At 42.2% G+C, this 131,373-nt stretch overlaps 2 protein-coding genes across 18 annotated transcripts in view; one reads left to right on the forward strand and one right to left on the reverse strand.

Moving 5' to 3' along the window:
- The first annotated feature begins 41,703 nt into the window (after window positions 1-41,703).
- Window positions 41,704-121,531, forward strand: KIF2A (kinesin family member 2A). Of its 13 annotated transcripts, none has more exons than XM_070056742.2 (22): window positions 42,003-42,090; window positions 42,682-42,770; window positions 88,856-88,950; window positions 89,413-89,532; window positions 90,549-90,603; window positions 91,861-91,983; window positions 92,560-92,660; window positions 95,118-95,213; window positions 96,396-96,450; window positions 96,844-97,006; window positions 100,194-100,284; window positions 100,419-100,482; window positions 101,492-101,583; window positions 102,254-102,396; window positions 103,100-103,304; window positions 103,848-103,958; window positions 104,429-104,496; window positions 109,788-109,901; window positions 110,757-110,907; window positions 115,790-115,891; window positions 118,587-118,722; window positions 120,632-121,531. In XM_070056742.2, exons 3-22 carry the CDS (start codon window positions 88,873-88,875, stop codon window positions 120,715-120,717), a joined length of 2,154 nt encoding a protein of 717 aa, XP_069912843.1. In that variant the 5' UTR covers window positions 42,003-42,090; window positions 42,682-42,770; window positions 88,856-88,872; the 3' UTR covers window positions 120,718-121,531. The 13 variants fall into 13 exon arrangements, with proteins under 13 accessions (XP_051709686.1, XP_051709689.1, XP_051709691.1 ...); XM_089313223.1 differs by having other exon boundaries at window positions 91,861-91,926; XM_051853726.3 differs by lacking the exon at window positions 42,682-42,770 and having other exon boundaries at window positions 41,704-42,090.
- Window positions 121,532-123,740: 2,209 nt separating this feature from the next.
- DIMT1 (DIM1 rRNA methyltransferase and ribosome maturation factor) overlaps window positions 123,741-131,373 on the reverse strand; it is a 12,753-nt gene continuing 5,120 nt past the window's right edge. For all 5 annotated transcript variants that reach the window (XM_070056752.1, XM_002714057.6, XM_070056749.1 and 2 more), the window contains 7 exons: window positions 131,337-131,373; window positions 129,361-129,484; window positions 129,133-129,225; window positions 127,955-128,019; window positions 127,015-127,078; window positions 125,542-125,648; window positions 123,741-124,194 (listed from right to left, as the gene is read on the reverse strand). The exon at window positions 131,337-131,373 is cut by the window's right edge and continues 13 nt beyond it. In XM_070056752.1, the coding sequence (XP_069912853.1) occupies window positions 124,152-124,194; window positions 125,542-125,648; window positions 127,015-127,078; window positions 127,955-128,019; window positions 129,133-129,225; window positions 129,361-129,484; window positions 131,337-131,373 (533 nt within the window). In that variant the 3' untranslated portion in view covers window positions 123,741-124,151. The remainder of the gene's footprint in view (window positions 124,195-125,541; window positions 125,649-127,014; window positions 127,079-127,954; window positions 128,020-129,132; window positions 129,226-129,360; window positions 129,485-131,336) is intronic.

Genomic DNA, 131,373 nt, shown 5'->3' on the forward strand with positions numbered 1-131,373 from the left:
ACAGCACTGGCCCCAGTGACCCAGTTTTTGAAAGAGAGCATTGTTCATACGCCCTGGCCTCCAGAAGACGTCAGAGCCACCGCTGTACACCATCAGGGCATTTCCCAAGATTCGCATACTCCAGGCTCAATCCCACAACAGCAAGGCTACCCACACCAAGGCTGCCCCAGGGGTCTCCACCAACGAAAACTTAACATGTCAGCTCTCCTCCCTGCGGTTTGGGAGGACTCCATTGCTGATACCCTGAGGGAAAAGGCAACAAGGGCCTGCGTTGTGATGCAGCGAGTTAAGCTGCCATGCGTGATGCTGGCATCTCGTGTCAGAGTGCTGGTTCGAGTTCCAGTTGCTCTGCTTCTGATCTAGCTCCCTGCTAATGCACCTAGGGAAGTGTGGAAGATGGCTCAAGTTCTTAAGTCCCTGCTATCCCCCTGGGAGACCAGGATGGAGTTCCTGGCTCCTAGCTCCTGACTTCAGCCTAGTCCAGACCTGACTGTTGAGTGGATGAAAGATCTTTCTCTCTCCCTCTCCCCCCCCACCACGCCCACTCCACTCTGCTTTCAAAAAATAAGTACTATTTTTTTTAAAAGAAAGAACACACATATATAGTATCTCCAAAAGAACAAGAAAAAAAAATAAACTCCTGGCTTCTAAATTGCAATGAAAGAAAATAAAAATTTCAAAAGAAAATTTTTAAACATGAACTACCTGGAGGACTTATTAAAACACTGATTTTTGGACACTATGCCATACTCAATTGTATGAGACTCTGAGGTAGCAGAACCCAGTCAATCATGTTAGAAATAAGCCCTTCCATTAATTCATCTACACACCAAGGTCTTAAATTACTACTCTGAGGGCAGCCCCACCCATAACATTTGTGGTACCCAGGGCAGCAGGGCCCTGGCCCACACATCTTCTTCAATCCAGCTCCATCTCAGACCTCAAGCTCACCTGTGGTGGCTCATATTGTTCATTAAAGCTCCGTGCCTAGGGAAGCTCTCAGCAAAGCAGATACAATTAAGAGGCCCTGTAGCAGGCTCAGGGACTTGGAGGTAGGAAACAAAAGGGTCCGTGACACCCAGAAAGTGCTATTGCTTAAAATATGAGAAAATAGCTCCACATGGGAATGCCCGTGGCCTTGTATCTCCTCTTGTTGTGGAGAGTGACAGACTGGAAGAAGGCTAACCTGCAGGCCTTAGTCCCATTTCTAAGGGAAATTCCGGTGGGAGAGCCCTCGCTTTCCTACAAGATCCCCACCCAGTTCATTTTACTAAACAGAGTTGCTCTGTCGGATACATCTGTTCCTCTGCATGGAAAGTGTTTTTCTCAAAAACAATGAGAAAGAATTTGATTGCTTTGTAGTGGGGCTTTTTTCCAAAATAAAGGAACTATCTGTCCCAGAGGAAAGTTTAAGTCTCAACCGTTAGAAAGTTTAAAAAAAAAAAGTTTATGATTCTAACATGGCAAGTTTTCACAGCTGCCATGCTGATCCAGTTTTCCCAAACAAACGGAGATTTTGGCAACAGAACCTCATTACCTAAAGGTAAAATCTACAGTTAAGGGAGATTTGACAATGAAATGCATGATGGGTAGTATCTATCTTTGATGACAGGAAGAGTTGACAGTGTTGACATCTGGAACAGACATTGGGCTCTACACTGAAGGATGATAAAATATGAAACTATTTCCAACACTCCATTGGGACCCCCAAATTATCTGCATTATTAGAATAAACATTTCCAGCGTGAAGGCTCCGGTTCAGTGCCCCCTTGGTACCACCACCGCTTGGAACTCTGGGCACTCCTTGTCAGTGAATGGCTGCGGTGGTGGCCACACGTAGGGTTGCCGGGCCTAAACAGTCTCTGGGATCGCTCCCTCACCTTGGAGAGATTCCCAGAAGCCACGTCTGAGTTATATAATCCTGCAGCCCTGGCAACAGTTGCCTGCGCTGGGGGCACCTGATTCCAACTGGGTCAACTCGATTCTCTGCTCTGGGAATTTAGAATTGAGAAAGAAAGAGAGATTGTCTCCCTATGCAATCGACTTAAAATATGCAAATCTGGGAGCTGCGGGCCAGCCACAAATTCCGTGTGGGTTGGGAGCCAAGGAAGACTTCCTTCACTGAGATAAGTGGAACAGATGTTCAGAGACGAAAGGGAAATACTTCCAGTGTTCCTACAGCAGCTGCATTCCTGGCTCTGGGGTGTGTGTGTCATCCTTGGAACCTTACAATAAATTCTTTTGGGGGGCTTAAGTTAACTCATAAGGGCTCTTGTTACTTGCAATTGAACTGTTCTATCTAGAAGGGCATGCTTTGTTGTCTTAACTCCACTCTCTCCTTTAGGCCTTCATCCAAACAGCCAGGAAGTCTAATTCGTGTTAATTCTTAATGTCTCTCTCTTCATTCATTCTCTCCTGTCTATTTCCACTGCCACATCGTGGCTCACTTATTTAGGTGCACAGTTTGAAGTCATATAGATATGAGTTCAAGCCCCAGCTTTGCCCTTTACTAATTGTGTGACCTGGATAAATTACTGAACCTTGCTGACATGAGAATAATGGTACTAAGTCCTTACGGGATTGTTGTAAGGATTAAACCAGACGGTGTGTATAACCAAATATATAGCCTATAGTACTCAATAAATGTTTATTATCATCAATATCGGATGATATTATGCCATTATTGCTTTTATTTATATTACTTTATTATTAAAAGAGAAAGTTCCCTAGGGACCCCCAACTTAATTGCTAACACATCCAACCTTATTTCTTTTAGGAATCTATGCTAATTTTATCAACTGTGATAATGTCTTTTTGCTTTATTATAAAATACTTAAAGTTACCTTATTTTATAACTTTTAAAGATTTATTTAGTTATTTGAAAGGCAGAATTACGAAGAGAGAGAGAGCTCTTCCATCTGCTGGTTCACACCCTAAATGGCTACAATGACCAAGGCTGGAGCAGGACAAGCCAGGAGCCAGGAGCCAGGAGCTTCATCTGGGTCTCCCCTATGGGTAGCAGGGCCCAAGTACTTGGGCCGTCTTCTGCTGCTTTTCCAGGTGCATTAGCATGGAGCTGGATGGGAAGCAGAGCAGCCAGAACTTGAACTAGAACTTAATATAGGATGATAGCATTACAAATGGTGGCTTAATCCACTCTGCCACACACTAGCCCCCTAAAATTGCTTCATTGCAGATTTACAAAAGGTGAGAAAAGGGGACAACACTGTGACACAGTGGGTTAACGCCCTGGCCTGAAGTGCCAGCATCCCATATGGGCGCCGGTTTGAGACCCGGCTGCTCCACTTCCAATCCAGCTCTCTGCTATGGCCTGGGGTAGCAGTAGAAGATGGCCCAAGTCCTTGGGTCCCTGCACTCACGTGGGAGACCAAGAAGCTCCTTGCTCCTGGCTCTGGATTGGTGCAGCTCTGGACAATTGGGGAGTGAACCATAGGATGGAGGACCTCTCTCTCTCTCTCACTCTGCCTCTCCTCTAACTCTGACTTTCAAGTAAAATAAATAAATCTTTATAAATAAATAAATAAATAAAAGGTGAGAAAATTTCAGATTTGTAGTGTACCTGATATACCAGGTACTAAAATTAAGCATTTAATATATGTTTTTCTTTTTTTTTTAATTTAGTTTTTACTTGAGAGTCAGAGTTACACAGAGAGAAGACAGGCCAGAGCTGCGCCAATCTGAAGCCAGGAGCCAGGAGCTTCTTCCAGGTCTCCAACGCGGGTGCAGGGGCCCAAGGACTTGAGCCATCTTCCACTGCTATCCCAGGGCATAGCAGAGAACTTGATTGGAAGTGGAGCAGCCAGGACTCGAACCAGCACCCATATGGGATGCCGGCGCTTCAGGCCGGAGCGTTAACCAGCTGCACCACAGCACCAGCCCCTAACATATGTTTTTCTTATTTAATTTATAAAAGGTGAGTATATCTCTATTTTTAAAAAGAAAAAAGCAGAGGCTCACATTAACTTATCAAGAGATAGAGATAAAGGCAGAGTTGGGGTTCAAATCCAAGACTATCTGACTCCAAAGTTCGTACCCTTTCTACTCTATTCATTGGTCTCCTGATGCCTGGGTATATTTTTATATCAGAGAGAGACAGCATTGGGAAGGGAATGATCTGTCATACAATCTTATAAACACCCAGTTTTAACACAGGATGATATCTGTGCAGGACCTTCTGTTGTGGCGTTCATCACCGAGCAGGTTGATCCCCTAAAACTATTATCCCCAAGCCAAAACCCTGAACTCCTGCTTGTATGTTAACCTTAAATCTCAATGTTGATGCTTTAGTTGCCACTCTAGGGAGTTTAAAAACAAACACAAATTTGAATTGCTGATGTAACAGACAAGAAAAGAGAGTGTTATTATAGCAAATGTTGGATATATAGATGCTATATTGATAGACAAGACAAGAGCTTTGTAATGGCTAGTTAACATGAAGTTGGAATATACAAAATTTTTCTTCCTAGAAAGAAAATCTAGAATACTGCAAACTTTTTCAGAGGTTTCTTTATTTTGAGTGAAACTATCCATGTGGACATATCTTCAGCAACTCTCTCTAGTGCTTGAGTGTTCCTGTTATCTTCAAATAAATTCACAAAAATGAAAGCAAAAACAAAGGAATGTGAAGCATGAAATTTTTTAAAGTAAAAAAAAGTATTTCTTTACTTTTATCACTTCAAAGATCTTTGATGCTGTGAGATTATAAAAATGTTACACTATAAGAAAGTATTCTGATCTTAAATAGAAGTTTAGCACAAAAATAAAATATTGAAAAACATGTGCTAGATGTTTAAAGACAATCATGTTTAACAGCAAAGGTTTTTTTTTTAAGATTTTATTTATTTGAAAGGTATTGTTACAGAAGGTGAGAGAGACAGGCAGAGAGACAGGTCTTCCATCCGCTGGTTCACTCCTCAAATGGCCACAATGGCCGGAACTGAACCGATCCGAAGCCAGGAGCTAGAAGCCTCTTCTGTGTCTCCCACAGGGGTGCAGGGCACCAAGCACTTGGGCCATCTTCTACTCCTTCCCAGGCCATAGCAGAGAGCTGGATGGGAAGAGGAGCAGCCAGGACTAGAACCAGCGCCCATATGGGATGCCAGCGCCACAGGTAGAGGATTAACCTACTGTGCCACAGCACCAGCCTCTAATAGCAAAGTTTAACTTGCTTCCATCTAAAAGGGAAAAACACAGTTCACAGTTCATAGTCTAAGAACTTGAGGCACAGGCATTTGATGTAATGAGTAAGTCACTGCTTTGGATATTTACATCCCACGTTGGAGTGCCTGGTTCAAGTTCCAGCTCCTCCACTTCGGGTCCAGCTTCTGCTAATGTGCACTCTGGAAGGCAGCAGATGATGGGTCAGGTACTTGGATCTTTGCCGCCTTGTGGGATCTTGGTCTCCATGTGGGAGTCCCCAGTTGAGTTCCAGGCTCCTAGACTCACTCAGGCCCAGCCCTGGCTGTTGCGAGCATTTGGAGAATGAACCAACAGATGTAAGATCTCTAATAAATGAATAAAGTTTCAAAGAAAATTAACTAAGCTATTAAAATTTTTGCAAAAATAAAAACTGGACTAGGAGGCAAGTTACTTAGCTTAATGTAAAGGGAACGGAATTTCTGCCACAATGTTTCATGTTGAGCCCTGGGGGATGCTTGTGTAACGGCTTGTGTCTTCTCCAAACCAAAAAATGTTTGTGAGTGCAAGTTCCTTGAAATACCAAAATAAATACTCGGATATTTTAAAAATTAGAAAACATCTTTAGGTGAGCATATTGATTACATTTGCTACTTCTGACATTTTCTAATCCTACTTCCCCCATCCATATGCTTATGCTTTTTCAGAGTACAATTTCTTCTAAAATTGACAATCGAGAAAGAATCACACTTCTGGTTCCTGCTGATAGTGTGAACCCAAAATAGCAGCCAATGAAGGCAAACATCTGTGAAGGCTTAGTCAGGGAAGTTACTCATGAGTACTACTTTCCAAAGTGCCACTGCTTTTACTCCCAGAAAGAATTTTACCTGCTTCTTCAGGGTCCTGCTGAACACCCTCTAAGAAGCAAAGCCATCCTCTAGGAAACCACAGAGACGGAACAACACGTTCCCTCTGCCACTGTCAGGTGGGAGACAAGGCACACGGGCAAAGGGCATGAGGACTCACCGGGGCAGGCACCAATCAGTAAAACTGGGCTACAGAAACCAGATTTTCCAATTCGAAACATTTTAAAGTAGTATTTTTAAGCAAAGCTGTAATTCTCATTGACTATTATTATAGGTACTGGTGGTATTTTTCAGTAAATAAATGTGACCTATGGGTATGAATGTTAATATTCAAATTCATCAATGATCCCATTAACCAAAATGTTTATTTGTCAATTTTAAGAATATTGATGTAGGGCCGGCACCGTGGCTCACTAGGCTAATCCTCCGCCTTGCAGCGCCGGCACACCGGGTTCGAGTCCCGGTCGGGGCGCTGGATTCTGTCCCGGTTGCCCCTCTTCCAGGCCAGCTCTCTGCTGTGGCCCAGGAAGGCAGTGGAGGATGGCCCAAGTGCTTGGGCCCTGCACCCCATGGGAGACCAGGATAAGTACCTGGCTCCTGCCATCAGATCAGCGCGGTGTGCCGGCTGCGGCGGCCATTGGAGGGAGAACCAACGGCAAAGGAAGACCTTTCTCTCTGTCTCTCTCTCTCACTGTCCACTCTGCCTGTCAAAAAAAAAAAGAAAGAAAAAAAAGAATATTGATGTAAGGATTAAATCCAAAAACAATGACAATGATTCTTCCTTTTAAATTACTCTTTCAGGACAAAGTCTAGCCTAGGAAAGATGTTGGGTTTCCTAACCTAGATTTCTAGGGAAGTGAAAATGTTCCTTCTGAAAACACTTTTACCCTATCACCCTGCAGTGTCAAGGGGAAGTAGACTGTGCTCTTTACAGCTTCTGGCAGCAGCGTGATGCCCATGAAATCCATTCATTCACTCAGTAAATATTTATTAAACAAACGCTGTATTATGAAAATATTATTAAGATAAAGTGTTGTACAAAGCGTCTTTGTCCATTATCGATAAGTCCACACGGAAGCAGACTTCTTTCTTGAACTCCTAGCTAACCATCTATTGTACTAGAACATCTATCTTATCTTGAACCTGTTATTATACTTTGGATTTCATTATCTTATGAGTAATTGAAATCCCTGGAAGTCAAATGATGGACACTGTTTGCACCTGGGCATTTTTATTTTATGCATTTTACACAGTAAACCCTACCAAAGTCAATTTCATACAGAATCTCTGCCTCATATCACTGAATCTGCAGACTCCTGTTAAGGATGTGGATATAACAATTTTGGCTTGATACAATATCTTCCAATCCCCAGGTTGTGGAATGTGCATTTTCTGTGCTATATTGACCCATTTTTAAGAACTCCATTTTTCAGATGGAATTTTAATTAGAAACTGTTACTGGTATTAAGAGAAGTCAAAGAGAGAGAGAGAGAAAGAGAGTTGACTATCCCAAGACTGTACTGTAGTAGATTTTTAAATGCCCCCCTCCAAATACGTCCATGTCCTCATCTCCAGAACCAGTGAATTTTACCTCAAGATGAGATTTATTCTGACTTAAGTTATTCCTAAATGCCATCGCACATGTCTTTTTTTTTTAAATATTTGTTTATTTATTTGAAAGGCAGAGTTACAGAGAGGCAGAGGCAGACAGAGAGAGAGAGAGAGAGAGAGAGGTCTTCCATCCGCTGTTTCACTCCCTCACATGGCAGCGACAGCTGGAGCTGGGCCGATCTGAAGCCAGGAGCCAGGACCTTCTTCCCGGTCTCCAATGTAGGTGCAGAGGCCCAAGCACTTCTGCCATCCTCTGCTGCTTTCCTGGGCCATAGAAGAGAGCTGGATAAGAAATGGAGCAACTGGGACTTGAACCGGTGCCCATATGGGATGCCAGCCCTGCAGGTGGTGGTTTTACTTGCTATACCACAACACCAGCCCCCACATGTGTCTTTTTTCTTATTTTAAGATTTTTATTTATTTATTTAACAGGTAGAGTTATAGCCAGTGAGAGGGAGAGATAGAGAAAGGTCTTTCATCCGCTGATTCACTCCACAAATGGCTGCAACAGCCAGAGCTCTGCTGATCCAAAGCCAGGAGCCAGCAGCTTCTTCCTGGTTCCCCACGTGGGTACAGGGGCCTAAGCACTTGGGCCATCTTCCACTACTTTCCCAAGCCATAGTAGAGAGCTGGATTGGAAGAGGAGCAGCTGGGACTAGAACCAGCATCACAGGTGGAGGATTAACCTGCTGAGCCACAGAGCCAGACCCCACACGTGGGGTCCAACATGGAAGTTGGCAAGTCTAAATCTGTAGGATAGGCCAGCAGCAGGTTAGAGACCCAAGGAAGAACCAGTGTTGCAACGTTGAGTCCAAAGAATTCTGGAGGCAGAATTCCTTCTTCTTTGAAAGATCTTAGTCTTTCCTTTCAAAACCTTCAACTGACTGGATAAGGTTTACTCACACTAGAGAGGGAATGTGCTGTACTCAGTGTGCTGACTTAACTGTTAATCACATCTCCAAAGGAACCTCGCAGTAATGTCTAGACAGATGTTGACCAAGCAACTGCCTAGCACCAGGTTGACACATGAAGTTAGCCACCACACTGTCAGTTCATGACAGGACTCCAACCAACAGAGGGCAAGAATGAAGAGTACAGTCCCGGGGCAGGTGTATGGCTCAGTAGTTAGGCCACTCCTTGGAATGCCTTCAGCCCTTATAAGAGTGCCTAGATTGGAGTCCGGCTCTGCTCCCTCTTCCAGCTTCCTGTGAATGTGCGGCCTGGGAGACAGCAGGTGGCGTCTCATGTCCTTGCGCCCTGCCCGCTACATGGGAGATCTGGATTGAGTTCCAGGCCCTTGGCTTCAGCCTGCCCAACTCCTAGCTGTTGCAGGCCCATGGGGCATGAGTCAGCATGATGAGAGCATTTTGTCTCTCTTCCTCTCTCTCTTTCTATCTCTCTAACTCTCAAACAGCTAAAAATTTTTTCAAAAGATTGTATTGATTTGGGAATGGGGTAGGAGTGAATAAACATTCCTTGACTTGTCTAAAGTACCACTTGTTCCTTGGCAGAGGGCAGGAATAGGGGAATTTTTTTGAGAATTGTTTGCAGAAAACGAAAAGCAAAGAAGAAAGTCTGAAGAGTCAGTTTTCTTGAGAATTTTAGCACCTCTGGGCATGAGTAGGGTCGTTTTAGGACCCAGATAAAACAGGATATAGGTCCAGGTCATGATGCTGGCAACATCAAGAGACGGCAACCTTACTGCAGGTATTGTCACCAACGGACATTTCAGATATTCTCTTTTTACATTGTAGTTGTTGCACATATTTCAGAATATCATTACATTCATCACTATTTCAACGCACTGGTAGTTTTTGGACATGATGTTGGGTAATTTTATTTTATAGGTTGATAAAAAGTCCATGTATTATCATATCTTCATTTAAAAACTATTTTGATAACTATTTCTATTTCGTTTCCTTTGTAATCTCACATATTTTATTTTATGCATTAAAAACATTATTCTGAGAAGAGCACATCAGCTTTGTTAGACTGCCAGAGAGGTCTAGATATAAATAAGTTAAGAACTCTTCAATAAAAGAATCTATTATTCTGTCTTCATTCATTTAACAAATGTTTATTAGAATTTAGTTTGTCCTACACAAATCCTGACTCAAAAAATGTTCTGGAGGAATCAGGAGAAGAGGTTGAAAAAGGAAACATACAATATGGTAAAGTACTAATTTAAACCACAACAGAATGCTAGAAAAATAATGACACAACGAAAACTACAAATTTAGGGACAAATCCATTTGAAAGATTTTTTAGCACTATGTAATTTCTTATTGCTGAGCTTCTGATTACTGTGTAATCAGGCTGACACATGACTAATACTGGGCAGGTCCAAACAAGTGAATTCTAATTTTGTTTGGGACTGTGTCTCCCACTCTTTGTGCAGAGTCTGATGGAATTTAAATGGCCTTCCTCCCTTGGGGCCGTCTACCCTTCTGTATGAGTGACAAAAGCTTTATAATTTTTCTCATCTAGACTACAGACACTGGATGGAGTAATTACCTAGAAGTTTATAGCACATTTACTTTGCCTGTCAGTTAAAAATTTATATGCACAACTAGAGAGAACATAGAGATTTTACAATTGTGTGACATTTTGATGATACAATACCTGAAAGGAAAAAGAAAAAAAAAACCTGCCAGCATTCATAGAAATCACTTTTATGAGCTGACCATTGGTTATTTAAAGGAAATAGGATCATTATTAAACTGTGCAGTAATGATGAGGTTGGTTGAAGAGATCATTATGTAAAAATTTGAACCTCAAGGTAGAAACTAAGTGAATGAGTGATAAGACTATAAATGAAGGCTAAACCTTAATGGAAAGAGCTAATGGCATAAATCATAGTTCCAGAAATTTGGAAAGATCTGGAGCTAAAAAACATAAAAAGAAAAAAAGAAGAGAAAAAAATTAAGCAAGCCAGTGCAACAGGCAGTGGAGGGGTTTGGGTTGTTTCTTCCTTTTCTCCACAAAGACCAAATGGGCAGAAAACACTGGTGTTGGAGAAAGCACAGTTCCCTAGCTCTAAGCTAGTCTTCAGTGATCCTGTCTATAAAGTCGTGTAGTGTACTAGGGAACCACAAAGTACAACGTTTGGATTTGGGAGCATCAAACTGGGCGTCTGTGGGGAGCAACTCAGACTAGACTAAGTTACTGGAATTAAGACTTATTCTATGCATCTGCTCTCCCACAATATGGCGCTGGGAGAGGAGGAAACAGCTTCTACACAGCTGCCTTTCACCAACTTGACAAGCTGCAGGAGCTGCTCCTGATTGGAGGAGAGCAGCGTACTCGGCGTGTGGGTAGCAGAGTTGGGACTGGTGGAAGAGGACTATAAAGGAGGAGAGAGACAACATGCACGAGGAACATCTAGAAGGAACACCTGTGCAGCCCCCGAGAGAGCCGGCCGGCGGTGTGCTGCTCTCCCGCGGAAGTGGGGAAAGTGACAGGGGGAACCGCCCTTCCACGGAGGTGGAAGGGTCGGCAGCCAGCCCGGGAAGAACCAGCAGCAAACCCGGGAAGGGCCGAGCAGACAAAAGAACAGCTCAGGGTCCTGTGTCGTTCCTCCACGAAGAGGGGGAGCAACATAATGGTGCCGTGACTCGGATAGGAAACCTAGGAGGGAAGAAACGGGAAGAAGTGGGAAAATACCGGAGAGAGAGACTAGCAAAGAGCCTAGGGAAAAGTCGGACGGAAAAAGTGCCGGAAGAAGTTAGATTTAAAGTGAAAGTGAAAGCAAGAAGAAACTTAGACTCAGATGCGGACTATGGTGGGGAAGCTAGGAGATTAAAAGCAAAAGTGAAACCTAGAAGAAACTTGGACTTGGATACGGACTGTGGGGAGAAGCCAGGAGAAATGAGAGGGGAATATTGTTGGAAGAAAAGTTAGGAAACATACCGGGTAGAGAAAAATGTTAGGGAAAATGAAGCCGCGGGGGCAGGCTGAGGCGGAGATGTAAACTATGTTGGGATTCGTCAAGTCAGCTGGGGGAGCAAAAGGCGAAAAGCTAAAACCAGAGGCGGAGACGCGTAAGCTAGGTTGGAATCCGTCAGAGTAGCCCGGGGAGCAAAAGACGGGAAGCTAAACCGAAGCGGAGACGTGAGCTAGGTTGCATTTCGTCAGGTTAGCCCGGGGAACTTAGACTAAAAACCAAGAAGCAGAAACGTGAGCTAGGCTGTGTGATTCGTGGAAGCCGCCGCGCGCAGAGAGAGCGCGCGGGGCACAAGTGGGGAGAGCGCACGGGGCGCGAATAGTTAGGGAACGTGGGGCTAGCGCAGAGGCCATGGTGCGGGCGAGAAGGGCGCAGAGACCGCGGAGCGCGCATGAAGCCGGGAAGCCGTGCAGAGCCGGGAAGCCGCCGCGGGGCAAGGTGCCGAGAAGCAGCCTCGGGGCGGGCGCCGGGAAGCCGCGGGGATAAGAGAAACAGAAGTTTAGAAGTAAAATGAGAGAAATAGGAATGCTCGGAGATAGAGAAATAGAGAAAAATAAGGCCTCCCCACAACATGGCAATGAGAGAGCTTGGATTCGGTCTGCCTGATTAGTAAGACAATAAGCACCTGTGGGCAGCTGCAGGTCACCGAAGACAGGCACGTTATCAACATCAATAAGTCTCCCCACAATACGGCAATGAGAAGGCTCGGATTTGGTTTGCCTGATTGGTAGGGCTTGTAAGCACCTGCAGGCAGTTCTAGCAGAGCAGAGCATGCGCTGCAGGGCACCGAACACAGGCACGCATCAGCGCCTAAAAACCTCCTCACAACATGGCGAAGAGAGGACCTGGATTCGGTTTGCCTGATTGGTAGGGCTTGTAAGCACCTGTGGGCAACTCTAGTAAGCAGAGCAGAGTGTGTGCCGCGGGGCACCGAAGACAGGCGCGTATCAATGCCAAAAATAAAAAGAAAGGGGGACCTGTGGGGAGCAACTCAGACTAGACTAAGTTACTGGAATTAAGACTTATTCTATGCATCTGCTCTCCCACAATATGGCGCTGGGAGAGGAGGAAACAGCTTCTACACAGCTGCCTTTCACCAACTTGACAAGCTGCAGGAGCTGCTCCTGATTGGAGGAGAGCAGTGTACTCGGTGTGTGGGTAGCAGAGTTGGGACTGGTGGAAGAGGACTATAAAGGAGGAGAGAGACAACATGCACGAGGAACATCTAGAAGGAACACCTGTGCAGCCCCCGAGAGAGCTGGCCGGCGGTGTGCCGCTCCCCCGCGGAAGTGGGGAAAGTGACAGGGGAACCGCCCTTCCACGGAGGTGGAAGGGTCGGCAGCCAACCCGGGAAGAACCAGCAGCAAACCCGGGGAGGGCCGAGCAGACAAAAGAACAGCTCAGGGTCCTGTGTCGTTCCTCCATGAAGAGGGGGAGCGACAGGCGTCTAAGAATAACCATTTTTCTTCCCAATCCCCTACCCCCAGCACACAATATCACTGCTGGTTAGAAGCCATTCACTGAATAGTAACATTTACAGGCATAATTGCCCTCTGGTCATAATTCCCCTTCCTTTGAAAAACTAGGTTAGGAATATGAGCATGTTTGATACCCAAGAGGTTTGGTTTGATTTGGTTTGGTTTTCTATTTACCCAGAAACAACATTTGTAATGGCTAGCCTTTAATTTTTTAGAGAGGATTTTCCCTTTCCACCAAAGTATATGAAACAAAAAAAGAGGTAGCACCAAAAAACATTTGACTTTAAACACAGGCATTAATCTCCTAGAGGCTGAAGTCAGTTGTTAGCAAGTCTGACGCTATTGTCACCAAGATTGCAGAAGGAGGTGGGTGTTATAAAGCCATCTAAATCTTTCTGTATAGGCAAATAACATGGTTGAAACTGTAAGCCCTACTCTACTAAAATCTTCCCAACTCATCAGCAAAGGAAATTAAAATCTTAATTAACTCTTTATGAGATGTAGCAATGAAGAGAGTGCTTTCACCACAGTCAGGACGATGTTGTCACAAAATGACCAGAGCACAAGAAATGCAACCCTACTCAAAGATTCTAACCAATCATTACTTCCAGTGATGCCCAAAACACCTTTTAATTTCTTGTGTCAAACCCAAGAGCTCGTTAGACCTTAAACAACCTTCATGTCTTACTATGAATGTGTCATACCTTCACTTATTTAAATCCCCATCGAACATAGATCCATTGTTTCATCTACACAGAAACTGTGTTCCAGGAATTGCCTCACCCATTGCCCAATCAATAGGCTCTCAGCAGGATTTGCAGTGTTCCTATAAGGTGACACCCTAGTCAAGGTCTGGCGGTGGGCACTTGACTTTAATTGAGTCTATTCATCCTCGGGAATTTTAAAACTGGAACCAAAAAAAAAAAAAAAACCAAACGAAAAAAAACAAGGTGGCATGGCTAGACTCTAAATACTAATTTAGGAACTGTCCCTTTTGAAATGTGTACTGCAAACAGGAAAGTCAGTCTTCACTGAGAAAGTGAAGCAGAGGCGACAGAGGTAAGAAAAGAGGGGAAATTTTGGGATTTACTCTTGTGCTCCATTTGGTAGTTCTGTTCATGAGAATTTTGTGCCTCTCAGATTCCAGCAATTTCAAAAAATTCATCTTTTTTATTTTTAGACTAGTCTGAGTAGGTTTCTGTTCCTCAAAGTGAAATAAGTCCCAACTGATTCAATAGTTTTTATTTAATACTTAGGACACAAATTATTTATATTTTAACCTTTTTACCTCTTAATGATACAGATGTCATAAACTTTTAACTGATTTCATCTAAAAGACACACCTTTTTTTTTTTTTAAGATGTATTTGTTTGTTTGAAAGGCAGAGTTACAGAGAGGCAGAAGAAGAGAAAGGGAAGGAGAGAGAGAGAGAGAGAGAGGTCTTCCATCTGCTTATTCATTCACCAGATGGGCACAACAGCCAGAGCTGCTTTGATCCAAAGCCAGGAGCCGGGAGATTCTTCCGAGTCTCCCACACAGGTGCAGGGGCCCAAGGACTTGGAGCCATCTTCTACTGCTCTCCCAGGCCATTGCAGAGAACTGGATCAGAAATGGAGCAGCTGAGATTTGAACCAGCACCCATATGGGATGCCAGCACTGTAGACAGCGGCTTTACCCACTACAGCACAGCACTGGCCCCATATGAGGCACATCTTTAAAATTTCAAAAATGTCTTCTGACTCTTGACATTAATTTTGCATTCAACCTAACCGTATATTTACATATCCAAGAACTCTGTTCATATCCTCCAAGGCCTTAATTTAACTTGGTTCTGTTAATGCATTTTTTATTTTCTGATTTGTATCAGATAATGTACTTGATGATACAGACCCAAAAATAAAGTAAGAGATCTCAAAATCTATGGGATTAAAAAATGTATAAACAAATAATTAAGATATAGTGTCCCAGAAAGTATCACTGTCAGGCATGAATAAGGGACTTGTTAACACTCTAGCTACTAACAGACACCTATCTTCTCTGCACACTTCCCAGCTTTTCCCTTCACTTTCTCCATCACAAAGTGGTGCCTCTTTTATCCACTCTAGGGAGCTGAATGTTCTCATGTGATTTTCTTTTTTAATTTTTTTTTTGACAGGCAGAGTGGACAGTGAGAGAGAGAGAGACAGAGAGAAAGGTCTTCCTTTGCCATTGGTTCACCCTCCAATGGCCACCGCGGCAGTTACGCTGCGGCCGGCGCACTGCACTGATCCGAAGGCAGGAGCCAGGTGTTTATCCCGGTCTCCCATGGGTGCAGGGCCCAAGCACTTGGGCCATCCTCCACTGCACTCCCTGGCCACGGCAGAGAGCTGGCCTGGAAGAGGGGCAACCGCAACAGAATCCAGCGCCCCGACCGGGACTAGAACCCAGTGTGCCGGCGCCGCTAGGCAGAAGATTAGCCTAGTGAGCCGCAGCGCCGGCCATCATGTGATTTTCTGTTCTGCCTCCACTCTGCCCACAAGAGCAAGCAAACTAATGCAAGATGTGCAAATGGCGGTGCCTTGGTATTCATCCCCCAAAATGACTCTCAATGATTCTCACCTGCTGTTATTTACACAAGTAGGTAGCCCCCTCTCACACTGAATGAGGCTTCCCTGTGTAACTTTTGGGCTACTAAGGAAAAACAGAGCATGGCTTCCATTATCTATTACAGCATCCACCTTGCTCCTTTGGGTGACCCCCTCTGGAAGAAGGCTGATGTCGCCTCATGAGAACACTCAAGGAGCCTTATGAATATGTCCATGTGGAATAGAACTGAGGCCTCCCACCAACAGCCCTCATTGTCTCACCAGGACTGTGAGTGATGCCTGTGGAAATAGATCCTCCAGTCTAGTTAGGACTTGTGCTCCAGCTGACACCCCAACTGTGGCTTCACCTGAGATCCTTCCATACGCAAGACAGAACCACACCACCCAGCTGTGCTGTTTCCAAATTCATTTTGCACAGAAACTGTGGGAGATAATAAACGTTTATCATTGTTAAAGCTGTTAACTTGGAGGGTAATTTGTTCTGTAGGAACAGATTATTGTTTCTACCGTAATCCTACCAGTACATGATGGGTTCAAGGATAGACAATTAACTCAAGTTAGGGCAATGGATAATTTTCTCCAAATTTTTGATGAACTATCACAGAGAACATCAAGATAGTCTTGCTTTGATTGCCAAAAGTATAGGATGTAAAACTCATGTACTGCCATGACCATGCTAACACCAGATGGAGAAAGCCAGTCAGAAGTGGAAAAGGCAACACAGCATGATGGAAAGAAAGCCATAATGGTGTCAGGGTCCTTAGTTTTGGATATTTCTGAGACTCAATTGGATCTTTGGATTAGATATATGACCCATTTCCAGAACCCCCTATCTTGATATTATTTTACACCCCAGTCATCTCTTGGCCCAACCTCTCACTTTAGTTGCTAGGCAAATCTCACCTCACTCTGACCACTCTGCTTAAAATAGATAATCCAGCAGTGTGATAACTTTGTAATGTGTCATGTTGGTGGATAGAAACACATTTTCCTGTGTGTTCGCAGTTACATGGGGCCGCGAGGATTCTTGAGATGTGGAGCAGCCTTTCTGTGTTGAACACATACATTGTTGCTGATCTGCTGACTCACCTCTTTCCTGAGAAGCAGCAGCTGGACCTGAAACTTCTCTGTCTCCCCCTGGATCCTCCCTCTGTGCCTCCAAGTCTCAGACCACATGTGCATGTTTATCTCTGTGCTGAAGAGTGCCTGCTTCTACAGGATATTGTTATCCCCAAGATCACAAGCTAAAGAGTGAACATAGGTTTCCATCCATCCTTGTCCATCTGTCCCTTCATATATACAAGAAATTCTAATAAGGTTTTGAAGGATAAATAGATTTTCAACAGAGCTGGGGGGAGGAAAATGCTCCAAGTTAAGAAAGCAGTGTAGTCATAGTCAACACAGCATGAAATAGTTCATTAGGAAAAGTGTTCTTCCCAGCACACAAATTGAAGAGGTGGTTTTAGGATTAAAAAATTGGAATGATGGGGCCAGTACTGTGGTGCAGTGGGTTAAGTCAGTGCTGGCTATGCTGGCATGCCATATCATTGTCAGTTCAAGGCCTGGATACTCCACTTTCAGTCCAGTTTCCTGCTAATGCACCTAGGAAGGTGTGGAAGATGACCCAAATTGGGCCCCTTCCACCCATATGGGGGATCAAGATGGAGTTCCTAGTTCCTGACTTCAGCTTGGTCCACATCTGGCTGTTGTGGTTATCTGTGGAGTGAATCAGTGGATATTCTCTTCTCTTCTCTTCTCCTCTCTTCTCCTCTCTTCTCCTCTCTTCTCCTCTCTTCTCTCTTCTCCTCTCTTCTTTTCTCATCAATCTACATGTATCTCTATCTCTCTTGCTCTACTTTTCAAATAAATCTTTTTTAAAAAGTGGAGCTATGATTGAGGCCAAATACTGAAGAGCTTTGTATATCCCAAAAAAGAATTGACTTCTTCTAACAAGGAAGCTTTCCCCAGAGAAATCACCCAATAGGTGAACTTGGAGGTGTGTGTAGCTTCACTCATTCTTTCTCCCTCCTTTGTGATCTGTCTGTAGAATGCAAGTGTTGTGGGTTTGTGCAACTATATGCAGAAAGCAGACTATTGAAGGAGCTGGGGTGAAGAACCTTAAAAATCAAACCAAGATGGAGTGACCTAAGCCAATACCATTAAAAACAAGAAGTCACCTTTGCCCCAAATAAAAATTAAAGTTTAAAATTACAGCCCTAAACTTTTTCCCCCAAAGCTAAAATTAGGTGCAGCTATAAAATAAGGGACCCTATGCTTAGCTAGCTGCAACACTTGTGCCTGGCTGTGCTAAGACCTAACCCAGTTTGTATGCCTCCTAATACTCAAATAACAGTGTGGGAAGCGGGACGCTGCTCTCCCTCCTGGGGAACGAAGGGAGTGAGACGTCGTCCCCCCTCAGGGTGAACAAGATGACGCTGAGAGGGAAAGGAACTGCTAAAGAAGTAAACAACAAAATGGCGACGAGGTGCATGCCTCCCATGTGATCCCGTAGCTGATTGGATAGAAGACGCATGCCTTTCACATGATCAGCTCACGGATTGGACTGCTGTGTGCGTGGACACTATAGTGCTTTTGATTGGTCGTTGCGGGTATATAAACCATGTGGCTTTGTGCTGGGGGCGCTCTCTGGACTCCCGAGTTCAGGAGGCCCGTCTGCGCAGACGCCGAATAAATCCTCTTGCTTTTGCATCAGCTGGTCTGGACTCTGAGTCTTTGGGGTGTGCCTCTCGACGTGTTAGCATCCTCACTCAGAGGGTCTAACAGGGGGAGAGCAGAGGACAAGGCCAAAGCTGTAAGGCTGTCCAGGAAGCCACCATCTGAGAGAGATTGTGTCCTTGCAGAGAAGGTGCTGGGAGAAGAGGCTGCAGGGGGTCGTCAGCACCAGAGGGGCCACGGTGACTCAGAATTACCCAGAGAAAACCTCACTCGTCATCTGTCAAGCAGGGACCAGCCCCTTGGCACAGCCCAGCCACAGGGCAGCAGGGCCAGAAACAGCCAAAGGGAGATCAGATGCAAAAGGCAACCCTTGCCTTCCATAAGTGACCTTCAGCCTCGTAGAGAAGAGAGATGCAAAGAGCGAAAGCTGACTTTGAAGGTGCTTGAACCACGAGTCAACCCTCAGATGGTGGAAGAGTGGAGATGTGGTAAGAGTCTTAATCGAAGTCTACTGACTTTGGGGTTTACTTGACACATCGTGAAGGACCTATCTAGTACAGGAGAACTGCTACAGCACAGCTGGAGACAGATAAGTGGAACAAACCAAAACGTTTCCTGTGTACACCCTATCAGGTTCGTTCTGTTCAGGAACCTGGTGATGCTCCAGATAGGCTTTTTTTTTTCTTATCTTTCCCATTGAAGGTCCTCATGTTTTCAGAGCTGTATCACACTCATCAAAGGTAAGGAGTGTGCACTGTGAGAAGAGAAAATGACTAAGGACAGAAGCCAGGAGCACATCAACTTCAAAGGGTCAAGAATGGGAAAGAAGAGCCGGCGCCGCGGCTCACTAGGCTAATCCTCCGCCTGCAGTGCCGGCACACCGGGTTCTAGTCCCGGTCAGGGCGCCAGATTCTGTCCCGGTTGCCCCTCTTCCAGGCCAGCTCTCTGCTGTGGCCAGGGAGTGCAGTGGAGGATGGCCCAAGTGCTTGGGCCCTGCACCCCATGGGAGACCAGGAGAAGCACCTGGCTCCTGCCAGAGCGCGCTGGCCACGGCGGCCATTGGAGGGTGAACCAACGGCAAAGGAAGACCTTTCTCTCTGTCTCTCTCTCTCACTGTCCACTCTGCCTGTCCAAAAAAAAAAAAAAAATATGGGAAAGAAGAGCCAGTAGAGAACATGGCAGACTCGAGGAGGGAGGGGTTCAAGAAAGAAGCAGTTTTACAATGATATTTGCTACATAAAGGCCACCTGATGGACCTGAAGCCCCCACCAGCCTACGGATCCAAATATCATCACATTAATCCCCAACTTCACAGGCTCAGCTCCCCGTCTGTGTAATTACTGTCACCCTTCTCCCCCAAAGTCTCTTTTTATATGAGTCCTTCCAGACAACATTGTTTCTTGGCTGCATTGTGATGTCTCATTGCCCTCCAAAGCAAAATCCTGATGAGCTAAAAGGACTGCATTTCATTTATTCTTCCATGTGGGTGAACCCAAGCCCTCTTTTCCCACACAGTTAGGGAGTAGAATAGAGGCAGAGACTGCTCCTGGAAACTTCAGTATCTTTTTCATTTATTTGCTGGTCTCAAGCCACCAAGATGAAGACTGCATTGCCTGGCTTTCCTTGTAGACAGGCGTGGTTCACTTAGCAATGTGATCAGATTCTAGCCGCAGACTGTGAGCTGAAGTAGTACATGGGACTATCAGAATGGTTCCTTTTCTGTCTTTGCCTTCTTCCAGGTGGACGGGATGTGGCTGCTGAAGTTGGAGTAGCTATCTTAGAGCACAGGTGAACTTGGAAATAAGCAAGCCGCAGGGATTGATACTGAGATGTGCCTCCCAGCTCTCCCTTCAGTGAAGGCTGCCAGGAGTGAGGTCGGGGGACGCTCCGCAGCTCCTGTCCCCTGTGGCTGCAGGGAGCCACCTTGCTCAAGGCCACACCCGTGTCAGAGGGGCCCATATCTAATGACAGAAAGGCTTGGCCATTTCAGCCCAACTCAGACACTTTTAAGGGGCTGTTTTAGCTCTAATGCCCCGTAGGGTTGGCCAAGGCTGTTATTATGTCTGTATCACAGCCTGACTCTTCCCTCTGCCTGCTCCTGCTGGTCCTCAGACCAGACAGACAGGCCTTTGTGTGGCTGTTCCCTCCGCTGCAGTGTTCTTTGCCCAGTGGTCTGAGAGCTGATCTCCTTCATGTCCTTCTGGGCTTTGTGCCAAACTCTCTTTCTCCGTGAGCCTGCCCATTCCACCTATTTGAAAACCATAGACAATTTGCCCCAACAACACTCTGGATCTTCTTCATCTGTTCTGCCTTTTCTGTTTTCATTTTCCAGGAACTCAACCAGTGTCTGATATGCTTTATGCTGTAGTCATTTATTATGTTTTTATTGACTCTCCTTTTCCCCCAGTGGGATATAAGGCCCATGAGGACAGAGACCATTGCTCCGTGTACTGACGCATCCCATGCTCCTATGGTGATAGCTTCCTGGCACATGGCAGGCATTCATTAAGTGTTGAATGAATGAATGAACAACTCTCTAAGGATAATTTTATAGATATTTACTCATCAGGACCCTCAACCCCAAAAGTGGTTGGGAAAGAATTCTTTGGCAGCAGATTCACTGTATAGTTTATAAACTATAATATCCAGTAAAAGAGAGTGATAATTTTTATGGCATGCTCTGTATTATTTCTGTTATTATCTATATTCATACACACCCATAATTATGAAGATGCCTTATTCCACAGGTAAGGCCTATTACTTCTGCTTCAATGAAGTATCCATTGGAAAGAGTGATTTTACCTAAAATAGGAAATTTAGAAAAAGCAAACCTGAAATTCTCAAATGTGGTGATCCAGGACAGCTTGCTAGCTTACATTATAGGGTACGGTTACTTCTAACAGGAACCGTCTGTTCTCAAGCACAATTCATTGCAACGGGAGTTGTTGGAAACTTTGTTTTGCTTCATATTACCAGCTTCTGAAAGAGGTCAGTATTTGGGAGGTTCAAGAAGTTTCCTTTGAAGTCAGCGCTCCAGTGAAAACATGAACTAGATCAACCAAGCACCCACGGAGTTACCCGAAGGATTTATTTATGTAGCTCTACATTCTCAAGGGGCTTTCCTCTCTTGGGCAAGTTTCTTTTTTCATCATTTGAAGAATTAGCAAAGGTTATGTAAATGTCACTATGTGAATTAGAAAGGGAATCATGGTTGAGTATAATTCAAGGCAATTTTTTTATTAAAAAAAGAAAAATTAATTTTAAAAGATTTGTAAGTAAAAAAGATCATTGGTCTATGAAGAAAATATTTATAATTATTTGTTAACTAATGATTATTTCTGAATAAGTGGTGATGGGACTACAGATATTAATTGTACTGTTCTTTTACTTTTTGGATATGTTAATAACTTCAAGGAAAAAATATTGATAATCCATCACTGAAGTTCTTTTGTTACTCTTGGATCAATGTTACCTCAATTAATTTATCAACACTCATTTAGTCTCAGTGAAGCAAGTAGAGCTTAAAAACATTAGACTTAGGGGCCGGCTCCGTGGCTCACTTGGTTAACCCTCTGCCTGCGGCGCTGGCATCCCCTATGGGCACCGGGTTCTAGTCCTGGTTGCTCCTTTTCCAGTCCAACTCTCTGCTGTGGCCCGGGAGGGCAGTGGAGGATGGCCCAAGTGCTTGGGATTCTGCACCCACATGGAAGACCAGGAGAAAGCACTTGGCTCCTCCTGGCTTCGGATCAGCGCAGTGCCAGCCGTAGTGGCCATTTGGGGGCTGAACCAATAGAAGGAAGACCTTTCTCTCTGTCTCTCTCTCTCACTGTCTATAACTCTACCTGTCAAATAAAAAAAAATTAGACTTAAACTCTAAATGGGGTTTATCTTTGGGCAACTTTCTATGCTTTCAAGATTTTTTTCCTAACATATAATAAAGATTCATTAAGAGAAAGATTAGCTTCTTTAAAAAGGTATTGATAAAAATTAGGTTTTAAAAACCTCAGTGAGCTCATTTTGATCATGTGCCCTTCATTGGCCTCCAACTAGTTTTCCATGAAACTTGAATAGTATCATCAAATGGCTAATCAAGGTGTCATTGGAGGCTAACACTCAGTTCTATGCCATGCAGTTATCTTTGGCCAGATCTATCCCTCAGTTGGGACCTCAGGGAAGAGTCTCTTGCTTCTTCCATCTACCAGCCTCTAGTGTCTTCATATTAATTATCTCCCCCAAATCCCTTGGCAAGGAATACAGACATCACTTACTCCTTGGCTTCCATAGACGGTCTTCTTTCATGAAAAATAAATAGCTCTATGGTCTGCTCAACAGAAGTGTATCACCACTCAGGAGCCAACTTCTGAAATATTCCTGAAGTGGATTGCAATTCAGTGCCCAGATCCACCTTTGAGACCAAGGCACTGTTTTGTCCAGTTGTAGGACGGGTTGGCTACTGAGGGCCCACAGCTCAGTTCCTCCTTAGGAATTGTCCACTTCCCCCAAGATCCACTCCTCTCTCCCACGTGTACTCCTATCCAAAAACTGACCCATGTGTACCTGTAGAATTTTCCTTTATCTCAACAGGAGACAGCTTTGAAAGAACATCTTAACATAGGCTTCTTATCACAGTTTAACTCCTTTTGCCCACTCCTACTGTTTTTATTCTTCCACAAATGTTGATCCAAGGCCATTTCCTGCTAAATTCCCTATGTGCTAACCTCCATTTCAGAGTCTGTTTCTGGGGAACTTGACCTGGGAGAATTATTTCAGTCTCAATCACACGATCACTTTCAGTTATCGTTTAATAACCTAAAACTTTGATGGCGACTGTGTATTAGGCATAGTGGATTAGCTTTGCAGTAAGACGTTAGTGGCATAATCCAACACAATTCGCTTCTTACTTATCCCAGAGTGCATTGCAGTTCAGTGGGGAGGGGAGTGTGGCAGACGTGGCTCCAGACATTCAGGAATCCAGACTCTCCGATGTTTGGCTCCACCTTTTCCTAGGAGTCCTGTCCCTCAACTGACTGATGAAGAAAGGAAATGAGAAAACTGCCTGAAAGGCACCCATCAGTTCCGCTAAATTTTCATTAGCCAGTACTCAGTCCTAGGGCCACCTAGCGAGGCTGATGAGCAGGACAGGTCTCCACTGCACATTCGTGAAATACTTTTGATTTTCAAATCTCCCGTGTCCGTGACCTGTGACATTTGTCCACCATCCTTCAACTTAGAAGGATTAAGAAATCCATCTTTATTAAAGATTCAAAAAGAATTACATTCTCTTCACATCAATAAAAGTCTGTAGGATTTGAGGGTTTTTTGGTTTTTGTTATTCTTTTTATCATGTACAAATAAGGGCTTTAAAAAGACAGAAAGACAACATCATTATCATACCTAATTTAACTAATGATGATATGTTAACATGTTAATATTCAGAATGTGTACCGATTTCTCCAATTGTTCCTCAAAAACATTTTTTGTAGTCCTTTTTTTTTTTTTTTAAAGATTTTTCTATTCATTTGAAAGGCAGAGTTATAGAGAGGCAGAGAGATAGAGGTCTTCCATCTGCTGGTTCACTCCCCAAATCGGCCAGAGCTGGGCCAATCCGAAGCCAGGAGCCTTCTCTGGGTCTCCCACGTGGTGTAGGAGGCCAAGCACTTGGGCTACCCTCCACTGTTTTCCCAGGCCACAGCAGAGAGCTGGATTGGAAATGGAGCAACCAGGACTCAAACCGGCCCCCTTATGGGATGCTGGCACTGCAGGTGGCGGCTCTACCCACCACACCACAGCACCAGCCCCTTATAGTTCTTTTAATTCCACAGTTCCTGAAGACTTTTCCTACAGTCCCAGTCATTGACCATGCCAATGCTCCGTCTTCCCAGAACTTGCAGATTGCCTTAGTCAGATTTCTGCAGCTATAATATCTAAATTATATAAACAACAGAGACTTCGTTCTTATAATTCTGGAGTCTGGGTGCTGGCAACTGGTAAGGACATCCTGGCTGTGTCATAACAGGGCGGAGGACATCACATGGCAAGGAAGCAGGTAAAAAGATGCAAGCTCAGGTCACTGTTATAAAACCACTGATCTTGCCGCAGGCTGGGGGCACCTTCATGACCTAATAACCTTCTTTAAGGCCCCACCTTCAAATATCATCAACATATGAAATTGGAGATTAAGTTTCCAACATATGAACTTTGGGAGACACAGTAGAGCATAGTACACAAGACTCATTGACTTTTTCTTTCTGAATGGGTGTGATGGACTTTGTCAGTTACAGTCATGTAACTTCCACACCAGGAGCTCAGCCTTCATGGTTCTCTGACAACTGCTGCTGGTTTTCTTGAGCTTTCTTTTCTTTTCTGCAGATGGTCTTCAGCCTTTTTCTTAGTTATGCCCTTTTTAACCGTTGCACAGGCTGGCCCTTCACAGCACACAGTTCCTATAAATGTCCCAAGGCTAGAGGCTACTCCTACATTCCCTTCAGAACTAATATGAGTCACAGGTAAATGCATTTACACCCTTAGAAAAATCACTTCTATGAAAAATTTTCCCAAATCCTCAAATTCAAAATAGGGACATATATTTACTCAACAGCTTGCTTCAAATAGCATCTTATATCTTTGGATTGTAGCTGGGATATTACAGAAAACTGAGGGAGTTGATTTCAAAATGAAAACTAAAATCGTACATTTTTTACGCACTTAACTGTAGCATGAATACTTCTCATGAAGAGGTTAGAAAATAAACTGAAGTTCACTCCAGTTGCTTCGCAGTTTTAGCATCTTCTCTCCTAGTATTCACTTAAATAGTAAAACAACACTTGATAAGCAATTTCAGAAAATATTCCTAGAAGTTGGCTTGCAATGTATCTACTAACAAGATGACTTAAAATTCTGTTAAAGTTTCCACATCTCACGGAAAGCTGCACCTCAGTGATTCCAGCTTTTACCATAAATCCTGACAAAGCACAGACAAATCCTTTTACTGTGCATGATGTATGATATTGACAATACTGGCATCTAGAAATCTCTCAGCACTGATTTTAGTGGAGATATTTTGATTATGGGGTTAGGCAGGAAATCCAGTTTAAACCAGATAAAACATTGAAGTAAATTTGTAGATTGTGCTGCAGAAAAATTTAAAGATAGATTTAACTTCAAATGAGTTTTCATTTCCCCAAGGAGCTCCAGAATGAAGACGAGTACCCACCCAATTTTTGGATAAGACAAGTATTTACCCAAATTTTTGGCTCTGCTTCTTCAAAGCTGACTCCATTTTCTGTTTCTTTTCTTTTTTTTTTTTTTTAAGATTTAATTATTTATTTGAAAGGCAGAGTCACAGAGAGAGAAAGAAACTGAGAAAGAGAAAGAGAGAGGGAGGGAGAGATAACTTCTCTCTGCTGGTTTACTCCCCCAGTGGCTGAAAATGGCTGGGGCTGAGCCAGACTGAAGCCAGGAGCCTGGAATCCATCCGGGACTCCCACGTGGGTGCTGACTCCATTTTCACCACACAGGCCCTGTCCTTGTGGTCATAAGATGGTTACCAGCAACTTGGAGCTACTTTCTTCCAGGTCCAACTTTTAGTATAAAAGAGGGAATTTGCATCCTCTGTAACTCAAGAATAACTCTGAGGATTGAGACTCTTGGCACCTTATTGGCCTGGAGTGGGTCATGATTCCACCTGTGAACCAATCATTGGGATAGGAGGACAAATGAAATACACTCATTGGCTAATCAGGACCCATTCTTGGAGGAAAGGCCAATCCTACTCAGATCCCATGATTGAGAAATTCAAAGTACGGCCAGCAAGAGAGAGGAATTGTGGAAAACACAATAACAAATGTTTATTATACTACTAAATTCAAATTGGCTGACTTAGGGCTTTCTTTTTCTTTCTTCTTCTTTTTTTTTTTTTTAATTATCATTGTATAGGTAAAGATAAAGAAAGAGAGAGAGAAAGGGAGAAACAGACAGTGAACTGTTGTCTGCTGGTTCACTTCGGATCAGGTCTCCCATGTAGGTATCAGGGATCCGACTACTTGAAGCATCACCGGCTGCCTCCTAGGGTCTGCATTAGCAGAAGCTGGAATCGCGAGCTGAACTACAACAGGAACTCTCACATTCCAAGATAGCATGCAAGAATCTCAACTGATGTCTTAACCACAAGGCCAAACATCCACTCCTAAGTGGGACTTATCTTTCCCTAGGAATCACTTAATTATTTGAAAGGCAGAGTTACAGGGAGAGAGTGAGAGACAGAAAGAGAGATCGTCCATCTGCTGGTCCACTCCCCAAATGGCTGCAATGGCCAGGTCAAAGCTAGGCACCTGGAACTCATCCGGGTCTTCCACGTGGGTGGCAGGTGTCCAAGTACTAAGGCCATCTTCTGTTGCCTTCCCAGGCACATTAGCAGAGAGCTAAATCAGAATCAGTGATTATACGATATGCTGGCATCACAGGTGGCATCTTTTTTTATTTTATTTTTTTATTTTATTTATTATTTTTTTTGACAGGCAGAGTGGACAGTGAGAGAGAGAGAGAGAGGAAGGTCTTCCCTTTTGCCGTTGGTTCACCCTCCAATGGCTGCCGTGGCCGGCGCACTGCGCTGATCTGAAGGCAGGAGCCAGGTGCTTCCTCCTGGTCTCCCATGGGGTGCAGGGCCCAAGCACTTGGGCCATCCTCCACTGCACTCCCTGGCCACAGCAGAGAGCTGGCCTGGAAGAGGGGCAACCGGGACAGAATCCGGCGCCCCGAACGGGACTAGAACCCGGTGTGCTGGCGCCGCAAGGCGGAGGATTAGCCTAGTGAGCCGCGGCGCCGGCCCACAGGTGGCATCTTAACCTGCTGTGCCACAAGCCCTACTTGGGCTTTCTATCAGGATAGAACACAAAATGAAAGATAGCTTCAGATAATGTGGGGTTTGCTTTGTAGTCTATAAATTTAAACTCTCAAAAGGTTTTAGGTGAAGATACACTTTAGTTGCCTTTTGTTACTGGTAGGAAATTTCTTCTTACAGGTATTGAATTGGGTAATGTAGGTAAACCAGAATAATAGTTTCCAACAAAATCTTGCCCTCTGAAGTTGTATCTTTATCATTCTCCTCTAGGTTATGTGATAACTGTATACTCTTTGACTTCCATGTTTCCAGGTTCTTTGTTCCCAAACCATATTTTATAGTGATGTCAATATAGACTACTTCTTACTTTGTATAACTGTATACCAGAGCAATCCAACATCTGGTAGTGACAATCTTCTCAGTTTTAAGAAAGGATTATTTATATCACTCTCCTTCATCCCCTATGTTTCGTATGTAATCATTTTTCTATTCATCTATTTTTCTAAATCATATTTCTATTCTAAGTCATTCTTCTAAATCATATTTCATCCCCTATGTTTCATATGTAATCATTTTTCTACTCATCTATTTTTCTAAATCATATTTCTATTCTAAGTCATTCTTCTATTCTTCTAAATCATATTTCTATTCTACACTTAAGTGTGTTGGTTCTTTGTCTTATTCCCTGCAAGCCTACTAATTCAAATTTGGTAATTTCTGCCTGGATTTTTCACAAGTCTCCTCCTTACTCACTGTCCTAATATGAAACTCTTCTCCATCAAATCTATTTGGCAAAATATTTCTTTACTAACGTTTCTTAAATAATTATAGTGACTGTTTTGAAGGGTCTCCTTTGTGCCAAGTGAATTATAGCTCTTACCTTGCTTTACTTTTTAAAATGCTTATTTTCATCTACTTGAAAGGCAGAGAGAGAGAGAGATCTTCCATCCACTGGTTCACTTACCAAATGCCTGCAATAGCCAGGACTTGGCCAGGCTGAATCCAGGAGCACAGGTCTCCATCCTGGTCTTCCACATGGGTAGCAGGAGCCCAAGCACTTCAGCCATCATCTACCGCCACCCAGTTTGCATTAGCAGGAATCTGGATCATAAATGGAGTAACCAAGACTCTAACCAGCACTCCAATAAGAGGTAGCCTAACCTACTATATGTACCTGCCTGCTTCATTTTATTTAATCATCACTAAAACTCTGTAGCATGGGTTTTATTCTCATCCTATAGATGACAAAATGTGATGGAAAAAAGTCAGTAATTTGCCCAAGGCCACAAACATAAGTAGCAAAACTGGTACTGGAAACCAGGTCAGTCACACTTCAAAGCCTGTGCTCCTTCCATTATGTCATGCTATAGTTTGATGACCTCATGCCATGGCTGCTCTCAAATGAGTTTCCTACTGATGCCCCTATCAAGGGTAAACATCTGCCTGGCTTTTAAGGCTTACCATAATTATATCCAACCAACGATTGTTCCAGCTACTTTCAACAGGTGCATCTGTCATCAACTATGACTCTTCAGTCTGCCTCCTATAAATGTGCCCACATTCATTATTCCACATTTTTGAGGGAAAATTTATGATTATGGTAACACTTCAGCCATACTAACCTAGAGACCAAGTAATATAAAAATAATTAAAGTAGAAAATGGAAGTCCATCACATTTGCAGTGAGCACTGGGGATGAAATTTAGGTCATGCTGTCAGGTTGCGTGCATTACTCTAGTTAAAAAAGCAGTGGTGGGGGCTGGTGTTGAGGCATAGCAGGCAAAGCTGCCACCTGTGAAGCCGGCATCCTTTATGGACACCATTTCAAGTCCCAGCTGCTCCAATTCTGATCCAGCTCCCTGCTAATATCCCTGGGAAAACAGCATAAGATGGCCCAATGCTTGGGCCCCTGCACCATGTGGGAGACCATAAAGAAGTTTCTGGCTCCTGGCTTCATTCTGGCCCACTTCCGGCCATTGCAGCCATCTGGAGAGTGAACAAGTGGATATAAGAACTTTCTCTTTTTCCTGCTTTCTCTCTCTCTCTCTGTAACTGTTCCTTTCAAACAAATAAATTAAATTAAAAAAAAAAAACTAATGGTAATTTTTATATCTTACCTGGGCTGTCCTTGCTGGAATCAAAATTGTCACGTCAAAGTGTGACCTTTTGAAACTGAATGTCTTTACCAACTCACATACAAAACATAAAAAAGCACTAAAAGAATTTAGCACCAAGAAACCTTTCCCAACTGCTCTTATTCTTATTGACTTTTGTCTACTCTCCACTTAAAGCCCGTACCACATAATTAGTGTTTAATTACATATTATTTGTATTGTTTATTCTTTATGTGTTAGAATAGGTGACAGGATGTGGGTGGAATTACATTATGGAGACCTGGGATAGGGCGTGGATTCACAGAGTTGATGATCACAAAGGCAGGTATGGAAAAAGCTAGTCCAGGAAAATTGCAAAAATAAATTGGACGATGAATTTAGAGCAGGGGTCTGGAGCAAGTCCTGAGAAAAGGTTTGTACATGAGCTGTAAGTGGGAACAACGCTGTCAGGCCAAGAATTTGCTTAGAGATTGCCTTAGTCTGTTTTGTGTTGCTATGGCAAAGTATCTGAGGCTGGGTACTTAGTAAAGAAAAGAGATTAATTTGGCTCATGATTCTGGTGGCTGGAAATCTAAACAGTATGACCCTGTATCTGGCAAGGCCCCCCATTCCCACCCCTTGACTGCATCACAATATGGTGGAGAAGTGGAAAAGGAAATTTCGTGGGAAAATTTATATAAATGTAATGGAATTTTTTTTGACAGGCAGAGTGGACAGTGAGAGAGAGAGACAGAGAGAAAGGTCTTCCTTTGCCGTTGGTTCACCCTCCAATGGCCGCCGCACCGTTATGCTGCGGCCGGCGCACCGCGCTGACCCAAAGGCAGGAGCCAGGTGCTTCTCCTGGTCTCCCATGCGGGTGCAGGACCCAAGCACTTGGGCCATCCTCCACTGCACTCCCGGGCCACAGCAGAGAGCTGGACAGGAAGAGGAGAAACCGGGACAGAATTCCTTGCCCCGACTGGGACTAGAACACTGTGTGCCAGTGCCGCAGGTGGAGGATTAGCCTATTGAGCCACAGCGCAGGCCAATGTAATGGAATTTTTAAAATATTTTCCAAAGCATCATCACCTGACCATTTGTATCAAGGTTATCTGGTGTACATGTTAAAAATGCGCATTCCTAGGCTGCGGCTCACTAGGCTAATCCTCCGCCTGCAGCGCCAGTACCCCGGGGTTCTAGTCCCGGTTGAGGTGCCCGGTTCTGTCCCAGTTGCTCCTCTTCCAGGCCAGCTCTCTGCTGTGGCCCAGGAAGGCAGTGGAGGATGGCCCAGGTGCTTGGGTCCTGCACCTGCATGGGGGACCAGGAGGAAGCACCTGGCTCCTGGCTTCGGATCGGTGCAGCGCATCAGCCGCAGAGGCCACTTGGGGCCTGAACCAACGGAAGGAAGACCTGCTGGGTCTTAGTCCACCTGAAGGAGGATGGACCGGGTCCGAAGAAAGGTAAGTGCGCCGTTCGCCCGTTCCCCAGCCTCCCGATCCCGGAGACAATCAGACACAGCGGGCAGTCAAGTCAAGCAAGCAAGAACTCCCTTTATTGGCACATGGCAAAGCCTTTTAAAGCACAAGACCACATGATTACTGGGGCAGGGCTTAAGGACCAACCAATTACTTAAAAGGTCATTTTACAGGGCGACTTTTTACAGGACCAGCCATATGTCTGTACACTCATCATCAGTTGTTACCTCCCCTGATACTGCATGGCCAATCAGCTTTGGTGGTAAACGACTTTGGACACCGCCCACCTTACTTCCTTTGGGCACCATCTTTGAATTGCCACGTGTGCCTAATTTCCCCACAGATTCCCCCTTTTTGTTTTTGTTTTTATTAAAGAGAGGAAGAGGAACTGAGCGGAGAGTGTGCCTGTCTTAGGTTGTCCCCTCTGACTGGGATCAGCCCTTTAGGGAGCATGTCTGTCTTAGGTTGTCCTCCTCGGGGATCTTACCCGTCCTTGACTACTACTCCAGCTGTTAAGGGCTGTCCCGGGGATCTTACCTGTCATTGGCTACCACCTCAGCAACTCAGTCTATGATGTATTATACCTCTACATCTTGGCAGTGGCCGTGGGCAGATGTATAGAGTTCCCAATCTGGCGCTTAAAGAGCGGCATAACCAGTTCTTAAAGAGTGGCGTATTGTTGTCGGACCACCATTAACGGGACCGCAATGCAATCTTAGACAAGGACAAATTTACAAGGACAATGGAGACCAAGGGACAAGGGGGAGGAGATAAGGAAGCCATCCCCCAAGGCCAGACCACAGGTAACTAGAGCTTCAAGGTCTTCTTGGAGGGTCTTTTCTTTTTCTTTCTTTTTTCTTTTTTTTTTTTTTTGACAGGCAGAGTGGCCAGTGAGAGAGAGAGAGAGACAGAGAGAAAGGTCTTCCTTTTGCTGTAGGTTCACCCTCCAGTGGCCGGCAGGGAGCCCAAAAGGATGGGTAGTACCACTCCCTTGCTATTCTTATGGTAAAACTAAAACAAGGAAGGGGAGAGGGAGTGGGAAAGGGGAGGGTTGCGGGTGGGAGGGATGTTATTGGGGGGGAAGCCATTGTAATCCATAAGCTGTACTTTGGAAATCTATATTCATTAAATAAAAGTTAAAAAAAAAAAAAACTAAAACAAGAGAGGAACAAAAGACCAATTGGAAATCATAGACAGCCATTAAGACAAGGAGAGTAGACTTTGGACCAGGCCTGGTTCTACGATGAAGTCCGAATACCTAGGTGGAAGGGGGAAGTATAGTGAGCTGAGATAGTGAAGTTGGGGCCACAACGTGGAAGGCAGAGGTTTTGGCTTAAACTTTGGAGGCCAATAGGACCTTGACCAGAAAGCTGTACGCATCGAGCAATCCTTCAGGGCCAAACGCATCACCTTGGAGCAGCCACTTTAAAGATGAGTGTGTCCCTTGTTGGGGGTTCTCTCTGACTTTTTGCCTTGATTGGGGGGCCCCCTCTGCCTTTTTCCCCTGGTTCGTCTCTGCCTTTGTGCCCTGATTAGCAACAGAATCTGCCTTTTTGCTCTGGTTAGGAGCCCCCTCCCCCCTTTTACCTTGATTCTGGGCCCTCTCCCCCTTCTTGCCCTGGTTCTGGGCCCCCTCTCCCTTCTTACCCTGGTTCTGGGTGCTTGGGCCCCTGCACCCTCGTGTGAAACCCGGAAGAGGCTCCTGGCTTCAGATTGGCACAGCTCCGGCTGTTGTAGCGGATTGGGCAGTGAACCAGCAGATGGAGGACCTCTTTCTCTCTCTCTCTCTGCCTCTCCTTCTCTCTCTGTGTAACTCTGACTTTCAAATAAATAAATAAATGTCTAAAAAATGTAAATAACTGAGCTAAAGTTAATGGCAGATTGTGGTAACAGGGTGATGTGAGAGTGTGAAGTGGGAGCTGATGGGGTGGGGTGAGAGAAGGCTTTTTCAGAAGGTGACTTTTCACTGAGACCTAAAAGGTGAATTAGTTGTATGAAAAGCTGAGCAGTCCCAGCGCTGTGGCCTAGCAGGTAAAGCCAGGGCTTGCAACACTGGCATCCCATATAGGTGCCCAGCTGCTCCACTTCTGATCCACCTCCTTGCTAACGTGCCTGGAAAAGTGGCATAAGATGGGCCAAATGTTTGACCCTTGCCACTCAGGTGGGAGACCCTGACGAAGCTCCTGGCTCCTGGCTTCTGACTGCCCCAGCATGGCCGTTGTGGCCATTTGGGGAGTGAAAGAGCAGATGGAAGATCTCTCACTGTCTCTCCCTCTCTCTCCGTAACTTAGAGTTTCAAAATAAATAAACATATCTAAGAAAAAGAAAAGCCAAGCAGAAGGAACAGTCCTAATCTGGGGGAAGAACATGACCTTCGAAAGGACAGAAAGAACACAGCAGGGTGTGCAGGAGACAGGCAGTAGATAAAGTTGGAGAAGCCAGAGCTAATTCATATCCAGTTCTGTAAAGAATTTAAATCTTATTCTAGGAAGTCAGTGATTGACTTTACTAAGGAAATGGTAATCTTTTTTTGCATTTCTAAGTGATCATTTTCATAGCCTTTGGCCAGGTTATTTTCACTTAGCATAATCTGTCCACAAGAAAATAAGTTTCACAAAGAGGTTCATAATGAGGATTTTATTTTGGTAGCAAATTTAAAACAACCCAATAATACAGTGAATGTATAAGTGAATAAAAAAGGATTTGTAAATATATGGAATATTATGTGATTGTTAAAAACTATGTGCTTGGATTATAAAACATGAAAATGTGCGGCAGATGTTGTGGCATAGCAGGTAAAGCTACTGCCTGCAATGCTGGCATTCCATATGGGCACTGGCTCAAGACCCAGCTGCTCCATTTCTGATCCAGCTCCCTGCTAATGCACCTGGGAAAGTGCTTGGGCCCCAGCACCCACATGGGAAATGCAGAAGAAGCTCCTGGCTCCTGGCTCCAGCCTGGCCCAGCCCCAGCCATTGTGGGCATTTGGGGAGTAAAACCAGTGGATGGAAGATCTCTCTCTCCCTCTCTCTATAACTCTTTCAAATAAACAAAAAATAAATCAAAAAACAACAAAACCACATAAAATAGACATAAGAAATGAAGTCAAGGAATGGGAAGATGTTGACCAAAGGGTACAAACTTTTTGATAAGATGACCAAATTCTGGGGATCTAATATACTGTATGGATGGTAACAGATATTGTAGTTAATTTGATTGAAAAATTATTATACAATGTGTATATATAAATATATCAAAATATTACTTTGTACACCTTGAACATGTGCAATCTTTATTTGTAAGTTAGACACTTTAAAAGAGAAAAAACTCTGCAGGTCACATACCTGGATTATTCAACAGGAGAAAAATAATAAGATAAGGAAAAAAAGATTTAAGTTAACTTTTAAAGAAAAGGATTCAAATAAACTTCAGAGCTTGGACATGCTCTTTGGGAGACAACACTATTATATAAAGAAGTAACTATTACAAAAGTTAGGTAAATTGATAATCTTGGAGAGAGGGAGAGAGCTGGGGTGGGGTAGGGGTGCTTGGCTAGTGAAGTCTTTCTTGGCATGGCACTCATTATAGGGAGATTTTTTTATAATAGTTCATTAATGTATGTATTTGTTTGAAAAGTTTTCCTATTTTTGTATTTTAATTTGTACTAAATAGTTTTAAAGAGGATATCAGGTAAACAAAATAAATGCAATGAATATTATAAGCAACATTCACTTATGGACTACCCTGTTTTAAGATAAGTTAACATTTGCATATTTCAAATTTTAAAAATATTACAGAATACATACACTCACAAAAATGAAGTCAACCAAAGCAAAATCTTTTAACAGAGAACTAACTCTACATGTTTTTTACTATATTTATATTGTTCTAAAGTTTATTTACTCTGTACTACCTACTATCCATTGACATTATATAACACATTTTTCAGCTTATAAAAGTCGAGCAGCCATAAGTAAATATTTGTATTTACAAAAATTAGAAAAATGCCATCTGATTTAGAGCTTCATATTTATTAGAAACTTTGCATTCTATAAAGTGGCTTAAATCCACAATGAAAAAAATCAAGTGCTATCCTTTAATAAAAAGTAATAAGAGCCTGAAACCCATTCTCTTTAGCTGGGCTTGAGTTGAAACTGACTGCATTAGACAGAAAACTAACACAGTTCATGGTTTTTTAAAAAAATAAGGACGTACAGCACATCATCAAGCACTTTGTATTACATCTCTGATGCTCTGTGACAACGTTAGAACACAGATGAGTAAGCTTCTGAACTGTTGTGAGGATATACAAATGGTTTTAGTTTTTGATAAATTACACAAAAGGCGAAAAGATAACTTTCAGTTACTTCTGAGTTGATATTTATCAAATTGTTGAAAATCTAGGATAAGGTGGAAATCTTTATGCTTTCCTAGAGGAATTAACCATGTGAATTAAAATTAAAGCAAGCATTATATTAATAAGTACAAAGATTAAGAACACTTAAATATAGACAATAAGTAAATATGAGTAAGTCTAACTCCAATATAACCTTAAAAGACTTCGTACATGTTAAGTGTGACAGAATCATAATAAAGAAGGTGAATTAGAAAAATATTCATTACTTTTTGGTGTCCAGTTTCAAAGCAGAAAATTACTGAAAATATTGAATTTTAACAATTCAGGGTTAATTAACAATTGTCGACAAGGTAGACATACATCTCAGAATTTTCTGATGAATTTTTTAAAATTAGACCATCCTAAGCCCTACTCCCAAAGATCTGAAACTGGTAGGCCTGGGGTAGAGTTTGTGCCTTTTAATATTTGTTTTTAAAACTTTCTTGGGTAATACTGATGATCATGGTAATCACTATAGATCAGGTTGAGTGGAGGAAGTTCATAAAGAAGGGAGACTTCAGCTGTGCCTCGCCAGCTGGGAAGGCTGTAAATAGGCAGAGAGGAAAAGAGAGGGGCAAATCATCCCAGTTGCTGAGGGAGAGACAAGAATGGGCAAGTTACCATGAGGAGAGTAAGTAGACCACTCCACAAAGAATTTAACGCAGATAAATAAGGTAGAGTGTCCACTGCATGTAGTACTTAAAAAACAATCTCTGACTTCTAAAAATACAATTTAGTAGGGGATTGAATTCAGATTTTGGGGATAGGCAATGAATGGGTGATGGAGAATCAAACCAGTGGGTATTTAAAGTACTTGTTATAGCTTTAATGTCCCCTCCAATATCCATGTTACAATTCATTTGGTATTGTAACAGCATTAAGAAATGGGTAGGTATTTGCTTGGCCAGCAGTTCCACTCATCCCATTTGACAGTACCTGATTCAAGCTTCCTGGTGATGTGCGCCCTGGGAAGCAGCAGGTGCTGGCTCAAGTAGCTGAGTCCCTGTCACTCACAGGGGAGACTCGGATTGAGTTCTGGGTTCCTGGCTTATGCCTGGCCCAGCCCTGGCCGTTCCATGCGTCTGGGGAGTGAACCAATAGCTAGAAGAGCTCTCTGTACATCTCAATGACTTTCAAATAGAATGGAAGTAAATAAATAAATAATTTATAAAGAGATGAACTCTTGTTTTTAAAAAAAAATGAGGCTGGACCTTAGAAAGGTGATTAGGTTAGAGTTCTGCCCTCATAGGGCCAGCGCCGCGGCTCACTAGGCTAATCCTCCGCCTAGCGGCACCGGCACACCAGGTTCTAGTCCCGGTCAGGGCGCCGGATTCTGTCCCGGTTGCCCCTCTTCCAGGCCAGCTCTCTGCTGTGGCCAGGGAGTGCAGTGGAGGATGGCCCAGGTGCTTGGGCCCTGCACCCCATGGGAGACCAGGAAAAGCACCTGGCTCCTGGCTCCTGCCATCGGATCAGCGCGGTGGCCATTGGAGGGTGAACCAACGGCAAAAGGAAGACCTTTCTCTCTGTCTCTCTCTCTCACTGTCCACTCTGCCTGTCATCATAAACGAATTATATCATTATCATGGGAGTGAGTGAGTTATGGTGCAAAGGGTAAGTTTGGCCCCACTTCTTCTCCCTCACACACCCACTTTCCCTGCTTCCACGTGAAGACACAGCACAGGGCCCTTACTAGATGTCAGTGTCTTGCTCCTGGACTTCCCACTCTCTAGAACCATGAGAAATAAATCTCTTCTCTTTATTTATTTATTTATTTATTTATTTATTTTTGACAGGCAGAGTGGACAGTGAGAGAGAGACAGAGAGAAAGGTCTTCCTTTGCCGTTGGTTCACCCTCCAATGGCCGCCGCATCGCACTGATCCAAAGCCAGGAGCCAGGTGTTTCTCCTGGTCTCCTATGGGGTGCAGGGCCCAAGTACTTGGGCCATCCTCCACTGCACTCCCTGGCCACAGCAGAGAGCTGGCCTGGAAGAGGGGCAACCAGGACAGAATCCGGCGCCCCGACCGGGACTAGAACCCGGTGTGCAGGCGCCGCAGGCAGAGGATTAGCCTAGTGAGCCGCGGTGCCGGCCTAATCTCTTCTCTTTATAAATCACCCAACCTCAGGTATTCTGTCACAGCAACATAAAATAGACCAGACAGCACTCATCTGAGAACTTGGCAGGGAGAGAAAGTAAAAAATAGAACAGAATTTAAATAGGAAGAGCAGGATCAAGAGTAGTTTTTTGTTCCTCCCGGAGAAGGGAGCCTAAATATGTTTGCAGGCAGTGGAGAGGAATCCAACAGAGAAGAGGGGATATTTTAGAGAGAGGGTAAAATTAGGATTTGTATTTCTCAAGTGTTTTTTAATGTATTTGTTTTAGAACTAAAATAAGTTACAGTGTGCTTATACCAGTTTAATTCTAATGAAAATCTGGGTAGGTTTCATAGAAATCACAGACTCTCAAAAAAAGTTCAAAGCATGAGTGGACAATGAAGGAAAAAGAAGTTCCGGCCAGCCCTACTCCTGAATTTCTCTACTCCACCCCAGATCCACAAATTTTGTGGAAATAATTCAGAATAGGTGCAAAAACTGAATGGCAATGTTTCAAGTCACAGGATACAAACCACTATAATTTGAGCTCGAAGAGGAGCTAAGCTGTATTTCTGCTCTTTCACAGAGGAGCAGGTACCTGGTAAGGTGATGTCATTGTCAGCCTCAAACCTCACTCACTAACTTAACCACCTTTCCTTGGAGTCATTTTTCAAAGCTTAGGCACCGGAGTCCCAATAAAGAAAGATTTTTTAATGATCTATGTTTAAAAAAGAGATTAGCTTGTTTGAATTACCAGAACTATGATTTTTAAAAAATAGCTTTTCAACTCAGAATTCATTTTTTTTTCAAAATTTATTTATTTATTTGAAAGGCAGAGTTAGAGAGAGAGAGAGAGAGAGAGAGAGAGGGAGAGAGAGAGAGAGGCAGAGACAGAGAAAGCTCTCTCTCCTGCTTGTTCACTCCCCAGGCAGTCACAATGGCCAGAGCTGGGGCAGAAGTCAGGAGCCCGGAGCTTCATCCAGGTCTTCGGTGTGCATGGCAGAGGCTCCAGCACTTGCACCATCTTCTGCTGCTTTCCCAGGCTATTAGAAGGGAGCTGGATCGGAAGTGGAGCAGCCAGGACGTGAATGGTACTCATATGGGGTGCCAGCCTCGCAGGCAGCAACTTTATCCAGTACACAACATCGGCCCTAGAGGTTTTTTATCAGTTAAGGGTAGAATGAACAGACTAGGGTGGGTAAAAGAATACAAACAGATCTGTAAAGCTGTTATCCTCTTGATGTGAGGTTGTAAGGGCCAGAGCCAAATTGCTAATGTGTGTTTAATTTTATATCACATAAAATTTTAATTATTTGAGGATTCTAATAGAGTACCGGAATATTTTTTATAGGATGCTGTTACTTGTTATAAATATCAAAGCACTGGGGCCAGCCCTGTGCCATAGTGGGTAAAGCCGCTGCCTGCAGTGCCGGTATCCCATATGGGCGCCGGTTCAAGTCCTGGCTGCTCTACTTCTGATCCAGCTCCCTGCTATGCCTGGAAAAACAGAAGATAGCCCAAGTCCTTGGGCCCCTGCACCCGCATGGGAGACCGGGAACTGGCTCCTGGCTCCAGATCAGCATAGCTCCAGCCGTTGCGGCCATCTAGGGAATGAACCAGTGGATGGAAGACCTCTCTCTCCCTCTCTGCCTCTCCTTCTCTCTGTGTAACTCTGACTTTCAAATGAATAAACAAATCTTTTACAAAAAAATCAAAGCACTATCACATTTTATTTCATTTATCCTCACAAACATTTTCTGTGATTGACAGAAAGGAAGTTGTGATTCCAGGTTGATCAAAGAAATAACTCATTGAAGGGGCCGGTGCCAGTTTAGTCCTAGCTGCTCCACTTCCAGTCCAGCTCTCTGCAATGCCCTGGAAAAGCAGTGGAAGACGGCCCAAGTCCTTGGGCCCCTGCACACGTGTGGGAGACCCGGAAGAAGCTCCTGGCTCCTGGCTTCGGATTGGTTCAGCTCTGGCCGTTGCGGCCAACTGGGGAGTGAACCAGCAGTCTCTCTCTCTCTCTCTCTCTCTCTCTCTCTCTTTCTGCCTTTCTGTAACTCTGATTTTCAAGTAAATAAAAAAAATCAAAAAAAAAAAAAAAAAAAAAGAAAAAACTCATTGAACAAATGCCTGAATGCCTACTATGCAATCCTAACTAGAACAGTAGTTCCTAGTAGGGTTCTATATCTTAGTTATTTATTAATGTATTTTTTTTAAAGATTTGTTTTATTTATTTGAAAGACAGAGTTATAGAGGGAGGTAGAGACAGAAAGGTCTTACATCCACTGGTTCACTCCCCAGACGACCGAAATGGCTGGAGCTGTGCTGATCCAAAGCCAGGAGCCAGGAGCTTCTTCCAGGTCTCCCACGCAGGTGCAGGGGCCCAAGGACTTAGGTCATCTTCTACTGCTTTCTCAAGCTATAGCAGGTCTCCCACGCAGGTGCAGGGGCCCAAGGACTTAGGTCATCTTCTACTGCTTTCTCAAGCTATAGCAGAGAGCTGGATCGGAAGAGAAGCAGCCTGGACTAGAATCAGCGCCCATGTGGGATGCCAGCGCTTCAGACCAGGGCTTTAACCCACTGCACCACAGCGCCGGCCCCTGTTAATGTAGTTCTTAGCTAAGTTGAATGAAGGTACTTCAAGAAATTCGCAGAAAAAATGAAATTTTGTTGCAAAAGAATTTGGAATCACAATCTTTTCATAACACCCATTTCCATGAACTTTGGAAGTACGTTTATATATCATGGTATTTAGTTATTGAGGCGCTTAATAACGGTAGTTCTAGTTAGGGTTGTATTTCTTGCTAATTCCTAAGTCAGAGTCAGAGACTTTAATCCTAGGTGTTGATGGAAACATAGCTACACTGCATGCATTTATAGCTGCTATTCAAAAGGCCACTTGCATACAAAGCCTATAATACAAGTCTTGGTAAATATTATGCTGGAGTGTACCAAAAATCATAATCCTCTTGGGTATGACATAAAGGAAAGGTTTTTATGTTTTGTGTTTGACAAGTGTCATGTCTCATATATTTTTATGAGACAATATGATGCACATATTTTTAAAACGCCTTTGTATATGGATTAAAGGTTAGAACTTCTTAGTTATACAACCAACAGAGTAAAGGTATGTGTCAGCAACTGTAATAAAACGAAGTACATCATGAGGCAATTTAAAATTCAGAGCCGTGCAGCTGCGCTTCTTTGCATTCTTTAAAGAATTTGCAAGCAAAGAAATGATGGGTTGTATCTCAATTACAGAGAGATCAGAGAATAAATTCTACTCGACAGCAAGCAGCTCCAAGTTCAGATAAAAAAAGAGTATAGAACAAAAACAAAACAAAGACGGAAGCCTGGTTTTGTCCAGCCTTGTTTTGAAACAGAAAAGTCATGAAGTGTGACGTCATTCCTGGACTGTAAAAGCAGAAGTTACTTTATACATTGCATTGCCTACCCTGTGTTTTTGCCTGCGTTAGGAGGGATTTAAAAGGCTGTTCTTTTGCAAGGATACCTTTTAAAGTGGTTGAGTTGCAGATAGAGCTGTAACAATTTTTTTAAGTACCTCCTTGACTTTTTTCTAACAACTTCTTTTAGGATCATTAGGTTGAAAACACACACACACACATCTAAGTCCAGTTGCCAGCTTTTGACTCTTAAATTTTAAGAGTTTAAAGTTTTAACTTTATTTTTCACAGGAAGGTTGACAACTAGGGAAGACAGAGCATGAAAAGTGTTTTCTTCCCTCCGAATTCAGTCCGGAGACTTGGGGCAAGAGTCAGGTTTGGATGTCTCACCACGCCTGTCGGGGGCCCGTCCCACATGGCCTTCCGGCTCCCCCTTGCTGATGCCGGCAGACTCGCCAAGTGCCTGCAAACTGCACCTTCCTTAGTCCACCTGACATCGCCATTCCGGGCCAAGGGCACACAGGTCTTGACCCCCACGGCACAAACAGGACACAGCCCCGATGCACCCAACACTGGACAGTGAGGGCTGCCCCACGGCAGGGCTCGTCTGAGTGGAGCTGAGCTGTGCGGCCAAGGCCACGCACAAGCGGATCCTCATTCCGACTCGGGGTGGAAAACCTGGCCCAGGCGCGTGCCGGGAGGACTACCTGGGCCAGTCGCCCCCGAAGGCCAGACGGCAGATGGCGAAGTGAACCAACAGTGTCAATGGCAGGTCACTTCCCTCGGACCCGCGGGAGGCATGCAAGGAAGCAAGCCGCGCGGCCCTTAATCCATGTCGGCAACAGCGCCGAAAAACAATCAGAGGACCACAGGCCGGCCGCTTCCCGCGTCTTCCAGGCCGCGCGCCGAAATCAAACGCGACGCCAGCTCGTCGGGGGCCGGGCCGCGCGCGCTCCGCCGCCTCCGCTGGCCCAGCCGCAGCCGCCGCCCGCCGGCCCGCCGCGGAGCTGGGCGGGGCCGCCTCGAGGCCACCGGCGAAGGCGGGTCCAGCGGGGAGACGCCGGAGACGCGCTCTGCGCAGGCGCGCGGCGCCCCGCCTCCCCAGCGTCGGCTCCCGGCCGGGCGGCGCGGGCCCTCCCACTCTCCCCCGCGCCGCCTCGCGGCCCCGGCCCTCGATTCACCCCGCAGCCCCGGCGCGCGCGCGTCCTCCCGCCGGCCTGCAGGCCCGGGGCCTCCGCCTGCTTCCCCGCCGCTGCCCCTCGCGGCCCCGCTCGCGTCCACGCTGTCGCCCGGGCCGGCGCGGCCGCGGGCAACCGCTCCCCCTCCCACACCCACCCCGCCCCCTCCCCGCCTTTTCCGCCCTCCCGTCCCCCTCCCGCGGCCCGCCGCTTCTGCTCCAGATGAGGTGATGGCAGCGGCCAACTTCGGCAAGATCCAGATCGGGATTTACGTGGAGATCAAGCGGAGCGATGGTGAGCCGCGCCGCCGGCCCCACTGGCCGGGCCCCGCATTCGCGTGTGCGCGGAGGGGACGCGGGCGCCGGCCGCCTCATTGATTGCGCCGCCGGGCTGTGGGGGCGGGAAGGCGGCGGCCGCGGCGCTTTTGTGTGCGGCGTGTGTGCGGGTGAGGCCGGCGTGGGGTCCGCCCGGGCGCCGCTGCAGTGCGGGGGGCCGGGCCGCAGGGGAGGCGGCCGGGGGGTCGCGGGCCGAGGGGGCCTGTGGGGGCCCGGGGCGGCCGCCCCTCGTTGCTCGCAGGACCTCCATCCTCCCCTGGGTGGGGGGACAGCCAGCCCGGGAGGGAGCGGGCTTCGTTGGGGATGAGCCCGCCTCGCGCTGCGCCCCGGCCTCTGGGTTTCACCTGGCGGGGTGGGTGGGGGTCGGGGTGGGGGGCGTGCAGAGCGGGGGATTCGGGATTCCAGGGCTTAGGGAGCCGACCACCGGTGAGAGGCCGAGCGCCGGCGAGGGCCAATCCGGTTGGTCTACACTGGCGTCTGGTTGTCAGGCCTCCTCGCCTTTGGCGATCGAGCACGCTTTTTTTTTTTTTTTTTTTCTTTTTTTTTTTAGCTCGAGTCTTCCTTGGGAGAGGGATGGAGGGAATGTCGCGCTTGGCCATGAAGCAGGGTGGGGAGAAGTCGCGGCCGAGCCGCTCCGAGGTGACGGGGGAGGATGGACACGGTCAAGGCGCCGCGCGACCGGGCGGTGGGGGTGGGCGGCCGGATGTTGATGTTTTCGCACCCTCGGGAGAGGTGACTGAGAGAAGTGCGGGCGAGGCGCAGGCACGAGCCTAGGTCGTCCCCCCCACCCCACCCCTTCTTCCTTTTTACAGCCGTAGGCTCCGGTATCTTTCGTGTTGCTTCCTCTGGGGGAAGATGTTTTATGTCACTCGCTTGGGGTGTGGAGAGAGGCACGCCAGCCAGATCTGCACATCACTGATGTTGTAATGAGAAAATGCGCAGAGGGAGATTTTTCCCTTTCAGTAACAAGAGATGTGTAGTATCTAGACTCATGCGTATTCTTGACCCCCGTCCTTTTCACTCCCGTTCCTTTTATTTAGGGCTTATTTGTTGTCCTTTAGCTCAGTAGTAATGTTGCTGTCACTTACGCACCCTCTCAGTTTTACCTACTTTGACCGAGTTTCGTGAAACCACCCTGATTTTTCATGTTGTCTCTGTGACATATTGGAAGACCCTAGTAGACTTTTTTTCCCCTTATATGTGAGTATGTGAGGTCACTTGTGGTACCAGCTGGAAGCAGCATTGTCCTATATGTGAAAAAAGTCGTAACTATTTGGAGGCTTAGAAGTTAACAGTAACACTAGTGGAAGAGAGAGCTCTCCAGTACTTGGGTTGGGATTTCTTTTTTTTTTTTTTTTTCCTCTTCAAATTGCTGCCAGCTCTCTTTCATCTTTAGGTGAATTCTCTGTATACTAACAAAAGTAGGATTTGTATATTTTTAAAATCTTAGGTCCAAAAGACATGATTTTACATTCTTGAAAACGTTTAACTGATAGGTGTTAACTATAAAATTTTGTCAGATTTAGTATGTGACATTCAAGAGGTTTCTATGTTTTAATTTTTCCTGGACATGAACCAGTTTTGTTTTTTTTGGGGGGGAGGTGTCTAGGATGTAGTTTATAATACTCTTTCAGCCTTCACCTGCAAGAGCTCTGTGTTCTTGTATAAGTGACAGTAGCTTAGATCCGTGTTTAGAAAGCAGAGTCTCGTGAGAAATAATGGACATCACTGTAGTGTATATTACCCTAAGATACAGAGTGTAAACACTGATGTGCCTTGGGTGCCTGATGAGTCGGTGGAAGGCACACAGTAGGTGGAAGACTGGAAAAGGAGGAAATGATCATTCGCTTGGATGGCGGTGTTTCACAGAAGAAACAGCTAGGAGACTCCCCCCAGCCTTTCCGTTTTTCACTTTTAAAGAAGCTGTTTTACTTCCTCCCACTTCTGTAACAGATCTGTGTTGGATAAAATACTGGTGATTATTGTAACAAAAGTAAGCTTCCTGGTTAGATGAACACTGGTGAAGTATTTGAGACAATGAAAATCACGCAAGTGAAGGACTGTTGGTAACCGGTGACGATGTTTGCTTTCCTGTTGGTGGTGATCCTTGTCTGTTCCAGACCACGCTTTTCCCATCAGTAGTGCTCGCTTATCAATAAAATATATTCTAAGGGCAAACAGGTAAACCAAAATGAGGTTGTTCCTGTCTTTCAAGATCCTGTTAAAAAAAGGAAAAGCTGATAAATCTTCACTGATTACTAAAACCAGATGGCCTGTTAGCCTCTGAATTCCTAAGTCATTCTGTATCATTCATGAGACAGCATATTTCCTTAAGTTAATATTTGGATACATAATTCTTAGTGTTATGCTTTCAAGCTATCCTGGGGCAAGAGGTGGTATAGGGAATGCAATGGAAGGGTGTCCAGCTATCCACACCCACTTCAACCAGAGCCACGATATTACAAGATTATAATAGTTAGCTAATAGATTCTTTAAAAACCTCAATTAATTTATCGTTATCATTTCCCCAAAGTGCCTAGCAGAGTTCTTTATATGTAGTTTTTTTTTTTTTCTTTTGAAGTTTGTTTGAAAGATATAGTTACGGAGGGAGAGACAGAAATATCTTCCATCTGCTGGTTCACTCCCCAAATGGCCACAACGGCCAGAGCTGGGCCCATCCGGAGCCAGAATCCAGGAGCTTCTTCCGAGTCTCCCATGAAGGTGCAGGGGCCCAAGCACCTGGGCTGTCTTCTACTACTTTCCCAGGCTATAACAGAGAGCCGACCAGAAGAGCAGTTGGGATATGAACTGGTGCTCATATTGGATGCAGGCATCACAGGCAGAGTCTTAGTCTACACACCACTACTACTCTGCATGTAGGTTTTTTTTTTTTTTTTTTACATTAATTTATTTGAGAGGCAGAATTACAGACAGAGGGAGGGAAAGACAGAGAGGTCTTACATCCACTGGTTTACTCCCTAGATGGCCACAACAGCTGAGGCTGGGCCATTCTGAAGCCAGGAGCTTCTTCCCTGTCTCCCATGTGGGTGCAGGGGCCCAAGCACTTGGACCATCTTCCGCTGCTTTCCCAGGCCATTAGCAGGGAGCTGGATTGGAAGGGGAGCAGCTGGGCCTCAAACTGGTGCCCATATAGGATGCCAGGACCATAGGCAGAGGCTTAACTTGCTACACCACAGCACTGGCCCCTGCATGTAGTTTTTAAGTGAATCTTTCTCCATTACTGGGTTTTTGGTTTCCTTCCCTCCCTCCCTCCCTCCCTCCCTCCCTCCCTCCCTCCCTCTCTCGTTTAAGATTTATTTATTAGAAAGGCAGAGTTACAGAGAGGAGAGAGAGAGGGAGAGGTCTCCCATCTTCTGGCTCCCCAAATGGCCACAGTGGCCAGGGCTGGGCCATGCTGAATCCAGGAGTTCATCTGGGTCTCCCATGTGGGTGCAGGGGCCCAAACACTTGGGCCATCTTCCGCTTCTTTCCCAGGCACATTAGCAGGGAACTGGATCGGAAGTGAAGCAGCCAAGACTTGAAGCAGTGCCCATATGGGATGTTGTCATTGCAAATGGTGACTTGACCCTCTGCGCCACAGTGCCAGCCCGTTTTTGGTCTTCAAACATTATTTTCATTAACCGTTGCATAGGAATTTTACCAGGAAGTGAGGTCCCTCTGTCTATTAATGTCTATCAAGAACTATGAGAGTAAGGGAGGAATTCTCTGTTATTTTGGACCTTTATACAGCTTTCTATAGCCTGATCAAGATGTAGAAAATGACTTCCTGCCCTTGGAAAAGGCACCAGAGAGTAGTATTAGAGAGACTTACTGGAATGTTCACTAGTGAAAAGTGATACGGTATTTGGGTCTCAAAACCCAAAATTGTAGGAGGAAAATATTGTTTCTCAAAGTTGATAAAATGGGTGTCTTCATTAAAGTTCTGAAATCCAGAGGAAACCAAATTTGAATTTACTCATCAGGAATCTTGCAACTTAGGGCCGGCAGTTTTTAGAAAATATTTTTAAATGACCTAACCCTTATACATTTTGACACTTTATTCTGCTAGTTTACCTTTACATGTCATTTATATAGCTTTTGAAAAATAGTCTGAACTTAGGTAATAAAAATGAGTCACATAATAATACAGTTGTTCTTTAGTTAGAAGTATGTGATTGATTATGGGGGTAGGATGGAATGGGGAATTTGTGGATTAATAATTTCCTTTTGTGGGGCAGGCACTGTAGCATAGTGGGTAAAGCTGCTGCCTGCAGTGCCGGCATTCAATATGGGTGCCGGTTCAAGTCCTGGCTGCTCCACTTCCAATCCAGCTCTCTGCTATGGCCTGGGAAAGTAGTAGAAGATGGCCCAAGTCCATGGGCCCCTGCACCTGCATGGGAGACCTGGAAGAAGCTCCTGGCTCCTGGCTTCGGATCAGCACAGCTCCAGCCATTGCGGCCAATTGGGGAGTGAATCAGCAGATGGAAAACAACCTTTCTGTCTCTCTGCCTCTCCTTCTCTATGTAACTCTGACTTCCAAAAAAATAAATAAATCTTTAAAAAAATTTTTTCCTTTTGTATGGTGACTAGAACAATAGTGATTCCATATGTGTATTGGTTAGGTCTTCATAGTTTTCCAAGTGCTGCAGACATGTTGAATTCTCACAGAAAGCCTGTGAGGTGGGCAATACTAGTAGGAATGTGGCAGATATCATTATTTTACAGGAGAAGAATTTGACGTTCGATTGCTTGCCAAGATCATATTATTAATAAATGATAAAACCGGGACCAGTGCTGTGGCGCAGAGAGTTAACACCTGGCCTGAAGCGCCAGCATCCCATATGGGCGCTGGTTCGAGACCCAGCTGCTCCACTTGCAATCTAGCTCTCTGCTATGGCCTGGGATAGCAGTAGAAGATGGCCCAAGTCTTGGGCCCCTGCACCTGTGTGGGAGACCCAGAAGGAGCTCCTGGCTCCTGGCTTCGGATTGGCACAGCTCTGACTGTTGCAGCAACTGGGGAGTGAACATCGGCTGGAAGACCTCTCTCTTTCTCTCTCTCTCTTTCTCTCTCTCTCTTTCTCTCTCTCTCTCTTTCTCTCTCTCTCTGCCTCTCCTCTCTGTGTAACTCTGGCTTTTAAATAAATAAATAAATCTTTAAAAAAAAATGATAAAACCAGGCCTAAGCCTAGATCCATTCATTCCTACTTCTCTGAATAATGGCAAATGGTTGCAGATGGTGGTAGGAAGTTGTGTACCTCGTGTATTTTCTTTTTTCTTTTTTTTTTTAAAGATTTATTTATTTGAAGGGCAAGCCACAGGGAGAGAGAAATAAGAGATTTTCCATTTACTACCGAAATGACCGCAACAGCCAGGTTGGAGCCTGGCCAAAGCCAGTAGCCGGAAGCACTATCCTAGTCTACCACATGGGTGGCAGAAGCCAAGTACTTGGGCCGTCTTCCTCTGGCTTCTAAGGTGCATTAGCAAGAAGCTGGTTCCAAAGTGAAGCAGCTAGGTGTCCTGGCACTTGGATTAATTTTTTCTTTCCTTTTTAAATTTTAAGATTTATTTATTTTATTTGAAAGTTAGAGTTACACAGAGAGAGGAGGAGAGGCAGAGAGAGGTCTTCCATCTGCTGGTTCACTCCCCAGTTGACTGCAACAATTGGAGCTACACTGATCCGAAGCCAGGAGCCAGGAGATTCTTCCAAGTTTCCCACGTGGGTGCAGGAACTCAAGGACTTGGGCCATCTTCTACCGCTTTCCCAGGCCATAGCAGAGATCTGGATTGGAAGTGGAGCAGCTGGGACTCGAACCAGCACCCATATGGGATGCCAGCACTGCAGGCAGCGGCTTTACCCGCTACGCATAGTGATGTCCTCCCCCCCCCCCCTTTTTGAGACATACAAGTCCCTGTAGTAAAATTCTTTGCACCACCACCAAAGAGGCTCATTTAAAAAACCTACAGTTAATAATATAGGTTAAATTGACCAAATTGTTGAGATCAGATTAAATTCTGATATTTTATCAATCATAAACATCAAAATTCAGTAATCTTGGCGTAGCATTTGAGAAACCACTTGGGCCATCAGGTTTGTAGCACAGTGGGTTAAGTTGCTACTAGCATCCCATATGAGCATTGCTTCTAGTCCTGGCTGCTCCACTTCTGATCCAGCTGCCTGATAATGCACCTGGGAAAGCAGCAAATGATAATTCTGGTACTTGGGTCCCTGCTACCCATGTGGGAGACCCAGATGGAATTTATGCTCCTGACTTCAGCCTGGCCCAGCCCTGGCTATTGTGGCCATTTTGGAAGTCAACCAGCAGATGGAAGATATATCTTTACTTCTCCCTTGCCTCTGCCTCTCTTTCTGTAACTTTGCCTTTCAAATAAGTAAATCCTTTTTTTTTTTTTTTTTAAAGATGCCACTTGGGACATTTGGTCACCCCATATCAATTAGTGTCTGAGTTCAAGTCCTAGTTCCACTTCTGATCCATCTTCTGCTATATACTCCTGGGAGGCAGCAAGTCTTGGCTCAAGTGGTTGGGTCCCTGCTACCCACCTGAGGGCTTCAGCCTAGTCCAGCCCCAGCTGTTACAGGCATTTGGGGAGTGAGCCGGCAGATGGAGGATAACTCTGTCTCTCTGCCTTTCAAGTTTAAATAAATAAATAAAATAAATAAGAAAAAATTCAGCATTCTGTTTGCTTGTTTGTTTATTTCTAAGGTTTTCAAGTTCTTTTTAATAGTCACTCACTTGTTGCTTTCAGTAATACCAAAGAAAGCCAGAAATCTGTCTTCATTGCCTAACCTCTTGATTCTTATGACAGAAATTTTGGAACTTTGTGGAGAACTGTGTCAGCTTGTTCTTTGTGTTGTAAAGGAAGATGCTAGATAAAATAGCAACGAGCCAGTTAACCCTAGGGAAAGAGGTATGAGTAAGAAATCCAGAGCAGAATGGGGATGCAAACCTGTTTATTCTAGTCAAAGTATTTCATTAATCATTTGCAGGCTTACTTTTTGTTTTTAAAGATTTGTTATTTATTTGAAAGGCAGAGTTAGAGAGGGAGGGAGATCGTCCATCCACTGGTTCACTCCCCAAGTGGCTGCAGCAGCTGGGGTTGGGCCAGAAGCCACGAACTCCATCCTAGTCTCCCATGTGGGTTCAGGGACCCAAGCACTTTGGCAGTCCTTCACTGCTTTCCCAGGCACATAAGCAGGGAGCCGGATCGGACGGAAGTAGAGCAGCTGGGACCCGAAGTGGCACCCATGTGGGATGCCAACATTGCAAGTGGCGTTTTTTTTTTTTTTTTAAAGATTTATTTATTTATTTATTTATTTGAAAGCCAGAGATACACAGAGAAGAGAGGCAGAGAGAGAGAGAGAGAAGTTTTCCATCTGCTGGTTCACTCCCCAACTGGCCGCAACGGCCAGAGCTGCGCCGATCTGAAACCAAGAGCCAGGAGCTTCTTCTGGGTCTCCCACATGGCTGCAGGGGCCCAAGGCCTTGGGCCGTCTTCTACTACTTTCCCAGGCCATAGCAGAGAGCTGGATTGGAAGTGGAGCAGCCGGATCTCGAACCAGCGCCCATATGGGATGCCAGCACTTCAGGCCAGGGTGTAAACCTGCTGTTCCACAGTGCTGACCCCTAGGCTTACTTCTTGGATTCAGCTACTCACTTTGATTTTTATAACCTCTGTTCCATAACTTAAAATAATTTTTAAGGTACTTATTTTGAGGTCATCATTCTTAGGTTCAGAATATACATAACTCTTAAGCCCTGCCAGTCCAGTTTTAGAGCAATTACCAGTTAGATTGCCCTTCTATCACATGTCAACTCTTTTAGCTAATGTGATGGTAATATTATACAGAATGAGCATCCCTTATCCAAAATTCTGAAATCTGAATTGATCCAATATCCAAAACATGAGTGCTAACTTGATGACACTCGTGAAGGAATTCTATCCCTGGCTTCAAGTGAAAAGTCTCAGTCAAAATGCAAGTGCATTAAGAATATTATGTAAAATTACCTGTGGACTGTGTTCATAAAGTATTTAGGAAGCATGAGTGAATTTTGTATTTATATTTGGGTATGAATTTTGAGTCTCATCTCCAAGCTGTCTCATTGTGTATATGCAAATACTCTAAAGTCTTTAGGGGGGAGTATTGGAAATTCTTCTGGTTCCAAGCATTTCAGATAAGGGATACTCCTCTTGTAAGTAGAAATAGACATTAGAATTTCACCATATTAAATATTTAAGTACTTGATTACACATAGTTGCTATTCCAGGCATAGCATTCAAGTTAATTTAGGCAACTAAGTAAATCCGAATTCATGGTCATTCAGATCCTGCATGATGGAAACTTAATACATGAAATGTAATATCACCCTATTAGCATTTTGTTACTGTTTCCCAAAAGTGAAATGAAGGAGGAAGTGTCTTTTTTTTCTTTATTTTTAAAATTTTTTTAGAATTTTGTTCTGGCAATATCTCACTTTTGAGCGCCAATTTCTTTTTCTTTTGTTTTTCTTTTTCCGTTTTTTTTTTTTTTCCTTTAAGATTTATTTATTTATTTATTTGAAAGGCAGAGAGAGCATTCTTCCATCCACTGGTTCAATTCCCTATGCCCACAAACATCCGGAGCTGGGCCAATCTGGAGCCAGGAGCCAGGAACCTCTTCCGGGTTCCTATGTGTACCTGGGCCATTTTCCACTGCTTTCCCAGGCTGTAGCTGGATTGGAAGTGGAGCCGCCGGTACATGAACCGGCATCTATATGGGATGCCAGCACTGAAGGCGTCAGCTTACCTGTTAAACCACAGCGGTGGCCCCCTTTTTATGTTTTTTAATTAATTTATTTATTTTGAAAGAGTTACAGAGGGGGAGCTGGCATCCCATATCGATCGGATGGTTAGAGGTCTGACTACTCTGCTTCTGATCTAGCTTCCTGACTTTGGCCTGGTCTAGCCCAGTCCCTAACTGTTATGGGTATTTAGGGAGTGAACCAGTGGATGGATGTTCTGTTCTCTCCCTGTGTCACTCTGCCTTTTGAATAAATAAATACATCTTGAAACAAAAAGACACCTGCCTCCCACATAAGAGCACTTTTTCATTAGTCAGCTCTGGCTCCTGACTCTAGCCTATTGCTGATGTGGACCATGGGCAGTGATGGCTTAAGTAATTGGGTTCCTCCCACCTACATGGGAGACATAAATTGAGTTCTTTGCTCCTGACTTTGACCTGGTTTGGTTCTTGGAGGCATTTGGGGAGTAAATCAACAGATGCGCAAGTTCTCTCCCTCTCTCTTCCAGTCTGTTTTATGTTCCATCTCTGTGTCTGCCACTCAAATAAATGGGTGAAAAAAAAAACATACTTTTTTTTTAAACCAAACCTTTTCTTTCTCTTTTTTGGCACTACCTATTTTCCTCATTACTCTTTGTAATAAAATTGTGGTTCAGATGGTTATTTCCTAGAGTGTGGGATGTTTTGGAATACAGACCTTAAGTAATTGTGGATATCAAAGTTATGTGGCCTCATTTCTCTTCTTATTGCAGACTTCATTAAATACACTTTTTTTCTTTAAGATTTATTTATTTATTTGAAAGTCAGAGTTACACAGAGAGAGGGAGAGGCAGAAAGAGGAGAGGTCTTCCATCTGCTGGTTCACTCCCCAGTTGGCCGCAGCAGCCGAAGCTGCACCAATCTGCAGCCAGGAGCCAGGAGCTTCTTCCAGGTCTCCACATGAGTGCAGGAGCCCAAGGACTTGGGTCATCTTCTGCTGCTTTCCCAGGCTGTAACAGAGAGCTGGATTGGAAGTGGAGCAGCCAGGTCTTACTGGCACCCATATGGGATGCCGGCACTGCAGGCGTCAGCTTTATCTGCTATGCCACAGTGCCCGCCCCTAAATACACTTTTATTAGCAGCCTGTTATAATATATACCTGGCATTCTTACAGGTGCTAAGGTACCAAAAAGAATAAGGCAAAAATAGTTATGGGTTTCAAATAAGTGAATGATTCATTTATAATGTGATTAGTACCGATAGAAACTTAGACCTAAAGTTATGGTCCCCTGGATGGAAAATATATGTCATACATGCTGTCCCTCTTGCCTCTTACTGTGACCAACATCTATTATCCCTTGTGCTGTGCTTTCCTGACGGATTCCTAATACACTATTATCAGTGCTGATAGCTCATGCCAGTGAATTGAAATTGGTATCATTTTTCATTACTGACTTTTCTTTTCTGCAGTAATTTTACTAGCTTCATTGTTTTTATTGTGCTTATTATATTTTTTGAAAAACAGCAATTCTGAATAGTGCAAGAAGAAAATCCCAGTTCTATACCCGCAGGTACCCCACTTTGAATGATATTTTACCGGGCAACTCTCCAGGCAATGTATTGTTGGCCTATTTCGTATTCTCTAATACCCATTTGATAATTTGTGGCCACAGTTAAAATATATAAAGGAATAAGATTTGTTCAGTTTTAAGTTTCTGGCAGATCAACCCTTGACAACAGAGTTCTCTCTATGTAACTTACAAATATGGAGACCAAGGAAGTGACATGAAAGCAGAGCTACTCTACCAGTTAGTGGTACTGATGTGTAATTTGGGACTAACCTCTCTATAGTATAGCCAAGGGACTGTAAGACGCAGGTGCCCTGGGGTTGGCATTGTGGCACAGCAGGTTAAACATGATGCTGGTATCTCAAATGAGCGCCTGTTAAAGTCCTAACAGCTCCACTTCTGATCCAGCTCCCTTCTAATGGCCTGGGAAAAGCATCAGAAGGTGGCCCAGGTGTTTGGGCCCCTGCCACCCACTTGGGAAACTGAGATGGCGTTCCAAGCTTCTGGCTTTAGCCTCACCAAGCCCTTGCAGTTGTGGCCAGAGTATCAGGTGCCTCCTAGGCTTTTACTTCCAAAGATTTTATTTTCAGGTACTTACAGGTTTTGGCATTAACTTGTACCAAATTTTACCTGTACAAACATTTTAAAAGGAAAGAAAGGCACATCAGGAGGGGAGCATACTTGTGATATTTGCTATGTGTCTGCGCTGTTCTATGAGTGGCCCTTTTAATCATAACTCTTGGCCAGCAGCTACCTAGTCATCCTCACTCAGATAGCCTGTTTCTTGCGTGTTGCCACGTTAATTGTTTCATTAAAAGTCTATCCAGGTATTAGTCCCATACCTGAAGAGAAGTAACATTTTTGCCTTTAGTAAGCCAGTTGCTTTGCTAAATGTGTAGTATCTTTTTTTGGTTTTCATGACAGCCCTATAAGGTAGAACCATTTTATAGAAGAGGAGCCTTATGCTCAGATCATACAACTATACTGGAAGGTGTTCAAGATTTATGAAGGCTATTTCATTTACTTAGCTTATATGCACGGGTCAAGACTGTGGCTAGGGGCTAGCGCTGTGGTGTAGTGGATAAGTCTGCCGCCTGCAGTGTCAGCATCCCATGTGGGCACTGATTTGAGTCCTGGCTGCTCTTCTTCCAATCCAGCTCTCTGCTATGGCCTGGGAAAGCAGTAGAGGATGGCCCAAGTCCTTGGGCCCCTGCACCCACGTGGGAGACCCTGGCTCCTGGCTTCATGGCCATCTGGGGAGTGAACCAGTGGATGGAAGACCCCCCTTCCCTTCTCTCTGTGTAACTCTGACTTTCAAATAAATAAATAAATCTTTTTTTTTTAAAAAAGACTGTGGCTGAATGTATTTTAGGGATGTGATATGGATATATTCAGAGTACACAGTATTTTATTTTAAAATGCCTCACACACTGGTGAAACCTAACTTCACAGACACACACTGGTTATAATGTTATAATATGTAATAACATTGTATATCTAAGGTTGTGATCCATTATTTTAGGAAAAAAAACCAGCATGTCCTAGTGAAACATTGTGGTAAGACTTACTGGAGACTGAAGTTTAAGTGAGGGGAGGAAGATGAACAGTAGATTGCCTTGAGGAGAAGGAGTTGTTCCAGGCCTGTGGCACAACATGTGAGATTCCTAAGCTGGAAGTTGAGGGCTGTCAGGTAAAGGGCATTTAAAATAGATAGGCATTGGGTGCACCTACAAGACACCCCCTGGGCAGCCCATATCAGAATGCTAGTATGTGCCCTGTGGGGCAGCAGCTGGTGACTCTCAAGTAGTTGGATCCCTGCTACCCATGTGGAAGACCTGGGTTGAGTTCCATGCTCTTTGTTGACGTTAGCCTGGCTCATCCCTGGCTGGTACAGGCATTTAGGGAATGAACCAGCTATTAGAATATCTCTGTGTGTGTCTGTCTCTCTTTTGCACTGCCTTTCAAATAAAAACAAACAAAACTTTTTTAAAAACATGAAGATGGGAGGGTAATAGATGAGGAAGGAGGGGTAATCTGGGACACCTTACTAAATGCTTGGAAACAAAGGTAAGGATCTTGGAATTAATTTCTAGGACACTTGGAAACTGCTGTTGGACTTAAGAGCAGTAATTGGAGTTAGCCAGTGATTAGTGATAGATTAGACTTGAGGGATAGTAGTACTCAGAATGAGAGCTGAAGTGGATAAGATTGCATCAGTCTAGGGGAGTTAGCAGTGGTTAAGAAACAGATGAGATGCAGAGCGCATTGCAGAAAGAATGGATGTTATACAGCAGGTGTACTAATTGTGTCAAATAAAGGACAAGTGAGTGGAAAGGAATGGACTTCACATTTGGAGAGCCTGAGTCTAGGTTGTAAAATCTCTTCAGTTCTGTTTAATCAGGTTAATCCTATTCATGAACACAGGGTAGAGAACCTGAGAGCCTGTATACAGTGTAATGTCAAAGAGAGCATCCAGTTCTGGCAACTTACAGTTTTTGCCACCAGTGTCTTGAAATTAAGTGAATTGAAGGTATGAGTCCCTTTCAACAAATATTTATAAGCTGTGGGAATGTACTTAGGCTATAAGTAACTACTCTGCCTTTTTTTTTTCTTTCTTTCTTTTTTTGACAGGCAGAGTTTAGACAGTGAGAGAGAGAGAGAGAAAGGTCTTCCTTTTTCCGTTGGTTCACCCGCCAAGTGGCTGCTACGGCCAGCTCACTGCGCTGATCTGAAACCAGGAGCCAGGTGCTTCCTCCTGGTTTCCCATTGGGGTGCAGGGCCCAAGGACCTGGGCCATCCTCCACTGCACTCCCAGGCCACACCAGAGAGCTGGACTGGAAGAGGAGCAACCGGGACAGAATCCGGTACCCCAACTGGGACTGGAACCCGGGGTGCCGGCGCCACAGGCGGAGGATTAGCCTAGTAAGCCGCGGCTCCGGCCATTACTCTGCCTTCTTAAGACTGAGCCAAGACCATCTCAGAATTCCTAGGATATGATGGGAAGGGAAAACTGAGTATTTAAAGAATTCATTTCTTTAAGGGATGAAGTATTTTTGATTCTTGAAATGCAGCTGCTCCATCCTTAAATTTTTTCTGCTCTTATTTTTGGCCTATTTTTTTCTGTGCTGGTATTTGAGTTCCCTTTTTCATCCTCAAGATTCTGAATGTCATTTCAACGTTTAGAATCTTTCAACTGCTGTTTACAGTTTAGGTCTTAAAAAGGTATAAGTGAGGGGCTAGTTTTGTGGCACAGTGGGTTAAGCTGCCACCAGCAATGTCAACATGTTATATGGGCACTGGTTCATGTCCCAACTGCTCCACTTCCAGTCCAACTCCCTGCTAATGCGCCTGGGAGAGCAGTGGAAGATGTCCAAGTACTTGGGCCTCTGCTACCCATGTGGAAGACCTAAATGGAGGTCCAGGCTCCTGGCTTTGGTCTGGCCCAACTCTGGCTGTCACAGGCATTTTGGGAGTGAACCAGCAGATGGAAGAGCTCTCTTTCTGTCTCTCCCTCCCTCTCTGTCACCAGCCTTTCAAATAAATAAAATGAATCTTAGGGAAAAAAAAAAGTAGGTGAAGGGTGGGCCATTATAGCTTAGTAAGTTAAGCTGCCACTTAGCCATGTGGTAGTGTCAGCTTGCCTGTCTACTCCTTAATTATAATCCAGCTTCCTGCTAATGCGCCTGGGAGGCAATGGATATGGCCAAAAGATTTGGGTCTCTGCCACCCTTGTGGGAGAACCAATAGAGTTCTTGGCTTTGCTTGGCCCAGCCCTGGGTGTAGTGGGCATCTGGGGAGCAGGCCAGCAGATTGAAGGGCTTCCTCTGTCTCTATCTCTGTTATTCTAGCTTTCAAATAAATAATAAATCTTAAAAAAAAAAAAAAAAGGCAAGGGATGAAAAGGCAGAGCTCAGAGGATTTGGGGGACAGTAGAATTATTCTCTGATACTGTTAATACATGTCACACATTTGCCAAAACCCATAGAAGGTGCAAAACCAAGAATGAACCTTACTATAAACTATGTACTTCAGATGCAATAATGTATAGGTTCATCTATTGTAACAGGTGTACCTGGTATAGAATGTCTATACTGTGTGTAAGGTGGGGAATGAGGTATATGAGAAGTCTTTGTACTTTCCATTTCAGAGGATATGAAAACATTAAGTGTTAAAAACCAAAGCTGCTCTGGAAATTAGTGATACGAATAATATTTTAAGAATTTTAAGAATCATATAAATGTGCATAGATTTGATAATTGCACTAAAATAAACATTTAATTCCATTGTCCAATAACTTAATGAGGTACCCTCCTATGTGTGCAATTACAGTAAATTTTTGCTTTTTGTTTTTGCAATACATAGTTTTTTGGCCATTAAAGGAGTCTGAGAATGTGGACAAGAAAAAGTCTTAAATAAGCCATAATGCAATGAGGAGAGTTTAGATGACGTAAGTTTAGGTGTGACAATTTTAGCCCAGTTTCTTTCTTCAGACTCTGGACATACTGAGTTTATGGTTCAAATCCCATGACAGCTATCCAAACAGTTTGTCTAAAAGTTGCATCCTTGAAATCATTTAGGGTTAAATTTAAATAGGGGGTTACCTTTGAGTTTATATGAGTTACATTTTAATTTCTTTTTTTCTTCTTTTAAAGGTTTATTTATTTATTTGAAAGTCAGAGTTACACAGAGAGAGAAGGAGAGGCAGAGAGAGAGAGAGAGGTCTTCCAACTGCTTGTTCACTCCCCAGTTGGCTGCAACGGCTGTAATTGCACTGATCCGAAGCTAGGAGCTTCCTCTGGGATTCCCACGTGGGTGCAGGGGCCCAAGGACTTGGGCCATCCTCTACTGCTTTCCCAGACCATAGCAGAGAGCTGGATTGGAAGTGGAGCAGCTGGTACTTGAACCAGCGCCCATACGGATGCAGCTTTACCTACTACAGCACAGTGCCGGCCCCTTTGGGTTTCTTTTAAGAGCCTTTCCTTTTACAAATATGTAGAACTTGGGGCCTGCGCTGTGGTGCAGTGGGTTAAAGCCCTGGCCTGAAGCGCCAGCATCCCATATGGGTGCCAGTTCTAGTCCCAGCTGCTCCTCTTCCAATCCAGCTCTCTGCTAAGGCCTGGGATAGCAGTAGAAGATGGCCCAAGTCCTTGGGCCCCTGCACCCACATGAGAGACCCGGAAGAAACTCCTGGCTCCTGGCTTTGGATCAGCTCAGCTCCGGCCATCGCAGCCGGAAGTGAACCAGTGGCTGGAAGGCCTCTATCTGTTTCTCCTTCTCTCTGTAACTGTCTTTCAAATAAATAAAACAAATCTTTAAAAAAAAAAAAAAACAAAACAAGTGTGTAGAACTTATTATTTTCCTTCCATCTTTGAGACCTTTCCTAGTTAATCTTTACAGGTGCCTCTTTATCTGTTTTAGTTTAGTGTTCATGTAACCTCAGGATTTGGTCCTAACGCTGTGGTATCTGTAACATAATGTACTATGTGTAAACTGAATGCTTCTCTTAAGCCTACCTTAACTGAAGATGTGTACTGTTTATGCATGTATGGAATACTGGATATGTCCATTTAGATGTCTCATGAACACCTCAAATTCAGTGTGTCCAAAATTGAATCCATCACCCCCTTCCAAATCTACTTTTTCATTATCCCTCATCCCTTTCATTTACCCTTTTGTCCAAGTCAGAAACCTGAGTGCCTTTGTGGTTCTTTATTTATTTTTTTTTAAATTTATTTGACAGGTAGAGTTATAGGCAGTGAGAGAGAGAGAGAAACACAGAGAAAGGTCTTTCTTCTGTTGGTTCACTTCCCAAATGGCTGCTACGGATGGCGCCGTGCCCATCCTAAGCCAGGAGCCGGGTGCTTCCTCCTGGTCTCCCATGCAGGTGCAGGGGCCCAAGCACTTGGGCCATCCTCCGTTGCACTCCCTGGCCACAGCAGAGAGCTGGCCTGGAAGAGGGGCAACCGGGACAGAATCCGGCGCCCCGACCAGGACTAGAACCCGGGGTGCTGGCGCCACAAGGCAGAGGATTAACCAAGTGAGCCACGGCCCCGGCCCCGGTTCTTTATTATCTTAACCTCACATTCTGTTATGAGATATTCTTTAATTTAGTTTTTCAGGTACATCTTCCTACAATATGGAGTATGTTGAAATCCTTACCCTGAGGTTATCTTTGTTACTAGAGTTGAGAATGGGGTAAGGTCACCTGTTTTCTGTGCAGGTCTGCACGTGTAATTGTGCTTGAATTTAGAGAAATCGTAGTAAGCATAGCATAAAACCAAGCACAGAAAGATGCATAGTGGTGGGGGCCTGTGGTGCAGCAGTTAAGTCACATTCCAAATTGGGGGGCTAGTGGCATGCGTCCAGTCCACTTTCTATTCAGCTTCTTGCTAATAGAAAGGTGGCAGATGATGACTCAGTTCCTTGGGTCTATGCCACCATGTGAAAGACCCAAACTGAGTTCAGTTCCTGGGATCTTGGCTTTGGCCTAGCCCATCCCTGACTGTTAGAATATTTGAGGAGTGAACCTGCAGAAGGAAGGAAGATCTCTCTCCATCTGTCTCTGTCTCTCTGCCTTTCATAGATAAATATACATATTTTTAAATTTTAAAGATGCATGGGAAATGTAATTTAAATTTCAACTATGGTAAAGATTATTACGATGAAATCTTTGGGAGTGAGCCAGCACATGGAAGATGAGAGATATCTTTTCTCTTTCTGTAGCCCTTTCTTTTTCCTTTTTTTTTTTTTTTTTTTTGACAGGCAGAGTGGATAGTGAGAGAGACAGAGAGAAAGGTCTTTTTGCCGTTGGTTCACCCTCCAATGGCCACCACGGCTGGCGCGCTGCAGCCGGGCAACCGTGCTAATCCGATGGCAGGAGCCAGGTGCTTCTCCTGGTCTCCCATGGGTGCAGGGCCCAAGCACTTGGGCCATCCTCCACTGCCTTCCTGGGCCACAGCAGAGAGCTGGCCTGGAAGAGGGGCAACCGGGACAGAATCTGGCGCCCCGACCGGGACTAGAACCCGGTGTGCCGGTGCCGCTAGGTGGAGGATTAGCCTATTGAGCCACGGCCCCCCTTCCAGGCCAGCTCTCTGCTGTAGCCAGGGAGTGCAGTGGAGGATGGCCCAGGTCCTTGGGCCCTGCACACTCATGGGAGACCAGGGGAAGCACCTGGCTCCTGCCATTGGATCAGCACGGTGCGCCGACCACGGCGGCCATTGGAGAGTGAACCAACGGCAAACGGAAGACCTTTCTCTCTGTCTCTCTCACTGTCCACTCTGCCTGTCAAAAAAAAAAAAAAGGGGAAATGTTAAAAACCCATAAAACTAAATATATACTGAACTAAATGTGGGTGAATTGGTCTCAGAATTCTGGGATTTGCTTCAAAATAACTCAGTGTGTTGGTGGTAGGAATGGCAATAGGATGGCTACGTATTGAAAAACTGGTGAAGGTAAATATAGGGGATTATAATATATAATATAATATATAAGTCTGCAGTCTTTAATAATAATTCTTTTTTTTTTTTTTTTTTTTTTTTTTTTTTTTTTTTTTTTTTACAGGCAGAGTGGACAGAGAGAGAGAGAGGAGAGAAAGGTCTTTCTTTTGCTGTTGGTTCACCTTCCAATGGCCGCCGCGGCCGGTGCGCTGTGGCCGGTGCACCACGATGATCCAATGGCAGGAGCCAGGTGCTTCTCCTGGTCTCCCATGGGGTGCAGGGCCCAAGCACCTGGGCCATCCTCCACTGCACTTCCTGGCCACAGCAGAGAGCTGGCCTGGAAGAGGGGCAACCGGGACAGAATCCGGCGCCCCGACCGGGACTAGAACCTGGTGTGCCAGTGCCGCAAGGCGGAGGATTAGCCTAGTGAGCTGCAGCGCCGGCCTATAATAATTTTTAAAATTTTTTATAAAAACTTTTCTCCGGGCCGGTGCTGTGGTGCAGCGGGTTAATGCTCTGGCCTGAATCGCCAGCATCCCATATGGGCGCTGGTTTGAGACCCGACTTCTCTTCTTCTTATCCAGCTCTCTGCTTTGGCCTGGGAAAACAGTAGAAGATGGCCCAAGTCTTTGGGCCCCTGCACCCACATGGAAGACCCGGAAGAAGCTCCTGGCTCCTAGCTTCGGATTGGCGCAGCTCTGGCTGTTGCGGCCAATTGGGGAGTGAACCATCGGATGGAAGACCTTTCTCTGCCTTTCTTCTCTCTGTATAACTCTCTGACTTTCGAATAAATAAATAAAAAATCTTAAAAAATAAAACTATTCTGAAAAGATTCCTCTGTGTGTTGGCATTGTGGCACAGCAGGTTAAGCTACTGCATGTGTTGCCAGCATCCCATATTGGTTTGAATTCTGTATACTCTACTTCTGATCCAGCATCTTGCTTACCCACCTGAAAACAGTAGAGGATGGCCCAAATACTTGGGCCCCTGCTACCCACTTGGGAGCCTAGGGTGGAATTCCTCACTTCTGGCCTTAGCCTGGCCCAGATTTGGCTGTTGTGGCTATTTGGGGGAATGAACCAGCAGATAGAAGATCTCTGTCACTCTGTCTTTCAAGTATATAAGTAAATAAAATTTTTTTAAATGCCTCTGCCTTTCTTAACCTTTCCGTTTTCAGATCTGCCTTCAAGACATCATCACATGGATTTTCTGCCAATGTCTTAAACATAAAAATGAAATCCATTGACTTTATTCCTATATTTTGTACTTCTGTGTTCTGTATAGTAGTTAATGGATACACTGTTTACCAAGTTTTGCAACGTACTTGGTAGGCATTACCAGCTTTCCTTTTATTCTTGAGGAATTTTGCTACTGACTCACTTATATACTCTCCATCAATGACCTTGCTTGCTATTATACCACTGAGAATTAGAAGCAGCCTGTTTGCCTGTATGTTTGTCTCTCTGCCTTCCTTTCTTTGGTATGGGTGCATTGTTTCTGTTTTAGGCCTATTTCCTCTTCTTTTGCACTAAAACTTAACCCCTTGCAGGTGCCAGAAGTCATCACCTTAGTAGATCTCTCTGTGTTGCATCATTAATTGTTTTCATTCTCTACTGAATTCTCATTAACTTACTTGAAATTTCTTCCATTTGACTTCTTGTCCCTGCTTTCATTTGTAGGCATTGCTCTGCTTTGACTTGACAGCATTGGACAGTTAATTCATTTTCCATTAGAAATACTTTCTTCATTTGGCTTCTAGGATTACTTACCTAGTTTTTCTTTTTCTCTGGTGACTTCTTGATTTCCTTTGTTATCTTGTTTCCTTGACCTGTATACATTGAAGACCAGAACTTCTACCCTTACTCTCTTGGTGATCACGTCCACTTTCATTGCCTTAAATACTGTTTATATCAGTGTTTTGCAAACCATTTTGCACGATTATTCTACTCAAGAGTCTTTTCTTTTATGTTTTTTCGTTATCATTGCCTCTCACTGAAATTTTAATGCCACAGAAATATTGTGTATCTGTTTGTGTCCTAGGACCCTTTAAAGGACCACAAACCGTTGTAATAGCTAAGGTCTTCCCCTACAAAGAGCCAGTTTTCACCCCTTTGGGGATGATATCAACCCTATTGAGAATGTGTGATCTGTATGTTGATAATTACTGAACTTCTGTGTTCAATTTGGACCACCCCAGCATATCAGACAACCTAGTTGATACCTATACTAGATAGATATCTCAAACGTAATGTGTTCAAAACCCCACTCATGGTGTCTGAGGTTAGCCCTTCTTTCCACACTGAGGTTCTATGACTCCATTCTTTTTTTTTTTTTTTCTTTGTACCTTTCGTTCTAGCCACAATGACTTTGCTATACCACAAGGAGCTTAGACTGGTGAGGATGTTTTCTCTTAGATAGGCCAGGTGTCGGAAGTAGAAATTTCTGTTTCAGAGCTACTCCCATAATAGGCTTCCATAGGTAAAATGGATCACAGATTGTAGCATCAAATTCTTGGAGGAAGTATTGATACTACACTGACTGTTATAAAGCATTCCCTGAGATCTCTTTCTTGTGTTAGAATATATTTAAAAATAATAGAAGATGATAGCCACATGTTGCTGTGAAAAGTTCATATAAAAATGCAGCCATATGAGTAGTGGTGTGGAATTCTCTTTCTTTTTTTAAAGATTTTTTTATGTATTTATTTGAAAGTCAGAGTTACACACAGAGGGAAGGATAGGCAGAGAGAGAGGTCTTCCATCCTCTGATTCACTCCCCAGTTGGCCGCAAGAGCCAGAGCTGGGCCTATCCGAAGCTAGGAGCCAGGATACTTCTTCCAGGTCTCTCATGCCTGTGCAGGGGCCCAAGGACTTGGGGCATCTTCTGTTTCCCAGGCTATAGCAGAGAGCTTGATCAGAAGTGGAGTAGCTGGGTCTCGAACCGGCGCCCATATGGGATGCTGGCACTGCAGGCTGTGGCTTTTCCCGCTATGCCACAGGGCCAGCCCCATGGAATTCTCTTTTGAGTGAATAATAATTTAAGCCAGAGAGCAGTTAAATAGCATTGCTGAATCCATGGAGCTGAACATCTATGACAGGTAGTTTTTAAAAACTGGATTATCAGTGACTTGTTTCAACACTATCACTGTAAAACTGTGTTATTCTGGATAACATTAATTTTTTTTAAGATTTTTATTTATTTATTTGAGAGGTAGAGTTACAGGCAGTGAGAGGGAGAGACAGAGAGAAAGTTCTTCCTTCTGTTGGTTCACTCCCCAGATGGCCGCAACAGCTGGAGCTGCACCAATCTGAAGCCAGGAGCCAGGTGCTTCTTCCCGTCTCCCATGGGGGTTCAGGGATCCAAGCACCTGGGACATCCTCCACTGCTTTCCCAGGCTATTGCAGAGAGCTGGATAGGAAGAGGAGCAGCTGGGACTAGAACCGGTGCCCATATGGGATGCCGGCGCTGCAGGCAGAGGATTAACCCACCGCGCCATGACGCTGACCCCCAACATCTTTTAATTCTTTAACAAATGAATAAACGTACAATGGTGTGTCTTTTGGGTGTGTGTGTGTGTGTGTGTTACTATTAGCTAGATTTATAATTCTGTAATGTTATGATTTTAGAATTTTGGTTTTTATATTCTCTTTACAAGTGGTTACAGGTGGGGTTTTTTTTGTTTGTTTTTAAGATTTATTTATTTTTATTTGAGAGACAGAGCTATCTTTCAACTACTGGTTCACTTTTCATGCCAGCAACAGCTAGGATGAAGCTAGGAGCCAGAACTCCACAGACCTCCCTGTGGTTATCAGAAACCCAAGTGCTTGGCGCTCATCTGTTGCCTTTCCAGTGCATTAGCAGGAAGGTGTAAGCGGGACTTGCACCAGTCCTGCCCCCTCAGGCAGTTTTTTAATCTCCCATTCTCCCTATACCAAACATGTAAAGTAATACTGAAAAACTGTAGTGATTAAATATTTCTAAAGATAGAGCCCCTTTTATGATGTTTCACTTAATGCCTTCAATGCAAATTTCAATGATACTTGTACCCAAATTGTTACTATACAGTGCAATTCAGACATCAACCCCCCAACCCCATAGGAAAAAAAAAACCAACACATCTGAGGCTTTCTGGCCAACCCAAAGGAACTGAGCAGTATTACATTTACACATCCAGTTTCAAAACATGGACAGATGAGATCAGAATTTGAAAATTTGCAGCTTGTATGCAATGTGGGTAAAGTTTACCCCATTTTTAAGTTGTATTCATGAAAATCTCATCTGTATCATTCTCTTTTTTTCTCTGATGTCAGAAATCTAACTTTGTGTTTAAGGTCTAAGAAGAGAATGCTAGAACTTTTTAATTTAGTTATAAACAGTAACATCTTAAGTGTGATAAGCCAAAACAAAGCTCTGTTTGGCGAAGTCACAGTCCCCAGGGATTTGCTAAACAGCAGCAGCACTGTTCACAGTGTCAGCTGAGGCGTTATTTGTGTCCTTCTGTAATGGCTTCTTGTTCCATCACAGCCATTGAAGAAGGTGTGGTGCTTACATAGTCTTCGTTAAGGATTCTTTTCATCAGTGCTTAGATTAGCCAACAAAACCTGGATGTCAGAATTTGAGAGTTTGACTCTGCTGGATCTATTGCTGGTCTGCCAATATGATCTCTCACAAATCACCAGATTTCCTTTCTGCCCTCATTTATTGGTCTCTGGCATCTAAGAACAGACTGACGTTTAATGTAAGCGAGGTTATAAATAATAAATTATAAACTGTCTTGAGGAGTATGACAAAAAATTAATGTATGACTATTACTGCTTAATAACTGCATCTTCGATTTTCTAAACAATGCCCCCCCCTCACTTTTTTTTAAGTATCTTTGTTGTGTTTAGTCTATTTTAAAGAAGCATTTGGCAGTCTTGATTTTCTGGAATTTTCCATTTTACTCCAATATTAAGTCACTGTATTGCTAATTAAAGATTGAGTTTTCCATGTTCCTGATGTAGCATCCTTCAGAATTCCTTAGATAACAAAAGGTAATTAGTGTAATGTGTTTTGTTATGACTCTGAAAAATTTAAAAATTTTTTATTTATAACTATAAATATCTAGTTGATTATAGTCTGTACCTCATACAGTATTTAGTTAAGGAGAAATGAGATAACTGTTTAAGACAGTTTTTAATCAATCATTCATATATATATATATATATATATATGGCAAAAGTTTTGAGATCAATGTGTTACCTGATGATTTATCAGGTTTTTCTTCCGGTAGGGACTGATGTGGAAGAAAATGCTTCTTTCCAAACTTGTGTTTACCAAATATTTGGCCTCTGCCTATGTATTTTGCTGACCCTCTGGAGACACCGTTATTCCAGGCACTTGGTCTGAAAGCATGATTATGAAAGTCACCTTTGCTCCAGAGAATGCATGTTTATGCATGTTTCCTTGTTAATCTCTGCTTGAGAAATACGGAGGACATAACTAGTTTTTGTTAGCATATTTTTCAGAGCCTATAAGAAAACATTTTTTTTTTAAGATTTATTTATTTATTTGGAAGTCAGAGTTACATAGAGAGAGGAGGAGAGGCAGAGAGAGAGAAGTCTTTCATCCGCTGGTTCACTCCCCAGTTGGCCGCAATGGCCGGAGCTGTGCCAATCCGGAGCCAGGAACTTCCTCTGGGTCTCCCATGTAGGTGCAGGTTCCCAAGAACCTAGGGCATCCTCTGCTTTCCGAGGCCATAGCAGAGAGCTGGATTGGAAGTGGAGCAGCTGGGACTTGATCCAGCAACCATATGGGTGCTGGCACTGCAGGTGGTGGCTTTACCCACTATGCCAAAGGGCTAATTCAAGAAAACTCCTAAATTATGAATTGAGGAGGTTGATAGAGGCTTTATCAAGTATAAATATACTTGATAACTATGTATCTAAAAGAGTTGGACTTGTAACAAACTAGATTTTTGCATTAGTTTTTTAAAAATATTTATTTATTTATTTGAAAGGCAGAGTTACACGGAGGAGAGGCAGAGAGAGAGAGATGGAGATGAGAGAGAGAGAAGGGAAGGGGTCTTCCATCCTCTGGTGCACTCCCCAATTGGCCGCAATGATCGGAGCTGCACCCGTCCAAAGCAAGGAACCAGGAGCTTCTTCCGGGTCTCCCACACAGGTGCAGGGGCCCAAAGATTCGGGCCATCTTCTACTGCTTTCCCAGGCCAAGCAGAGAGCTGCATCAGAAATGGAACAGCCGGGACTTGAACTGGAGCCCATATGGTATGCCGGCTCTGCAAGTGGCGTCTTTACCCGCTATGCCACAGCACTGGCCCCTACATTAGTTTTTATTGCATGGCTGCATACACATGAATCATCAATGATGACTACTAGCCTTTTCAAAGTATGTGTACAGGTTTTAAAATTATATTTTAATTATAAAGCATGAATTTGAGAATATTTGAAAATCTATCATACCTTAAACAAGACCAGATTTTCCCCCCAGAGAACTTTTATTTAAGCTATACAAACTTCATGCATTTCTTTCCCTCTCTCCCTCCCTCCCTTCTTTCGTTCTTTCATTCTTTCAGATTTATATGAAATGCAGAGTTACAGGGAAGCAGAGGCAGAGTGAGAGAGAGAGAAGTCTTCCATCTGCTGGTTCACTCCTCAAATGGCCCCAACAGCCAGACTGGACCTATCTGAAGCCAGGAGCTTTTTCTGGGTCTCCCACGTGTGTGCAGGGGCCCAAGGACTTGGGGCATCTTCTACTGCTTTCCCAGGCCATAGCAGAGAGAGAGAATGGAAGTAGAGTAGCTGAGACTTGAACTGGCACCCATATGGGATGCCAGCGTTGCAGGCAGTGGCTTACTGGCTATGCCACAGTGCCAGCCCCACTTAATGCATTTTTTTTTTTTTTTGACAGAGTGGACAGTGAGAGAGACAGAGAGAAAGGTCTTCCTTTTGCCGTTGGTTCACCCCCCAGTGGCTGCCACGGCTGGCGCGCTACGGCCAGCAGACTGCGCTGATCCGAAGCCAGGGGCCAGGTGCTTTTCCTGGTCTCCCATGCGGGTACAGGGCCCAAGCACTTGGGCCATAGCAGAGAGCTGGCCTGGAAGAGGGGCAACCGGGACAGAATCCGGCGCCCCAACCGGGGCTAGAACCCAGTGTGCCGGCGCCGCAAGGCAGAGGATTAACCTATTGAGCCACGGCACCAGCCTTAATGCATTTCATAAATACAACTTTAGGAATATCCCACCCTTCTTCCTCCTCCCTCTCCTATTCCCAGTCTTGCTTTTTTTTTTTTTTTTAAAGATTTATTTATTTGAAAGAGTTACACAGAGTGAGAAGGAGAGACAGAGAGAGAGAGAGAGAGGTCTTCCATCCTCTGATTCACTCCCAGTTGGCTTCAACAGCCGGAACTGCATTGATCTGGAGCCAGGAGTTTTTTTTTGGGTCATTTTACGCAGCTGTGGGGTGCTTTCCCAAGCTGAATTGGAAGTGGAGCAGCCAGGAGCCAGCGGCCATATGAGATGCTGGCACTGTAGGTGGCAGCTTTACCCTCTGTGCCTCAGCACCAGTCTTCCTTTTCACCAAGATCTATTTTCAGTTAACTTTATACACGTAAGTTCAACAAATGATATGGGAAAAAAAAAAAAAAAAAAAAACAACTTGTTCCCCAACAGTCAAGAGAAGGACTGTTCAAAGTCATTGCATCGGCCGGCGCCGCGGCTCACTAGGCTAATCCTCCGCCTAGCGGCGCCGGCACACCGGGTTCTAGTCCCGGTCGGGGCGCCGGATTCTGTCCCGGTTGCCCCTCTTCCAGGCCAGCCCTCTGCTGTGGCCAGGGAGTGCAGTGGAGGATGGCCCAGGTGCTTGGGCCCTGCACCCCATGGGAGACCAGGAAAAGCACCTGGCTCCTGGCTCCTGCCATCGGATCAGCGCGGTGCGCCGGCCGCAGCGCGCCGGCCGCGGCGGCCATTGGAGGGTGAACCAACGGCAAAGGAAGACCTTTCTCTCTGTCTCTCTCTCTCACTGTCCACTCTGCCTGTCAAAAAAAAAATAAATAAATAAATAAATAAATTAATTAAAAAAAAAACAAAGTCATTGCATCTTCGCTTCTTCTGATCTCCCACGTGGCTACAGCGGCCCAAGGACTTGGAGCATCATCTGCTTCCCCTGGCCATAGCAGAGAGCTGGATTAGAAGTAGAGCAGCCGGGACTTGAACTGGCGCCCATATGGGATGCTGGTGCTGGTGCTTCAGGCCAGGGCGTTAACCCACTGCACCACAGTGTCAGCCCCCATAATTTCTTTATCCAGTCTTCAGTTGACAGACATTTGGGTTGATTCCATATCTTAGCTATTGTGGATTGAGCTTAAATAAACATGGGGGGCCGGCGCCGCGGCTCACTAGGCTAATCCTCCGCCTAGCGGCGCCGGCACACCGGGTTCTAGTCCCGGTCGGGGCACCCCATGGGAGACCAGGAAAAGCACCTGGCTCCTGGCTCCTGCCATCGGATCAGCGCGGTGCGCCAGCCGCGGTGGCCATTGGAGGGTGAACCAACGGCAAAGGAAGACCTTTCTCTCTGTCTCTCTCTCTCACTGTCCACTCTGCCTGTCAAAAAAAAAATAAAATAAAATAAAATAAATAAATAAATAAATAAAAATGGGGGGGCACAGATAACTCTTTCATATGCTGATTTCATTTCCCTTGGGTGAATTTCCCAGGAATGGGATGGCTGGGTCATGTGGTAGGACTATATTCAGATTTCTGAGGTATCTCCACTGTCTTCCACAGTGGCTGTACCAGTTTACATTCACACCAGTAGTGGGTTAGAGTACATTTTTCCCACTTCCTTGCCATTCTAACCTTGGGGGTGGGGGGGATTAAGTGAAACCTCATTGCAGTTTTGATTTGTGTTTCCCTGATGGCAAGTGATCCTGAGCATTTTTTCATGTGTCTGTTGGCAGTTTGGATTACCCTTCTGAAGAATGCCTTTTTAAGTGCTTTGTGCATTTCTTAACTGAGTTGTTTGTCTTTTTGTTGAATTTCTTAATCTCTATGTATTCTGGTTATTAATCCTCTATCAGTTGCATAGTTTGCAAATAATTTCTCCCATTCTGATAGTTGCCTCTTCACTTTGCTGAGTGTTTCTTTTGCAGTGCAGAAGCTTCTCAATTTGATGTAATATTATTTGTTTGTCAATTTTGGCTTTGATTTCCTGTGAATCTGGAGTCTTTTCCAAGAACTGTTTTGCAGGGTTTCCCCAATGTTCTCTAATGACTTGATGGTATTGGGTTGTTGTAGATTTAGGTCTTTGATCCATTTTGAGTGAATTTTCTTGTAAGGTGTGAGGTAGGGGTCTTGCTTCATACTTCTTCATGTGGCAATCCAGTTTTCCCAACGCCATTTGTTGAAGAGACTGTCCTTGCTCCAGGGGTTGATTTTAGCTGCTTTGTCAAAGATAAGTTGATTGTAGATTTGTGGTTTGATTTCTGAAGTTTCTATTCAGAGAGTTTGGAAGTTGCCATTGTAACAGGTTGTAGCATGCTTTTTTGATTGTTTTTGGTTTTTTAATATTTATTTATTTGAAAGGCAAGGTTAGAAAGAGGTATCTTCCATCCTCTGGTTCATTTCCCAGATGGCTGCAACAGCTGGAGCTGGACCAATCTGAAGCCAGGAGCCAGGAGCTTCTTCCAGATCTCCCGTGTGGGTGCAGGGACCCAAACGCTTGGGCCATCCCTTGCTGCTTTCTCAGGCCATTGGCAGGAAGCTGGATTGGAAGCAGTGCCCATATGACATGCTAACACGGCACAGCCCCAACGGTTTTGTAGCTGAAATTCAGCCTTTATTAATCATTTTAGTTGTATTACTCTTACCTAAGTAGGTTTTGAAAATTTGATTAAGGTCTTAATATCTTAAAAGTGTGAAAAGAAGCATCTCAAGAAAACTGATAAAATGAACAATAACATTAACGTCCTATGTCTGTTCTTATATATCTCAACTATGTGATTAAGGTAATTAGAACCAGAAAAATTACATTGAGTTTGTAATCATAGATACATTTATTTTTTAAATGTATTTTTACTTTTTAAAAAGCTGCTGGGGTCTGAAAAGAACTGCCTTTTCATATTGTTTTTAATATCCATTACTGTATCCTTTTAGAAAAAAAATATATATTTCTTGCATACTAAATATTCTGACTTTTAAATACTTGTAATGAAATTTTATTAGTATTCTTGGCTGTTTTATTTTGGCTCTTATCTTCTACATTTGCAACCAAATTATACTTTACATGCTAGACAAGGTTTATGCCAGCCTAATTGGTTGCTGGCATTTCTTAGCTTCACAGCTGCTGTGAATTCAGCTGTGAACCAGGAAGCATATAATAGGATCCTGTTTTCAGAGACCAAAAGGCAATTGTCAACCATGTAAAGCTTGTTTTTGACAGCTCAATCTGTATGAGCTCTTACTGCCAGTTAAATAGCACTAATAGCAATCTTAAGTAAGCATTTTAATGTTAAATATTAGAAAGTCCTGAATTATTGAATCCATTTATTTATTGTTTTTATTCTTTAGGGAAAAGATGACTTGAATTTGGGATGTGTTCTTCTGATCAGTCATTTGTGTGTGATTTTCTTCTTTAAATAAGTCTTTCTTAATATTTACAACAGTTACTAAAAACACTGAAAGTTGAAACTTACATAATGCAAACTAAACATAAAATGACTTTGAAATAAATGATGGTCTTAAAATATTACTTATATTCTTTGATTTAGCAAATTATATATTTAAATTATTTTCACATATAGTTTGGGGTAAAATTTACTTTTCTATTGGTTGGACTATGTGAAATTACTTTTTTGGGCAGGTGGTTTAGTAGAGACTATGATTTTTTTTTTTTCTGAGAATTACTGTGGCTTAAGATATTTGGAAATCTAGGGCTGGCATCATGGCATAGCAGGTTAAGCTGTCGCCTGTGACCCCAGTGTCCCATATGAGTGCTGGTTCCTGTCCTAGCTGTTCTACTTCCAGTCCAGCTCCCTGCTAATGGCCTGGGAAAGCAGCAGAGAATGACCCGACTCCTTGGGCCCCTGTACCCACATGGAAGACCTGGAAGAAGCTTGGCCCAGACCTGGCAGTTGCAGTCATTTGGGGAGTGAACCAGTGGATGGAAGATCTCTCTCCTCCCTCCCTCCCTCCCTCCCTCCCTCTCTTCCTCTCTCTCTCTCTCTCTCTCTCTCTCTGCCTTGCCATCTCTGTAACTCTGCCTTTCAAATAAATAAATAAACCTTAAAAATAAAAATCTGAAGGGAGGGAGGGAATATTATCTTCTTAGGATTGTATCTATATACTATATTGAATCTGTTAAAAAGTAAACAAACTAAAATTTAAAAAATAAAGGTTGTTATTAATTGTAATTAAAGGAATTGGAATCTTCTCACAATGCCCAAAGCCAACATGGTTTTAACCAGTACCTACCAAACAGTCAACGTTCAAAAACTAATTTTACACTAACTATAGTCCAGCGTGTGGAAAGGGAGAAATTCGCCATAAAGAAGCATTTTGCAACGCTGACTAAACCATGACAGCACAGTCTAATCAGGCTGGTGTAAGAAAGGTGAACTGCTGGCCAGTATCATTCTTAATAATGCTGAAAGCTAAAATAAAATAGTATACTCAGTTTCAATCAGAATCTCCGTTAGTATTGTTATTGTTAGTTTTATTGAAATTTGTCAGGCTGATTCTAAGGCTCATATGTATGTACATATTTTTAAAAAGTGTGTGTGTGTGTGGTGTTAAGGCACTCAAACTCCTTACTGAAGTACCTGGGTTTGATGCCTGGGCAGCTCCTTATGCTAGCTTCTTCCTAATTCAGACCATGGGAGACAGCAGTGATGACTCAAGTAACTGTATTACTGAGAGACCTGGATTTGAGTTCCTATCTTCTGGCTTCAGCCCATTCCAGCTGTGGCTATTTTGCGCATTTGAGGAGCAAATCAGCAGTTAGAAGATCTTTGTCTCCCTTTGCCTCTCAAATTTACACATACATACGCAAAAGGCCAAGAGGATCAAAGAAACTTAGAAGAACAATAATAGTAAGGCAGGACGGTTGTCTTGTTCTAGCGGATAGCAAGGCTTATTAATAAGTTGTAACAGTAATTAAGACTAATTTTGGGTCAAGAATAGAGAGATGTATTAATAAACAAACCTGGGGCAGGCATTACAGCACAGCAGGTTAAGCTTTCACTTGCAACACCTGCATCCTGTAATGGAGTACCTGATTTGAGTCTCCACAACTCTGCTTTTGAACAGTATTAGCACTTCCTGCTAATGCACTTGGGAAGGTAGCAGATGATAGCCATAGTACTTAAGTCTCTGCCACCATGTGGGAGACCTGAATAGAATTCCAACCACTATATGTTGAATCTGACAACCATTAGGCATTATTGTAGATGAAAGGTAATTGCTAATGGAATTACAAATCACTGCACATTTAGCATGATAAGAAATAACATGAAACTAACTAGAGAAGTTTTAAGTGTGTAAATTCTAGTATTCTGAATTTATTTTTTAATATACCCCAGAAGAATTCTTGTACATTTGTACCAGAGAACATATGTAAGAATGCCCATAGCATTGCTATTTTGAAAAAATTTTTTCTAGTCGTGTGTTGAAAATATTTTGTTAATTTTTATAAAAAAATTAAGGTAAACAGATTTCATGTATTTCATATATACAGACTTAGGAACATAGTGATAACACCCTGTCCTCCCTTCCACCCATGCCCCCACCCTTCCTTCTCCTTCCTCTCTATTCCCTCTGAATTTTTACAATGATTTACTTTGTTTACTTTATAGTCATAAGATTAACCCTACACTAAGTAAAGAGTTCAACAGTTCAACAGATAGTAAAAAGAAAAAACACTGTCCTCAACAATAGAGATGAGGGCTATAAATAATCATCGAATCTCAAAATGTCAGTTTCACTCTTTTTTTTTTTTTTTTTTTTTGGACAGGTAGAGTTATAGACAGAGAGAAAGGTCTTCCTTCCTTTGGTTCACTCCCCTAATGGCCGCCACGGCTGGCCGAAGCCAGGAGCTGGGTGCTTCCTCCTGGTCTCCATCCTCCACTGCCTTCCCAGGCCATAGCAGAGAGCTGGACTGGAAGAGGAGCAACCGGGACTAGTACCCGGGGTGCCGGTGCTGCAGGCAGAGGATTAGCCAAGTGAGCCATGGCGCCGGCCTTTTCTTTTTCTCTTTTTTTATTTGACAGGTAGAGTTATGTCAGTTTCACTCTTATACTTTACATTTTAGGTACTCTAGTGGTTACCACAGATCAGGGAAAACATGGTATTTGTCTTTGTGGGGCTGGCTTATTTCACTAAGTATAATGATTTCCAGTTGCGTTCGTTTTGTTACAAAAGACAGGATTTCTTTTTTACAGCTGAGTAGTATTCCATACTATATATGTATAACACAATTTCTTTATCCAGGAATTAATTGAAAGACTTCTGGGTTGATTCTGTATATTAGCTATTGTGAATTGAGCTGCAGTAAACATGGGAGTATAGATAACTTTCACATGCTGATTTAATTTCCCTTGGGTAAATTCCCAGAAGTGGGATTGCTATATCTGTTTTCAGCTTTCTGAGGTACCTCCTTACTGTCTTCCACAATGGCTGTTCTTATTTACATTCCCACTAACAGTGGATTAGGGTACTCTTATTTTTTTTTTTTTTTTTTTTTTTTTTGACAGGCAGAGTGGACAGTGAGAGAGAGACAGAGAGAGAAAGGTCTTCCTTTGCCGTTGGTTCACCCTCCAATGGCCGCCGCTGCAGCCGGCGCACCGCGCTGATCCGTTGGCAGGAGCCAGGATCCAGGTGCTTTTCCTGATCTCCCATGGGGTGCAGGGCCCAAGCACCTGGGCCATCCTCCACTGCACTCCCTGGCCATAGCAGAGAGCTGGCCTGGAAGAGGGGCAACCGGGACAGAATCCGGCGCCCTGACCGGGACTAGAACCCGGTGTGCCGGCGCCGCAAGGTGGAGGATTAGCCTATTGAGCCATGGCGCCGGCTGGATTAGGGTACTCTTTTCCCCACATTGTCCCCAGCATTTATTGTTTGTTGATTTCTGTATGAGAGCCATTCTAACTGAGTTGAGGTGAAACCTCATTGTGGTTTTGATTTGCATTTCCTTCATGGCTAGTAACCCTGAGCATTTTCTCATGTGTCTTTTGGCTATTTGAATTTCCTCTTGAAAAATGCCTGTTCAAGTCATTTGCCATTTCTTAAACTGCTCATTTCTTAATTGTTTGTTTTATTGTTACTGAGTTACTTGAGCTCTTTATAGATTCTGGATGTTAATCCTTTCTCAGTTGCATAGTTTGCAAATATTTTCTCCCATTCTGTCATTTGCCTCTTCACGTCCCTGAGTGTTTCCTTTGCAGTACAGAAGCTTTTCAGCTTGATATAATCCCATTTGTCAATTTTGGCTTTGATTGCCTGTGCTTCTGGGGTTTTTTCCAAGAAGTCTTTGCATATGCTAATGTATTGCAGAGTTTCCCCAATGTTCTCTAGAAATTTGATGGTATCAGGTCATAGATTTAGATCTTTGATCCATTTTGAGTTGATTTTTGTGTACGGTATAGTTAGGGGTCTTGTTTCATACTTATGCATGTGGAAATCCAATTTTCCCAGCACTATTTGTTGAAGAGACTGTTCTATTGGTTTACATGTCTGTTTTTGTGCCAGAATCAGACTGTTTTGATATTAACTGCCCTGTAGTATGCCTTGAAATCTGGTATTATGATGCCTCCAGCTTTGTTTTTGTTGCTTAATATTGCATTAGATGGGGCTGGTGCTGTGACGTAACAGGTAAAGCTGCTGCCTGTAGTGCCAGCATCCCATATGGGTGCCGGTTCGAGTCCCAGCTGCTCCATTTCTGATCTAACTCTCTGCTATGACCTGGGAAAGCAGTGGATGGAAGATCCCCCTCCCCCCCACTCCATTTCTCAGGGCAAAAAAGATTGCTTTAGCTGTTTGGAGGTCTCTCATGTTTCCATATGCATTTTAACATTTTTTTCCTAGATCTGAGAATGCTGTTGATGTTTTGACTGGGATTGCATGAATCTGTAAATTGCTTTTGGTACTATGGACATTTTGGTGATATAAATTCTAACAATCTACAACTTAAAAGATTTTTCCATTTCTTTGTGTCTTTTAGTCCTTTCCTTTTTTTTTTTTTTTAAGATTTATTTATTTATTTGAAAGAGTTACACAGAGAGAGAGGCAGAGAGAAAGAGGTCTTCCATCTACTGGTTCACTCCCCAACTGCCTACAATGGGCAGAGCTGTGCCGATCCAAAGCCAGGAGCCAGGAGCTTCTTCTGGGTCTTCCACGCAGATACAGGGGCCCAAGGACTTGGGCCATCTTCCACTGCTTTCCCAGGCCAAAGCAGAGAGCAGGATTGGAAGTAGACCAGCCAGGACTCAAACTGGTGCCCATAAGAGATGCTAGCACTGCATCTGGCAGCTTTACCCACTACACCACAGTGCTGGCCACCTAGTTCTTTCTTTAATGTTTTGTAATTTTCATCATAGAGGTCTTTCTCCTCGTTGGTTAATTTTATTCCAAAGTATTTAATTTTTTTGTAGCTATTATGAATGAATGGGATTGATCTTAGAAGTTCTTTGTCACCCATGGCATTGTATACAAATCTATTGATTTTTGTGTGTTAATTTTATATCCTGCAACTTTACCAAACTTTTATGAGTTCCAGTATTTTCTTACTGGACTCTTTTGGTTCTTCTATATATAGAATCATGTCATCTGCAAACAGGGATAGTTTGATTTCCTGCTTTCCAAATTGTATCCCTTTGATTACTTTTTCATGCCTGATGCCTGTGGCTAAATTTAATTTACAGGACTGCATTGAATAGCAATGATGAAACTGGGCATCCTTGTATGGTTCTGGGTCTTAGTGGAAATACTTCTTTCCCCATTTGATAGGATAAGTTTTTCCCCATCTAATAAGATCCTGGCTGTGGGTTTGTCATAAATTGCCTTGTATTGAGAAATGTTCCTTCTATACCCAATTTGGTTATGGTTTTTATTATGAAAGGATGTTGTATTTTATCAAATGCTTTTTCTGCATCTATTGATCATTATATGGTTTTTATTCTTTAATTTGTTAATGTAATTTATCACATTTATTGATTTGTGTATGTTGAACCATCCCTGCATACCAGGGATATATCACATTTGGTCCAGGTGAATTGTCTTTCTAATGTTTTGTTGGATTTGATTGGCTGCTATTTTGTTGAGAATTTTTACATCTATATTCATCAATGATATTAGTCTATAGTTCTCTTTCAGTGTTGTATCTTTTTCTGGTTTTGGAATTAAGGTCATGCTGGCCTCAGTAGAAGGTATTTGAGAGGATTCTCTATAATTCAGTTGTGTTGAATAGCTGGAGAAGAATTGAAATTAGTTCTTTACAAGTCTGGTGGAATTCAGTAGTGAAGGCATCCAGTCCTGGGCTTTTCTTTGTTAGGAGGGTCTTTATTACTGATTCAATCTCTGTTTTGGTTGTTGGTTTGTTTAGGTTTTCTGTCTTCATAACTTGTATTTGGTAGGTGATATTTGGTGTCCAAGAATCTGTCCATTCCTTCTTGATTTTTCGATTTGTTTTAATGTAGTCTTTTTATTTCTGTGGTATCAGTTGTTGCATCTCCTTTTTCATCTCGGATTTTATTAATTGGGATTATCTAATTTTAATTATCCCTTTCCTCGTAAAATTTTGAGTTTGCTTTATTGTTGGTTTTCTAGGCCCTTGAGGTGCATTTATAGCTCATTTATTTGGTTTTATTTATTTATTTATTTGACAGAGTTAGTGAGAGAGAGAGACAGAAAGAAAGGTCTTCCTTCCTTTGGTTCACTCCCCAAATGGCCGCTACGGCTGGCGCTGCGCTGATCCAAAGCCAGGAGCCAGGTACTTCCTCCCGGTCTCCCATGTGGGTGCAGGGCCCAAGCACTTGGGCCATCCTCCACTGCCTTCCCGGGCCACAACAGAGAGTTGGACTGGAAGAGGAGCAGCCAGGACTAGAGCCCGGTGCCCATATGGGATGCTGGCGCCACAGGAGAAGGATTAGCCAAGTGAGCCATGGCACCGGCCCCACCTTTCCATTTCTTGATGTAGACACCCGTTGCTATAACCTTCCCTCTTAACACTGCTTTTGCTGTATCCCATGTTTTGATATGTCATTTTGTCATCTTCATTAGTTCCAAGAATTTTTTCATTTCCCTTTTCATTTCTTCTGTGGCCCACTGTGCATTCAGGAGTGTGTTGTTCAGTCTCCATGTGTTTGCATATTTTCTAGAGATTCTTGAGTTGTTAATTTACAGCTTCATTCCATTGTGGTCAGAAAAGATGCATGGCATGATTTCAGTTTTTTTGAATTTGCTGAGACTTGCTTATGGCGTAGCATTTGGTCTATCCTAGAGAAAGTTCCATGCACTGATGAAAAGAATGTATATTTGGGGCCAGCGCCGTGGCTCAGTAAGCTAATCCTCCGCCTGCAGCGCTGGTACACTGGGTTCTAGTCCCGGTCGGGGCGCCGGATTCTGTCCCGGTTGCCCCTCTTCCAGGCCAGCTCTTTGCTGTGGCCCTGGAAGGCAGTGGAGGATGGCCCAAGTGCTTGGGCCCTGCACCCACATAGGAGACCAGGAGAAGCACCTGGCCCTGGCTTTGGATCAGCGCGGTGCGCCGGCCGCAGCGCGCCAGCCGCGGTGGCCATTAGAGGGTGAACCAACGGCAAAGGAAGACCTTTCTCTTTGTCTCTCTCTCTCTCTCACTGTCCACTCTGCCTGTCAAAAAAAAAAAAAAAAGAAGAATGTATATTTGGGCTGGCGCCATGGCTCACTTGGCTAATCCTCCTCCTGCGGGGCCAGCATCCCATATGGGCTCCAGTTCTAGTCCCAGTTGCTCCTCTTCCAGTCCAGTTCTCTGCTCTGGCCCGGGAAGGCAGTGGAGGATGGCCCAAGTGCTTGGGCCCTGCACCCGCGTGGGAGACCAGGAAGAAGCACCTGGCTCCTGGCTTCAGATCAGCGCAGTGCCAGCCATAGTGGCCATTTGGGGGGTGAACCAATGGAAGGAAGACCTTTCTTTCTGTCTGTCTCTCTCACTGTCTATAACTCTACCTTCAAATAAATAAATAATAGAATGTGTATTCTACAACAGTGGGATGAAAAGTTTTGTGGATATCAGTTGGGTCCATTTGGTTTATAGTTGTTGTTTAGCTCTGTTGTTTCTTTGTTGATTTTCTGTCTGTTGATGAAAGTGGGGTGTTGAAGTCCCCCATTACTATTGTATTGGAGTCCATGTCTTCCTTTAGATCCACTAACTTTTTTTTAACATTTGTTTTAAACAGCCAGGCGCCCTGGCATTGGGTGCATATATATTTACTATTGTCACATCTTCCTGCTGAATTGACCCCTTAATCATTACATAATGCCCGTCTTTGTCTCCTTTAACAATTTTTGTTTTAAAGTCTATTATGTCTGATATTAGGATGGCTATGCCTGCTCTTTTTTGGTTTCTGTTATCATGGAATGTCTTTTACTATCCTTTCACTTTCAGTCTTCATGTGTCTTTCTTGGAGAGGTGTGTTTCTTGTACATAGCAAATAGATGGGTCTGGCTTTTTAATCCATTCAGCCAGTTTGTATTGTTTCATTGGAGAATTTAGGCCATTTATATTCAAGGTTACTATTGATAAGTAACTACTTGGTCCTGACATTTTTCCATAGATATTCTGATAGTTTGCTTTGGATTTCCTTTATACTTTTCTAGGAGATTTTCTGCCTTCACATTCTTTCATAATGATGACTACTTTTTGGTGTTTCTGTGTGTATCACATCCTGAAGCATTAATTATAAGGTTGGAGAAGTGGTAACAAAATTGTTTCAATTTCTGTTATAGAAAGTCTATTTCACCTTCATTCATAAATGATGGCTTTGCAGGGTACGAAATTCTGGGTTGACAGTTTTTTTCTTTTGAGACTTGGACTATGTCTCTCCATTCTCCTAGTCTGTAGGGTTTTTGCTGAAAAATCAGCTATAAGTTTTAATTGAAGATCCTTTGGCATTTCTCTAGTGCACATCTGATCTTTTTTTAATGTTTTACTGTTGAAAGTTGGGCTACAGTGTGTCATGGTGAAGATTTTTCTGATTGTGTCTCTTGGGAGTTCTGTGTGCCTTGTATACTTGGATGTCCCTTACTTTCCAATCTTCTCCGCCTCCACCTCCGCCTCCTCCTTTTCAGGCATTTCATCAATCTCTTCATCTTCACATTCTAATATGAAAGTATTGTTGTGTTCCTTTGGGGGAGTCATGTTATCTTCCTTATTCTTGTTTCTTGAATTTCTGTGTTTATTTTTAGGCTTTTGTGGAAGTACTTGGTTTTCTCCTTTGATGAATTTTTCTTTGAACTTTGCCTCTGTAGCTTAGTGGAGTGTCTACTCCTTCTGCAAATACCCAGAGGTGGGTGCTGGGTGTGGGCAGTGATCCAGGGTGGGCAGAGTATCTAGGGTGACTCCCAAGTTGGGCGTGGTAGAACTCATCTATTGTCTGCAGTGGGGAGGGTCCGATCACTTCTGTAGGCTTAGTCACACCCTCACCTCCTCTCTTCCAAGGTGATCAGTGCCTGGGGTTAGCTCACAGTGGGTCTAGCACTCACCACGCTGCATCATGAACTGCATAAAGGATCTGTGCAGTCCTCAGTGTGAACATGGATCTGTCTGCAATGACCCACTCCAGGCAAGCAGGGAGCTCTGAGTCTCCACACTGCCTAGAGACCCAACTACACGATGCACTCTGTTGTGAAGGGTTCCCACAATCACAGCACACAAGGCTCCCACAGACACGGGATGCAGAGGATCTTTGCCCCGCTAGCCTGTTCCGTCCACACACAGAGCAGAGATGTTCCCAGAGCCAACTGCCTCTGGGTTCTCTGCCTTGGCAGTTTGAGCAAGCTCTAGAGCCTTTGATATGTTGAGAAGATGGGGGCACCTCACATTCCTAAGTGGGTGCCCAGCCACCTCTCAACCTTCTCAGCCAGACTCGAAGTCAGTGGGAAATGCAGACTTTTCCCTCTGTTACAACTCCCTGATCACACACGTGCACAAGAGCCTCAGTAGCCACTACTGGTGTCAGAATAATGCCTTTTCCCCATCAGTTGACAGGTGCCCTTGTTGGGTGCTGGGGAAAAAGACATGTGCTTTTCCTTTACTGGATTAGGTGGGCACCCTGCCCTCCGTTAGGGCTCCAGGCCAGACTGAGAGTGTGGTCCGCAAGGCTCTCCCTCGGGCAGTATCACCAGTGGCATGGGCTGCTGCAGTCTTCTCACATCGCTTTCCAAAGCTGGCGTATCCTCCAGCTGTTGACTGTAGTGGTCACGTGTGGCGTCCGTGCTCACTGCGGTATGTCTGCACCTTCCTCTGTGCTCCACCGCATCCCACTTTCTGTAGGATTCCACCGCATATTTCTCTCCAGCTCTCCCCTGGGGATGCAGTTCTTCCACTTTTCTCATGACATTTTCCCTTTGTCTAAAGCAGTATGTCTTTTCCCTATTGGGCCACCTTGGAATCCTGTAATACTTTTTTTTTATTAAATTTTTAAAAAAGATTTATTTATTTACTTGAGAGGAAGAGAGAGAGAGGAAGAGACAGCGAGAGGTCTTCCCCATTCTCTGGCTCACTCCCCAAATGTGCGCAACAGCCAAAGCTGGGCCAGGCTGAAGCCAGGAACAACTTCTGGATCTCCCATGAAGGTGCAGGGGCCCAAGCGTTTGGGCGGTCTTTACTGCTTTCCCAGGCCATCAGCAGGAGCTGGATTGGAAGTGGAGCAGCCAGCTCTCAAACCAGTGCCCATATGGTATGCTGGTGCCTTAGGCAGATGCTTAACTTACAACACCACAGCACCGGCACCTATTAAGATTTTTTAGAAACTCACTTGAAAGGCAGTTACAGAGAAAGACAGAGATACCGTGTTCACTCCCCAGATGGCCACAAGGTCTGGGACTGAGCCAGGCGAAAGCTAGAAGCCAGGAGCTACATCCAGGTCTCCCACACAGGTGCAGGAGAGCAGGTGCTTAGGCTGTCCCTGCTGCTTTTCCGGGCATGTTAGTAGGGAGCTGAATAAGAAGGAAGCAGCTGGGATTCAGCTGGCGCCCATGTGGGATGCCTTCATTGCAGACAGCTGCTTAACCCACTGCACTGTGCCAGACGCTGGCCCCAACACTGTTCTTAACAGCAAAAACAAAACAAAAACCTCAAATTTCCATCAACAGTAGAGTAGTTGAGTAAACTTTGGGATATTCATACCATGAAATACTATACAGTAGTAAAAATGAGTGACACACACACACACACATATATAGTGGTTGTACACTCATACAATGAATCTCAGAAAAAATGTTGATAGAAACAAGTCTGGGGCTGGTGCTGTAGCACAGTAGGTTAATCCTCCTGTGGTGCCAGCATCCCATATGGGCACTGGGCTACTGGTTCTAGTCCTGGCAGCTCTTCCAATCTAGCTCTCTGCTATGGCCTGGGAAAGCAGTAGAAGATGACCCAAGTGCTTGAGTCTATGTAATGTTAGTTCATGTTTTATTTTTTTTTTATGAGATGTAGAGTTACATAGGGAGAGAAAGAAAGAAAGGTCTTCCATCTGCTGGTTCACTCCCCAAATGCCCACAATGGCCAGAGCTGGGCCCATCTGAAGCCAGGAGCCAGGAGCTTCTTGGTCTCCACGTGGATGCAGTACCCAGCATCTATGTTTTTAAAAGTAGGTGAACTATTGTGTTTTGTATGTGTATGCCTGTGTGTGTATGCACGCGTGCGCATGGGCACATGCACGCTGTACATTTATAGGTGGTAAATATGAAGAAAAGCTAGAGTATAGTACCTTAAACATAGGGTAGCAGTTGCCCCTGGGGAGGGAGATTCAGTTAGGGAGATGGGTATATGGAGTCTAAAAGTATTGTTTTTTTAACCTGACTGGTAATTGGTTCACAAGTGTTTGGGATTTCTTTTCTTTTCTTTTCTTTTCTTTTCTTTTCTTTTCTTTTCTTTTCTTTTCTTTTCTTTTCTTTTCTTTCTTTTTTTTTTTTTTAAACGAGGCAATACAAGATTTAATTCACAGTAGAGTAAATGGGGACTCAGAGTACCAAAGGACAGTGAGTTAGTGAAGACAGAATACAGGAATTTTCTCCAACGTACCAGAGAAATGGAATAGTATTTGGAGGAATAGTATATGGGAGGATTATCCCAGGTTCTAAGAAAAGATATTTCCAATGGTGATTTGTCTCTGAGTTAAGTTGTGGATCTGTAATAGTCTTATTAACATCCTTGCATGATTCTTATGAGACTTAGGATAAAATATCTCATCGTTCTGTTCAGTGCTATCATTCTCCCAATCCCCCAGGTCCGGAACATTGCTCTTACCCTGCATGTTATCACCATATCATGATTTCCTTTGAAAGATCTCAGATATACCTGCTCCTCTTCTAATTTTATAATTTAGCACTTTTGCTAACTGGTGCTTGCTATTTGACGTTTGAAAAAATCAAATTTTATATATATATATATTTTTTGGACAGGCAGAGTGGACAGTGAGAGAGAGAGAGAGACAGAGAGAAAGGTCTTCCTTTGCTGTTGGTTCACCCCACAATGGCTGTTGTGGCTGGCGTGCTGCGGCCGAGGAGCCAGGTGCTTCTTCAAGTTTTCCTGTGTGCGTGCAGGGGCCCAAGTACTTGGGCCATCCTCCACTGCCTTCCCGGGCCACAGCAGAGAGCTGGCCTGGAAGAGGGGCAACTGAGACAGAATCCGGTGCCCTGACGGGGACTAGAACCCAGTGTGCCGGCGCCGCAGGCGGAGGATTAGCCTATTGAGCCATGGCGCCGGCCAAAAATATCAAATTATAAATTTTTATTCCAGTTAGGAAGTACTTGAGTATCAGAATTGAAAACTATATATAAATGTTTTTTTTTTAAGATTTTTATTTATTTATTTGAGAGGTAGAGTTATAGGCAGTGAGAGAGAGAGAGAGAGAGAGAGAGAGAGAGGTCTTCCTTCTGTTGGTTCACTCCCCAAATGGCTGCAACGGCTGGAGCTGCGCCAATCCAAAGCCAGGAGTTTCCTCCTTGTCTCCATGCGGGTGCAGGGCCCAAGCACTTGGGCCATCCTCCACTGCTTTCCCAGGCCCCAGCAGAGAGCTGGACTGGAATAGGAGCAACCGGGACTAGAACCGGCACCCATATGGGACGCTGGCGCCACAGACGGAGGATTAACCTAGTGTGGCGCCGGCCCCACTTTTTTTTTTTTCTTTCTTTTCTTTAGAGATGAGAGTCATGGCACAGTGGGTTAAGTTGCTGCTTGGGACACCCATATCTCCCTTTCTCTGTGTTGCTCTGCTTTTCAAATAGATTATATATATATATATATATATACACACACACACATATATAATTTCACTTATTTTTGCAAGGTAGACTTACAGACAGTGAGAGGGTGAGACAGAGAGAAAGGTCTTCCATCTGCTGGTTCATTCCCTAGATGGCCACAACAGCCAGAGCTGAGCCAGTCTGAAGCCAGGAGCCAGGAGCTTCTTCCGGATCTCGATCTTTAAATACATTTTGGGAAAATTCAGGCTTTTATAAAAAAATCTTTTCCTTAGAGATGTCTTTTGTTAAAAACGAAAGCCCCCAGGTATTTCTGGTTTTCTGCCAACCAAAGCAAGCCCTTAAGCTTTCATTCAGCTCTAGCATTCTTATTAACTTCTTACTGCTGGAAATTTGTATTCATCTGTTGTTGGATGAGAAGATTGGATTTTATTTTTTTTTAAGATTTATTGATTTATTTGAAAGAGAAGAGAGACAGAGAGAGATCCTCCATCTGCTGGTTTATTCCGCAAATGGCCACAACAGCTTGGGCTGGGCCAGGCCGGAGCCAGGAGCCAGGAGCTTCTTCAAGTTTTCCTGTGTGCGTGCAGGGGCCCAAGCACTTGAGCCATCTTCCGCTGCCTTCCCAGGCTCATTAGCAGAGAGTTGGATCAGAAATGGAGCAGCCAGGGCACAAACCAGTGCCCATATGGGATGCCGGCATTGCAGGCAGAGCCTTAGCCTTCTATGCCTCAGCACCAGCCTTGGAGATTAGATTCTAACAGAAATAAGACAACATATTCTCAGTCCTCCCCTGCTCAGCATCTGTTTAGTTGAGTCTTGAGTAGTGAGTGGATCAGGCTGTTTTTGACCCTGTTTATGGTAGTTAGGCTTTCTGGGTGTCTGCCTTGGCAGTTAAAGTTGTGGAGGTTCCAGTGTTGAACAGACTGCTCAAATTGGGTGGTTTCTCTTTGATTTTCTTTATTCTGTCACTACCAATCTCTCTGTGCTGTCTCTGGATAGAAGACCATAGGTTACAATTTATCAGGGATAACTTTGCCCTGGTGGTCTACCTTTTTTGCACACCAAATTATCAGTATCCTAAGTGACTCCTGGTTGCCCAGGAAGGTTGGAATACTGTGGTAAATGCCTAAGAGTAGCAATGATATGGTCTTGCCTTTTGGAATCTGCACAGTTTCCCTCATTCTTGTTATTTTGGTAATTCTTTTGCTGATTGCCAGGGACTCATCTCCACATTTTTCCTCAACAGCCTCATTCACAGCCTCTCAGCTTCCTGCTGAGGATTATTAATCTGGTGTTCAAATATTTTTAGCCTGGGTTCGAATGCCTTCCTTCATGTTGATGAATTCGTATCATGGTCTTACATTAATCCCTTTCACTTTTCCCGAAACCTTCCTTGCAGTAGTCGTGTGCCCTGCTGGTCCTTGTGAAGTAACTGAGGCGCTGAAGGTGAAGGTGGCTGCTAGGTCTCACCCTTACTCCTCCTGTTGTGCACACAGTGACTGAGGGAGGCAGGGTTTGACGCAGCATTTGTAGCTCCTCCTCACAGAATGGGATGGGGATTCTCCTGGCTCTTTGGGGTTCACCCTTCATTTTCACTACTAACTGAATTCATTCTTTTTCATTCTCTGGCAACTATGTGGATATGCTGTTACGATGTCCCTCTAAGAAAGAACATCATTTTCAGGGAGTAGGGGATACCTGACAGCTTCCAGCTGTTAGTGCCTTCTGGATCCTTAGCTTTTAGGGGGATACTTCACATTTCTTGGGAAGCCTCCAACAAAGCGCAGCAAGAGGGAGAGCATATCAGTTTGGCCAGTGCAGGACCTCTAAGGGGCAGTCTGCTCCAGAGCTCCCTGCCGTGTTGGCCAAGACTTGCTTAGATCTGCATCCAGGTCTGAGGCTTTGTCTACCCAGCCTGCTTCAAGTCCCCTTCCTTTCTTGGATTTCAGATCTGCATCCGTGTCCAGTGCTCTTTCTTCCTCCTTTTACCTTTTATCCTTATATCTTTCACTGTAATAATTTAGTAAATATGTTTATATATGAAATTACTATTAATTATTACAGTATATTTTAAATGATACCCTATGCCTTATTACAATAATATTGTCTTATGTACTACATACAAGGATCTTCAAAAAGTTCACAAGAAATGTGTATTATGAAGAAAACTGGCCGGCGCCGTGGCTCACTAGGCTAATCCTCCGCCTAGCGGCGCTGGCACACCGGGTTCTAGTCCCGGTCGGGGCGCTGGATTCTGTCCTGGTTGCCCCTCTTCCAGGCCAGCTCTCTGCTGTGGCCAGGGAGTGCAGTGGAGGATGGCCCAGGTGCTTGGGCCCTGCACCCCATGGGAGACCAGGAAAAGCACCTGGCTCCTGGCTCCTGCCGCGGCGGCCATTGGAGGGTGAACCAACGGCAAAAGGAAGATCTTTCTCTCTGTCTCTCTCTCTCACTGTCCACTCTGCCTGTCAAAAAAAAAAAAAAAAAAAAAAAAAGAAGAAGAAGAAGAAAACTATGCATAAATATACATTTTTACACCTAAATAAACTAATTCAGTTTTCCACAAACTTTTTGGAGGACCTGCATATCTTTTATTTTAGACATTTAAAGAGCTGTAAATTATCCTAAAGTAAATTATAGGTACCCTAAGTATTTCATTAGGAAATTCATATGAAAATTTCGTGTTAAACATTTTATTAGGTTATATTGAGGATACAGATATAGACAGAGTTCCTACCTTTTGCTGACTGCTAAATAGAAGAATAAGTGGAAATTGATGAAATAAGTAAAAATGTGCATGTTTATGAATTTGTTCTAAGGAAATAATTGACAAATGTATAATAACAGATATATAGTAGTATTCATTGCATTGGGTTTTTTTTTTTTAAGATTTATTTATTTACTTGAAAGTCAGAGTTACACAGAGAGAAAAGGATAGAGAGAGAGAGGTCTTCTGCCCGCTGGTTCACTCCCCAATTGGCTGCAAAAGCCGGAGCTTCTCCAATCCAAAGCCAGGAGCCAAGAGACTTCTCCAGGTCTCCCAAAGGGGTGCAGGGCCCAAAGACTTGGACCATCTTCTACTGCTTTCCCAGGCCATACCAGAGAGCTGGATCAGAAGTGGAGCAGCCGGGACTCAAACCAGTGCCCATATGGGATGCCAGCACTATAGGCAGTGGCTTTATTTTTTTTTTTTTTAGATAGATTTTATTCATTCATTTATTTATTTGAAAGGCAATGTCACAGAGAGGCAGAGGTAGAGAGAGGTCTTCCATCTCTGGTTTATTCCCCAGATGGCCACAATGGCAGGAGCTGTGCCAATCCAAAGCCAGAAGCTTCCTCTGGGTCTCCCATGCAGGTGCAGGGGTCCAAGCACTTGGGCCATCTTCTGGATTCCCAGGCCATAGGAGAGAGCTGTATCCGAAGTGGAACAGCCAGGACTTGAACTGTCGTCCATATGGGATGCATATGCAGGCGGTTGCTTACCCACTATGCCAAAGCGCTGGCCTCAGTTGCATTGTTTATAATAGTAAAAACATTGCAGGGTGGGCATTTAGGGTAGCAGTTAAGATTCTCGTATCTCACATGAGAGTTAGGTTAGGGGTGACTCCTGACTCCTGACTGTCGCTCCCCCATTCATGGAGGAACGACACTAGACCCTGCGCTGTTCTTTTGTCTGCTCGGCCCTTCCCGGGTTTGCTGCTGGTCCTTCCCGGGTTGGCTGCCGACCCCTCCACCTCCGTGGAGGGGCGGCTCCCCCTGCCACTTTCCCCGCTTCTGCGGGGGAGCGGCACACCGCCGGCCGGCTCTCTCGGGGGCTGCTCAGATGTTATCCGGATGTTCCTGGTGCATGTTGTCTCTCTCCTCCTTTATAGTCCTCTTCCACCAATCCCAACTCTGCTACCCACACGCCGAGCACGCTGCTCTCCTCCAATCAGGAGCAAGATCAGCTCCTGCAGCTCATCAGTCAAGTTGGCGAGAGGCAGCTGTGTAGAAATTGTTTTCTCCTCTCCCAGTGCCATATTGTGGGAGAGCAGATGCATAGAATAAGTCTTAATTCCAGTAACTTAGTCTAGTCCGAGTTGCTCCCCACACCTGACTTCAGTGGCTTCCTGCTAATCCAGCAGTGAAGGTGCAAGTGATTGGTTTACCACCATCTAGGTCAAGTTACTAGCTCCCAGTTTTGAATAAAGTCCAGGCCTAGCAATTACAGGCACTTGGGAAGGGTCTCTCTCTCTCCCCCCTCTCAGATAAATAAATAAATGATAATAATTAAAAATCTCCTGGGAACGAACCTTGAAAACATTAAAAACCAAAAGGTTAACATTCTTGTGATAAATATAATGGAATATTAGGTAATAATTTAAAATTATTTAGCTATATAGTATTTTTTAAGATTTTATTTATTTATTTGAGAGGTAGAATTACAGAGAGAGACAGAGAGAAAGGTCTTCCATTGCTTGGTTTACTCCCCAGAAGGCCACAATGGCAGGAGCTGGGCCATTCCAAAGCCAGGAGCAGATAGTTCTTCCGGGTCTCCCATGCAGGTGCAGGGGCCCAAACACTTGGGCCATCTTCCACTGCTTTCCCAGGCCATAGCAGAGAGCTGTATCGGAAGAAGAGCAGCTGGGACATGAACTGGTGCCCATATGGGATGCCGGCACTGCAGGCTTAGCCTACTATGCCACAGCACTGGCCCCGGCTCTATAGTTGTTAACCAGTAAGATATACAATCTTTTAAGAGTGGGAAAGCGAAGACTGGAGTGGTCAGGCAAAGTAAGGAGTAAAATAGATTTAGATAGATAACGTCTAAAAGAGAACATTTGATTTTTTTAAAATTTTATTTATTACTTTAATTACAGAAACACAGAAATATCCCATCCACTGTTTCACTCCTCAAATGCCTACAACAGCTAGCTGAAGCTTGTCGGGCTGAAGTCAGGAGCCTAGAACTCAGTTCAGGTCTCACACATGGGCAGCAGTGTCCCAGTTACTCAAGCAATCACTAGTGCCTCCTCAGGTGCACATGGGCTCTGCTATCCCATATCAAGGCACTGGTTCAGGATCCCGCCCCCTGCTGGTATGCCCGGGAAAGGAGCAGATGAGCCAAGTACTGGGGCCCCTTCCATGCGGGAGACTTGGGTGGTGCTCCTGACTTTGGACTAGCCCAGCCCCTGCCTTTCTGGCTATTTGAGGAGTGAACCATCAGATCAAGACCTCTTGTTCTTTGTCTCTTCGCTAGCTCTCTGTCACACTGCCTTTCAAATGACTATTTTGAGAATATATAAAACAATCTCATCGGTTTGCACAGTATGGGATAAAAAATAATTTTTTAAAAATGATGAGTGAAAATATATAAGTATAGTATTAAATTGGCTTATGATTTTTTTCTGTGTTCGGTAGTCATTTATTAAATCATTTTTTAAGTTATAAAAATATATCTGACAGTGTTTAGGAATGCCGTAATTTGTAGCTTTAAAAATATGTATTTTATTCCCACTTAGGCCGAATACATCAAGCAATGGTAACATCTTTAAATGAAGATAATGAAAGTGTAACTGTTGAATGGATAGAAAATGGAGATACAAAAGGCAAAGAGGTATGATCATTAAGTTAAATTCTATTTGTAGTCCTGCAGTCAAGAAAACACAAAAATGTGTACCTTTCATATAGTATGTGTATTCTTTATAATTTCTTGAAAATTTTGAAATGATTAAACTTTTCAATCAGATTCTTTCTTACATACCTTTTGTAATTGCACATGTCACTCCTATTATACTAGATGAAATATACTATTTTAACCCAACTCAAAACATTTGAAAGTTACTGTAAAACTAATTGGTTCTGTTGGTCACTGTGTTAGCTATTTATATAATCAGATTATATACTATTTTAAGAGATATATTTTAAATATATATGGACTATAATTATAAATAATTATTTTGCAAAGCAATGCCATTCATTATGCTGAACTCATTTAAGAATTACTCTGTCTAAATTTATTTCAAAAATAAAAGATTAATTTGTCAAAATACTCTTTTACAATATCAATTTTAAATAGATTGACCTGGAAAGCATCTTTTCACTTAATCCTGACCTCGTACCTGATGAAGAAATTGAACCCAGTCCAGAAGTGGCTCCACCTCCAACATCTTCATCCAAAGTAAACAAAATTGTAAAGGTTGGTGTGATGAAATTTAGAGGAAGGAGTGTGTGTGTGTGTGTGTATACACAAGTGTGCACTGCTTTGAAATTGGTATGCTGTGGAGAGTAGATTTAAAGGATTTATTGGTTTGCTTTTTTAATATTTATTTATTTGAAAATCAGAGTTACACAGAGAAGGAGAGGCAGAAAGAGAGAAAGAGAGTCTTCCATCTCTGATTCGCTCCCCAGTTGGACTCCATGGCTGGAGCTGCACCGATCTGAAGCCAGGAGCCAGGAGCTTCTTCTAGATCTCCCACACGGGTGCAGAAGCCCAAGGACTTGGGCCATCTTCCACTGCTTTCCCAGGCCATAGCAGATAGCTGGATCGGAGAGGAGTAGCCAGGACTCGAACTGGCACCCATATGGGATGTTGGCGCTGCAGCTGGGGCTTTAACCCACTGCACCATAAGCACAGTTAATAATAAGTCCTTAGAATAGGGCCCGGCTCATATTAATTTCTGAATGTTATTTGGGTGTGGGGGAGGAAGAAAAATATATAAAGGAACCTGACTTGATAGCTATGGAAGTAACTCATCAGAAAATTTTGAGGTTTTTTTTTTTTTTTTTTTTTTTCAATTTCATTTTATTTTACTATATGTCTGCTTTTTGTTTAATTAAAAGAATATGAAATCCTGGCCTGTGCCGCGGCTCACTAAGCTAATCCTCTGCCTGTGGCGCCGGCACTCTGGATTCTAGTCCGGTTGGGGCACTGGCTTCTGTCCTGGTTTCTCCTCTTCCAGTCCAGCTCTCCGCTGTGGCCTGGGAGTGCAGTGGAGGATGACCCAAGTGCTTGGGCCCTGCACCCGCGTGGGAGACCAGGAGGAAGCACCTGGCTCCTGGCTTCAGATCGACGTAGCTCCAGCGTAGCAGCCATTTGAGGGGTGAACCAACAGAAGGAAGACCTTTCTCTCTGTCTCACTAACTCTGCCTGTCAAAGAATATGAAATCCTGGCATGAAGAGAAAAAATAGAGCAAACTTTTTTTCTTTTGTAGAATCGACGAACTGTGGCTTCTATTAAAAATGACCCTCCCCCAAGAGATAACAGAGGTAAAGTAAAAATTTATCTCTTAATTTGCCTGTCTACTTCTTAGTATGTCCTTAATAAGGAAAACCAAAAGTAAATACTGGAACAGGTGTGTGGTGCAGAGTTCAGAATGTTGCTTAGGATCTTATTGTCTCCTTCTTTCCCTCTTTTGCCTTTCCCTCTCTGTCTCTTGGCTTTCAATAAATAAAAGTAAATTTTAAAAAATTACTTAAACATCCTTGATGTTGTTATTCATTTAAATTTATGTGATTCATTTTAAAATGTGGTATCTTCCTGATATCCTAGTGCAGTGATGTCCATAAAAAAAGATGACTTATAAATGGCTGTGATGAATATAAACCCCATTAAATGTCATCTTTTATTAATTTCAACTACTCAGTATATTTGAAGAGAGTGTATGAGAAGGAAAGCAGTTGGCAAGGAGTCAGTTGATAGAATTTCCAAGAATGTATTTAATCTTCACATTTGCCATGATTTTCTGGCTAAAGGGCTTCCAAAAAAGGATAATGGTTAGCTTTGGAATCAGTTACAGAGTTTAATTGGCATAAATTGTAGTTAACTACAAGTCTTCCGTATTCAGCCATAAGATGTAAAGCGTAATTAATTTCTACATTTAACCATTCAGAAGTACCCTTTCTGATAATGTTTCTGTGTGTCTTTGGCTAGTCAAACAGGACCGCCAGAGGGAGTAGAGGAGACCTTAGAGGTAGAGGAAAAGTCTTTCCTTTAAAGACTATCTGAGTCTTCTGAAAAATTGCATTTCTTTGTAAAATGTGTTATTTATATTTAATTTTAGATTCCTTTTTCCAATTTTATAACATCTACATTGGGAAATACCTATATTCTCTACTGAAGATTTATGTTTGAGGAATAAAGAATAATATTGGAATATTGGAAGCAATGAAGGAATTTTCAGTTCTATGTTCTATATATCTAAATAGTGTCAATCAATTTTTAAGTGCTTATTAAAAATCATGTTTGACTTTGGTTTTTATGTAAATTATCCAGGTTGAGTATTACAGCTAAAATTGCATTGGTGGAAGGTAAGTCTGTGCATAGTATTTTGAAAACCTCTTTCAGTTTATGTCAGTTTATTGGACAGAAACTGCCTATATTCTCTTAACGCATATATAAGTAGGAAACTTGGTAATCTGCTAATGCAGCATTTAAGTTTCAGATTCTTTTAGGTGTGTCTTCTTTTTACCAAGGTCAAATTTTACTAATTTTCTGTTTTTTAATTTAAATTTTTTCACACACAGTGGTTGGTTCTGCACGTGCACGGCCTAGTCAGCTTCCTGAGCAGTCGTCTTCTGCACAACAGAATGGTAGTGTTTCAGATATATCTCCAGTTCAAGCTGCAAAAAAGGAATTTGGACCCCCTTGTATGTAAATTACATATCAAAGAATTCAGTCATTTTAGACATACATGTATTCTCTCTTGGTCACCTTTATATATAAGTCCCCAAATGGTAAACAGAATCATTTACAAACTTGATTGCAGATTTTGTTTTGCTACTGTGAAAAATTTAATTTTTTCTCATTACCTTAGTCTGTTAATTGAGTTTCCAAATGTGCATCTTGGAGAAAAAATTGTAAATATAAAATTAGAATATTTAACTTGCTTTGAATTTAAAATTCTGGCCAGATGATAATTTTTCAAGTGAGATAGAAGAAAATCTTGTGTTTCTTGTTCCTTTCAATGAAAAATCTGTGATCCCAAACCAAGAGATGACATGTATCAGTATGTTTGAGTCATTTTTTCTTGACTCTCATTTGTATATTGTCCTGTTCCCAGTTTTGTTAAAAGCAGCTCATAAGTAATTTCACATGATTGTTAAAGTCATGCTTCATCACTGTATTCTTTGTTGGTCTGTGTGGTGAAGGGACACATAAAATGTTTGTAATTACAGTACTCTACAAAGAAAACTATATTTCTATAGCTTATCTTTTTCTTTCAGCACGTAGAAAATCTAATTGTGTGAAAGAAGTAGAAAAATTACAAGAAAAACGAGAAAAAAGGAGACTGCAACAGCAAGAACTTAGAGAAAAAAGAGCCCAGGTGTGTAACATAAACATTTATGTGTAACATAAACATAAACATGTGTTTACTTTTGTTCATGCATCAGTCAAGGATGAGACTATCAGAGAAAGTGATGAAAGTCAAAAGGAAGAAGGGGAGAAATTCTTGAATTCAGATTTGTCCTGGATGCTGAGAGGTGATCTCCATTGTGTCCCTGTGGCATTCCCTTTAGGTGGTAGTGAAAGTTTTAATAGAATAGAAAAATTGGAGAGACAGGTGGGTTTTTTAAATCCGTTTACAGGTCTTCACATAGTAGAAGTTTTGTTGTTCATATAACTCCTCCATTATGCTTACTGCTAATATTGTATCTATTATATTCTTAAAACTTGTTTCCTGTAATAAAACGTAAGGTTGTTTATTTAGTAATATATTCAAATGCCCTTAACCGTGTTAAACTACTAGTTCACATGTCATGTTATTCAGTTGTGTACGCACTGTAATAGTGAACCTGAATAAATCAGCTTTTATAGTGCATAAAATAGGTGAGCACAGATGCCACCTGGTGTTTCCTGTGGGTACTTCATACTTTGACTTGGTGACCACTTAAGTCTCACTTCACATTCTGCTTTTCAATGGAAGTAGTTGGAAATATTTCTTAGAAGAAGGTTTATTGGGGGCTGACGATGTGGCATAGTAGGTATGGACGCTGGTTTGTGTTCAGAAGCTCTGCTTCAATCCACCTCTCTACCAATGCGCCTGCAAAAGCTGTGGAGAATGGCCTAGGTCCTTGGGTACCTGCTCCCATGTGCGAGGGTCAGATGAAGCTCCTGGCTTCAGTCTGGCCCAGTCCTGGCCTTTGTAGCCATTTGGGGAGTCAACCAGTAGATGGAAGACTTCTCTATCTCTGCCTCTGCCTCTGCCTCTCTGTAACTCTGACTTTGAAGTAAATAAGTAAATCTTTAAAAAAATTCTTGGCGAGCCGGCACCGCGGCTCACTAGGCTAATCCTCCGCCTTGCGGCGCCGGCACACCGGGTTCTAGTCCCGGTCGGGGCGCCGGATTCTGTCCCGGTTGCCCCTTTTCCAGGCCAGCCCTCTGCTGTGGCCAGGGAGTGCAGGGGAGGATGGCCCAAGTACTTGGGCCCTTCACCCCATGGGAGACCAGGATAAGTACCTGGCTCCTGCCTTTGGATCAGTGCGGTGCGCTGGCCGCGGCAGCCATTGGAGGATAAACCAACGGCAAAAAGGAAGACCTTTCTCTCTGTCTCTCTCTCTCACTGTCCACTCTGCCTTTCAAAAAATAAAAAAAAAAATCTTGGCATTTGCTTCCTTTAAGTTCTGTCTGCTGTTACTTTAGGGCTGTTTCACCATGCCTTACATTTTCTTTTTTTTTTTTTTTTTTTTACGATTTTATTTGTTTATTTGACAGGTAGAGTTACAGACAATGAGAGAGAGAGAGAGACAGAGAGAGGTCTTCCTTCTGTTGGTTCACCCCCAAATGGCCCCCACAGCCAGCGCTGCGCAGATCCGAAGCCAGGAGCCAGGTGCTTCTTCCTGGTCTCCCACGCGGGTGCAGGCGCCCAAGCACTTGAGCCATCCTCCACTGCCTTCCCAGGCCACAGCAGAGAGCTGGACTGGAAGAGGAGCAACCAGGACTAGAACCCGGTGCCCATATGGGATGCCGGCGCCACAGGCGGAGGATTAACCAAGTGAGCCAAGGCGCCAGCCCCATGCCTTACATTTTTTCAGTGAACCAACAAAAATAGGAAGTGAACACAACTGAATCTGTGTTTCTCCTTTGCTGAAACACTGATTTAAGAAATTGAAAAAAGACTGATTAAATGAATTTTTCTAAATGAATTTTTCTGGAATTCCCACCTTTCTAGTGTTCCTTGCCAGTTTTAAATGAGCACTATTTCTTTTTCTCCATTCTCCTTTTTTTAAATTATTTATTTATTTCTTTACTTGAAAGGCAGAGTTAGAAAAAAAAAAGATACTTTCCCATCCACTCATTCACTCCCCAAATGGCCATGATGACCAGGGCTGTGTTATGCTAAAACTAGGAGCCTGGAATTCCATCCAGGTATCCCCTGTGGGCACAGGGACACAAAGACTGAGCCAGCTTCTGCTGCTTTCCCAGGTGCTTGCATTGGCAGGCAGCTAGATCAGAAGCAGATCATCCAAACCTCAAACCAGTGCCCATCTGTGAGTGAGATGCCAGTGTTGCAGACAGAAGCTTAACCCACCGTGCCACAATAATGGTCCCATGTTTCCTTCATTTTCTAGGATAATTAAAGTATATGTATAACAGATAGGTTTTTTTTAAATAGGTAGAGGATGGCTTTAATCAGAAATCTTTCTTTTGTAGTTAACAGGATCACATCTTCAGTTTGAGTTTTGGGCTGGTCATGAGAAAATGCCACAATTCTAATTTTCAGATCATGTATGACATACATGCAACATATAGCATTATTATAATCAATTCTGTTTTCTAATAGGATGTTGATGCTACAAATCCGAATTACGAAATTATGTGTATGATCAGAGACTTTAGAGGAAGTTTGGATTATAGACCATTAACAACAGCAGATCCTGTAAGGTTCTTTATTTGTAAACGATTGTTTTGGGACTCTTTTTTGCTCTAAATAATAACGTGTTTTATACTGACTAAATTTATATTGTTTTTAGCTGTATAGTTTCCCCTTCCTTATGGGTGTTCATTTCCCAAATTTTAAGATCAAGAAAACTTACATATTTATGCTTATCCCCTATAATTTGATATATTAGAGCATAAAAGTGATAGATATGGACGTCCTTTTCAGAGCAAAACCTCCTGTGGAAGGGAGGGTCTGCCCTTTTTTAAAGGAGCCATGTCGGAAACCCCACTTTTACTTTCTGACCACCACTTGTACTTTAATTTGAATTTCAAGTATATCTCCTCTTTGGCTTGCACTGTAGATCCTACCATCGTTCTAGTTTGCTGTTAATTAACTTATTACTCAAAGTAAATGTTTTTCTAACCTTCAGTAGTAAATGATGGTTGTTGAAGACTTCAGTGAATGAAAGACCTGCTGGAAAAAATGCTTTACTCACTTACTGCTCAATTCCTTTCCTATTAAAAAATGAGAATTGATTACACAAGGGATATTTTTGTGAGTAATTGGTACTCAGAATGGATAATCCATCTGACCCAGCAGAAGTAGAATGTGTGTTAGTGCGCTCAGCCCTCTGCTCTCTGCTGGGCCGGCCGCCTGGCCTGCCCAGGTGTATTCTGCATTCCACTGTGTAACCTCGCTCTCCTGCAGTCTGAGGGACTGGGCGCTCTCTATCGGTCCCTTTCGTCTGACGGATGCCCTGTCCCCACTAAAACCTTAGTACTTCACTCTCTGTCTCACACCTGAATTCTTTCTTGCGTGAAGACAAGAACCCCATAGCTTCCACAGCTCTTTTCTCCGTGACAGAAGTAGAATCGGAGCCTTTGTTAAAGCAGTGAGGTTTTTATAATATTTTGAAATTATCTTCAGAATCTGTTTAAAACCTGCAGCATTCTCTTTTGATAGTTTTGTCTAATTGGTGACTGTCATTTTTCTAGCCAACTCCAGTAAAACTATTCTCTCTTCCTTAGTTCTGACTCTGTTAAAACTGTTCCCAAAAGAAAAAAGAAGAAATAAAATAAGAATGTGTGTCAGTTACCAAAAATACGTTTCTGTTAGGCAGGTGTTAGGATTTAATAGAATTGTTGATAATCACTGAAATAAAATATCGTTTATTCCTAGATTGATGAACATAGGATATGTGTTTGTGTGAGAAAACGACCACTCAATAAAAAAGGTAGGCTGCTTAGTGTGTTCTAACACAAGGTTGATTTTTATGTTACTCTTAATGTATTTTGATATTAGCACAAATAAATTTGGTTTGGAACAGTTAAAATGTAAGTCCTTTCATTTCATATGTACATGACTGTTCTACACATTTCTGTGGCTAGACCTGTTGGTTTGGCAGTGCTCTGAATTATTTCCACTCATGGTTCTTGCTTCATAAAAATCTTGATTTATTTTTTTACTTTGTTATTGAAATATTCTGTCTTACTGAATGGCATTTTTTTTTGGATTTTACATTTATGAAATATACTGTTTTTATTTGAATTATTCTTAAAATAATTTTTGTACACTAAGTCAAATGCTGTGAAGATCACTGAGCATTGATTTTCATTTATTCTTTCAGAAACTCAAATGAAAGATCTTGATGTAATCACAATCCCTAGTAAAGATGTTGTGATGGTACATGAACCAAAACAAAAAGTAGATTTAACAAGGTACCTAGAAAACCAAACATTTCGTTTTGATTATGCCTTTGATGACTCAGCTCCTAATGAAATGGTTTACAGGTAGGTAAATTCATTTTAAGTCTGAGTTTTGTTCTCGTACTGAAACTTAATGTTTTCTTGGTATGGCTCTCTGGAGATATAATAAACTTCTTCATTGTGATTTAAATGGAAGAAATTGTAGTAAATGCTAAGTGAATGTTAATAGTGATTCTTTGTAGTGCAACCCCCAAATCATAGTTTTTTCATTGGTAGTTGTTGATTAACGTATATGTATCACATGTGCACCATATATTTGGATAAGAAATTTATGAAAAATGTTAATATAACTCCTAGGAATGGGATGTAGTAGGTAGAGGATTTTAGTTTTTATGTTGTAATCATTCTACTGTTAAAGAAATTTGAAATACCTGTTGGTACACATCAATCACTATTTGTCTAAGTCTTTTTAACATGTACAACCATCTAAAGTAAAAAAGTTCTGTAAATCCTCTTGCATTTTGCCTATATTTTCTATCATCCTTAAACTTAGGGTCATTTTTAGTAAATGAGATTTTTTTATGTTTATATATTCAATTTATAAACAATTCCAGCCTTACATGTATTAAACATGGATATTCCAAATTTTTATGTCATTCAGATTTTAGTCAATTTATGAACATTTCTGATATTATAATAGACTCGTTTTAGCAGCATTGCTATCTTAATCTACATAGAAGTATCTTTACAATTACTTGTGCTATGTTTTACTGCTCTTTTATTTTATAAAAATGACTGGAAAGCCAAACATTAAAAGTTAATAAAAGGGATCAGCACTGTGGCACAGCAGGCTAAAGCCCCAGCCTGCAACACCAACATCCCATATAGGTGCCGTTTCGGGTCCCGGCTGCTCCATTTCCGATCCAGCTCCTTGCTGATGTGCCTGGGGAAGCAGTGGAGGACGGCCCATGAGAGACCCAGAGGAGGTTCCTGGCTCCTGGCCTCAGATTGGCTCAGCTATGGCCTTTGTGGCTATTTGGGGAGTGAACCAGTGGATGGAAGATGTCTCTCCGTCTCTACCTCTTTCTCTGTAACTCTGTCATTCAAATAAATAAAATAAACCTTACAAAATTTATAAAAAAATCCTTGTAACTGAAGGTGTTACATGTGAAATATTGCTGGAGCTAGTGTTTGGTGCGGTGGTTCAGATGCTGCTTGGGACGCCTGCTTGCCAAATCAGAGTGCCTGGTTTGGGATGCCAGTACTGTTTCCAGCTCTAGCTTCCTGCTAGTGCACAGGTGATGCATGCCTCAGATGGTTGAGACACTGCCACCCATGTGGGAGACAATTGAGTTTCTGGCTCCTAGGCCTTTGGGGAATGAACCAGCAGATTGGAGAGATATCTCTCTTCTTTTCTCTGCCTCTCAAAGAAATTTAAAAAAATTATTTATACAAAGATAGCAAATTTCATGTATTTCACAAATACAGTTTTAAGATCATAATGATACTTCTTACCCTACCCTCCCTCCTTTACTCCTTTTAATTTTTACAATGACATGCTTTAAATTTACTTTATAATCACAAGCTAAACCTGCCATTAAATAAATAATTCAGTAAGTGTAAATAGAAAAGCCACTGTTCCTTTATTAATTTGAATAAAACCAACCACATGAAATACTGTTGAGACCAACTTCAGTGGGCTTTGCCAGTAAACTGGGAGTTCAGTTGGAAAGCAAAACAAAACAAAAACACAATTAGCATATGGCTGCCCATAAAGGTGCTGTGAAAAATGTTACGGAAAAGAGAATTACAGTTGTGAATTGTGTATTTTTTAATTTATTGAGAATAGAGTCCTGTCCCTCCACACCTCCTCCTACTTCTGCCCCATAAAATATCAGTCTGTTTGACTTTTATAATAGTTTTCAAGAATTCATTGTAAATAAGGGTATGTTTCAGCATATCTGAATGTGTCTCACCCTGTATTTATGGTTTTTTTTCCAATATTTGTCTTTATTCTCTATCTCTTAGACTAACTTTTGTGGATTGAGGAGTTACACATTCTTTGTTGTTAGCTGCCCTGCATACTCATTTCTAATTCTCTAATTTCTCCTTTTATTCTGTACCTTCTCCAGTTTTATCTTAAAAATCAGTGAAGGTATATAAAATGTTCCATCTGTAGATTTGTTTTGAATAGTAATTTTCAGTGCTCTGCATTCTGAAGTCATATTTCTTTCCCCTGTGTACCTTTTTATTTCAACTCTACTAGTGGATTATACCAATATGTTTGAAAACTTAATCATATTTAGCCATCCTTTTCTTGAATCAAAACTGTCAACTCAGATTCAGTGTCCTATAAGCGCTATTTATATTCTTTTCCCTTAAGTATAAATTACCTGTGCATATGCATATTCAAAGTCGTCATCACTTTTCTACTGGTTTAGAATACATTGAATAATTACCACTCCAGGAGAGGCATTTGGCACAGCAGCTTACAACACTGCTTGGTATGCCCACATCCCATATCATAGTCCTTGGTTTGAGTATCAGGTACTCTGTTTCCCATCCAATTCTTTCTAATGTGAGTCCTTAAAGGCAGCAGATGATGGCTCAAGTACTTGGGTCCCTGCCACCCACATGAGAGACATGGATTGAGTTCTGGGCTCCTAACTTCAGCCTGGTCTGCTCTTGGCTGTTGCAGGTATCAGAGTGAAACAGATCTTTCTCTGTCTCTCTGCCTTTCAAATAAAATGGAAAAAAAATTTTTTTAAAGAAGTTACTACTCTTTGATTTTGTTTTCTGTCAGAATTGTAATTGAAACTTTCTGTTTTCATTTTATATAAATTAGTAGTATGACCATTCTTTATTTTGAAGTTATTACTTGAAATGCTTTAAGTGTCTATAAGCAATTTTCAGATATGAGGGTATGTCAGAAACTTGGTGGAAAAATGGAATTAGAAGATATGTTTATTTTTGTGTAAAAGTTTTGAAATGCATGCATAGTTTTTTCTTACTATGCATTTTCTTAGACTTTTTGAAGACCTTTCATATGTGCATTCAAAATTTTTTGCACCAAAATAAACTTTTAAATTCCATTTTTTACAAACTTTTTTAAGTACCCCATTTGGTTATTTAAAATTTTTCAAAAAGATTTGTTTAAAATCTTGCTGTAAATTTTATGTATTAATAACGTAAACTTTGTATTTTTGGTATTGCTTTTATCTTTCACTTAAATACTGGCAACATGTTCTGACTGCTGCATTCTGTTTTTAAGGTTTACTGCTAGACCGCTGGTGGAAACTATATTTGAAAGGGGGATGGCTACATGCTTTGCTTATGGGCAGACTGGAAGTGGAAAAACTCATGTAAGTAATTCATTCATGTTACAGCCTGGTATGAAGCTGCACTTTCTCTCTTACAGCTTAATTCTAAGATCTAAATTCTCATAACTTACTCCTGATTAATGACTGTTATTCTTTATTCTCTTGTTAAAATACAGACCATGGGTGGTGACTTTTCAGGAAAGAATCAAGATTGTTCTAAAGGAATATATGCATTAGCAGGTAACTGTCCTTTTTTCATATAATTGGTAATATTCTTGGACATTATTCAGGTAGCTTGAAATAAGACTTTAAGATATTATCCAGCAACTGTAATACTTTACTACTATTTATTATGTCACTGTTAGGTCATCCATTGCTTAAAAGGAACTGTAAGATTAAATTTTGGGGGATAGAAATCTTCATTATATGAGGGTGCTTTTCAGAGTTCCTGGGAAAATGCATATTATAACAAAACTAGGCATAAGTTTCAAAAAAAAATTTTAAGACCTACTTTCTTTATTTGAAAGGCAGAGTTATAAAGAGAGGGAGAGATAGAAAGATCTTCCATCTGCTGGTTCACTCCTCGAATGGTTGCAGTGGCCACGGCTGGGCCAGCCCAAAGCCAGGAGCCAAGAATTAGGAGCTTCATCCGGGTCTCCTACATGGGTGTAGGGGCCCAGGAATTTGGGCCATCTTTTACTGCTTTCCCAGGGGCATTATCAGGGAGCTGGATTGAAAGTGGAACAGCTGAGACTTGAACTGGCACCTGTATGGGATGCTGGTGTTGCAGGCAGACGCTTAACCTGTTACACCACAATACCAGCCCCATCAATTTTTTTTTTTACTAGAATAAATATTTAATTCTATTTTTCCATGAAGTTTTTGAGGTCCTTTCCTGTTTATGTTAGTGTAGTCTGTCTGGTATGTTGTTGGTTAGTACTAACTGTCAAAACACTAAAATGTAAAAAAGATTCTGTTTGGCATAGTAATGAAAATAATTATTACTACCTATAATTTTATGTTATTTGTAAGGATAAATAGTAGCATGTTTTTATCAATATAAGGGAGAGTAGCTACTGTTAACCCTACTTTTTGGTAAAATTAATATTCCCTTTAGTCTTCATTTTTCATCATAAATGCTGTATTCCTAGAAAAAGATTAACTTCTCTAAAAATAGAAAATATGAATTGTTTTGTTAAAAAGAATATTGCTGTATTTAACAACTTTCTGTATATGAAATTCTTAACAGCTCGAGATGTCTTTTTAATGCTAAAGAAGCCAAACTATAAGAAGCTAGAACTTCAAGTATATGCAACCTTTTTTGAAATTTATAGTGGAAAGGTAAATGGGAATTTTTAATTTTTGTAGTAAAATTTACATACAAAATTTAACCATTTTATCATTTTAAGTGTACTATTCAGTTGCATTAAGTTCACTCACATTGTTGTGCAGCCTTTACTACAAAACTTTTGTTTCTAAGATTTATTTATTTATTTGAAAGGCAGAACAACAGAAAGAGGGAGAGACAGAGGGTGAGGAGACAGAGAGTAAGCTTCCATCTGCTGGTTCACACCCCAGATAGCTGCAACAGCAGGGTGTGGGGTACGCCAAAGCCAGGAGCCAGGAACACCATCCTGGTCTTCCACATGGGTGTAAGACTCCAAGTAGTTGGGCCATCTTCTGCTGCCTTTCCAGGCACACTAACTAGAAGTTGGATTGGAAGCTTCAGAGCAGCTGAGGCTCAACTGGCACTCTGAAATAGGATGCCTACATTACACGAGGCAGTATAACCCGCTGTGCCACAACACGGTCCCACACAAATGTTTTATGTGTATCTGGAATATTATGTTAGAATTTATGTTATGTTTTTTTAATGAATTTAAAACTCCATTAAATATTATTATTCTGACCATTATTTTCATCATGAAATTTTTATTCTGATGATTCATTTTTATGAAACGGATTCTTTTTTTTAAAACTAGTTTCCTAACTTGAATATGATTTTTCATAGGTGTTTGACCTGCTAAATAGGAAAACAAAATTGAGAGTTCTAGAAGATGGAAAACAGCAAGTTCAAGTGGTGGGATTACAGGAACGTGAGGTCAAGTGTGTTGAAGATGTACTGAAACTCATTGACATAGGCAACAGCTGCAGGTAGGTCTCACTTTGATTAAGAAAGAGAAACTTCACTTTAAAAATACTTTGGGTATAGCATAAAAAACAAAGCACGTGTATTCTTCAACACATCTTGGAAATAAAAATATTAAAAACTTACTTTACATATAAACTAGAGTGGGTTGTATTATATTGATAATATACTGCAGATATATTCAAAGTATGTCAGATTAAATTGTTTGATCTCACTATATTTAATGTTAAGTAGAGTCTCTCTGTATTTAATGATAAAGAATGGCTAGATGGACCAGCACCGTGGCTCACGTGGCTAATCCTCCGCCTGCGGCACTGTTACCCCAGGTTCTAGTCCCAACTGGGGCGCCAGATTCTGTCCCGGTTACTCCTCTTCTAGTCCAGCTCTCTTCTGTGGCCCGGGAAGGCAGTGGAGAATGGCCCAGGTGCTTGGGCCCTGCACCTGCATGGGAGACCAGGAGGAAGCACATGGCTCCTGGCTTTGGATCGGCGCAGTGCACCGGCCATAGCGGCCATTTGGGGGGTGAACCAACAGATAAGGAAGACCTTTCTCTCTGTCTCTCTCTCTTTCCACTAACTCTGCCTGTCAAAAAAAAAAAAAAAAAAAAAAAGAATGGCTAGATGGGGGCGGGGGCATGTTGCTTTTTATTTGAACAAAACCGTCGTGGTTTGAACATGTAAATTAAAGATGTCCTTGATCGCATTGTAGAACATCTGGTCAAACATCTGCCAATGCACATTCATCTCGGAGCCATGCGGTGTTTCAGATTATTCTTAGAAGGAAAGGAAAACTACATGGCAAATTTTCTCTCATTGATTTGGCTGGAAATGAAAGAGGAGCTGATACTTCCAGTGCAGACAGGCAAACGAGGCTTGAAGGTGCTGAAATTAATAAAAGCCTTTTAGCACTCAAGGTAAGTAAAATTTATTCAATTGTGAAAGGTCTTTTACTTTTGACTTTAATTTTGTTTACTCACTTGCAAAATAAGAGTAGTTTTACCTAGTAAAAAGAGAAGTTTTAAAGTTTAGTTATTTGTTCTTGTAGTTACAGATTTTATTGTACCTAGAGTTTTTATTTGCACACATTATATCTCTTCTTTTACCTAGAAAAACAAAAGTTGAAAAAAAATCACAGTAATACATTCTTTTTTTCTTCTTTTGGAGTGACACTTTTAAATTTTAATTTTTTACAATTATCTTACTGCTGGCCACTTTTAAACACTAGTCATTTCCAGAATTATCTTTTGGAATAATAAAGCTGGTTTTGTTGTTCATTTTATTGAATTAGCATTTCTGGAAACATCTTTACTATGCTATAAAACAGTTTTTCATATTTTCAGACCTGAACATACCTTCAGTGTTAACAGTTTGTACTAAGAGACTTCTTAAACTATGTTAACCAGGGTTCCTCTTTTTAAGAAAGTCTAATCTGTGTGACTTGCTTTCTTAATTTTCAGGAGTGCATCAGAGCCTTAGGTAGAAATAAACCTCATACTCCCTTCCGAGCAAGTAAACTCACTCAGGTGTTAAGAGATTCATTCATAGGTGAAAATTCTCGTACCTGCATGGTAAGTTTGTTTCATTTTAATCCTGAAGAAAGAACTAGACAGTATCTGTAGATAGTTATAAAGTATATTAATGACAGTAATTTCACTCCTGTTGTGAGAAATATAGTAGTATTTAAGATGTAGTCCCTTGTCCCTCTGGGGTGGCTTATTCTGCAGCTATAATACGTTCTGCCATTTCCAAGTGTAAGAGATAGGTGAGGGGCAGTCCCTCATACTGTTCCCTTCTTCTTTTGCTGCTGGGTCTTTATTATTTGCTGATGCCTTTAGATCGTTTCTTAAGTATCAACCGGGCTTTATGTTTATTATCTGGTTATGGATATGAGATGGCAAATTATCGTAAGAGTTTAGACATCATTACTCTTTATTTTTATTAAATAACAATGGTAGGATTATCTATATAAGTTTTTTGTTAGTATTGTTCTCTTGATCATTTTTACAGCCATTTCTTAATTTTTGGATTTTTTTCCTAGATTGCCACAATCTCTCCAGGAATGGCATCCTGTGAAAATACTCTCAATACATTAAGATATGCAAATAGGTATGAGTGGTGATTCTTCAGTTTGAGATTTGAAAGGATTAATGTGGTGGATAGTATAATATCTCATAGAGCAAACCTTAACTACATTGTTCTTTCAAATTTTTTATAGGTCTTTTATTTTTCCAAAGCTTTTGAAGATTTATTTATTTATTTGAGAGGCAGAGTTACAGAGAGGGAGAGACAGAGAGAGATCTTCCATTTGCTGGTTCACTCCCCAAATGGCCATAATGGCCAGGGCTGGGCCAGGCCAAAGAGAGGAGCCAGGAGCTTCCATTGTCTCCCATGTGGGTGCAGGGGCCCAAGGACCTAAACCACCCTCCACTGAATTAGCAGGGAGCTGGATCAGAAGTGAAGCAGCTGTGACTCGACATGGTGCCCATGAGGGATGCCAGTGCTGCAGGCCACAGTTTTAAGCCACTGAACCACAGCACCAGCCCTCTTTCAGTTTTTGAAAAACATTTTTTGCATGTTAATTCTTTCAGATAATATTTAGAATCATTTTTGTCAGATTCTAGCAATAAATGAAAATGTGTTTTATAATTTGGAAGAGGTATAGGTAACTTTAGTAAAATTGTTCTATCCATTTCAACCAAGTTATATTTTATAATTTATATATTTAAATCATGCAGATTCTTCCTACTATGTTAATACTCTAAAGCAGGGTTGGGAAAACATTTTCTTTTAACAGCCCTTTGGATATTTATAACCTAATTCCCAGACCATACAAAGTTACCAGCCTAAAAGCTAGCCTGGTATAGATTGAATTTCAAGTCCTGCCTGCAGTTGCCTTGGCAGAGCCAGAGCAAATGATTTAAGGCCAGCAGGCTGGTTCCCACCCCTGCAAAAAGTACGTGAAAGTGATGGGGCCATTCTGTATTCCTTTAATTGTTGTGGTATATGCTAAAAAGTATTGCTGATAATATTAAATTAAACTCATAACTTCCCTCCCGTCTGCAACCCTCCCAACTCCCACTCCCTCTCCCATTCTGTTCACATCAAGATTCATTTTCAATTATCTTTATATACAGAAGATCAATTTAATATATATTAAGTAAAGATTTCAACAGTTTGCACCCACACAGAACAGTAAAATACTGTTTCAGTACTAGTTATAGCATTAATTCACACTGAACAATACATTAAGGACAGAGATCCTACATGAGGAGTAAGTGCACAGTGACTCCTGTTGTTGACTTAACAATTTGACACTCTTGTTTATGGCGTCAGTAATCTCCCTAGGCTCTTGTCATGAGTTGCCAAGGCTATGGAAGCCGTTTGAGTTCACCGACTTTGATCTTATTTAGACAAGGTCATAATCAAAGTGGAGGTTCACTCCTCCCTTCAGAGAAAGGTACCTCCTTCTTTGATGGTCTGTTCTTTCTACTGGGATCTCCCTCGCAGAGATCTTTCATATAGGGTGTTGTTTGTTTGTTTGTTTGTTTGTTTTTGCCAGAGTGTCTTGGCTTTCCATGCCTAAAATACTCTCATGAGTTCTTCAGCCAGATCCAAATGCCTTAAGGGCTGTTTCTGAGGCCAGAGTGCTGTTTTTCTATCAGTCTGCTGTGTATCCTGCTTCCCATATTGGATTGTTCTCTCCTTGCTGCATTTGTTTTCAGCTAAAGAGATTCTGAATGGTAGTAAATACTGATGGAAAGTGTAGATGTATTGACCTTTTGTTAAAAGATATTAAAATATAATACTCCTTAAAAATGTGATAGAACTTCATTTTCAAAATTTTTTTTAATTTATTTTATTTATTTATTTTTGACAGGCAGAGTGGACAGTGAGAGAGACAGAGAGACAGGTCTTCCTTTGCCGTTGGTTCACCCTCCAATGGCCGCCGCGGCTGGCGCTGATCCGATGGCAGGAGCCAGGTACTCATCCTGGTCTCCCATGGGGTGCAGGGCCCAAGGACTTGGGCCATCCTCCACTGCACTCCCTGGCCACAGCAGAGAGCTGGCCTGGAAGAGGGGCAACCGGGACTAGAACCCGGTGTGCCAGCGCCGCAAGGCGGAGGATTAGCCTAGTGAGCCACGGCACCGGCCTCAAAATTTAATGTCTTTAAGTTTGAATTATGAGCACCTGGCTGTAAACTGTTCTGTTCATTTTGATGATGTGGAATTTTTTTATCATTAATGTAAAATGCTGCTTATTTTTAAATATTTCCTGGGAAACGTGAAGGGCTTAGTATAGTAAAATATATTACAGAACTAAAACAAAAGCCCTCTGTGTTTTAAAACTTCAGATTGCAGAGGATTACCCCTAATACGAAAATATTGTTCAAGTTGAGTATCTCTTCAAATGCTTGGAACCAGAAGTGTTTTGAGACTTCAGTGTTTTTCAGATTTGGAATATTTATATATATTTATAGTAAAATATCTTGGGAATGGAACCCGGATATAAAGGCAAGATTCATTTCTGTTCCATATACACCTCATACATGTAGCTTGAAGGTAATTTTATACAGTATTTTTAGTGCACATGCACTTTAACTGCCACTCTTCACATGAGGTATGGAATTCTCCACCTGTGACATTATGTTGATACTCAAAAAATTTTGGATTTTAAGCTAAAGGTTTCATTTCTCTGGAGTAGGGATGATCAGTCTATAGCTGTATATTTGTCTAGTTTGTTTTGGTCCAAGTAAAATATTTTAACATTTATCACATAATGTAACTCAGTATGACCAACCATCTAGGAAAAATTACTTCCATATGTTTAGGAATAAAGATATTCACCTTCCCTTGATAATTTCATGGCATTGTTTTATAACATTAAGAGTGAATAACTGTTTCTTTATCTCTTTTTACAATTAATGAGAATCCATTCCTCTTTAGTATTAAATCTACCCCGTGTTGTTTAGTTAAGTATTTTAAGGTGATAGTAGTATTACATTAAATTTCTACATTTTTAGGAAATCTCTTAATTGTTTACAGTTTGGATTTAAGACTCAGCATGGTGATTGAAGAGTTTCCGTTCTCAAGACCAAATGGGTTTAATACTTCCTTCAGTACTTAATGGTAGCAAAAGCTTCAAGAAAGTTAATTACCCTTTCTGTGTCCTTGTTTGCTTATCGTTTGAACGCAGAGATTAATGATCATGTCCATCTTAAAGCATTGTTTTGAGGATGAAAAGGGATGGGTCTGTGTATAATGTTTAGCATAGTGCTTGGAATATTTTAAGTGTATTAATCATTATTTATGTTGCTACTTCAGTAGGCAGTTTGCTGATGTGCTTGGGGAAATAGCAAAAGATTGCCCAAGCACTGAGGCCCCTGCAACCCACATGGGAGACTCAGATGGAGTTTCAGGCTCCTGGGGACAGCTGGGCCAGCAGCAGTTGTTGGGACCATTTGGGGAGTGAACCAGCAGATAGAAGATCTACTTCTGTCTTTTTCTGTAACTCTGTTCCAATAAATAAATAAATCTTTGAACAAAAATCAGATGAGAAAACTGAAGTATTTTAGAGGGAAGTAAAGCACAAGACCTTCAGAAGTAGTAGTTGTCCCATAAAGAAGTAAAAGTCAGAAACATAGTCGCTTCTGTCCTGAAGCAAAGAATGCAATCTTTTTTGTAATTGTATATTTTTAAAAAATATTTATTTATTCGAAAGGCAGAATGACACACACACACACACACACAGAGTAAGAGATCTTGCATTAGTCATTCCGCAAATGATTGCAACAGCCGGGACTGGACCAATCTTAGAAGTCCAACCCGGTCTCCCAAGTGGGTGCAGGGGCCCAAAGACTTGGGCTATCTTCCGCTGCCTTCCCAGGTGCATTAGCGGGGAACTAGATTGAAGCAGAGCAACCAGGACTTGAACTGGCTCTCTCATACAGGAGGCCAGCACTGCATTGCAGGTGGGGCTTAACCCGCTAATAAGCCACAGCATGTGCCTGAGACTGCAATCTTTTTGTAACGGAAGAGGTTCTAGTGATTGGTCCTTGGGTAGAAGAATCATTGAGTTTTTTAATAGCATATTTGAGGAGTACAGTTCCTGGATATAATTTAGTTTGCCTTGGATAAGAAGATTTTGGATGGAAGAAAAATACGTAGATGGGACTAAAAGTGTGCAAATTAGATTCTGAAGCAGATAGGAAATGGGGCTGGGAGTTAAGTTAGTATTAGAAATTTAGATTTTTTAAAAGTGCATGTGGTAAAATAAACTTTTTAGATTGACTATTAAAGGCTAAATGATATGTGGATATAATATTGAACCTTTGACAGTAGATATTACCAATAAGTCAGCTATTTTAAGTGGAAGATATACTCTTGTTTTAATTTAATGTGTATGAATTACTGCTATTGGACTTTTTGACGTATAAAAGAAAGGAAATCCCATTTAGTCAACCTTAGAGAAGTAAGGAGAAAAACAGAATTTGGATAGTATATTGAAATGCTTAAAGAGTATAAGGTTTGTATTCAGGGCTTAGTTTGAGCCTCATAAGCCATATTTCTTATTGAAAGGCCTTGGATAAGATACTTCCTTTCTCTGGATCAGTTTTCTCATCTTTAAAATGGAGATAATACTATAAGATGTTATTAAGACTACATAATATAATGCCTAAAAATTACTAATCTTGACATATAGTAAGTACTTAATAAATACTTACTGCTTTGAAATGAGGTTGAACCAAAAAGGAAATAGGGAATTCACATAGATGTGTTCAGAAAAGTCGTAACTTGGTTAAATATAACCATTAGAAACATTAGCAAAAGTAAATTCCATTGCCAAAGACTGTTCTCAATGTAGGTTCTTCATCTGAATCAGCAGCCACAGAAAACTGAGTGACTATTTTCTCATTTGTCCCAAGGATGTTTCACAGCTAATACTATTCTAGATGCATAGGAAAAAAATTAATTTGGTACATTGAATGACTTAAGACATTGAAACTTAATTCTCTCAAATACTGTTTGAGAAAGACTGCAAAAGTGTTGATTAATGCTAATAAACAAAATATTCATGGAATTGACCATGTGAAGAAGTTAGTTTGGATGGTCGTGTACTTAGAATAAGGGACATTCCAGATTTAGGTGCTAGCCTAGTTAAACTTCTAAGATTATGAGACAAGGGGAAAGCACACGAGAAAGGAAGGATTTAGAATTCTAGAGTAGGACAGAATGGTTCATAACTCCATCATTATTTGTAAAACGATACTCTAAATTCATTGTTACACAACGTTTCTCATTTTCTAAACAAAACTGAATACTAAATGAAAACGTGAACTGTGCATTGCTGTGTTTACAAGAGCATTTTTCTTTTAATTTGTTGCTGTTTTGGTGCTGCAGAGTAAAGGAGTTTGGAATTAGTCCATCAGACATTCCCTTCTCACAGGGTAGTGGCAGTCGTCCCGATCTCTCTCCTTCTTATGAGTATGACGACTTTTCTCCTTCGATTACCAGGTCTACTTCATTCTATACATAAGCTGTTTGTTTTAATATTTAATAGTTGCTTTGAATTTTGCTGTATATAAGCATTTCATTTACTTTCGTCCTAAGCCATTTTATTTTTCATATTCATTTCATTTGACAGGTGGTGGTTTTAATGCATGATCTGCATTTTTGTGTCCTTTATTAATTTATTTGCTTTAAAATGTTGTTAGAATTCAGACTTCCTGTTCCCCTCATATTTTTTAAATATGATGTCACTTTTGCATACTTACCTTTGAAAGATAAATTGTCTTGATTAAAATGAAGAGTTTACTTTTATTCTGTATGCTCTTACAAATTTCTTTGTCTGCAAGGAAAAACCAAGCATCTTTTTGACTGAGAAGCTGTACTCTTGCCCAAATGTTTAAATTTAACTATAATGAGTCAACATTTTTTTAAGTGATGGAATGTAAAAACTGTTTAAATCAGAAATAATTTTTTTTCACATAGAGCTATTTTTATTAATATCACTACTATCAGAAATTTACAAAATGTGTATCAGCAATGATCCATTTGTTGACCTAAATGCCATTAATTGCAAAAACATTTTTTTAAAATACTGACTGTGTACTTTGCTAATTATCATTTGTTATGTACAGTGAGTATATTTGAAGTAATTGTAAAGTTGCTGAAGTAAATTCCTAAAATTAAACAACCCAACATCCCCTTAAGTGTTTCAACACAGATTAATGTTAAATTAGACCTATAAAGGTGACATCATTAATCATAGTATGTTAATTGAATTGCCTTTCTATTAAATATGTTGGTATTTTTTTACTCTTCTTCACAAGTCTTTGTTAATCTTAGATACTTCCTATATATTTATAGGGTGAAAGAATTGACTGTAGATCCAACTGCTGCTGGTGATGTACGTCCAATAATACACCATCCACCAAACCAGATTGATGATTTAGAGACACAGTGGGGTGTGGGGAGTTCCCCTCAAAGAGATGATCTAAAACTTCTTTGTGAACAAAACGTGAGTGACTTAATATAGTTGTGATTGATCTAATCTGGGTTCATTTCGTGAGAGACAAAACTACTGATTTAGATTGATAATTATCATCTAAATCAAGTGTCAGCAAATGATAGTTTGTAGGTCATTCATTGTTTTTATTAGTAAAGTTGAATTAGAACACAGACGTGATTATTCACGTATAGTAGTCTGGGTACTTCGCACAACAGTAGTCACAGAATGTATGACTCACGAACTCAAAATGTATACTATCAGGTTCTCTGATCCTCTGATGTAAACTGTTGTTTTTCCAGAGTTTATGCCAGTATTAAAATTTGGGAATTTTTTAAATAGCATGGGGAAAAGCAAACTTAAGAATTTTGCTCATTCATCCACTAGTATATCATTTATAAAGCTTAACAAAAAAGAAACTGGGTTATATACATATGCATTAAAAGTATGAATGAAACTATGTAAACACAGCAGAATGCTAACATCTGTTAAATTCGGTTGTTTTCTGTGTGTTTGAGATGTTCAATGGTACTTCCTAATTTAAAAATTTGATTGCCCAATTACTCAAAAAATAATAATGATACATATGCCCATTATAAGGACAGAAAGCTATATATTAAAAACACAAATAATACATACTTTCACAAAATTGCTTTTAATGTATTGAGAGGATTCCTTTCTATGAGATATATAAAAATTATGTAGTTTTTTAAACTTCATTTTTAAAATGTTTTTGTACTTTTGTATGACTCTTCACACTAGGACACCTATCCTGACATTTTCTCAAAATGTTAAAAGGTAGAATTTATTAGTTGCTTACTATGTGATGTTCATTTGCTAAGTATTTTACTTATTGATTTAATCCTCACAATTCAGTGTGGTAGGTGCTGTGGTTTTCTTGGTTTTATTACTGATATCCTAAGAGGTGTAAGTAACTTGACCAAGATTATTTTACAAGTAGTGAGTGACATAGGTAGGATTTAAACCTAGATCTTTGTGAACCCAGAGCCAAATCTGCGTCAGCTAAACTTATTGCTACTTGCAATGCACGATTCTTTGAAACATGCAGACGCACAACTTTAGCTGTAATAGTTTCTAGCAGGTCGTAAGTCTAAAATATTGTAGGGGTAGACTTGGGCACAGCAGTTATACACTGCTTGGGTTGTGCACATTCCACATTGCGGTGACTGCGTTGAAGTCTCCGCCCTGCTTCTGAATCTACCTTCCTGCTCATGTACACCCAGGCTGGCAGCTAATAGCTCAAATTCTTGGGTCCCTGCTACCCACATGGACCTGGGTTGAGTTTGGTTTCCTGGCTTCAGCCTGGCGCAGTCCTAGCTATTTGTGACCATTTGGGAAGTGAACTCATGAATGGCAGATCTTTTTATCTCTGTGCCTATTAAATAAAATGAAAATAAATATATTTTTAAAGAAATAAAGTATACATTATATGGGCATAGTTACTTTTTGTTATTTTGTTCTAAATCACTATTACTAAAGCAGAGTTTGAAGCAGTGGTTCTCAGCCAGGGGTAATTTGACCCCTGTATGGATACTTTTTTTTTTTTATTTTTTAAGATTTATTCATTTGGCCAGCGCCGTGGCTCACTAGGCTAATCCTCCGCCTTGCAGCGCCGGCACACCGGGTTCTAGTCCCGGTCGGGGCACCGGATTCTGTCCCGGTTGCCCCTCTTCCAGGCCAGCTCTCTGCTGTGGCCCGGGAGTGCAGTGGAGGATGGCCCAAGTGCTTGGGCCCTGCACCCATGGGAGACCAGGAGAGGCACCTGACTCCTGGTTTCAGATCAGCGCGGTGCGCCGGCTGCAGCGGCCATTGGAGGGTTAACCAACGGCAAAGGAAGACCTTTCTCTTTGTCTCTCTCTCTCTCTCAGTGTCCACTCTGCCTGTCAAAAAAATAAAAAATAAAGATTTATTCATTTATTTAAAAGGCAGAGAGAGAAAGAAGTCTTCCGTCTGTTGGTTCACTCCCCAAATGGCTGGAGCTGAAGCCAAGAGCCAGGAGCTTCCTCTGGGTCTCCCATACAGGTGCAGGGGCCCAAGGACTTGGGCCATCCTCTACCACTCTCCCAGGCCATAGCAGAGAGCTGGATTGCAAGTGGAACAGCTGGGACTCAAACTGATACCCATATGGGATGCCAGCACTGCAGGTGGGGGCTTAATCCACTGTGCCACAGCACTGGCCCCCATATGAATACATTTTTATTTGTGACAGCTGAGATAGCATGCTGGCAGCTGGTAGATAAAGGCCGGGATGCTGCTAAACATCATACAGTGCACAGACTGTTTCTCGCATCCACACACACCCTAAAATGTCCGTAGTTCCAAGATTAGGGAAATCTGATGTAAGATAAAGAGTTCTAAACTTGGAACTATAGATGATAAAGAACTAAAAATGAGATCCTGACGTCAGTTACTGTCATGTGTCTCCAGAAGTTTTGAAGGAGACTAGTTGCTCTTAGAATGTTATTTATTTTCACTTTATTGGAGAGGCAGAGAGATCTTCCATGCACTGGTTCACTCTCCAAGTGCCTACAACAGCTGGGACTGGGTCAGGCCAAATGCGGGAGCCTAGAACTCCATCTGGATTGCCCACGTGGATGGCAAGGACTCGAGTACTTTGTTACCCACTGCTTCCCAGAGTGTCCATTAGCAGGAAGCTAAATTAAAAGTGGAGGAACCAGAGCCAAAGTCACTGCCTTCAGCGCCAGCATAGGGGCATTAGTCCCAGCTGTTCTGCTTCTGACCCAGCTCCCTGCTAATGCACCTGGGGAAGCCGTGAAAGATGACCAAGTCCTGGGGCCCCCGCACCCACGTTGGGACCGGAAGGCGTTTCTGACTGCTGGCTTCGGATTGGCCCCGCTCCAACTGTTGCAGGCATTTGGGGAATGAACCAGCGTATGGAAGACTTCTCTTTCTCTCTGCCTCTGCCTCTCCATAACTCTGCCTTTCAAATAAGTAAATAAACTTTATGGAACCTGGACTCAAACCAGGCACTCCCATATGGAATGCAGGCATTTGTCAGATGCCCTCTCCCAACTCTTAGATTGTTTAAAGCAAACCTCTCCTGCCACCCATTGCACCTAGATAAAGTACTTCCTAAAGTTGGAAATCCAGAGCAAGACAGGCACTCTCTATTGTATAGCTTCCCTTTTTATTCGGAGCATCTGTTGGGCCTCTGTTAACACCTTATTTTGGAGAGGTTGGCTAGATGCAAAACCAATCAAGGAGTTCATGCCTTCTTGCAAGCTCTGTGTTTGAGACAACTTACATTTCTTTCAGCTTTGCTACTCTCAGGAGACTATCTTGAGATGGTTCAATATTAGCTTTTAGTTAAAAATTGGTACAAGTGTACATATTCTTATTGTGATATTAAGTCTTAACAGGGAAGATTAGAATAGTATCTAAAACATCCTTTGTAGAGAAAATTAATACTGGTAGACAAATTAGAAGTGTATTGGAATTTCAGAGGTAGAAGAAATTTGTGCAAAATAAAGTATTTGGAATAGACTTTATGGAAATAAAAGAACTTTGTCTAGAATCTTGAAGCAAGGGAAAGAAAGGATATTCTGGGCTTGGTGGAGAGGTGGTCAGAATGTATGAGTGTGTATATGTGTGTGTGTGTGTCAGAAGGAGAGAGAGAATTTGAGAAAATTCCAGCATATAGTGTTAATAAGTACATATTTTCCTGAAAATAATATAAAATAATTCTTCAGCTAACTTGACTATCTAAAATTTATTGATGAAAGAGTCAAATGTGTACTTAAATTATTTAATGAAAATATGTGTATATGCTTAGAGTCATGTATTTTATTTGAAAAATAATTTTCTGCTTATTTTTTTGAACAATTTTACATAGCCTACGTGGTTGCCTATATAACTAAAGGTTTGGAAATAAAAAAGTCATTAGACACACTGGCTCATAAAGAAAGCTAATCCAGAGAAGTTTTAACTCAATGTAGGACCAAAATACGAATGTGTTACGTATATACAGTCAAAAATGTTCTGAGAAATGCATCAGACGATTTCATTGTTGTACATCAATCATAAAAGGTGTACTTAGAAAAACATATGGTTGTGGTATAGCCTACTACACACACAGGCTGTATGTATAAGGACATACATATATGTGTGCTATATCCTATTGCTTCAAGAGCCATGATGAATAAAAACATGAGATTAAATCAAGGACAAGAGAAGAAACAGTAAATAGAAGGTGTGTGAAGCTGCTGCTAGCATAACATGATATACTATTTTATAATAAGCTTTCCTATATAGAGAAGTTGAATAATTTTAAAATATAATCTATCAATGAGTAATATGGTTTATATTGTGTAATGTACAGTACATAATTGTATGTGCTTTATTTACTTTTCTATAACTGGAAGCACCATAGGTTTGTTTATACCAGCATTATTACAAACACATGAGTGAAGTGTTGTGCTACCCCAATAGAACGGCTATAGCTTCAGTAGATGATGGGGACTTTTAAGCTCCATTTTATGTTTTGGGACCATCATCATATATGATCATCAACCAAACCTCATTATGAAGTACAAGATTGTGTGTAGAGTTTTTCCTTTCTAGTGACATAAAGTTGTGAACTATCAGTTGATATTTCCATAAAACTGGCAAGCAAATTGTAATTAGGAAATTCAGATTTACTAAGAGTTGAGTCCCTCAGAACACTAATTGATAATCACAATCGTAAAAGACTTTTATCTTACATTTCTTTTAAGAAAAAAAGTTAAGCCATCTGTATTTTAGTTGTCCTTAGCATTCAGGCTTCCTCAAATTCAAAATGACATTGAAAAACTAATTTTAAAACATTTAAAATACATGCTTTATGTAATAATTTTTATGCTGTTTTTATTTTAAGGAAGAAGAGGTTTCTCCACAGTTGTTTACTTTCCATGAAGCTGTTTCACAAATGGTAGAAATGGAAGAACAAGTTGTGGAAGATCACAGAGCCGTGTTCCAGGTAAAGTAAGAAAGTACCTTTGAAGAACAAAGGAAAAAAAGATAAAGAAAGGCTCTGCCTTTCTTTAAAAATCTAGAAAAAAATTATGAAATCTGGATATGAATTTGATTTCATGATTCTTTTACTGTCATACTATTCTTTTTTAAAAAATATGTGCGTGTTTATATTTAGGTGGCAAAAAGCATGATAGATTTTAAATAGAATGATTGATGGATGCAGATAGCATTTCTTTTGCCTCGTGGTAAAAGCATCTGCTTCATTTGCTGCGCTTCTCCTTTGTTTTTTCTTTCTTCTTTTTTTTTTTTTTTTTTTAAAGATTTATTTTATTTATTTGAAAGACAGAGTTACAGAGAGAGGTAGAGACAGAGAGAAGTCTTCCATCCTCTGGTTCCCTCCCCAGGTGGCCCAACAGCTGGAGCTGCGCTGATCTGAAGCCAGGAGTCTCCTCTGGGTCTCCCACGCAGGTGCAGGGGCCCAAGGACTTGGGCCATCTTCTGCTGCTTTCCCAGGCCACAGTAGAGAGCTGGATTGGAAGTGGAGCAGCCAGGACCAGAACCAGCGCCCACATGGGATGCCGGCGCTTCAGGCCAGGGCGTTAACCCTCTGTGCCACAGCGCTGGTCCCTGTTTTTGTTTGTTTGTTTGTTTGTGTTTTAAAGATTTATTTATTTATTTGAAAGGCAGAGAGAGAGAGAGGTCTTGCATCCTTTGGTTCACTCCCCAAATGGCTGCAATGGTCGGAGCTGTGCCAGTCCAAAGCCAGGAGTCTGGAGCTTCTTCTGGGTCTCCCTCCCGGGTGCAGGGGGCCCAAAGACTTGGACCATCTTCCACTGCCTTCCCAGACCATAGCAGAGAGCTGGATCAGAAGTGGAGCAACCGGAACTTGAACCAGGGATGCTGGCACTGCAGGTTGCAGCTTTACCAGCTATGCCACAGCACCGGCCCCTCTACTTTGTTTTTGACATTTGTCCAGTTTTAGAGAAGAGTTGAACTTCTGCCCATCATTACTCCTGTTTATTTGATGGCAGCAAGCAAAAAAGACTTCCTCAGGAGACAGTTACTGCTCTGAACTGGGAGAAAGGTTTAAAAGTTCCTGCCTGTAGCAGTAACTCCTTAGGCATTCATCCCAATGTGTCTTCAACTTATTACAGTACTTTTACTATATAACCTCTGCTGTTATTTTCACAAGATAATATCCGAGATGGTGATATTCATGAGGAAGTGAAGGTGTCGTTTGGATATTTTTGTGAAGACTGTGTGTAATTGGTTTATTTTACTTTTCTTACCACACCTCCTGCTTCCTATAGTATTATGAATACTTCTTGAGAAAAAATAAACAATAACTCAGTCTCCTTGTTTATCTATATTCCTTCTCTAATGTTGAAGAAATCTTGTTATTTGCAAGCAAAATTAAGAAACTCTGGGGCTCAAACATTAGAGCGAACACTTTAATTTGGATTCAGATATGCATTCATTAAAATAAATTTTAGTCAAACTCTTTTGGTGAGAATCTCTTTAGAGGATTAGGTGTTTAAATTAAGAATGGACACCTGTGGAGTGAGTGAGTGAGTGGTGTAGGTGTTAAGACACTGGTTGGGGGCTGGCACTGTGGAGTAGTGGGTTAAGCCACCGCCTGCAGTATTGGTATCCCATATGGAAACAATTTCAAGTCCTGGCTGCTCCACTTCCAATCCAGGTCTTTGCTAATGTACCTGGAAAGTAGCAGGAGATGGCCCAAGTGCTTGGACTCCGGTGGGAGGCCACCTGGGAGACCCAGAAGAAGCTCCTGGCTTTAGCCTGGCCCAGCCTCGGCCCTTGTGGCCATTTAGAGAATGAACCAGCGGCTGGTTGCTTGCTTGTTCACTCTACCTTTCAATAAATAAATCTTTTTTAAAATCAACTAGGGGACAGACGTGTGATGCAGTGGTTAAATTGCCCCTTGAGATGCCCACATTCCCTATTGTAGTACCAGGATCGCGTCCCAGCTACTCTACTCTGATCTGCCGGTGCATACCATGGAAATCAGCAGATGATGGCTCTCAGACCTGCCTCCCCACCACATGGGAGACCTTGATGGAGTTACAGCTTGGGCCAGCCTCCTAGCTTTGGCCTGGCCTTCCCTGGCTGTTGCAGGCACTTTGTGAATAAACCAGCAGATGGAATATCTCTGTATGGCTCTCAGGCCTTTCAAATAAAATGAAAAGAATAGAAGTTAAAATTAAAAATAGAAATGGCTATCCATTGGTCCCTTATAGTAATTTTGAAGAGCTGGTGTTTAGAATTTAGTTCCCTCTTGGCCCAGCTACTCTGAGGCCCGGGTGGATTTGTTATTTCCAGATAGTTCAGAAGTTTTAGGCTACTGTAGCCCCGGGCGGATTGCTCAGTAGTTTAATTATGCCTGTTCTTAACCTTTTTTAGGGACAGCTGTTAAGGTTTTGAAACTTACTCTGCCCAGTGACGTTGATGTGTTTGATTCATTCCCTTCCCCAAATTCCCACTTGAGGTGGAGTCAAAATAGAGAAATGAACCCATCTTGCTTGACCCACCATTATACATGTATTCCTGTTTGAATTTTTTTTACTGTCTGAATAAAGATGTTTTATGTCTATTAATATTTTAGAGAATACCATCTTAATACATTGGGTTATATTTAACAATTAAGAGTTTACTGGATTGTTGAATTTTTGTTCTTTTAGGAATCTATTCGGTGGTTAGAAGACGAAAAGGCTCTTCTAGAGATGACTGAAGAAGTAGATTATGATGTAGATTCATATGCTACACAACTTGAAGCAATTCTTGAGCAAAAAATAGACATTTTAACTGAGCTGCGGGGTAATTCTTTTCATTTTAGTTCTTAGTATTTGAAATCTGATTGGTATTGGTATGTATATTAGCGGGAGGCTTTCCTATCTCAAGGGGAAATATTAAGTGAAAATTATTGACACCGGGTAGCACCTTTTCACAAATAGACAAACCAACTCTCTGGATTTTTTTCTTTAAAAATATGGAGTGTCATTTCCAGTTCTCTAATCATGGGTTTTCTTTATTCTTTTGGGAAGATAAAGAGTAGGGATTTAACAAATTGTACATATTTATATACCCTTTAGATCTTGGGTTTGGCAGGCTTTTCCCCGCGGTTCCGGTCTACTCAGGGTCCTCTTTCAGGTCTTCTATCTGCTTCTCCCTTCTGTGCCATCTTACACTACATTTTTTCCTTTTTAAATGAAAGGGACGAAGAGAAGCATGTGGCCACCTGCATGCTATGCCTTTGTGGCTTTTAATAGGCTCACCTCTGTAGCTCAGATACTTCTTTCTTATATGTGCTGGTTTCTTAGCCATTGGCAAATTATTGGCTATTTATGTGTTAGCAGGCATCCATATGTATGTGCACACACAATGCAACATGAAACCAGATTTAAATTACTAGTTTTTAGTAGAAAATAAGCTCCTTAAGTTTTTAACCCCTTCATGAAGTTGGTCATACAAATTTTTTTTTTTTTTTTTTTTTTTTTTGACAGGCAGAGTGGACAGTGAGAGAGACAGAGAAAGGTCTTCCTTTTCCATTGGTTCACCCTCCAATGGCCACCATGGCTGGTGTGCTGCGGCCGGCGCACCGCGCCAATCCGAAGCCAGGAGCCAGGTGCTTCTCCTGGTCTCCCATGGGGTGCAGGGCCCAAGCACTCGGGCCATCCTCCACTGCACTCCCTGGCCACAGCAGAGAGCTGGCCTGGAAGAGGGTCAACCGGGACTAGAACCCGGTGTGCTGGTGCCGCAGGCAGAGGATGAGCCTATTGAGCCACGGCGCCGGGCACAAAATCATCCTATAGTCAGCAGTATATGTCTTTTATATTCATATGTGAGCCTTGATTTAAAGTGATCAGTTTTCTAATCTAAGAATCGACAAATAGCTTTTGTATGTGCATTGTATTCAGAAGAGACCGCAATGCACTTGTTTTGTTTTTTTGTAATACATAGTATTCGACTTGATTTCTTTTCCATTTTTTTCAAAGTTCAGACTTATCAAGCACTTCCATCACGTTGAAGAAGTTTGCCATCTAGATACTGCATTATTCAGCCCTTACCTATCTTTTACCATACAGAGATAATTTTGGATTAATAGATGTTTTAGAGCTGTCATTAGGAGGCGGCAAATTCAGAAGTCCCTAAACACCTACATTTTTAAGATCAGTGCACTTCTGAAAAGGTGAAGGGAATGGAGATTCTTGCTCTGTTTCCCTTTCCTCTGACGATTATGGAGTAGGGTTTTGTAGCTTTGGCACTGAACGTTCTGAGCCAGTGCAGTCCTGTGTACGACAGTGTTTTCCAGTATCCTTGGGCTCTGTCCACTAGGTGACAGTGGCACCACATCAATTGTGATCACCAAAAATGTCTTTAGACACTCCTGCATCTCCCCTGTGAGGCAAAAATCACTGAAACGCAGTGCTTTCCCCTTTGGACATGATTGTGTATTTTTATATGTCTAAAGCCTGTGTGTACTCCAAAAGGAAGTCAAATACATGAAAACACACTGTAACATGTGTTTTCCAGGAATTTGTAATGAAACTGTTGCTGTAATTGAGCACTGGCTTTACTCCTGAATTTCTAGACCACAAAGAACAAAAGGGAAACTTCTGAGTGACCATTCCTGAAATAAGAAAGCTGACTTGATAGCACTCAAAGCTAGCTGCACACTGTATTCCATATAAATGCAATACTTATTCTCTTCTTTTCTTTTTCCAAGATAAAGTGAAATCTTTTCGTGCTGCCCTACAAGAAGAAGAACAAGCCAGCAAGCAAATCAACCCGAAGAGACCCCGTGCCCTTTAAATTGGCATTTGCTGCTAAAGGACCCCCAGCACCCTTACTACTGTAACGTACAATGGTTTAGCTGTAAGGGCCGTTTGAAAGTTTAAGAGTTTAAGTGTCTGTGGAAAATGTCTTGTCCTTCACCTGAATGACATTTCAATTTTGTGAAACACCTCTGTCTCCAAAATGCTTCTAGTCCAGGAGGCACAACCAAGAATTGGGATTAGTGAAGCATTATGTTTCATTTACCCAAATAGTGATTTACTTTTGGAGATCCTTGCCAATTTTATTTTCTATATGATGAAGTAAATTGTGGACTTGATCCAGAGGTGGATAGTAGGGGGAAGCCACAGCATTTCCTTTCAACTCAGTTCAGTTTTCGTTGCAAGACTGAGCAGTTTTCAATCCTTTGCGTGCATGCATACCTCATCAGTGATTGTACATACTTGGCCCACTTCTAGAGACAGCTGTGCTCACCTCTTCCTGCTTTTGTGCCTTGACTAAGGCTATTGACCCTGAATTTCTGAAGCACAGCCAAGATAAATTACATTCCTTATTCGTCATTGTAAATTACCTTTATTGTGTGTACATTTTTACTGTATTTGAGACATTTTTGTGTGTGACTAGTTAATTTTGCAGGATGTGCCATATCATTGAACGGAACTAAAGTCTGTGACAGTGGACATAGCTGCTGGACCATTCCATCTTATATGTAAAGAAATCTGGAATTATGATTTAAAACCATATAACATGTGATTTTAATTTTCTTAGCATTTTTCTTTGTAAAGAACTAAAATATAAACTAGTTGGTGTATAATAAAAAGTAATAAAATTCTGAGAAGAGTTTTATCTTAGGAGAATACATATATATGCAGTGTGTGTGCCAGTGTGGTATTAACAAGACTAATAGTGCAATTTGATCCTTACCAATACCATTACTTAAGTTGAAATGTCCATTAGCTCCCCAGAACATACCTTTTTAATGTACTGTTAAAAGAAATTGGCTTCTGATGCATGAACATTTACATGTACATTGAAAGTAGCCCATAATAGAAGTTAGCTTAAGCCAAGTGTAGACAGTACTAAACTCCTTTGAGAAAGAATTAAGCTGAAAAAAACAATTGACTTTGCCTTAAAAGGCAGATTTACTCCAAGCTCCACCTTGTACCTGATATGTGATGTTTTACAACTATTTGGTGAGAATTACCAAATTCTCACCAATAGATTGGTGTAGGGTATGCTACTTTTTAAATGGCAGCATTTATTTTTACAGATTGCTACTCCAAACAAGGAAACTGGCCACTTTTCCTGTAAATATTTTGTTAAAAGATTTCTATCTCTCTAGTTTTCCCTTGGTTTCCAGGATAGAGTCCAGGAGTAGATTGACCATGAAAAACCTCCCAGAGGTGTCTCATTTGGTTTCCCTTAGGGAACTACAAGTCATCCATATGGGCCAAAGGGGAGCTATGACAGTCACCTGAGCCAGAGTCTCCATGCTACTGTTCATAAAACCCAGAGCACTTGTGAGAAATCCTGATACCAAGTTGCAAATCTCTGTAAACATTTTTCACAATATACTTATTAATAAAATGAGGGAATGAGTTTGAGAGTTTACTTCACTACAGTCATCATTGTTTTGGAAGGGACTCAGGTTTTCTTTCAGTTTTAAGGTACATTCTGTCTCTGAGAAGAGGAGGAATGGAGAGCTGTTACTATTGATTTTGTAGAGAGGCTGTTTAAAAGGATGGGTTTTGAGAATGACCAGTCTTCCGAGAGCAACACAGGCATGAGAACTTGCTCGCTGTAAAGCATAGCAGATAACGCGTTAGTGTTTGCGCTGATGGCTGCTGTCTCTGGGAAGTCTCCTTCCAGTCAAACGTGCTGCCTTATACTGTCACAACTTCCTTCTCATCAGCAGTCAAGGTATTTAAAAACCCAGTACCTGCAAAGATTGGCGGTACTGCAGTCCACTCCCTCAGCTTTACAGACGGGAGAGTAAAGGCCAGAAAAGGGAGTAAATTCAGCATTTCATAGGGGAAAGAAAAATAACCTCAGAAAGTAGAATTAAATTTTAACATTTTTATGTAAGTATAGAGATGGTACAAATGAATGTTGGAGAAGTGTTTTTATGAGAGAAAAAAAAATTTACCCTTGAGTATATTTAATGTTCATGTGACAAAAATGGCTTAATGCAGCCAAACTTTTTGTTCTGAATTAAACAGTACTTTCTCACACCTGAAAGCATATGTCCCTGTTACTATATGAGAATGACTTTGAAGCTAGAACTCAGAAAAATCTGTCGGACAAAAACAGCTTTTCTTCTCTTTTAGATTTACTCAATGTACCTTTGCGAAATTAAGTGTAAACTCTCCTATTGGCATGTATACAGAAAGCCAAATGTCAATTAAGATATTTTTATTAATTTTCTTATATAAACAAAATAGCTACTATAATTTTATTAAAATATGTTAACAACACTTGGTACTGCACAGATTTAAACATAGTAGCTAATTAACCTTGTTTATACATTCTCACTCTGACAATTTAAAAATAGCTTAAAGTAAGCATCAGGTATATGAAAAAGTACTGGAAATTTTAATTATTCCGATGTCATATGAATACTGGGAATGGGAACCAATAACACTGGAAAAATGGGTGTTTTGTTTTAATGAGATTGAAGGTAGAGATTTTAACTTTAAAACCTACTTTGATATATAATTTTGCTATGTCTATGATTATTTCCCCAAGAAAGCATGTAATTCTATACTTTATTTAATTAATTTAATTCTACTTAACCTTCGTTGTTTCATGGGCTGAGCCCTGCCCCAGAATATGTCTGGCACTGCATCATGGCAGCAGCAAACTCAGGCTTACCCAAACCTTCATGTAGACTATGTGCTATGGGATGGTTAAAGAGGCAAGCAACAAGAAAAGAAATTGTATAGGATAAACAGAGAAACAGTTGAGAGAAACAAACAAACAAAAAACTAATTGTTTTACTGTACATATGAATGACAAGAAGAAATGATTTAGGGACTATGCGGTTTAGTTAAGCATATTTTAATTTTTTTACTACTTAAGGGACAGCTAATGCCTAAAGATGGCCTCATCGTATAACACAGTAAAAAAGGTTATTAACTAACATCTTCATACAATAAACTGTTAGAAATAATAACTTTTAGTGTAAAGTTGTGCGCATCTGCGGCTCTTAAACTTGAAGATTATGTTGTATATCATGATGTATATTAAAAGCAAACCAAGAACAACAAAACACTTGGGAACTTAGAACTGACCACCTTAAAGATTCAGAATAGTAAAAGATGACAACAGTAGTATTAAAAATTATCATGCAGATAATGTCCCAGAGGAACAATAGCATAGTTCATCTTCTCAAATATTAAAAATATATAATTTGCTTCTTTTCTTGACCTTGAATTATTCTGTTTTCCAAATAGCTAGGAAAAGTGGATACCTTCTGCATTGAATCCATGTAGAAGTCTGAAAAAAGAAACCAAAAAGGGAAGGTATTGAAAAGCTAATATTGTAGCAAATAGTTATGTATATTTTGTATCATGAATTCTAAAACAGGAAGCTATCAATATATTAAAATGCAGCCCAACCACTTCTAACACTACTCATTAAAGAAACCTCATCCCTAACTAAATTTATAAGGTTTATATTGGTTAAAACCAGGTTCTACTAATACCTCTTTGGTTACAGCCTGTATATCATAAGTTACAATAATGAATGTGACACTGATTATCTTAGACTTCCCCTATCTTAGGCCTGTGAGCTCACTGACACTTGTTCCATTTCAACATGGTAACTCTACAAGAAACTCTTAGAAATTAAGGCAGAAATCAGATGAATGCCCAAGCTTACGTGCCCATTCTTCCCCTACCTTTTATTGAGGTTGAATACACATGGTTTCTCTGCATACCTAAGTACTTATCCAACTCTGGGTAGCCAACTGCATATGATATATGACCTTGATAAATATATATATTGAGAATGAAGGACAATAAGAAAATATTCCTATTTAGGCCTGAGTTTATTTTCAGGCTGGCCCATACAAATAAGTCCAGATGGATTAGTGTCGAAAAAGCAAAGCAGGTACTTAGGAATAGTGTTCTACTCCTAGGATTCTCTAACAGACTCAGTGGTACTGCCAGCCAGCCAAGAAAACGTTAACTCCATCTATCTTAGTTACATAGTATATTGTGTTTCTACCTTATCAAAGCAAATGACATACAATCTGCCCTCTAGTTTACTCGTAGCCTGTAGAACATGGAAATTCTAAATATGAATTGGCTAAATAGTCAGGAGCTTCTGAAAGTTAAAGTGGGCAGTGAATTGAAGCCTCACTTGCTTAGTTCAGAGAAGATATATTTTGGCATAACCTGCCCAGATAATCATGATACCCATGTGCTAGATATGTGTAGAACCTGCCTCAGGCTACAGAACCTAATCCTATTAAATGAATAATACGTATGACAAATTTTTCTACTCTGTAGTGTGTTGTCCACTCTGGAGGCATAAGCTATTAAGACTTAATGAGTAGGAGTCGTAGGGGAGCAGAGGGGAGGGACACGTGCATCACTGTACACATCAACACAGAGGCAAACTTCTGGCTCGGACTGTTCTTTATTACTGTTCTTAAAAAAATGCTCATTTTGCTGCAGCTGACTAGCCTCCATCTTCTACACCAAATACTATTCCATGCCATGGAAGTGCTATGCAATAACTCTCCCAAGTAGCACCTTATACCGCTTTAAAGCCTTTAACTCTAATCAGAAGGTGTCACAGTAAAGAAATGTAAACAGGAAAACAGAAAAATGTCATTACCTGATAAAGTCATCTATGTCCATGGTACGGGCCCTTTTGTCACTAAAACCTGTGCTGGTTAGGATTTGCTGTATTTTATCTGCTATGCTGAAATCTTCTGGTATTATCTATCAATATAAGATTCAGAATAAATGAACAACATATCTTTAATGAAGTCACTTTGACTCTTTTTTTAAGTTCAGTAAGTCATAAAATAGTCATCTTAGCGTATGTGTTAATGAGTTTGAAAAGCCTGATGATTCTGATATGACATATCTAGGTAGGTGGCTAATCTTTATTGTGTAACAAATACTTAGAATACCTTGAGTGAGTAATCATGTACATTATGCTTTTTCTTTAAAATTCTCAAATAGTTTAGTTTCTGACCTCATAAAATTATAAACTCTTAAAGCAACTGTTACTCCTTTCAAAATTATACATTATACCTAACCAGCTAATTTTTCTCAGTGTTAACTTCTTAATCCTCAAAAATACTGTTTCATATTTAACTCACATCATCTATGTAAAGGTTTTTCTTAATCCAGCTAAATATTTTTTTTTATTTAGGCAGCTATTTAATGACTCCTTGTCCAGAGAAGATAATAGTGGAGATTCTGTTTTGGAGCATCAAACCATAATGAGATCAAAGTCACCCCAAAAAATAGAAAAGCAATTTGCCTGTGTCAGCTTTAATTAAACTGAAAGAGCCAAAAAGTTAGCAGACATCAGGTGTTCATGACACAGGTAAGTGCCTGTGCATGATGCACCCACAGCTGTGAGCACTGCACAGATAAGAGGCAGGAGACTCAAAACCTGAAATCCGCCATTCTGCCTACACTTTTAATTATTCCAATTCCTGGGCATCAGAAAACAGTTAACTAGTAATTGTTGCAAACAAGGGATGAAGAAAATTCAGGAAACAGCCAAATTGTGCAGTTATTTTAAGTTGAACAAACCACATGTCTACCGCTTTGAGGAAGTTACAACTCAGCTGAATGCTTTTAAATTGTTTTTTATTTGTTTGAGACACAGAGCTCCTATGCACTGAAATGCTTGCAACAACCAGGACTGTGCCAAAGCTTGAAACCCAGTCCAGGTCTCCTTTGTGAGTGGCAGGAATTCCTTGAGCCATCACCACTACCTCCCAGGGTCTGCATTAGCAGGAAGCTGGAGTCAGGAGCTGGACATGGGCATTGAACCCAGATAGTCCATTAGGACACATGGGCATTTTACCAGTGTCTTACTGTTAGGCCATACACCCACCCTTGAATCTGCTCGTTAGGACTCAAAGAGGAGAGTATAGGAATAAAGATTACTCTTAGCTCTTTCACAGAATACACAACACTGACCTGTCAGAATTACCTAATTGTGCAGTATACACTATCTTAAGTATCCTGTAGGATGTACAAAACAAGACATCTCAATGACAGATGAAAAATAAAAAAATAGGACATTAAAAGAAAACACGGAACTACAGAAACATTTCCTACTTACAATGTTATGGACCGAACAGTGAATTCTGTAGTTTTTTTCCAATAGCTGTTGCACTGCACTTGATCTATAGCACAAAGAAGTGACATTATTCCAAAATCACTGATCATACATAATTTCCTTTGAGTTTGTACAGGATTAAGTCCATAATACTTGAGGTAAAATTAAGGAATTAAAAAGTGCTGAACATTTAAACTTACAAACATTCATAGTTAAAAGTAAAGTCCTAATAAGCATCTTAGTTCTTATTCTCCTAGACCCTCCCCCAAATATTAGAAATCACGGAGTCCTCATTTAAACGGGCCATCACACTTCTACCCCCGCTGTGTTACATTCTCCCAAGTTAATAAGATGGCACAAATTGTTCACAAGTATGGAAGAGGTCCCTTCTCACCCCAGTTTTCAACAAACCCCAAAACAGATGTGTAGGCAAGAGCTTAGAGTGCGGAGGTCGTTAAGCCACAGGACAATAGCATCCAGTGCTTCAGTTCCAGTCCCAGCTGCACCTGCCAGCTAATGCAGATCCTAAGAAGGCAGCAGGTGACAGCCTCAGAAGTCAGGCTTCTGCCAGCCATGTAAGAGATCTAAATTGAGTTCCCAGCTTCTAGCTTTGGTCTGGCCCAGCCTGGGCTGTTGTGGGCATTTAGAACTGGCACATGGAAGATTTCTTTCTCCCTTTCTCTGCCTCTCAAAATTAATAAATGTTTTAATACAGAAAAAAGAGTTTTGGAGTTTTCCTTTTACCTAAAAACCATCTGACTCTGAAATACAGGAACTCTTCTCTAAATTCTCTCACCTTCCAAAGTATGAGTCAGAAAGGTGAAGTGTATTGGCACGTGGATAATCTTTATGCTTTGGGGTAGCTGTTCAGGAAGAGAACAGAGTCTAGCACAGTATCTGGGTCACTGGACTTCAATGCACAAGGAATGCGTCAAACACTTACTTAAATGCAGCAGACAGTGTCTTGTTTTTCCTAACAAAGGTGATCCTTACTAGACCGTCCCATTCCTGGAACAGAAGACAGGTATTTTCCTGAGCATCTCAAACTTGTCCATGCCTGTTAGGTGTTGTTTTTTAAAACCTTAGAGAGAACCTTCTAGAATGATGAAATATTCTGTCTTGAGTTGGTTGGCATACATGCATGACTTAAGAGGTACACATATTTGACTTCTGTACTTTTAGGCACCTCATTGGTGTATTTCATCCTTAATTTCTTAAAAATTGGAAAAATTATAAAAATTTTCTACATCTGACCAAAGAATACAGTACTTATTTAAATCTTAAGTTGTTTTTCAAAAATAAGATTCAGAACTGACATGGGGCCAGCGCTGTGGCACAGCGGGTTAAAGCCCCAGCCTGCAATGCTGGCATCCCATATGGGCGCCAGTTGAGTCCTAGCTGCTCCACTTCCAATCCTGCTCCCTGCTGATGTGCCTGGAAAAGCAGCAGAGGATGGCCTAAACCCTTGGGCCCCTACACCCATGTGGGAGACCCAGAAGAGGCTCCTGGCTCCAGAGAGGCGCAGCTCTGGCTGTTGCAGCCATTTGGGGAGTGAACCAGCAGATGGAAGACCTGTCTGTCTGTCTCTACCTCTCTATTAAAAAAAAACAAAACAGACATGGTGTAGGATGTAGCCCATTTAACACACCTACACCTCCTCCATGGAGTTGCTGACAGGCTGTTCAGCAGCACTTTGGCACGCAGTCACGGTGTTTCAAAGGTGACTGCAGCAGGTTTAAACCAGGTGCTCTGTGGCTGGCTTCTGTGGGAACTGCAAAATGAAGTCTGATCGAAAAGTGTCACCCACAATATTACTCTGAACAATTTTCATGTTACCTTGCTTTCCAAATTTTCTTTTGTTTTCTATGACTGTAAGTTTGAAGGAAATAAACTGCATTTTAACCTACTTTTTACAAATATTTCCCATGCTTTTTTGTGGTCTTTATAACTGTTTGTCAGATTATTCCTTCTGCCCCATCACTTGTCACACTTACTACAATGAACATTTTCCTACATTTGGACGTTGAGGTTGGCCCAGTATTTTTCTGCTTCTGTGGACACAGTGTCTTCCAGTCTGGACTGCTTTTTTCCTTTACAAAATGTCCAGTACTTTAGCCTCACCTGAAAATTGATAGGTGGTGGTGGATTCTTGGGTTCTATCCTTACAACGCTGGATTCCACCTTTGGTGGTGGTCTGAAGTTATTCTTTCCCACCTGTGGATCAGAAAATGTTTAAGTATTCCTCTCAAAGGCAGCTTTTCATTAGGAATCAAAGGTGCTCTTTTCACAGAAGGGACAGCCAGATGTTGAAAGTTTCAATAAAAGGTGGTTTCAGTAAAAACCACTCACTTTCATTAGGTGATCCACACGTGCTAACAGCTGTGTATTAATTGAAAGTCTGCAGTACAACTTATCTCCAGGTTTTGCAACCAGTCGGAGAGCAAATTCTCGTTGAAACATAAGTACAGCACATCTGAAAGGAAAGCAGAAGACATTTGGTGCAGCAGTTAAACCACGACTTGTATGCCTGCGTCCCACATCACAGTGCCTGGGTTTGAGACCCGATTCCTCTTCCGATTCCGTTTCCTGCTGCTCTGTACCCCGGGAGGCCGCAGGTGACGGCTCACATACCTGGATCCCTGCCACCCACGTGGGAGACTGAGTACCTAATCCCAGCTGTTGCAGACAATTGGGGAGTTAACCAGTGGATGGAAGGCTCTGTCTTTCAAAAGAATACATACAAATACACTAGGGAAAGGTGAGTGTTGCAGTACCGCAGATTAAGCTGCTACATAGGATGCCTGCATCCCATGTCAAGAGTGCCTAGGTCAAGTCCTGGCCACTCTGCTTCTGGTCCAGCTTCCTGCTAATTCACCCTGGGAGGCAGCACATGACAGCTCAGGTGCTAGGGCCCCTGACACCCCCGTGGGAGACTTGAACGGAGTTCCACCTCGGGCTGTTGTCGGCATTTGGTAAGTCGGTCAGTGAAAAATGCTCACTTGCTCTCTGTACCTCTTTCAAGTATGAAAGATCTAATTTTTTTCATGCAAGGGAAATGGTCACTTTCAACTGTAAGTATATTTTATCTGTACTGAATTTTCAACATGTTACTAATGATAACTCAGCTGGTTAGAAGGCAGGAAACTTTCAGTCTTTATTACCACAAGATGAGACAGCTGGTTTTGTTTCATAACCATGAGAAAGATGCCTTGCAAACACAAGCCCTCAGAGATCGGATGAGACAGTTTTTCTCATCAGCTCCTGTCAGTCCATCTCCCTTCCTGCAAGAGCAGAATCCACTCACGAAGCAGCAGACGCCTCAAGGAGGAGGTGACGCTTGGTGTCCACGGGTGAGGGACACGGGCTGCTTCCTCCGTGAGCCGCTAGGCCTTGCGGAGGCTGCCAAGTGGCAAAGCGTCTGCAAAGAGGCCTTCCACTTTCAAAGGACGTTGATGATGAATCACAGCAAAAAAGAGATTTGACAAATACCTGTATGTATCCGTGTTCGTATACCTCAAACAAACGCCACCTGGACCGCATGCAGTGCCCTCTGGTAAGTTCCATTCCGTGTCATTAGGGGGAGTGGAGGGGCAGGAATTGTCATTGCTTGGGACATCAGAATAGCAATGGGAGTGCCTGGTTAGAGTCCCACCCACTCTTCCTCCAGCCCACCTTCTCTGCTCTGATCCTGGGAGGCGGTAGATAATAACTCAAATAACTGAGTCCCTCCCATGTCCCTGCCACCCATGTGGGCAACCCAGACGGAGCTCTGGGCTCCTGGCTTCAGCCTGGCCCAACCTTGGTTGTTGCAGGCAGCTGGAGAGTGGACCAGAAGGAAGATCACTCTTTTCTCTCTGTCTCTGTTGCTCTACCTTTCGAATAAATAAACATTTGAAAAAACAGGATGGTCATGACTTACTAAGTATATTTTATAACCACTGAGGTGTTTTTGACTTGCATTTAGAAAGCCACTGGCATGACTAGAGACCAGTCAGCAAGCCACTGCAATTGTCCATACGGTCATAAAAACCAGACCTAGGCAATGGCAAGAGGGTTGGAAAGCAGGGAAACACTGTCTAGTCTCTGAAACAGAACGTAGACCATACCGTCCCCAAGTAACTTCTGGGGAGAAGGCAGGGAATAGGGGGAAGGGGGCAGGGAGTGGGGAGGATAGAGAGGGAGAGACATCAGCCCAAACAAGTCAATATTTTCTACAAAAATTCTTCCAGTACTTTTCCAATTGACTTTCATTTTCAACTGTATTCACACCCCAAGTTGTCAGTCTTTCACAAATTTGGCAGTAACTCTGGTCTCTTGTCACACACCTGAAAAAAGGTCGGTGCAACAACAGCTTGAAGACAA

The sequence above is a fragment of the Oryctolagus cuniculus genome, chromosome 14, assembly GCF_051225735.1.
Source record: "Oryctolagus cuniculus isolate XC-2025 breed Fujian yellow rabbit chromosome 14, ASM5122573v1, whole genome shotgun sequence".
Classification (NCBI taxonomy): Eukaryota; Metazoa; Chordata; class Mammalia; order Lagomorpha; family Leporidae; genus Oryctolagus; species Oryctolagus cuniculus.

What these genes read in the sequence shown, in the direction of transcription:
- KIF2A (XM_051853726.3), top strand. Translation starts at nt 42,027, where the DNA reads ATGGCAGCGGCCAACTTCGGCAAGATCCAGATCGGGATTTACGTGGAG. An exon ending in TTAGAGAAAAAAGAGCCCAG is followed by an intron (nt 92,661 to 95,117) that starts GTGTGTAACATA and finishes GTTTTCTAATAG; the next exon opens with GATGTTGATGCTACAAATCC. An exon ending in ACGACCACTCAATAAAAAAG is followed by an intron (nt 96,451 to 96,843) that starts GTAGGCTGCTTA and finishes TTATTCTTTCAG; the next exon opens with AAACTCAAATGAAAGATCTT.